The 110,407-nt window shown below is 49.4% G+C and overlaps 5 protein-coding genes and 1 long non-coding RNA gene across 10 annotated transcripts; 4 read left to right on the forward strand and 2 right to left on the reverse strand.

Annotated features, from left to right (window-relative positions):
* The first annotated feature begins 23,330 nt into the window (after positions 1-23,330).
* Positions 23,331-27,427, forward strand: LOC117976149 (NADH dehydrogenase [ubiquinone] 1 alpha subcomplex subunit 3-like). The gene has a single exon (XM_055100809.2). It carries the CDS (start codon positions 26,061-26,063, stop codon positions 26,313-26,315), a length of 255 nt encoding a protein of 84 aa, XP_054956784.1. The 5' UTR covers positions 23,331-26,060; the 3' UTR covers positions 26,316-27,427.
* Positions 27,428-30,921: 3,494 nt separating this feature from the next.
* Positions 30,922-42,926, forward strand: FUS (FUS RNA binding protein). Of its 2 annotated transcripts, none has more exons than XM_003807495.4 (15): positions 30,922-31,569; positions 33,737-33,761; positions 33,852-34,003; positions 35,182-35,326; positions 35,548-35,723; positions 36,265-36,502; positions 38,127-38,161; positions 39,651-39,683; positions 40,445-40,548; positions 40,984-41,113; positions 41,359-41,460; positions 41,594-41,717; positions 42,061-42,161; positions 42,282-42,429; positions 42,720-42,926. In XM_003807495.4, exons 1-15 carry the CDS (start codon positions 31,557-31,559, stop codon positions 42,757-42,759), a joined length of 1,566 nt encoding a protein of 521 aa, XP_003807543.1. In that variant the 5' UTR covers positions 30,922-31,556; the 3' UTR covers positions 42,760-42,926. The 2 variants fall into 2 exon arrangements, with proteins under 2 accessions (XP_003807543.1, XP_008957892.1); XM_008959644.4 differs by having other exon boundaries at positions 30,931-31,569; positions 35,185-35,326.
* Positions 42,927-52,581: 9,655 nt separating this feature from the next.
* Positions 52,582-54,310, reverse strand: PYCARD (PYD and CARD domain containing). 3 transcript variants are annotated; one of them, XM_003807496.5, is made up of 3 exons: positions 53,509-54,104; positions 53,239-53,295; positions 52,582-52,937 (listed from the first exon to the last, which is right to left on the reverse strand). In XM_003807496.5, exons 1-3 carry the CDS (start codon positions 53,780-53,782, stop codon positions 52,681-52,683), a joined length of 588 nt encoding a protein of 195 aa, XP_003807544.1. In that variant the 5' UTR covers positions 53,783-54,104; the 3' UTR covers positions 52,582-52,680. The 3 variants fall into 3 exon arrangements, with proteins under 3 accessions (XP_003807544.1, XP_034795904.1, XP_008957893.1); XM_034940013.3 differs by having other exon boundaries at positions 53,239-53,404; positions 53,509-53,918; XM_008959645.5 differs by lacking the exon at positions 53,239-53,295 and having other exon boundaries at positions 53,509-54,310.
* Positions 53,903-57,597, forward strand: LOC129394178 (uncharacterized). Its single transcript, XR_008621344.1, has 2 exons — positions 53,903-54,036; positions 54,636-57,597. It is a non-coding gene; the product is annotated as an uncharacterized LOC129394178 (long non-coding RNA).
* A 4,690-nt stretch (positions 57,598-62,287) lies between these two features.
* On the forward strand, positions 62,288-83,465 carry TRIM72 (tripartite motif containing 72). 2 transcript variants are annotated; one of them, XM_034940012.4, is made up of 7 exons: positions 62,288-66,177; positions 66,600-66,996; positions 70,980-71,075; positions 71,174-71,404; positions 72,798-72,820; positions 74,762-74,880; positions 76,105-83,465. In XM_034940012.4, the coding sequence occupies exons 2-7, from the start codon at positions 66,607-66,609 to the stop codon at positions 76,677-76,679; spliced, it is 1,434 nt and encodes a 477-aa protein (XP_034795903.1). In that variant the 5' UTR covers positions 62,288-66,177; positions 66,600-66,606; the 3' UTR covers positions 76,680-83,465. The 2 variants fall into 2 exon arrangements, with proteins under 2 accessions (XP_034795903.1, XP_034795902.1); XM_034940011.3 differs by having other exon boundaries at positions 62,288-66,996; positions 76,105-83,293.
* On the reverse strand, positions 67,854-69,677 carry PYDC1 (pyrin domain containing 1). Its single transcript, XM_003807497.5, has 2 exons — positions 68,630-69,677; positions 67,854-68,048 (listed from the first exon to the last, which is right to left on the reverse strand). The coding sequence occupies exon 1, from the start codon at positions 68,913-68,915 to the stop codon at positions 68,646-68,648; it is 270 nt and encodes an 89-aa protein (XP_003807545.1). The 5' UTR covers positions 68,916-69,677; the 3' UTR covers positions 67,854-68,048; positions 68,630-68,645.
* Positions 83,466-110,407: the final 26,942 nt, after the last annotated feature.

Genomic DNA, 110,407 nt, shown 5'->3' on the forward strand with positions numbered 1-110,407 from the left:
TTCCAGCAGGTTGGGCAGGGCATAGGGACCCTGGGAGGGGGCTGGGCAGGCTGGCGAGGCTGAAAAAGCCTCCACCCTGCTCTATGTTCCAGTGACAATGCTCTTAGCTGCCCTGTCACTTACTCTGTGTGACTTTGGGAAAGTAACCCAACCTCTTGGTGTGTATCAGTAAGAGCCAGTTTAAGGGACATATGACTTGGCCGAGCACGGTGGCTCACTCCTGTGATCCTAACACTCTGGGAGACTGAGGTGGGAGGATTGCTTGAGGCTAGGAGTTCAAGACCAGCCTGGCCAACATAGCAAGACCCCATCTCTACAAAAAATTAAAAAATACAAAAATTATGAACTGCAGGGCGTGGTGGTGCACGCCTGTATCCCAGCTACTCGGGAGATGAGGTGGGAGGATTGCTTGAGCCTGGGAGGTCGAGGTTGCAGTGAGCTATGATTGTGCCACTGCACTCCAGCCTGGGTGACAAAGCGAGACCCTGTCTCAACAACAACAACAAAAAGAAAAAAAAAAAAAAGAAGAAGAAGAAAGAAACATATGGCTCTTCAAAGAGGAGTTGAAGAGAGTTTAAGGAAGAAACTATTTATAGAAGTGTAGGCAGGGTCAAAGGAAACCAAAGAGGCTGGGTGGCTCACGGCTGTAATCCCAGCACTTTGGTAGGCCGAGGCGGGCAGATCACCTGAGGTCAGGAGTTCAAGACCAGCCTGGCTAACTTGGAGAAGCCCCATCTATACTAAAAATACAAAAATTAGCCGAGTGTGGTGGAACTCACCTGTAATCCCACCTATTAGGGAGGCTGAGGCAGATAAAAATGCTTGAACCCAGGAGGTGGAGGTTGCAGTGAGCCAAGATAGCGCCTTTGCACTCTAGCCTGGGTGACAAGAGCGAACTCCGTCTCACAAAAAAAAAAAAAAAAAAAAAAAGGAAACCAAAGAGGGATGGTAACGCATCCTGGGGCCAGCAATAATAGAGAGCCCTTGCTACCTGCTGGCCTGAAGAGGCAGAGAGGGGGCAGTTACTGGAACCCAGCAAGAGCTGCAGCTATGGAAGAGATAGCTGTTAGGAGCCGTGGCCTTCAATAGAGAAATGCAGCCTTTACCAGCAGAGAGGGAGCGGGGAAAGAAAAATCCCCATCTCACTCTCATCTCATCCTCTCTATTTTTAATTAAACCAATTAAAAAAATTTTAGAGACACGGTCTCACTCTGTCACCCAGGCTGGAGTGCAGTGCTGTGATTATAGCTCACTGTAACCTCGAATTCCTGGGCTTAAGCGATCCTCTGGCCTCAGCCTCCTGAGAAGCTGGGACTACAGGCACGCACCACCATACCCAGCTAATGTTTTTTATTTTTGTAGAGATGGGGTCTTATTATGTTGCCCAGGCTGGTCTCAAACTCCTGTCTCAAGCGATCTTGCTGCCTCAGCCTTCCAAAAGTGCTGGGATCCTCCCATCCTCTGATCACCCCCTGGCTCTTCTCATTGAAACCTCCCAGAGGCCAGAGTTCAAGGGAGCCCATTATATGGTCCATAAAGGTCACTCTTAGGGAACAAATCAGGGTGGACAGCAGAAATGCAGGGTCAACCCAGGAATATTTACACATGTGTATCTATCTTCTTACTGATAATATCAGTTAATAATAATATTGGTCTATGAGTCTAGTTGCCCTAGAAAACAGGCCTAGGCAAAGCCTGCATGCTTGTGCTTAATTGGGAGGTGCAATCCCAGGGTGGCAAGATTGAGGGAAAATGAGAAGTGAGCAGGAAGAGGGAAAATGCAAATTCAGCCACCCAGCAACGGACTGGACTCAATTGATAAACCTGCTAGCCTTAGCCTGTCCACAGGAAACGATGGAGGTAAATTGAGTCTTAACTTCAGATTTCTTAACAATGAGAGCCTCCTCAGGCATTTGTTTAACTTGCTGCTTGGGTAGCTATTTGCCCTTCAAAGGATAAATAACCAATCATTTAACCAAAACTCAGAAAAATGAGGTAATGGGCAAAGGTAGGAAAGAAGAGAGTGCAAGTGTCATTGACGCAAAACATGCACGCCCTGGAGACCCTCACCGATACATTGCTTGCTCCAATTTAGTGGTTAATAAACATTTTGGAGCTGGGCGCAGTGGCTCACGCTGGTAATCCCAGCACTTTGGGAGGCCGAGGCAGGTGGATCATGAGGTCAGGAGTTCAAGACCAGCAGCCTGGCCAACATGGTGAAACCCTATCTCTACTCAAAATTAAAAAATTAGCTGGGCATGGTGGCATGTGCCTGTAATCCCAGCTACTCAGGAGGCTGAGACAGGAGAATGGCTTGAACCCAGGAGGCAGAGGTTGTGCTCAGCTGAAATTGCACCACTGCACTCCAGGCTGGGTGATAGAGTGAGACTCTGTCTCGAAATAAATAAATAAATAAATAAATAAAATTTTGGGGCCAGGCGCAGTGGCTCAAGCCTGTACTAGCGCTTTGGGAGGCCAAGATGGGAGGATTTCTGGAGGCCAGGAGTTCTAGACCAACCTGGGCAGCATAACGCGATCCTGTGTGTGGTGGTGTGCACCTGTAGTCCCAGCTGCCCAGGGGTTTCTCCATGTTGGTCAGGCTGGTCTCAAACTCCTGACCTCAGGTGATCCACCTGCCTCGGCCTCCCAAAGTGCTGGGATTACAGGCATGAGCCACCATGCCCAGCCAAGACAATGATTCTTAACCCTTTCCCCAACCCAGCAGACATGAGGAGTAGGACTTGCTCTGCTAAATAGCACAGACGTTGGCCAGGCGCGGTGGCTCACGCCTGTAATCCTAGCAGTTTGGGAGGCTGAGGCAGGTGTATCACCTCAGGTGAGGAGTTCGAGACCAGCCTGGCCAACATGGTGAAATCCCGTCTCTACTAAAAATACAAAAAATCAGCCGGGTGTGGTGGTGGGTGCCTGTAATCCCAGCCACTTGGGAGGCTGAGGCAGGAGAATCGCTTGAACCCGGGAGGCAGAGGTTGCAGTGAGCTGAGATTGCACCATTACACTCCAGCCTGGGCAACAAGAGCAAAACTCCATCTCAAAAATAAATAGATAAATAAATAAATAAATAAATAAATATAAAAAAAATAGCACAGAGGCTCGCCAAAGCAATGGATCTTATGGGAGGAAGGAGAACATTTTCTTGTAGGGAGACAGATTGGAATTTCTGGAGGAGCAAGTGCAGTTTGCAAAAGCTGCCCAGGTGATTCTTATGGTTTCACCACTCTAAGATGCCCTTGATTGCAACTAGCAGCCAAGGTAAGGAGGGAAGCTCAAGCAGGAGTCTCTCTCTTCCAGGTTCAAGGACAGAAAATAAATTTCTCCTTGGAGGAGCCAGGTGTGCCGGTGCATGCCTGTAGTCCCTGCTACTCTGAAGGCTGAGGTGGGGGGATCCCTTGGGCCCAGGAGTTCGAGTCCATTCTGGTTGGGAGATCATGTCTCTTTACTTGGGTATAATAAAATCTTTCTTAACAACATCATGTGAAAAACAGCAAATAGTTTCATGAGGTTTTTTTTTTTTTTTTTTGAGATGATGTTTCGCTCTTTTTGCCTAGGTTGGAGTGCAATGGCATGATCACGGCTCACTGCAACCTCCACCTCCCAGGTTTAAGTGATTCTCCTGCCTCAGCCTCCCGGGGAGCTGGGATTACAGGAGCCCACCACCATGCCCTGCTAATTGTGTATTTTTAGTGGAGACGGGTTTCCACCATGTTGGCCAGGCTGGTCTCAAATTCCTGACCTAAGGTGATCTGCATGCCTTGGCCTCACAAAGTGCTGGGATTACAAGCATGAACCACCATGCCCAGCCTTTTTTTTTTTTAGAGATGGAGTCTCACTCTGTCACCCAGGCTGGAGTGCAGTGGCATGGTCATAGCTCACTGCAGCCTCGAGCTCCAGGGCTCAATCGATTCTCCCATGTCAGTCTCCTGAGTAGCTGAGACTCCAGGCATGTGTCACCATGCCTAAGGTTGATTTTTATAGTGCTGCTTAATTTCAGCCTATGACACCATAAACAAACCACAGTCAATAAAATAAGGATATGTGGTGGTGCCTCTGGGTAAGAAAGGTGATACATACGCAGTTCTCTACTGGTCTGACTAGTGGAGGGGGAAATGATAGGTGAACTAGTATATTAGTTTTCCATTGCTGATGTAACAAATTCCCATATACTCAGTGGATTAAAACAATACCAACTTATTATGTTACAATTTCAAAGATTAGAAGTCTGGCACGGGGCCGGGTGTGGTGGCTCACGTCTGTAATCCATCCCAGCACTTTGGGAGGCTGAGGTGGGCAGATCACTTGAGGTCAGGAGTTCGAGACCAGCCTCGCCAACACAGTGAAACCCTGTCTCTACTAAAATTACAAAACTTAGGCCCGTCTCTACTAAAAATACAAAAAATTAGCCGGGCATGGTGGCAGGCGCCTGTAATCTCAGCTACTCGGGAGGCTGAGGCAGGAGAATCGCTTGAACCTGGGAGGTGGAGGTTGCAATGAGCTGAGATCACACCACTGCACTGCAGCTTGGGCGACAGAGTGAGACTCCGTCTCAAAAAAAAAAAAAAAAAAAAAGACCAGGCGCAGTGGCTCACGCCTTGTAATCCCAGCACTTTGGGAGGCTGAGGCGAGAGCATCACTTGAGCTCAGGAGCTTGAGACCAGCCTGGAAAACATAGTGAAAACTTCATCTCTATTCCTAAAAATAAAAATTAAGAAAAGATAACTGGCAGAATAGACGAAAGCTAAACATATGCCTGTATTTTGACCCAACAATCAAGATCCTAGGTATAGACCTAAGAGAAATGAGGGTGCCATAAGGCATATGCAGAGCATGGCACTCATAGAAGGTCTAGATACAAGAGCCAAGATCCAGAACATAAATGTCCGGCCCCAGGAAGATTGATAAATTGTGGCATAGTCATACACTGAAATACTATGCAGCAATAAAAAAGAATGAATTACTGATATCTGCAACAACATGGATGAATCTTACAGATTTTTTTTCAACAAATATGTGTCATATTGCATGATTCCAATTATATGCAATTTAGGAACAAGCATAACTAATCCCCAGTGGTAGAAGTCAGAATAGTGGCCGGACACGGTGGCTCACACCTGTAATCCCAGCACTTTGGGAGGCTGAGGCAGGCGGATCACTTGAGGTCAGGAGTTCAAGACCAGCCTGGCCAACACAGTGAAACCCTGTCTCTACTAAAACACAAAAATTAGCCGGGTGTGGTGGCACATGCCTGTAATCCCAGCTACTCAGGAGGCTGAAGCAGGAGAATCGCTTGAACCTGGGAAGCGGAGGTTGCAGTGAGCCGAGATAGCACCACTGCACTCCAGCCTGGGTGACAGAGCAAGATTCCATCTCAAAAAAAAAAAAAAAAAAAAGGAATCAGAATAGTGGTTATTTCTGGTGGAAGTATTATATTATGTGGGAAGGAGCACAGAGAAACTTGCTAGAGTGCAAGAAAGTTCTAGATCTTGATGTAGGTGTGTATATACACAGGAATATACACATGCAGAGTTTCACTGAGCCGTACCCTTAAGATCAGGACTCTCTATGAACTTAGCTAGAGAGGCTGAGGTGGGAGGATCTCTTGAGCCCAGGAGTTTTGAGACTAGCTTGGGCAGCATAATGAGACCCCATCTCTAAAAAAAAAAAAAAAAAAAAAAAAAAAAAAAAGTTTACACCTGTATCCCAGCACTTTGTGGGGCCAAGGCGGGTATATCCCCTGAGGTTGGGAGTTCAAGACCAACCTGACCAACACAGTGAAACCCTGTCTCTACTAAAAAAAAAAAAAAAATACAAAATTAGCTGGGCATGGTGGTGCATGACTATAATCCCAGCTACCTGGGAGGCTGAAACAGGAGAATCGCTTGAATCCAGGAGGCAGAGGTTGCAGTGAGCTGAGATCGTGCCATTACACTCCGGCCTGGACAACAAGAGCAAAACTCCGTCCCCAAAATAAATAAAATAAAATAAAAATTAGCCAGGCATGGTGGCATGCACCTGTAGTCCCAGCTACTCGGGCTGAGGTAGAAGGTTCACTTAAGCCCAGGAGGTCGAGGCTGCAACGAGCTATGATTGCACCACTACACTCCAGCCTGGGTGACAGAGCGAGACTCTGTCTCAAAAAAGAAAAAAAAAAAAAAAAAAGAAAAGAAAGAAAGAAGGAAAGAAAAAAAAACTATATGGTTATTCCACATGAGTAAAAAGAAATTAAAAGAGGCAAAACACACTTTGCAAATAAATGGATTCCAGAGTCAATTAAGAAAAAGCCAAACGAACTAGCTCCAGAAATGCTTTCCTGGACCAAAAACATTGGGAAAAGGTGCAGCTTTACATCCGATAACACCAGGGCATGTGTGTAATGTCGTTTCTGAAAGCTTAGCTAAAATAATGAAACCCTTCAGCATTTGGAAAAACAAGAAAAGCATGCTTAACCAAAGATGTTGATGTTATGTTTCCTGATAAAAGAGATCATGTTTTTTAAAGGATTTTGGTAACAGGTTACTTTTTTTCTGAATTGGCTTTGTCACTAAAATGTCTGGTTATCACTGACCTACAAAAAAAGGCATTCTTCAGATAATCCTTGATAGTACTGTTGCTCTCACCAAACTTTCCAAAGGTGCTGACCAGAGGGAGCAGAAGACTGTTTCACAGCTCAAGCACAGAGCCGCATGCGCTCCACACCAGTGAAGCCCAGGAGTGCCGCATCTCATCGTGAAAAGAGGAAGCCAGAAGCTGGGAGTCACTCCACTTCTGGTCAGGGCTGTTCTGTGGAATATATTGTGGGCAGGGCCACATGTCTCCTCGAAAAATAATCTGGGCTGTCTGTCCTCATGCACACCAGAATGGGTGCCATGACAGAGAAAGCTGCATTTTATTTTCATTTTTTATTTGAGACGGAGTCTCACTCTGTTGCTCAGGCTGGGGTGCAGTGGTGCAATCTCCACTCACTGCAGCCTTTGCCTCCTGGGTTCAAGTGATTCTCCTGCCTCAGCCTCCCAAGTAGCTCGAATTACAAGTGCCCACCATCATGCCCAGCGAATTTTTGTATTTTTAGTAGAGACAGGGTTTCATCATGTTGGCCAGGCTAATCTTGAACTCCTGACCTCAAGTGATCCACCCGTCTCAGTCTCTTAAAGTGTTGGGATTACAGGCGTGAGCGCAGCCACTGCAAATATTTGGTTTGTAAAACTCTTTTTTTTTTTGAGACGGAGTTTTGCTTTTGTCCCCCAGGCTGGAGTGCAGTGTTGCGATCTCAGCTTACTGCAACCTCTGCCTCCTGGGCTCAAGTGATTCTCCTGCCTCAGCCTCCTGAGTAGCTAGGATTACAGGTGTCCACCACCATGCCCGGCTAATTTTTTTGTATTTTTAATAGCAATGGGGTTTCGCCATGTTGGGCAGGCTGGTCTCCAACTCCTGACCTCAGGTGATCTGTCCGCCTCAGCCTCCCAAAGTGCTGGGATTATAGGCGTGAGCCACCACACCCAGCTGGTGTATAAAACTCTTAAAGCACGTGTCACTCCTTTTGGAGTGCCTGCTAAAATACAGATTACTTAGCTCAGTCTGAATTTGAGATAAACGATTATTTTAATTTTTTTTTTACTATAACTAGGTCTCAGGAAATACTTGAGTTATATTGAAAATTATTTGTTGGGCCAAGTGAAGTGGCTCACACCTGTAATCCCAGCACTTTGGGAGGCTGAGGCAGGTGGACTGCTTGAGCTCAGGAGTTTAAGATCAGCCTGGGCAATATAGTGAGACCCCATCTCTACAAAAAGTTTTTTAAAAAATTAGCTGGATGTGGGCCAGGCGTGGTGGCTCAAGCCTGTGGTCCCAGCACTTTGGGAGGCTGAGGCGGGCGGATCACGAGGTCAGGAGATTGAGACCATCCTGGCTAACACAGTGAAACCCCGTCTCTGCTAAAAAGAAAATACAAAAAAATTAGCCGGGCATGGTGGCGGGCACCTGTAGTCCCAGTTACTCGGGAGGCTGAGGCAGGAGAATGTCGCGAACCCAGGAGGCGGAGCTTGCAGTGAGCTGAGATAGCGCCACTGCATTCCAGCCTGGGTGACAGAGCGAGACTCTGTCTCAAAAAAAAAAAAAAAAAAAGCTGGATGTGGTGGTGTGCACTTGGGAGCTACTTGGGAGGCTGAGGTGGGAGGATGGCTTGAGCCCAGGAGGCAGAGGTTGCAGTGAGCCATGCCACTGCACTCCTGCCTGGGCAACAGAACCAGACCCTATCTCAAAAAAAAAATTATTTGTGTTTCCAATAGGCATAGGGCTCACGTCTGTAATCCCAGTGGTCTGGGAGGCTGAGGCAGGAGGATCACTTGAGACCAGGAGTTCGAAACTGCAGTGAGCTATGATTGCACCATTGCATTCCAGCCTGGGTGACAGAGCAAGACCCTGTCTTAAAAAAAAATTATTTGTGTTTATCTGAAATTCAGATTTAATCGGGCACTTATTTTATTTGCTAAATCTGGTTGGGAGTGGTGGCTCATGCCTATAATCCCAGCACTTCAGGAGGCTGAGGTGTGAGGATTACTTGAGTCTAGGAGTTCGAGACCAGCCTGGGCAACATAACATAGACCCCGTTTGTACAAAAATTTTTTTTTTTATTGATCATTCTTGGGTGTTTCTCGCAGAGGGGGATTTGGCAGGGTCACAGGACAATAGTGGAGGGAAGGTCAGCAGATAAACAAGTGAACAAGGTCTCTGGTTTTCCTAGGCAGAGGACCCTGCGGCCTTCCGCAGTGTTTGTGTCCCTGGGTGCTTGAGATTAGGGAGTGGTGATGACTCTTAACGAGCATGCTGCCTTCAAGCATCTGTTTAACAAAGCACATCTTGCACCGCCCTTAATCCATTCAACCCTGAGTGGATACAGCACATGTTTCAGAGAGCACAGGGTTGGGGGTAAGGTCACAGATCAACAGGATCCCAAGGCAGAAGAATTTTTCTTAGTACAGAACAAAATGAAAAGTCTCCCATGTCTACCTCTTTCTACACAGACACGGCAACCATCCGATTTCTCAATCTTTTCCCCACCCTTCCCCCCTTTCTATTCCACAAAACCGCCATTGTCATCATGGCCCGTTCTCAATGAGCTGTTGGGTACACCTCCCAGACGGCGTGGTGGCCGGGCAGAGGGGCTCCTCACTTCCCAGTAGGGGCGGCCGGGCAGAGGCACCCCTCACCTCCCGGATAGGGCAGCTGGCCGGGCGGGGGGCTGACCCCCCCCACCTCCCTCCCGGGCGGGGCGGCTGGCCGGGCAGAGGGGCTCCTCACTTCCCAGTAGGGGCGGCTGGGCAGAGGCGCCCCTCACCTCCCGGACGGGGCGGCTGGCCAGGCGGGGGGCTGACCCCCCCACCTCCCTCCCGGACGGGGCGGCTGGCCCGGCGAGGGGCTGACCCCCCCACCTCCCTCCCGGACGAAGTGGTTGCCGGGCGGAGACGCTCCCCACTTCCCAGACGGGGTGGCTGCTGGGCGGAGGGGCTCCTCACTTCTCAGACGGGGCGGCTGCCAGGTGGAGGGGCTCCTCACTTCTCAGACGGGGCGGTTGCCAGGCAGAGGGTCTCCTCACTTCTCAGACGGAGCGGCCGGGCAGAGACGCTCCTCACATCCCGGACGGGGTGGCAGGGCAGAGGTGCTCCCCACATCTCAGACGATGGGCGGCCGGGCAGAGACGCTCCTCACTTCCTAGATGGGATGGCGGCTGGGAAGAGGCGCTCCTCACTTCCTAGGTGAGATGGCAGCCGGGCAGAGAAGCTCCTCACTTTCCAGACTGGGCAGCCAGGCAGAGGGGCTCCTCACATCCCAGACGATGGGCGGCCGGGCAGAGACGCTCCTCACTTCCCAGATGGGGTGGCGGCCGGGCAGAGGCTGCAATCTCGGGACTTTGGGAGGCCAAGGCAGGCTGCTGGGAGGTGGAGGTTGTAGCGAGCCGAGATCATGCCACTGCACTCCAGCCTGGGCACCATTGAGCACTAAGTGAACGAGACTCCGTCTGCAATCCTGGCACCTCGGGAGGCCGAGGCTGGCGGATCACTCGCGGTCAGGAGCTGGAGACCAGCCCGGCCAACACAGCGAAACCCCGTCTCCACCAAAAAAATACGAAAACCAGTCAGGCGTGGCAGTGCGCGCCTGAAATCGCAGGCACTCGGCAGGCTGAGGCAGGAGAATCAGGCAGGGAGGTTGCAGTGAGCCGAGATGGCAGCAGCACCGTCCAGCTTCGGCTCGGCATCAGAGGGAGACCATGGAAAGAGAGGGAGAGGGAGACCGTGGAAAGAGGGGAGAGGGAGAGGGAGAGGGAGAGGGAGGACAAAATTTTTTTTGTAAAAAAAAAAAAAAGGAGTAAAATAAAATTTTTTGCTAAACCTGGCAACCCTGTTCCCTATTCCATAATATTATCTTGCTAAGTCACTATATTGTTGCATATCTGCTTGGAAGAAATAACTTTTTTTTTTTTTGAGACGGAGTTTTGCTCTTGTTGCCCAGGCTAGAGTGCAATGGCACGATCTTGGCTCACTGCAACCTCCACCTCCTGGGTTCAAGCGATTTTCCTGCCTCAGCCTCCCCAGTAGCTGGGATTACAGGTGTATACCACCACTCCCAGCTAATTTTGTATTTTTTCAATTTTGTATTTTGGAGTATTTTAAATACGATAGAGTATTGTATTTTAAATACAAAATTGTATTTTACAATTTTGTATTTTAGAGACGGGGTTTCACCCTGTTGGCCAGGCTGGTCTTGAACTCCTGACCTCAGGAGATCTGCCCGCCTTGGCCTCCCAAAGTGTTGGGATTACAAACATGAGCCACTTCGCCTGGCCAGAAATAACTTGTTCTCAGAAAAAACTTGGAGTTAGAATGTTATTCTATGAGGGACCCTCTGAGTGGGAATATTTGAGAGACTTGATAAAATTGGGAACATGTTGTGTGTTGACTCCACGCTTGACTGATACGATCAAGACATCCCCTTGGTGCTCCCTCTCGTGGCAAGAAGAGTAACTGCTCCTTCAATTTCACTCCCAGACTCTGCCCCCACCTCCCCACCCACCTCTTGGTCTCCAGGGACCATGCTGGTACCCTGAGCCTATCGGAGCCAGAGATTGCCCCAGGACTCAGCGCTTTAGCCTCAAATGAGTTGCCCTACTTCAAGGGGACCTCACTTTGTGAGATGCACTGTATGGAATTTTTTTTTTTTTTTTTTGAGATGGAGTCTCGCTGTGTCACCCAGGCTGGAGTGCAATGGCATGATCTCAGCTCACCGCAACCTCTGCCTCCCGGGTTCAAGTGATTCTTGCCCCAGCCTCCCGAGTAGCTGGGATTACAGGCATGTGCCACCACGCCCAGCTAATTTTGTATTTTTTAGCAGAGACAGGGGTTCTCCATGTTGGCCAGGTTGGTCTCGAACTCCCAACCTCAGGTGATCCGCCCGCCTTGGCCTCCCAAAGCGCTGGGATTACAGGTGTGAGCCACCGTGCCTGGCCCTAATTTTTGTATTTTTAGTAGAGACGGGGTTTCACTATGTTGGCCAGGCTGGTCTTGAACTATTGAGCTCAGGTTATCCACCTGCCTCAGCCTCCCAAAGTGCTGGGATGACAGGCATGAGCCACCGTGCCTGGCCATTGTATGCAATTTGGAGGGTGGTTCCTGAGACACAGAGAGAACAATCCGAGTTGGAGTCTGAGGAGGTGGCAGCTCATTGCTGGGAGAGAGATGTCCCCCTGCTTCTGAGGGGAGCAGTTTTGGGGTGCTCCTACATAAACTGTATGGGGTCCGGGAGAGCTCTTGGGGGCAAGAGAGGAGGTCAGGATTGGATGGGGGTGAGGGCGAGGTTTTTGAGTCATGGCTGGAGGCAACAAGGCTTATGGCCCTGACTTGGAGGCCTGAGCACAGCGAGCTTTCTGAACCCCTCTGGAAAACAAAGGAGGTGGGGTGTTGCAGGACCTCAGGTACTCAAGCTGAGCAGCCATTTCTCCTGCAGGTTGTTTGTATTTTCTGAATTCTGAACATCTGAAACGAGAGTGCATATGAGAGGGGAAGCTGTTTAGATAATGAAAACCCATTGAGATTAGTTTAATCAAACACACAGGGACACGGACAGGCTTGGTGGCTCACGCCTGTAATCCCAACAGTTTGGGAGGCTGAGGTGGGTGATCATCTGAGGTCAGGAGTTTGAAACCAGACTGGCCAATATGGTGAAACCCTGTCTCTACTTAAAAAAAAGTACAAAAAATTAGCAGGGAGTGGTGGCTCACGCCTGTAATCCCAGCACTTTGGGAGGCCGAGGCGGGTGGATTGCCTGAGGTCTGGAGTTCAAGAGCAGCCTGGCCAACATAGTGAAACACCATCTCTTCTAAAAATACAAAAAATTAGCTGGGAGTGGTGGCGGGCACCTGTGATCCCAGCTACTAAGGAGGCTGAGACAGGAGAATCGCTTGAACCCAGGAGGCAGAAGTTGCAGTGAGCCAAGATCGCGCCATTGCACTCCAGCCTGGGCAACAAGAGTGAAACTCCGGGCTAGATGAGGTGGCTCACGCCTGTAATCCCAGCACTTTGGGAGGCCGAGGTGGGCAAATCATGAGGTCAGGAGGTCGAGACCAGCCTGGCCAACATGGTGAAACCCCCTTTCTACTAAAAATACAAAAAATTAGCTGGGTGTTTGGTAGTGGCAGGCGCCTGTAATCCCAGGCTGAGGCAGGAGAACTGCTTGAACCTGGGAGGTGGAGGTTGCAGTGAGCTGAGATTGTGCCACTGCACTCCAGCCCTGGCAACAGAGTAAGACTCTGTCTCAGAAAAAAAAAAAAAAAAGAAAAGAAAAAGAAAAAAAAATTAGCCGGGTGTGGTGGCAGGCACCTGTAATCCCAGCTACTCGGGAGGCTAGGCAGGATAATCGCTTGAACCTGGGAGGCGGAGGTTGCAGGGAGCCGAGATCGCGCCACTGCACTCCAGCCTGAGCAACAAGAGTGAAACTCAATTTCAAAAAAAGAAAAAAAAAGTGTTTGTCCCTGCTTAAAAGTCTCTGTGGCGGCTCTAGGCTCTTCTAATAACCTCAAGCTCTCCTTGGTCGCTGCTCACTGTCCCGGTCCCTGCCTGCTCCCTGTGTTCCTTGTTGCCATGCCTCAGAAAATTGAGGAAATCAAGGTCTTTCTGCTCACAGCCCGACAAAAGGATGCCAAATCTGTCAAGATCAAGAAAAATAAGGACAATGCGCCGGGCACGGTGGATCACGCCTGTAATCCCAGCACTTTGGGAGGTCTAGGCGGGTGGATCACGAGGTCAGCAGTTCAAGACCAGCCGGACCAACATGGTGAAACCCCGTCTCTACTAAAAATACAAAAAATTAGCTGGACGTGGTGGCGGGCACCTGTAATCCCAGCGACTTGGGAGGCTGAGGTAGAAGAATCGCTTGAAACTGGAAGGCGGAGGTTGCAGTGAGACGAGATTGCACCACTGCACTCTAGCCTGGGCAATAAGAGCAAAACTCTGTCTCAAAATAAAAAAAAGAAAAAAAAGAAAAAAAAAAAGAAAAATAAGGACAATGTGAAGTTTAAAGTTCGATGCAGCAGATACCTTTATACCCTGGCCATCATTGACAAAGAGAAGGCAGAGAAATTGAAGCAGTCCCTGGCCACCATGCCCGGCTAATTTTGTATTTTCAGTAATTCTGTATTTTAGTAATGTAGTATTTCGTATTTTAGTAATTTTGTATTTTAGCCTCCAGAGTAGCTGGGACTACTTGGATGCCACCACGCCCAGCTAGGTTTTTACATTTTTTGTAGAGATGGGGGTCTTGCTATGTTGCTGAGGCTGGTCTTGAACTCCTGGCCTCAAGGAATCCTCCCACCTTTGCCTCCTGAAGTGTTGGGATTACAGGTGTGAGCCACTGCTTCCAGCCATTGGTAAATTTCGCACAATTTTTGTACTGGCCCAGAGAGTTTTGCATATCGTCAGCCATAGAAAAAGTAGCAAGTAACAATTATGTTACACAAACAGCCACATAATTGTCCCTGGTAGACTAAAGTAAACCATATCTGTTTTTCCAATTTTACACTCTGTCATGGTTAGGTTTTTTGGCGATCCGATAATGTGTTTCTTCTTCTGCCACCACGGAGAAAAAACACATATTCACCTAAAAATACTAAAGTCAAATTTACTAATAAAAATGTCTTTCTATTTTGATACGCATCATCAGGTTAAAAAACCCTCTGAGGCTGGGCGCAGTGGCTCACGCCTGTAATCGCAGCACTTTGGGAGGCTGAGGGGGGCGGATCACCTGAGGTCAAGAGTTTGAGACCAGCCTGACCAACATGGAGAAACCCTATCTCTACTAAAAATACAAAAGTAGCTGCGTGTGGCGGTGCATGCCTGTAATCCCAGCTACTTGGGAGGCTGAGGCAGGAGAATCACTTGAACCCAGGAGGCAGAGTTTGCATTGAGCCGAGATCGTGCCATTGCACTCCAGCCTGAGCAACAAGAACGAAAACTCTGTCTTAAAAAAAAAGAAAAACAGCTGGGCGCGGTGGCTCACACCTGTAATCCCAGCACTTTGGAAGGCCGAGGTGGGTGGATCACGAGGTCAGGAGTTTGAGACCAGCCTGGCCAACATGGTGAAAACCCGTCTCTACTAAAAATACAAAAATTAGCCAAGCGTGGTGGCGCATGCCTGTAGTCCCAGCTACTCAGGAGGCTGAGGCAGGAGAACTGAGGCTTGAACCTGGGAGGTGGAGGTTGCTGTGAGCTGAGATCACCCCACTGCACTCCAGCCTGGGCAACAGAGGGAGACTCCGTGTCAAAAAACAAAACAAACAAACAAAAAACAACAAAACAACCTAAAAAACCCTCTGAGGCTGGGCGTGGTGTCTCATGCCTGTAATCCCAGCACTTCAGGAGGCTGACGCATGAGGATTGCTTGAGTCTAGGAGTTCCAGACCAGCCTGGGCAACACAGCAAGACCGTCTCTATAAAACAAACAAACAGACCCCTTCTCAAATGAGAAGGAAATCTTCCAGCTTTATTACATAATGTTTTCCCACAGCCTTTTTATTTTAATTATTATTTTTAAAATCGGGGGCAAGATGGTCTCACTATGTTGCCCAGGCTCGTCTCCAAGTCCTGGGCTCAAGCCATCCTCCCACCTCAGCTTTCCAATTTGCTGGGATTACAGGCATGCACCACCATGCTCAGCATCTTGTTAATTTTTTTTTTTTTTTTGAGATGGAGTTTCACTCATTGCCCAGGCTGGCGTGCAATGGAGCATTCTCAGCTCACTGAAACCTCTGCCTCCAGGGTTCAAGCGATTCTTCTGCCTCAGCCTCCTGAGGAGCTGGGATTACAAGCACCTGCCACCACACATGGCTAATTTTTTTGTATTTTTAGTAGAGACGGGGCTTCACCATGTTGGCCAGGTTGGTCTCGAACTCCCGACCTCAGGTGATCCGCCCGCCTCGGCCTCCCAAAGTACTGAGATTACAGGCGTTAGCCAAAGAGCCTGGCCTAATTTTTGTATTTTTAATGGAGACGGGGTTTCACCATGTTGGCCAGGCTGGTCTCGAACTTCTGACCTCAGGTGATCTGCCTACCTCGGCCTGCCAAAGTATTGGGATTACAGGTGTGAGCCACCGTGCCCGGCCTCCTTTTTAATTTTGTAGGCAAAACTTTCCAAAATAATTTCTTATGAAGTTTCCACTAAAGAAAGAAAACAGTTGCTAAATTCTGTGGTTTCTAAACAGCTAATAGACAGGCGCCTTAGGGCAAAATTCTTACTTTCCTTCTTTCTTTTTTCACCATGCAAGCTGGTGCTGAGGGCAAAATTCTTATTTATTTATACTTTAAGTTCTGGGGTACATGTGCAGAACGTGCAGGTTTGTCACATAGGTATACATGTGCCCTGGTGGTTTGCTGCACGCATCAACCCGTCATCTACATTAGTTATTTCTCCTAATGCCATCCCTCCCCCAAATTCTTTTTTTTTTCTTTGAGACAAGGTCTCTCTGTGTTGCCCAGGCTGGAGTGCAGTGGCGCGATCATGGCCCACTGCAGCCTTGACCTCCTGGGCTCAGATAATCCTCTCACCTCAGCTTCTCGAGTAGCTGGGACTAAAGGTGCACACCACTGCACCCGGCAAATTTTTGTATTTTTTGTAGAGACAGCATCTCACGATGTTGCCCATGCTGGTCTCAAACTCCTGGCCTCAAGTGCTGAGATTACAGGTGTGAGCCACCTCACCTGGCCACAATATTCTTTCACACACACATGCACGCACGCATGTACACACGCGCACACACACACACCAATAAACACAACAAGAAAACTGCTTAGTTGAAAACAAAAATCAATCTTGGAAATTCCAAGAGATGTCCTTCCAGGGGTGTGTGTGTGTATGTGTGTGTGTGTGTGTCTGTGCATTCTTGGTCTAGCCTGGCCAGGATCATCTTGGCGACCCACCAGACTTTGAAGACTTAGTATGAAAAACAAGGCTGGGCATGGTGGCTCACGCCTATAATCCCAGCACTCTGGGAGGCTGAGGCAGGTGGACTGCTTGAGTCCAGGAGCTCAAGACCAGCCTGGGCGGCATAGCAAAACCCTGTCTCTACTAAAAATACAGAAAATTAGCCAGGCATGGTGGTGTGCACCTGTAATCCCAGCTACTTGGGAGGCTGAGGTGGGAGGATTGTTTGAGCCCAGGAGTTCAAGGCTGCAGTGAGCCATGATCCCACCACTGTACTCCAGCCTGGGTGACGGAGTGAGAACCTGTCTCAAAAAAAAAAAAAAAAAAAAAAATGACGCCAGCAAGGTGACCTCTAAGGGGGCAGGGCTCTTGAAGGCCTTTGTGGGCCAGAAGAGTTCCTTCCTGGTGGACTGCAGCAAAGCCGGCTCCAACATGCTGCTGATCAGGGTACATGGGCCCACCACCGCCTGCGAGAAGGTCTCCATGAAGCATGTAGGCAACCAGCAATACAATGTCACATATGTCGTCAAGGAGAGGGGCCATTACATGCTGGCTGTGAAGTGGGGGGAGGAACACATCCCTGGCAGCCCTTTTCATGTCACAGTGCCTTAAAATAGTTTTCTCAAAAAAAAAAAAAAAAAAATAGCTCCTAGAAAATTTAAAATTATGGCCGGGCGCGGTGGCTTATGCTTATAATCCCAGCACTTTGGGAGGCCGAGGCGGGCGGATCACGAGGTCAGGAGTTCGAAACCAGCCTGGCCAACATCGTGAAACCCCATGTCTACTAAAAATACAAAATTAGCCAGGCATGGTGGCACAGGCCTGTAGTCCCAGCTACTCGGGAAGCTGAGGTAGAAGAATCACTTGAACCCGGGAAGTGGAGGTTGCAGTGAACTGAGATCATACTACTGCACTCCAGCCTGGGCGACAGAGCAAGACTGTGTCTCAAAAAAAAAAAAAAAAAAAAAAAATTAAAATTACATAAGTATATCATGCTGCTCAAAATAGTTCCCTTGAGGCATCCATTTAAAACAAATTTAGGCCGGGCGTGGTGGCTTATGCCTGTAATCCCAGCACTTTGGGAGGCCGAGGTGGGCGGATCACCTGAGGTCAGGAGTTCGAGACCAGCCTGATCAACTTGATGAAACTCCATCTCTACTAAAAATACAAAAATTAGCTGGGCGTGGTGGCATGTGCCTGTAATCCCAGCTACTCGGGAGGCTGAGACAAGAGAATGCTTGAACCCGGGAGGCAGAGGTTGCAGTGAGCCGAGATTGCACCATTGCACTCTAGCCTGAGGAACAAGAGTGAAACTCCATCTTAAAAAAACAAAAAATCCAAAATTTAAAAAATATGTGTAGGCCGGGTGCGGTGGCTCACGCCTGTAATCCCAGCACTTTGGGAGGGCGAGGAGGGCGGATTGCCTGAGCTCGGGAGTTCGAAACCAGCCTGGGCAACGTGGCGAAACCTTGTCTCTACTAAAATTACAAAAAATTAGCCAAGTGTGGTGACGGGCACCTGTAATCCCAGCTACTTGGGAGGCTGAGGCAGGAGAATCGCTTGAACCCAGGAGGTGGAGGTTACAGTGAGCAGAGATCATGTCATTGCACTCCAGCATGGTGACAGAGCGAGACTCTGTCTAAAAAAAATATATAAATAAAAAATAAATAAGTGTAATTTTTTTTTTTGAGATGGAGTCTCTGTCACCCAGGCTAGAGTGCAGTGGCGTGATCTCGGCTCACTGCAACCTCCACCTCCCATGTTCAAGTGGTTCTCCTGCCTCAGCCTCCTGAGTAGCTGGGATTACAGGCATCCACCACCATGCCTGGCTAATTTTTGTATTTTTAGTAGAGATGGGGTTTCACCATGTTGGCCAGGCTAGTCTCGAACTCCTGACCTTGTGATCCGCCTGCCTCAGCCTCCAAAAGTGCTGGGATTACAGGTGTGAGCCACTGCGCCTGGCCAAATGTGTGTAATTTTTTTTTAGCTGTCCCACAGAGAAAGAACTCTTCTCAGTAGTTTTACATGTATCTTCCTGGAAATATTTGCAAATTAATCTGAAAAAAAGTATACATACATATTTGGCATATTAGAGTTTAAATCACCTTGCAGGGTCAAACATAAACAAGTTTCTTCTTTTTTTTTTTCTTTGAAACAGAGTCTCTCTCTGTCGCCCAGGCGAAGTGGCGCAATCACGACTCACTGCAGCCTTGAACTCCTGGGCTTAAATGATCCTCCCTCCTCAGCCTCCCCAGTAGCTGGGACTACTGGCATGTACCACCATGCCTGGCTAATTTTTTTTTTTTTTTGAGACGGAGTTTCAGTCTTATTGCCCAGGCTGGAGTGCAATGGTGCAATCTTGGCTCACCGCAACCTCTGCCTCCTGGGTTCAAGTGATTCCCCTGCCTCAGTCACCCAAGTAGCTGGGATTACAGGCATGGGCCCCCATGACTGGTAAATTTTGTATTTTTTTTAATAGAGACGGGGTTTCTCCATGTTGGTTAGGCTGGTCTCCAACTCCTGACCTCAGGTGATCCTCCCGCCTCGGCCTTCCAAAGTGATGGGACAGCCACCACGCCTGGCCTAATTTTTTAAAGTTTTTGTAGAAACTGGGTCTGGCTATGTTGCCCAGGCTGATCTCGAACTCCTGGGCTCAAGTGATCTTCCAACCTTGGCCTCCCAGAGTGCTGGGATTACAGGTGTGAGCCACTGAGCTTGGCCTTAAGCATAAAGAAGTTTCTTCGTTCTTTTGCATATTTGTTCAGAAGCCCCTGTACTGATACCCTCTGTCACTCTTCTCCCTTCTCCTATTTAGAGCTAGAGAATCTGTAGCCCAGAGTCCTTGAAAAAGGCAAATGATATGGAATTGTTAACAGATCCTTTTACTTTACACTTTTTTTTTGAGACAGAATTTCACTCTTGTTGTCCAAGCTGGAGTGCAATGGCGCGATCTAGGCTCACTGCAACTTCCGCCTCCCAGGTTCAAGCGATTCTCCTGACTCAGCCTCCCGAGTAGCTGGGATTACAGGCGCCTGCCACCATGTCCAGCTAACATTTTGTATTTTTAGTAGAGACAGGATTTTGCTATGTTGGCCAGGCTGGTCTCAAACTCCTGACCTCAGGTGATCTGCTTGCCTCGGCATGCCAAAGTGCTGGGAATACAGTGTGAGCCACTGCGCCCGGCCTAAGTTGCACTTTTGTTTTGTTTGTTTGTTTGAGACAGTGTCTCTGTTGCCTAGGCTGGAGTGCAGTGGCGCCATCTCGGTTCACTGCAACCTCTGCCTCCCGGGTTCAAGCGATTCTCCCACCTCAGCCTCCTGAGTAGTTGGGACTACAGGCATACGCCACTACGCCCGCCTAATTTTTGTATTTTTAGTAGAGACAGGAGTTCACCATGTTAGTCAGGCTGGTCTCGAACTCCTGACCTCAGGTGATCCGCCTGCCTTGGCCTCCTAAAGTGCTGGGATTACAGGCATGAGCCACAGCGCCTGGCACACTTTTGTTTTTGTCTTTGAGAAACAGTTTTGTTCTGTGGCCCAGGTTGGAATACAGTGGTTCAATCATAGCTCACTACAGCCTTGACCTCCTGGGCTCAAGTGATATCCCCCACCATTTCAGCCTCCCAAAGCTCTGGGATGACAGGTGTCAGCCACTGTGCCTGGCCACACTGCATTTTTGCAAACCAGGTACCAGGACGCTCAATTTGTTTCTCTGGGACCTTTAACCTGTTTGGAAATAGACCTGGCACAATGATTGGTCAATTTCCCATCTATCACTGTGACTATTGCATATCTTGCCCCAGGCCCTTTTCCTGCCTCCAGGGGGACTTTCTGCAGTTTTCCCTCAGACCCAGCACTGTGTTGCACTTTTCTTTTTTTCTTTTTTTCTTTTTAGTGTTTAACCTCGTTTTTAAGTTCATACTAAGGTACAAATGGCTTCTTCCTTCTTTGTTTTTGCTTTTTTTTTTTTTTTTTTAATTGATCATTCTTGGGTGTTTCTCGCAGAGGGGGATTTGGCAGGCCGCCATCCCACCTAGGAAGTGAGGAGCGCCTCTTCCCGGCCGCCATCCCATCTAGGAAGTGAGGAGCGTCTCTGCCCGGCCGCCCATCGTCTGAGATGTGGGGAGCGCCTCTGCCCCGCCGCCCCGTCTGGGATGTGAGGAGCGCCTCGGCCTGGCCGCGACCCCGTCTGGGAGGTGAGGAGCGTCTCTGCCCAGCCGCCCCGTCTGAGAAGTGAGGAGACCCTCCGCCAGGCAACCGCCCCGTCTGAGAAGTGAGGAGCCCCTCCGCCCGGCAGCCGCCCCGTCTGAGAAGTGAGGAGCCCCTCCGCCCGGCTGCCACCCCGTCTGGGAAGTGAGGAGCGTCTCCGCCCGGCAGCCACCCCGTCCAGGAGGGAGGTGGGGGTCAGCCCCCGCCAGGCCAGCCGCCCCGTCCTGGAGGGAGGTGGGGGGGTCAGCCCCCCGCCCGGCCAGCCGCCCCATCCAGGAGGTGAGGGGTGCCTCTGCCCGGCCGCCCCTATTGGGAAGTGAGGAGCCCCTCTGCCCGGCCAGCCGCCCCATCCGGGAGGGAGGTGGGGGGGTCAGCCGCCTGCCCGGCCAGCCGCCCCATCCGGGAGGGAGGTGGGGGGATCAGCCCCCCCGCCCGGCCAGCCGCCCCGTCCGGGAGGGAGGTGGGGGGGGTCAGCCCCCCCGCCCGGCCAGCCGCCCCGTCTGGGAGGTGAGGGGCGCCTCTGCCCGGCCGCCCCTACTGGGAAGTGAGGAGCCCCTCTGCCCGGCCACCACCCCATCTGGGAGGTGTACCCAACAGCTCATTGAGAACGGGCCATGATGACAATGGCGGTTTTGCGGAATAGAAAAGGGGGAAAGGTGGGGAAAAGATTGAGAAATCGGATGGTTGCTGTGTCTGTGTAGAAAGAAGTAGACATGGGAGACTTTTCATTTTGTTCTGTACTAAGAAAGATTCTTCTGCCTTGGGATCCTGTTGATCTGTGACCTTACCCCCAACCCTGTGCTCTCTGAAACATGTGCTGTGTCCACTCAGGGTTAAATGGATTAAGGGCGGTGCAAGATGTGCTTTGTTAAACAGATGATTGAAGGCAGCATGCTCGTTAAGAGTCATCACCACTCCCTAATCTCAAGTACCCAGGGACACAAACACTCTGCCTAGGAAAACCAGAGACCTTTGTTCACTTGTTTATCTGCTGACCTTCCCTCCACTATTGTCCTGTGTTGCTCTTTTCTAGCTGGTCCAAGCAGGTCTTTTCTTAGCACAGGCCAATTATCTGCCCAGCATTTACTTTCCCAGTCTGTTTACCATGACAACCTCTCCTAGAGACACAAAATCTGAGTGGGCCCCATGCAGACAGGGGCACTTCCTGTCCTGGGCACTGCCCAAGGAGATAATAAAGCAATTATTTCTTGCTTGAAGCAGTACATCTTGAAGGACGAGTGAGAGAGAAAAGGTCATTTATTCATGCCTACTATGTTCTAGGCCCAGTTAAGGGTAATTTGCAGATGGAAATGTCATTTAATATTCCCAGTAGAAGTTGCTTTTTTTTTGAGACAGTTCTTGCTCTGTCTCCCAGGCTGGAGTGCAGTGGTGCAATCTCCACTCATTGCAACCTCTGCCTCCAGGGCTTAAGAGATCCTCCTACCTCAGCCTCCTGAGTAGCTGGGACCACAGGCGTGTACCACCAAGCCTGGCGAATTTTTATATTTTTTGTAGAGACTGGTTTCGCCATGTTCAAGACCAGCCTGGGGTCTTGAACTCTTGGACTCAAGAAATCCACATGCTTTTGCCTCCCAAATTGCTGTGATTAGAGGTGTGAGCAATCCCAAGCCTGTTGTTTTGAGTGATGTGAAATAGCAGGTTGTCTCATACCTCAGTGCCTCTGCTTAGGAATGTGACCGTTTCGTCCTGCATGAAATCCTCTGTTCAGAGCTGAAATGGGGCTGAGTAAAATTCAGCTCCTGCTCTCCTCCCCAAGTCTTCGGCCTCGGGGGGCAGAGTTGGGCGGGGGGGGGGGTGGGTTTCTGCCTGGAGGAAGGGATGCCTTTTCCTAATTTGCACAAAGATGTGCAGCAGGCTAGAGGTGGGGCCTGGGTCTGGCCCCAGCCATCTCTCACCATCCCTCCACGCTGCTCCCCAGGCCAGAGTGCTCCTGAGGGGAGGGCCTTGCCCGCTCTTCTTCCTCCCTTGCCCGCTCTTCCTCCCTTGCCCTTCTACACGCCTGCTCTTCCTCCCTTGCCCTTCTACAGGGACCCAGCTAGGGCAGTGGCACACGTCTGTGGTCCCAGCACTTTGGGAGGCTGAGGTGGGAGAACTGCTTGAGGCCAGGAGTTCGAGGTTAGAGTGAGCTATGATTGCACCATTGCACTCAAGAAGCCTGGGCAACAGAACGAGGTCCTGTCTCTAAAATATAAATACATACAAGAACCCAGCTAAAGTGCCTGGCCAGGACAGGCTCTGGGTCAAGCTTGCTCTCTTCTGTTCGTACAGTTTTTGTACTGAGAAATGCTTCATTCGTTCAGTTGAAATGTCAACTCCTCGCTGGGCACAGTTGCTCATGCCTGTAATACCAGCACTTTGGGAGGTTGAGGCAGGAGGATTGCTTGAGCCCAGGGTTTAAGACCAGCCTGGGCAATTGTAGGGACCAGCCCCACAGGGTCGGTGGGCTTCTCCCTGTGTGCGGCGACGAGAGTGTGTAGAAATAAAAGACACAAGACTAAGAGATAGAAGAAAAGACAGCTGGGCCCGGCGGACCACTACGACCAATGCGTGGAGACCGGTAGTGGCCCCGAATGTCTGGCTGTGCTGTTATTTATTGGATACAAAGCAAAAGGGGCAGGGTAAAGAGTGTGAGTCATCTCCAATGATAGGTAAGGTCTTGTGTCCACTGGAAAGGGGGCCCTTCCTTCCCTGCCTGGCAGCCGAGGCAGAGAGAGAGAGAAGACAAAGAGAAAGACAGCTTACACCATTATTTCTGCATATCAGAGACTTTTAGTACTTTCACTAATTTACTACTGCTATCTAGAAGGCAGAGCCAGGTGTACAGGATGGAACATGAAGGCAGACTAGGAGCATGACCACTGAAGCACAGCATCACAGGGAGACGGTTAGGCCTCCGGATAACTGCGGGCGAGCCTGACTGATGTCAGGCCCTCCACAAGAGGTGAAGGCGCAGAGTCTTCTCTAAACTCCCCCAGAGAAAAGGAGACTCTTTTTCACGGTCTGCTAAGCAGCGGGTGTTGTTCCTTGACACTTTTCGCTACCGCTAGACCACGGTCCGCCTGGCAATGGGCGTCTTCCCAGACGCTGGGGTCACCGCTAGACCAAGGAGCCCTTCTGGTGGCCCTGTCTGGGCATAACAGAAGGCTCGCACGCTTGTCTTCTGGTCACTTCTCACTGTGTCCCTTCAGCTCCTATCTCTGTATGGCCTGGTTTCTCCTAGGTTATGATTATACAGTGAGGATTATTATAATATTGGAATAATGAGTAATTGCTACAAACGAATGATTAATGATATTCATATATAATCATATCTAAGATCTATATCTGGTATAACTATTCTTGTTTTATATTTTATTATACTGGAACAGCTCGTGTCCTCGGTCTCTTGCCTTGGCGCCTGGGTGGCTTGCCGCCCACAGGCAATGTGATGAGACCCAGTCTCTACAAAAAACAAAAATTACTGGGGCGTGGTGGTGTGTGCTGCTGGGGAGGCTGAGGCGGGATGATCTTTTGAACCCAAGAGATTGAGGCTGCAGTGAGCAGAGATTGTACCACTGTACTCCAGCCTGGGCGACAGGGTGAGACCTTATCTCAAAAAAAAAAAAAAAAATAGCTGGGTGCGGTGGCTTACGCCTGAGTCCCAGCACTTTGGGAGGCCGAGGCGGGTGGATCACAAGGTCAGGAGATCGAGACCATCCTGGCTAACACAGTGAAACCCCATCTCTACTTAAAATACAAAAAAAAAATTAGCCGGGCATGGTGGTGGGCGCCTGTAGTCCCAGCTACTTGGGAGGCTGAGGCAGGAGAATGGCGTGAACCCGGGAGGCGGAGCTTGCAGTGAGCCGAGATTGCACTACTGCAGTCCAGCCTGGGCGACAGAGCGAGACTCCATCTCAAAAAAAAAAAAAAAAGTCAACTCCTCAGTGAAGGCTGACCCACCCTACTCACTGCAAAAGTAATCACTCTTCCCCTGTGGCTGGTCTTACCCTGTATAATACCCTCCTCAGCTACCATGCTGTGGTGCTTTGTAGGAGTCAGTTTGCTTTCAAATTGGTCATTATATGCACATAGTGAAAAATTAAAATACAAAAGGATCTAGGAAAAGTGTATTTCCTTCAATCCTTGACCCCAAGTTCCCCAGATTCCTTCCTCAGAAATAGGCTATGACTTGTTTTTCTTCTTCCAGAGATATTTTATGCATAAGTAAACATATATATATATCCCTAACTGTTCTCCTTCTCTTTTTCTTTTTTTTTTGTGACAGGGTCTCACTCTGTTGTTCAGGCTGGAGTACAGTGGCACAGTCATAGCTCACTGCAGCCTTGACCTCTTGGATAGTACCCCACCCCCCTGCCCCAGACTCAGCCTCCCAAGTAGCTGGGACCACAGTCACACACCACCAAACCCAGATAATTTTTAATTTTTTTGTAGAGACAGGATCTCACTATGTTATTAAATGATCCTCCTGCCTCGGCCTCCCAAAGTGCTGGCATTACAGGAATGAACCACTGAGCCTGGCCCTCTTTCTTTTTTAGAAACCCAAATAGAGGGCAGGCACAGTGGCTCACGCCTGTAATCCCAGCAATTTGGGAGGCTGAGGCAGGTGGATCACGAGGTCAGGACATTGGGACCATCCTGACTAACATGGTGAAACCCCATCTCTACTAAAAATAAAAATACAAAAAAATTAGCCAAGCGTGGTGGCGGGCGCCTGTAGTCCCAGCTACTCTGGAGGCTGAGGCAGGAGAATCGCTTGAACCCGGGAGGCGGAGCTTGCAGTGAGCCGAGATCGTGCCACTGCACTCCAGCCTGGGTGATAGAGCGAGACTACGTCTCAAAAAAAAAAAAAAAAAAAACCCAAATAGAGGCTGGGCATGGTGGTGCAGGCCTGTAGTCCCAGATGCTGGTAAGGCCAAGTTTGGAGGATTGCTTGAACCCAGGAATTTGAGGCTGCAGTGAGCTTTGATTGCACCACTGCACTCGAGCCTGGGTGACAGATTGAGATCCTAACTCAAAAGAAAAAAAAAAAGAGGCCAGGCATGGTGGCTCACGCCTGTAATCCCAGCACTTGGGAGGCCAAGGCAGGCAGATCATGAGTTCAGGAGTTCGAGATCAGCCTGGCCAACATGGTGAAACCCCATCTCTACTAAACATACAAAAATTAGCTGGGTGTAGGGGCACGTGCCTATAATCCCAGCTACTCAGGAGCCTGAGGCAGGAGAATTGCTTGAACCTGGGAGGCGGAGGTTGCAGTGAGCCGAGATCGCGCCACTGCACTCCAGCCTGGGTGACAGAGCAAGACTCAATCTCAAAAAAAAAAAAAAAGCCGCTGTCATCACCACTGAGACCAAGATGGCCACGAGACTCAGCACCTTCCTCAAGATTTCCTGGGCCAAGGAGCCAGTGCTGGTCTTGTCCTCTGTCATCTGGAGCCTCACTGTAATTCTACCCCCACTTAGCCCCTACACCAAGTACTCCATAATGATCAACGAGGCAATGCCCTACAACTACCCAGTGCCTGTCTGCAATGATGGGAACATGCCCGATGTGCCCAGCCACCCCCAGGACCCCCAAGGCCCCAGTTTGGAGTGGCTGAAGAAATTGTGAGCACCTCCACTGCCAGAGGAGGACCCTCCCATGGCTCCCACTAAAAATGTGAAAACCAACCTCTCCCTGCTCAAAAAAAAAAAAGAAAAGAAAAAGAAAAATTGCATTAAATATCTGATCTAGGCCAGGCGCAGTGGTTCATGCCTGTAACTGTAACTCTAGCACTTTGGGAGGCCGAGGCAGGAAGATTGCTTGAGGCCAGGGGTTCAAGACAAAACTGGCCAACAAAATGAGACCTCGTCTTTAAAAAATAAATTCTGGGGCCGGGCGCAGTGGCTCACGCCTGTAACAGCACTTTGGGAGGCCGAGGAGGGGTGGATCACAAGGTCAGGTGTTTGAGACCAGCCTGGCCAACATAGTGAAACCCCGTCTCTACTAAAAAAAAAACCAAAAAATTAGCCAGGCGTGGTGGCGGGTGCCTGTAATCCCAGCTACTTGGAGGCTGAGGCAGGAGAATCGCTTGAATCCGGGAGGCAGATATTGCAGTGAGCCGAGATCGCGCCATTGCACTCCAGCCCAGGCAACAGTGCGAGACTCCATCTCAAACAAATATATATAAATATAAATAAATAAATATATATATGTAACTTCCTGGCACGATGGCACAGGCCTGTAATCCCAGCACTTTGGGAGGCCGAGGCGCGTGGATCAGGAGGTCAGGAATTCAAGACCAGCCTGGCCAAGATGGTGAAACCCTGTTTCTACTAAAAATACAAAAAATTAGCCAGGCGTAATGGTGGGAGCTTGTAATCCCAGATACTCGGGAGGCTGAGGCAGAGAACTGCAAACTCCGGAGGCGGAGGTTGCAGTGAGCTGAGATTGTGCCACTGCACTCCAGCCTGGGTGACAGAGCGAGACTCTGTCTCAAAAAAAACAAACAAAAAACATTAAATAAATAAATTAAAACTAACTAACTAAATAAATATCTGGATATCTGAGCTGGGTGCGGTGGCTCATGCCTCTAATCCCAGCACTTGGGAAACCAAGGCAGGCAGATCATTTGAGGTCAGGAGTTCGAGACCAGCCTGGCCAACATAGGGAAACCTCATCTCTACTAAAAAAATTACTTGGGTGTGGTGGTGCACATCTGTAATCCCAGGTACTCAGGAGGCTGAGGCAGGAGAATTGCTGGAACCTGGGAAGTAGAGGTTGCAGTCAGCTGAGATTGCAGCACTGCTCTCCAGCCTGGGTGACAGAGTGAGACTCTGTCTCAAAAAAAAATCAATATCTGATATACACGTTTATTTTTTTATTGAGATGGAGTCTTGCTCTGTCGCCCAGGCTGGAGTGCAATGGCACAATCTCTGCTCACCGCAACCTCTGCCTCCCTGGCTCAAGCGATTCTCCTGCCTCAACCTCCCGAGTAGCTGGGACTACAGATGCGCGCCACCACGCCCGGCCAATTTCTGTATCTCTAGTAGAGATGGGGTTTCACCAGGTCGGTCAGGCTGGTCTCGAACTCCTGACCTCATGATCTGCCCACCTCAGCCTCCCAAAGTGCTGGGATTACAGGTGTGAGCCAACGCATCTGGCCCAATATCTGATATGCATGTTAATTGAAGCTGGGTGTGGTGGTCACACCTTTAATCACAGCACTTTGGGAGGATTCCCTTGAGCCTAGGAGTTCAAGACCAGCCTGGGCAACATAGCAAGACCCTGTCTCAAAAAAGAAAAATTTAACATTGACTTTCCTGTCAGAGATAGGAAGTAAATAAGACATTTATGGTGAACTTAAAGCACATATGGCAGCTAAAGGTGACAGTGTCTCACTCCAGCTGACCCTTGCCCTATGGAAGTGGGCCTGGAATGGCCCACTATTTTTAGTGTTGGCAACTAGTTAAAAAAATTAAAACATTCGAGGCAGGTGGATCACTTGAGATCAGGAGTTTGAGAACAGCCTGGGCAATATGGTGAAACCCCGTCTCTACTAAAAATAGGAAAATTAGCTGGACATGGTGATGCATGCCTGTAATCTCAGCTACTCGGGAGGCTGCAGCACAAGAATTGCTTGAACCCGGGAGGCAGAGGTTGCAGTGAGCTGAGATCACGTCACTGCACTCCAGCCTGGGTGACAGAGTGAGACTCCATCTCAAAAAAAAAAAAGAAAGAAAGAAATGGCCATTTGATGTAGTCTTTCAGAGTCACAATTTTTTTTTTTTTTGAGACCGAGTCTCATCTGCCACCATGCCCAGCCCAGAGTCACAGTTGGAGCCTGAACTCTGCCTCAGTGTCTTCCCCACTTGTGCCTTTGTCTTCGCGGTTCTGCCTATTATAGCCTTTCCTCCCTTGCTGCTTGGCAAACTTCTACTTATCCAGTAAGCCTTGGCTTCAGGGTTACCATCTCTCTTTAGTGTTCTGTGGTTGTCCACCTGATGGATGACTTACTCTGCTGGCAGGGTTTCCAGTCTTTGATTCCATGTGATGGCACTTACTACACTCAAGTACACTTTGTGGTCTGTACAAAGTGGGAACCCAGCTTTGCCACTTCCTGTGTAGCTTCAGCATAACTTTCCGTCTTTCTTTTTTTTTTAGAGACGGAGTCTTGCTCTACTCTATCATCCAGGCTGCAGTGCAGTGGCGTGATCTCGGCTCACTGCAACCTCTGCCTCCGGGGTTCAAGCGATTCTCCTGCCTCAGCCTCCTGAGTAGCTGGGACTACAGGTGCGCGCCACTATGCCTGGCTCATGTTTGTATTTTTAGTAGAGACGGGGTTTCACCATGTTGGTCAGGCTGGTCTCGAACTCCTGACGTTGTGATCTGCCCTCCTTGGCCTCCCAAAGTGCTGGGATTACAGGCGTGAGCCACCGTGCCCGGTCAACTGCCTGTCTTTCTATGCTTATTTCCTCATCTGTAAAATGTCATCCTTAGCAGGGCGTGGTGGCTCACACCTGTAATTCCAGCAATTTGGGAGGCCAAGGCAGGTGGATCATCTGAGGCCAGGAGTTCGAGACCAGCCTGGCCAACATGGTGAAACCCCGTCTCTACTAAGAATACAAACATTAGCTGGGTGTGGTGGCGCACACCTGTACTCCCAGCTACTTGGGAGGTTGAAGTTGTAGAATCGCTTGAACGCGGGAGGCAGATGTTGCAGTGAGCCGAGACGGCGCCCCTGCACTCCAGCCTGGGTGACAGAGTGAGACAGTGTCCCAAAAAAAAAAAAAAAAAAGATAAAATGTCATCCTCACATCAGCCTTTTGTTGTGAAAAATAAAATCAAGAGTTTACTCAGTCAGAACAGGGCCTGACAGTAAGTCTTGTTAAAGTGTTAGCTATTACATATTATAGATGAGCACAATGTATATCATTATTAAATGTCAGCTTTATTATTATTATTTGTTTTGAGACAGTCTTGCTCTGTCGCCCAGGCTGGAGTGCAGTGGCACGTCTTGGCTCACTGCAACTTCCGCCTCCTGGGTTCAAGCGATTCTCCCATCTCAGCTTCCTGAGTAGCTGGGATTACAGATGCGCGGACAACGCCTGGCTAATTTTTGTATTTTTAGTAGAGATGGGGTTTCACCATGTTGGCCAGGCTGGTCTCGAACTCCTGACCTCGTGATCCACCCGCCTCGGCCTCCCAAAGTGCTGGTATTACAGGCGTGAGCCACCGCACCCGGTCAGCTTTATTATTAAATGTTAACTTCATCTGCTTTGTACAGGAATGCATACCCAGTGCCCAGAACAGTGCCTGGAACATACTAGGTGCTAAATAAATATTTGTGACTTAATGCATGAATAAGGGTGGACTTCCTTTCTTTTGCTCTCACTGGAGAGTTGAACTCTCCTTCCAAAGGCGGTGGGGTGGATATTGGCATATTCAGGGCCTTTAGGGCTGAAGTCAAGGGCTTAGTGGGGCTTAATTTGTGGGCGGGCCCAGGGCATGGCCCTCATTGTTTCTCTAGAAAGACGTGTCCAACCCTCAAAGGACCTTCTGAAATCCTGCTGAAAGGTTAAGTTGGGAAGGAAAACCTGCGTGCCTATGTATCAGGAATTAACGTCTTTTGTCTTGTTTTATTCAGTAGTTTCAAATTGCCTTCTCCAGGCAAGGCTGATGAAAGTGCAAGTTGCAAGTTAATTTGAATGTTTCTTTTTGCTTTTGCTCTCACAGGAAGTGAAAAGGCGACCAAACACTCTAGCATTCATGCCACCAAAAAGAGGAGTGTTTTGCAGTTACAAGACCTGGATTCGAATCACGACTCCTCTTAGCTGCCCTGTAATCAGGCACAATTACTTGGGTCTCTGAGTCTCACTTTCCTTATCTAGAAAACGGAGGTATCTTTACTTCCTTCGTAAGACTGATGACAAGGAAATTATCGGTGCATTTTGAAACCACTTAAGCCTTGTACACGTTTTATTTCTGGGATCGCCCTGGTAGGGCTTCAGAAAAATAAAAAGGAGGTCCCTGAGAAAAGGCTGGGGACCCTACATCTGAGGTCAACCCTCTCTGGTCCCAAGGATGGCCTGGGCTGTTCCGCCCCGTGGCTCCCCAGGGGCAAAGCCATGAGGATCCAGGTGAGAGCCCAGTGCTGGACGAGCCCGGGGCCCAGGGGTCCCGGCCGAAATCCCTGCTGTCTTTCAGGTCAAACGTCATAATCCCCGAACCCCAGAAAGGCCGAAACGCAAGGCAACCCCGAAAGACGACGAAGTCAACCTCAGGGCGCAGGAGAGGGAGGGCCAGTGTGCTGCCGACGAGGGAGGCTGGAGCCGCGGGGACGAGGCGCCCCATACAGCGGCAAGAGGGCGGAGGGCAGGAGCTCGCCATCCTGGGTGAAAGCGGGGCCCAGCGAAGGGGCCCGGCCACAGGAATCTCGGTTCCACCCCGCTACTCCCGGCTGTGACTCCAGTTTCGTCCCCAGCCGCCGGGACCCCCCCTCGCCCCGCCCACAGCGGGCACTCAGGCCGTACCACTGTGCCTTCATGGGGGTGGAGATAGATCGTGGGCTAGTCCTGCCGAGGAGAGAGGGGTTCTTCCTCAAAAAATATGATTATGTATAGTATTCGCATGATTCTAGTTAACTTGTTTCCCTTCTGCCTGCTCGGACCCTCTACCTGCCCTACGAAGGGGGCGGAGTGCGTTCCTGCCTCCCCCTGCTCTTCCGCGTTTGGTGCGCGCCTGCGCGGTGCGTAGGCGGCGGAGCGTACTTAAGCTTCGACGCAGAAGGCGGGGCTGCTCAGTCCTTCAGGCGTCGGTGCTCAGCGGTGTTGGAACTTAGTGGCTTGCTTGCCTGTGCGCGCGTGCGCGGACATGGCCTCAAACGGTAGGTAAGGGCGCGAGGCGACGGCGGCGGCGCACCCGGCCGAGGCCTCCCAGCTGGGCTTTTCATTTTCAGTGGGACCGGGGCGGCGATCCCGTGTGGGATTTTTTGGCGCCCCTGTGGCGGGAAGCCGCGGAGAAGAGTAACTGGAGGAGGCTGGTGTCGCCATTTTGTTTCGCTCCTCTGGCCCTCGCGCGCGGGGCGGGAAGTCTTCGCAGTCCGTTTGCTTGGAGTGGGCGTTGGGAGGGACGCTTCTTAGGGGTTTGAAGCGTCAGGTGAGGGTGGAAAACGCCCATTCTCTGTGGCCTCGCCTCCCCCAACTCCCGGCCCCACGCTCGAGCCCGCTTTGTCGCAGTGCTGCATCCGGGCACTCGTGGCGCGCACGCGCTCTGCGGGCCCCTCCCCCTTCGCGGCGCGGGTACCCCTTCCCCGCCTCGTGTTGGTTCAGCTTTCTGTCGCGAGACCCTTCGCGGAAGACTCGGCGGCGCGCGTCCGGTGTGAGCCTTGTCCCTCAGTGGTCGTTCGCGAATGGGCGGGACCGCTCCGTTCCCGCCTGGGTTGCCACGCGGCTGGGGGCGGAGGCTCGGGATCGGGGCCGCCCTCTAGCTTAACGGTTTGGCGGCGGTGGTCAGGGTTCGACCAACGGACTTGGGGACAGGGCCCGAGAGTTTTTCCCGCCTAAATTTCTTTTTTTTTTTTTGGAGACACGGTCTTCCTCTGTCGCCCAGGCTGGAGTGCAGTGGTGCGATCTCAGATCACTGCAACGTCCACCTCCTGGGTTCAAGTGATTTTCCTGCCTCAGCCTCCTGAGTAGTTGGGATTATAGGCGCCCGCCACCACAGCCCGGCTAATTTTTGTGTTTCTTAGTAGGGGCGGGGTTTCACCATGTTGGTCAGGCTGGTCTCGAACTGCTGACCTCAGGTGATCCGCCCGCCTGGGCCTCCCGAAGTGTCGGGATTACAGGCGTGAGCCAACCACGCCTGGTCTAAATTTCTTTTTTCTCAGATAGGGACGGAGAAGAACGGCCGCCCGAGGCCACACCCTCTCCTGGTCCTTTCCCTTTTCCTGCGGGGGAAGCGCCGCGTTTCCTGTGCTGGGAGGATGAGTTGATCTTGTTCGTGTATCTTAAGTGGGGCTTTTCAAAAGCGCTTTTGTTGCTTTTTGTTCGCTGGGGGAAGGCAGGGTAGGTGTGAGAAAACGGAACCATCTGGAGTCCCAGGGCTGGGGACTCGAGTACCTGTTGACTTTCGCCTCCTAAGGCGAGCAGTTGCATGATCTCTGTCATTTGGGGTCCAAGGGCTCTTTTGATTCTCTGGCTTTGCACTAAAAAGCCCACTTCATCTCCGGGATTGGTCAAAGAGTGAAGAATGGCCTTTTTTGAGACTTTCTTATTCTGTGGGTCTGGGCTGAGAGCAGAGGCCACAATCTGAACACTGTTCGAATTCAAACCTGTGCCACTTTGGTAGCTCTGCGACGTTGGGAGAGTTAGTCTCTTGACTCCTGGCGATAATGGCTTTCTCATAGAGTGGATGAAACGAATGCGCGATGTTTTAGAGCAATCACTGATATGAATTGGGCTTGCAGAAAATTGTGGATGTCCACCAAGACCTTGGTTTTTCCAATGGTTAAGGCTTCTGGGACTCTGTAGAAACTTGCATTTTCTTCACTTTTTCTTTATTGTAAGAACACTTGGCTGATAACGCCAGTTTGTTCCTCTTCTCAACCAGTGTCTCATGGAGGAATTTTATGCCCTTTGTTGCAACATGGTCCTATTTTTATTTTTATTTTTTTTTGAGATGGAGTCTCGCTCTGTTGCCAGGCTGGAGTGCAATGGCTCACTGCAACCTCTGCCTCCCGGGTTCAAGCGATTCTCCTGCTTCACTTCCCGAGTAGCTGGGATTACAGGCGTGCGCTACCATGCCCGGCTAATTTTTTGTATTTTTATTAGAGATGGGGCTTCACCATGTTGGTCAGGCCAGTCTCGAATTCCTGACCTCAAGTGATCCACCCACCTCGGCCTCCCAAAGTGCTGGGATTACAGGCATGATCCACCGTGCCTGGCCTACGTGGTCCTTTTTATTCATCAGTGCTTGAGTTAAGGAATTTAGCTTTAATTCAACTCTTTCAGAGTGGCAGCTGAAGATAATGTGATTGTATTTTTCTTTTGCAGATTATACCCAACAAGCAACCCAAAGGTGAGTGCTATTTTTGGGCTTCCAGAGTTTGTAGAGGGCAAGGGTGGTCAAGCCATGTTTTCTGATCACGCTGGTTTTCCTTTTATTTAGCTATGGGGCCTACCCCACCCAGCCCGGGCAGGGCTATTCCCAGCAGAGCAGTCAGCCCTACGGACAGCAGAGTTACAGTGGTTATAGCCAGTCCACGGACACTCCAGGCTATGGCCAGAGCAGCTATTCTTCTTATGGCCAGAGCCAGAACAGTGAGTCTCTCTCAGCGGGTCACCTCTTCCTACTCTTTCTGAATATTGCTTTTCTTTTTCTTTTTTTTTGGAGACGGAGTCTGGTCCTGTTGCCCAGGCTGGAGTGCAGTGGTGCTGTCTCAGCTCACTGCAACATCAGCCTACCGGGTTCAAACGATTCTCCTGCCTCAGCCTCCTGAGTAGCTGGGATTACAGGCACCTGCTACCACGCCTGGCTAATTTTTGTGTTTTTAGTAGAGATGGGGTTTCACCGTGTTGGACAGGCTGGTCTGGAACTCCTGACCTCCTGCCTGCCTTGGCCTCCCAAAGTGCTGGGATTACAGGCGTCAGCCACAATGCCCTGAATGTTGCTTTTCTTAAACCTGAGCAGCACTGAGATGTTGAAACTGTTCCATATTTCTTTTCCCTGAAACAGTGTATAAGTCTCAAAACTCTTTGGGGTCTGAGTCCTTTACAGGGCATTGTGGCACACCTGTAGTCCCAGCTACTGAGGAGGCTGAGGCGGGAGGATCCCTTGAATTCAGGAGTTTGGGGCTGCAGTGAGCTATGATGGTGCCTGTGTACAGCCACTGCATTCCAGCCTGGGCAGTGTGTTGAGGCCCCATCTCAAAAACAAACAAAAAAAATGTTTATTGGTTTGTGATTCTGTTTCCATTTATTTTCTTTGGCTTTTAATTTTTTTGACTCTTCTTATTTTCCATCAGCATGAAAGAGCATATTTTCTAAAGGAAGAACCAGTTTTAGGCCAATTCTGAAATGGAGAAAATGGTTTTGTTTGAAAATGTATGAAATCATGTGATACATAAGGAGGTGGGATTTGCCTCAAGGTCCTGAAGTGTAACTAAGAAAGGTGGTTGTCCTGTAGATACTGCACGCACAGCTGCATATTACAGTGCTGTTAATAGGGATCCTTGGGCCTGGGTTTAGAGGGTGGTGCTGGAGATGGTGTTGGGATTGGCGGGGTGAAATTGGAACTGTACTAAAGAGTTGGTAGAAGTTGAAGCATTAAATTTAGGCTTTGAAAGGAGGGTAACTATCTTTGCCTATGAGTTGCAACATCACTAACAGCTTCTGAGAGGCTGACTTTATGAGTATAGGTATTATGTTTTCTTTAACCCATTCCTTACATTTTCTCTTTCCTGGTGGCTTTTGTGACTTCCTTTTTCTTACCCTGGTAGCAGGCTATGGAACTCAGTCAACTCCCCAGGGATATGGCTCGACTGGCGGCTATGGCAGTAGCCAGAGCTCCCAATCGTCTTACGGGCAGCAGTCCTCCTACCCTGGTTATGGCCAGCAGCCAGCTCCCAGCAGCACCTCGGGAAGGTACGGTGGTGTTGATGTCGGTGGTGTTGATGTCGGGGAAGGCTTGAAAAGAGGGGTGAATTGATGAGGAATGATAAAGGGACCAGCAGTAGGAGCAGTTCAGAGGTGTAATTGGGGTAGGGGAGCCTGTGTTGGGTACAGAGAATGGACTCCATTAAAAGTGAAAGGAAATTGGGGGCTATGCTGTGATTGTGATTGTGTTTTTTGTTTGTTTTCCCTAGTTACGGTAGCAGTTCTCAGAGCAGCAGCTATGGGCAGCCCCAGAGTGGGAGCTACAGCCAGCAGCCTAGCTATGGTGGACAGCAGCAAAGCTATGGACAGCAGCAAAGCTATAATCCCCCTCAGGGCTATGGACAGCAGAACCAGTACAACAGCAGCAGTGGTGGCGGAGGTGGAGGTGAGATGCCTTCAGCTTTGTCTGCAGCCCATTTTCTTTTCTTTTTTTTTTTTTTTTTTTGAGACGGAGTCTCGCTCTGTCTCTGTTGCTGAGGCTAGAGTGCAGTGGCACAATCTTGGTTCACAGCAAGCTCCGCCTCCCGGGTTCGCGCCATTCTCCTGCCTCAGCCTACCGAGTAGCTGGGACTACAGGCACCCGCCACCACGCCCGGCTAATTTTTTGTATTTTTAGTAGAGACGGGGTTTCACCATGTTAGCCAGGATGGTTTCGATCTCCTGACCTTGTGATCCGCCCGCCTTGACCTCCCAAAGTGCTGGGATTACAGGCGTGAGCCACCGCGCCTGGTGTCTGCAGCCCATTTTCTATAAGGATTTGTATTCTCCTGTTTTAGCTTAAAAGAGGGTTCCTGTCTTGTTTCCTAGCTGTCTTTTTACTTTCTTTTGTCCTTTATTGCCTGGCACTTGTCAAACCTTTTCAAACCTTTTAGTGCTACTTTACAATCTTTGTTTTTTTTTTTTAACCATTCTTTCTTTTCTCACAGGTAACTATGGCCAAGATCAATCCTCCATGAGTAGTGGTGGTGGCAGTGGTGGCGGTTATGGCAGTCAAGACCAGAGTGGTGGAGGTGGCAGCGGTGGCTACGGACAGCAGGACCGTGGAGGCCGCGGCAGAGGTGGCAGTGGTGGTGGCGGCGGCGGCGGCGGTGGTTACAACCGCAGCAGTGGTGGCTATGAACCCAGAGGTCGTGGAGGTGGCCGTGGAGGCAGAGGTGGCATGGGGTAGGTGTCTCACGAGCCAGGGAGTATCTTTGGTGGGGAGTGTGGAGGATTGCATGAATCTCCCTGAAGCCAGTCCCTAGTGCATGGTTTAGTATTCTTGTTGTCTAGGGATCTGTGAGGGCTTTGATTTGGGGGCAGTGACTTTCTTTTTACATCCCCATTTTATTTTTGTGAGAACTTGGGATCCTGAACTCCCATCCATACCACTGAATAGAGATTTTGAGTAATGATACTTGTTTCCAAAAAAAAAAAAGAAACCATACATAGATACGTATGGATTGGAGTCATTAATATCCTAGGCAAGAAACATGGAAGTGAAGACTTCTTTCTCTGCAAGGGAAACCGATGATCCCACTCCTGGGAAATAGTAGGGAAACTTGGTATGTGTATTCCCATGTGTCCTCTAGGGAGTTGGTAATGGTTAACCTGACTTCAGCTTCCAGGAATTGGCTACTCTTGCCGTTTTCTATAGTCATTTGAATCCACGAGCTTGATTTGCACTAATTTGACCGACATTGATTTTGTGTGTGACTTGGTTTATGGGGCCAGCTGACTGAAGTAAGCAGACCTTTTGGGCAAAAATATGCTTTGACAGTGGTCTCCCACCTATTTGTTCCACTGTCTGCCTTCCCCTGGTTACTTAAAATTCATCAGCTTGTCCAACTGGACCTTCTTTCCTTCCTGCTGAAGTTGATTTGAAGTAAAACCTTAGATTTGATGTTAAAACAGTTGTCAAATCTGTTGGTAAATAAGATTTGAAGGACCCTACTCTGTCTCCCTTGAAAAAGGGGAGGAATGTCAGTGTTACTGTTTTTGGAAAAAGTAGATTTTTAAACCGAGTTTGGAAATGGTAAGTATGCAGAGGTGGGTGGGGGCAATCTCAAAAACGTGCAAAAATGAGGAAAACAAAAATGAGGAAATGTGTGCGTGTGTTTAATGCAAAACTTTAAAAAGAAAAACAACTGTTATGTGACTGTTAACTTGCTCTGCATTTTATGTGCCACAGGTATGAAAGGTGACATTGCAAAATACTCCGCTCTTCTCGCAGTGTAGAAGGGGTGACCCCGGGGGTTGGGGGAGATCAAAAACAGCTCAGTAGTTAGGACAGAGCTTAGCTAAGTTTGTCTTGCTTTAAGGGGAAGTTGCCTTTGGTTTTGACTTTTTATGGAATGGGGTTGGGTCTGCTTGCTGCTTTCAAAGCAAAAACCACAAAAATGTGTTCAAGGCTACCCCAGCCTGGTGTGAAATGTCTTCTGGGTAAATTGGGGTAGGGTTTTTAAACCAACTACTTGGTTGTCAACCACTTGCGACAAGAGGAAAAAAAAACATCTGCTCCATCGGAAGAACGACCAAGGAAAATGGGTTATTTTTTTTCCAGAGGAAATAGATACGTAACCTTTTAAAGCAAAATCTTTATAAACTGTGTCTGAGAAATTGCACACGTGTGTGTGACATGCTCAAAGGTCAGACAAGGGGTGGTCAGGAAGGGATGTATTTTAGTAGCCACTTGTATCTTTTTCCAAAAACACCTACCCGTGTTTGGGGAATGTTAAACAAAATCAAAAAACAACCTTTTGTAGCCGTTGGAAGCTTCATGTCCTTTCTTCTAACTTGTCTTCTCCAGCGGAAGTGACCGTGGTGGCTTCAATAAATTTGGTGGTAAGTGAACAGAGTTTCCAAAATTCCCAACTCCCAGCAATGCTTTGTCTGATTGTTCATTTGCAGATGTCTTAGCGTGTTAATTTAAATGTCAAAGGTTTTGAGGTGTCCAGAACCACCTCCAGAAAGGGGTAGGGTAGAATGCCACCTGTTGCCTGGTGTGTGCTAACCTGGAGCAGGTAGGGGTAAGACTCAATAGTCATCTTTTACCAAATGGGTTTGCCCCAGGTTAATAAGAGGGGTCTAGTAGGCCTTGGACTGGGCTGTTGCCACACCTGGCACTTAGTGACCATCATCATGAGAAACTGGAGAGTGCGTGCTGGAACACGTGGTGCCATCTTGGCTTTAGGATCCTTTTGATCGTTGTGTCCAAGGCTTGTGTGTGTGTGAGTGTGTGGGAGACAACTCCGAATGTTTAATTCTGGAAGAGGGATGTAACATTGCCCTGAGGATGGTGAAGTTGGTATACATTTATAAAGTACGGAATGGTGTCAATGAATGCAACTCTATGCATATGGACTTAACTGAGATGGGCAAATAGAAACTAGCTCTGGGAAGGAACATGTGCACTACTTCAAGAAAGATTGGAAGCATGTGTGGCTCATGGGAAATAACCAGGTCTTAAACAGCACAAACTGAATTCATGGACCAGGAAGGTCTTAAACAGCACAAACTGAATTCATGGAAAAATGACAAATTTGAGAAGTCTCCCAGTAAGCTGGAACTTTTCTGGTTTGGTTAACTAACAAAAGGTTTCTTGATTTGTTTCAAGATTTAAAGCCAAAGGCGTGGGTTCATGACTTAGGTGTCATTGCGTGTGGGTACAATATTTATATATGGCGAATTCAGATAAACATTGGTCAAAGATGGTCTCTGGAAAAACAAAATAGAGGCTGCATTACGGAAATAAGATTTCTGGTCTGTTCCCTGGGACATGCTTAAAAAATACAATAGCTATTATGTATGGTTTTTATTTTCATGTGGTTTCGGGGAAACAACACGGTTTTAAGGATGGTTTCTAAAGATGAAATTAAAAATTGTTCCACAAGGGTTAAGTGTCTGGTGGTAAAGTTGGGAGAAACTGGATGGATGCACATCGCATGGCTGGTGGCGAGCCCATCTCTCTTCTCTCGGGTGAGAGAACCGGGCCAAGCTGAGTTGGTTTGTTCACTTTAATGGGTCTCCGTTTCCCCTGCCACCTGTGCTGAGGACATTTCCCAGCCTGAGCTGGGGGAGGCAGCATTTTCTGAAGTGTGGAGTTGTCTCTGTGGAGACTCAAGTTACAGATCTTAAGGGGCCTGCCTAGAATTTTCTCCTCTGGGCAGGCGACCCAGGAAAGGGTTTGGAGTGAGGCTGTGAGCACTTACTTGATATTTTACAAGTTTGGATTTGGTGTTTTTTTCCTTGTCCGTTTTTTCCTGTTGACTAACGGCTCCTCTTTTCCTTGTTTTTGTTTTTCTTTTTGTTCTTTTTTTCCATGTCACTAAAGGCCCTCGGGACCAAGGATCACGTCATGACTCCGGTGAGTTCACACGTGGTGGCATGAAAAGAGTGGCTAAAGTGGTATCAAGACTGCCTGGATGTTCTTTGAAACTATTATAAAAAGGAAACTGAAAAAAATGGGGATAGAGAAGGAAGGGAGTTAGGTGTGTCCTTAGCAGTGAGAAGTATTTGTTATGAAGTATTTCTCAGAAATACCTGGCTTGTGGGTTCCACCCCCAGTGATTTAGGTCTGAGATGACCCTGAAAATCTACCTTTCTAACAAGTCCCCAGTGATGCTGATGCGTCTGGACCACACTCAGATGGTTTACAGCAGTGGTTCTTTCAAAATGTGGATCATGTCCAAGTTGGTGAACAAAACTAGTGAAAGACCTGACCACATGAAGTAAAGCATTGAACTCTTGTTTAGGTTTTATTGATGTTTGTGTACTAGATTTGAATGTAAAATGGGTTTCTTATTTAATTCGGGGACCTTCAACTGAAAGTTGATAAATACTGATGGACTTTTCTGTGTGGTCTTGTTGGGCATTTCACTCCTGAGCCCTGGTTTCCATACTGTGTACTGGGTGTTAACATGTTTCAAAGGATAATTGTCAAACTGAATCTGAAATTTATCAGCATGGCTGGCATATAGGGACTCAAAAGGGATGTGGATTTCTTTTTAGTTGTCTTCCATAAACCAAATGATACCAGTTGCTTGATGGATACTAGGTGCTTTAGGTTTTTTCCTGTGTTTTTTATTTTACCTTTTCACATTTGCATTTTCTCTGTTCAACAAGCAGAACAGGATAATTCAGACAACAACACCATCTTTGTGCAAGGCCTGGGTGAGAATGTTACAATTGAGTCTGTGGCTGATTACTTCAAGCAGATTGGTATTATTAAGGTACTTGTGGAGAGGAGTGGGTGCTTTCTGTCAGTGTTGTAGGCTTGTGGATTTCACACATTAGTAAAAGCAAGTCTTTAATGGTTGCCAGCAGTAAAAACAAGTCTTAGTGGTTGTTGCCAGCTTAATTTGTTGAGGAAAGAGCCTTAGTTACTGTTTTCTAAAAGAAGTTCTATCTTAACACAAAAAGTATAACTTATCAGAGTGCCCTGAACTCTGAGATTTGTACTCTATAGTAACTTTTAGTTTTATCTTTCAATATTGGAGTGAGAGACAGTTTTCTTTAATGGAGGTTTACATGTGAGGTAGGAAGAAGTAACTGGGAAGAGGGGAGCTGAAGTTTGGGAATTATAAACCTCATGTTCTAGAGGAAGAAGATGGAAAGGGAGTACTGTAGCCTTTAAAGTTGATGTTACCTCATTTTGCTTTCTTCAGACAAACAAGAAAACGGGACAGCCCATGATTAATTTGTACACAGACAGGGAAACTGGCAAGCTGAAGGGAGAGGCAACGGTCTCTTTTGATGACCCACCTTCCGCTAAAGCAGCTATTGACTGGTTTGATGGTATGTATGAGAAGGCTGGCAGAGGTGGGGCTGGGGATATAGGGCAGCAAGCCTTAGGAAACAAGCCATAGTTTGAGGGTTCTTTTGAGTCTTCCAACACTTACTTTAGCTGCGGTTTCAGGTAATCTCATTTTTGCTTATGTGTCAGCAGATTATAAACCGTTTGAGAAAGGCACGCTTCTCTTGTATTTTCGGATTAATGTGTCTTGCATTTAAAGTCTGTTGATGATTTTTTGTTTCTCTAGGTAAAGAATTCTCCGGAAATCCTATCAAGGTCTCATTTGCTACTCGCCGGGCAGACTTTAATCGGGGTGGTGGCAATGGTCGTGGAGGCCGAGGGCGAGGAGGTGAGGAGCTACCTGCTAATGGTGCAGAGGGGTGATGGGGAGAGTGCAGAAGATGGTAAAGGCTTGCATGGAATGGGTTAGATTTACCAAACTTGGAGAGGGAGCAGACCCATACTTGGTCTATCTGCATTAGGACCCATGGGCCGTGGAGGCTATGGAGGTGGTGGCAGTGGTGGTGGTGGCCGAGGAGGATTTCCCAGTGGAGGTGGTGGCGGTGGAGGACAGCAGCGAGCTGGTGACTGGAAGTGTCCTAATCCGTGAGTGAAACTTAATTTTTTTCTTAATTCTCTTGCATGCGTGCTCTTTGATATATTGGTAATGAGGTATGTGCGTGTTTTCCAAAGAAGTAAATGTCAAGGCCACACTGTTGGGGTCAGATTTAGCCAAAAGCTTACCTAGGTAAGGTTGATGTAATGGGAAAGGTAATGGATTCGGTTCAGTAATACTGATTTTTGTTCCTGACTCTGAGAAGCAAGCCATTTTGTCTTTCTGAAGCCTCAGTTTCCTCACTGTATCTCTGAAATCACCGTAGTTTCTTCCTAGTTCTTGGTCTTGCCTATTCCCCATCGCTCCAGACTGATTGTCTTCCTTTCTCCTTAGCACCTGTGAGAATATGAACTTCTCTTGGAGGAATGAATGCAACCAGTGTAAGGCCCCTAAACCAGATGGCCCAGGAGGGGGACCAGGTGGCTCTCACATGGGTAAGAAAGGCAGACCTGGTGCTAGGGAGCTGGGACCAAAGAATCCTTAATTTTTCAGCGGGGAGGCTCAGGGAAGATAGGGGAATGGGAATATGATAGATCTTGTTTCTTTTGTCCTAGGGGGTAACTACGGGGATGATCGTCGTGGTGGCAGAGGAGGCTATGATCGAGGCGGCTACCGGGGCCGCGGCGGGGACCGTGGAGGCTTCCGAGGGGGCCGGGGTGGTGGGGACAGAGGTGGCTTTGGCCCTGGCAAGATGGATTCCAGGTAAGACTTTAAATCAGAATAAAAAAGTAGAGCAGTTGAACCGAGGCCATAGGATAACAGGGTTTTGTTGAGAAAGTGGTTTCATTTTGAGGGCTAGGTGGAAAGACCTGAGGTTGTAACCAGTAGTGGAGAGGGAAGGAAAATTAACTCAGGGGGAGTGAATCTGTAGACCCACTTGAGATAAGATACTCGCTGGATTAGGTAGGAGGGGCAGATAGGATATCTAGGCTTGGAGAGGCTGGTAACTCAAATATAATGGATACTTAATTTTTTTTTTTTTTTTTTTGCAGGGGTGAGCACAGACAGGATCGCAGGGAGAGGCCGTATTAATTAGCCTGGCTCCCCAGGTTCTGGAACAGCTTTTTGTCCTGTACCCAGTGTTACCCTCGTTATTTTGTAACCTTCCAATTCCTGATCACCCAAGGGTTTTTTTGTGTCGGACTATGTAATTGTAACTATACCTCTGGTTCCCATTAAAAGTGACCATTTTAGTTAAATTTTGTTCCTCTTCCCCCTTTTCACTTTCCTGGAAGATCGATGTCCCGATCAGGAAGGTGGAGAGTTTTCCTGTTCAGATTACCCTGCCCAGCAGGAACTGGAATACAGTGTTCGGGGAGAAGGCCAAATGATATCCTTGAGAGCAGAGATTAAACTTTTCTGTCACGGGGAAAGTTGGTGTATAAATGAGAAATGAAGAACATGGGATGTCATGAGTGTTGGCCTAAATTTGCCCAGCTATGGGGAATTTTTCCTTTACCACATTTATTTGCATACTGGTCTTAGTTTATTTGCAGCAGTTTATCCCTTTTTAAGAACTCTTGGATCTTTTGGCCCTTTTAATGGTGAGGCTCAAACAAACTACATTTAAATGGGGCAGTATTCAGATCTGACCATGGTGGAGAGCGCTTAGCCACTCTGGGTCTTTCACAGGAAGGAGAGTAACTGAGTGCTGCAGGAGTTTGTGGAGTGGAGTCAGGATCTAGGAGGCGAGTGACTCCCTTCCTAGCTGCCCTGGTGAACAGCGCTTGGGTAGATAGCAGCTATAAGGAGACTGGTCTGGCTGGGTTACTTTCACATCCTGCCTGTACTCAGAGGGCTTGAGGTCATTGACATTTTGAGATTTTAGGCTTGATCCCTTTTTGATTGGAGGGTGGAAGGCCCTCCTAAGGGAATGATAAGTGATAAGAGGGGGAAGGGGTTGCAGCCAATGAGTTAAAACCTTAGAGCAGTGCTCCTCGGCCTCTTACCATGTGGTTGTAAACTTGCACGTACCTGCCAACCAGTTATTTAGCATGCTTTTTATTTTAGTTACACAGAGCGTAACATTAACCCAAGAGCAAAAAGGTTTTATTTACAGGGTTTTCGAATTTGGTTTGTAAGACAGCTGCCATCACAAGCATAGCTTACAAATGTGCTGGGGACCCCTAATTGGGAAGTGCTTTCCTCTCAAGTTTTTATTTTTTATTTTTAGAGACAGAGTCTTGCTCTGTCATCCAGGCTGGAGTGCAGTGGCGTGATCTCGGCTCACTGTAGCCTCTGCCTCCTGAGTTTAAGCGATTCTCCTGCCTCAGGAGAATCCCAGCTTCCGAGTAGCTGGGACTACAGGCGTGGGCCACCATGCCCACCTAGTTTTTGCATTTTTAGTGGAGGTGTGGTTTCACCGTGTTGGCCAGGCTGGTCTCTTAACTCCTGACCTCAGGTGATCCACCTGCCTTGGCCTCCCAAAATGCTGGAATTACAGGCATGAGCTGCTGCATCTGGCCATCCTCTCAAATTTTCAAGTGTTCCACAAGTATGTTCTCTACCGAAGAGTTGCTGCATCCTTGAATCTTGGGTGATATGAGGCACAGAAACTATGACTTTATTTTTTGAGATGGAGTTTTGCTCTTGTTGCCCAGGCTGGAGTGCAATGGCACGTTTTTCGGCTTACCGCAACTGCCGCCTCCTGGGTTCAAGCGATAGCTGGGATTACAGGCATGCGCCACCATGCCCAGCTAATTTATTTGTATTTTTAGTAGAGACGGGGTTTCTCCATGTTGGTCAGGCTGGTCTCGAACTCCCGACCTCAGGTGATGTGCACACCTCAGCCTCCCAATAAACCATGACTTTTAAAAGGAATAGCAGATTTACCTTCCCTGCCAGCATTGGGGTGCTCTCTAAGCAACAGTAGGCGGAGAGTGGTCTGGCGTATTAAAAACAAAGGATCGTCAAGTGGGCCTTCCCAGGCATTGCTTTGACTTAGTACATGTAGAGGATGTGGCAGTTCTCTCCGTCCCTGCCACTGCTGGTTTCTTTGTTAAATGTTCAGTTGAAATGGCCTGATACGATATTTGAGTAGTTCACTGTTGGTGCTTTGCCTAGCAGGATTCTAATCTTGCTTTGGTTGTGGTCCCCTGATGCCCTCCTGTTAGGAGTGGAGGAGGTCGAAGCTCCTTGTAAGATCTGATTACTGGGACCATTAGTGTCAAGTTCCTGTGTCCTTCAAATGGCATATGTGATTGGCCTTGACCTTAAAAGGAAATAGGGTCCCAGGTGACTGTTTAGTGCGTAGGTCCAGTTTGGGGGGATCTTCCAGGAGAATGGATAGAGACACCTAGCAGCAGAGAGAACATTGGTGCCTCTCAAGCCAACCTCCCACCTCAGCTTCCCAAGTAGCTGGGGACTACAGGTGCTTCCTTGCTGCCACACCTGGGTAATTTTTTTTTTAAATTTTTTTTCTAAGAGACAGGGTTTCACTGGGTTGCCCAGGCTGGTCTTGAACTGGCCTCAAGTGACCTGCCTGCCTCAGCCTCCCAAAGTGCTGGGATCACAGGTGTGACCCACTGCGCTTGGCCAGAATACTCTATTCTTACTGAATGATTGAAATCTGTCTTGAAGCATTAGGTGTCCTGTTTTTGTGAGTTGGAATTGGGACAGGCTAAGTAGGAAGTGAGGAGGGTGGGGAGAGCTGTGCTGTAGGTCTGTTTGTCCCTTCCTTGATGTAGCCTTCAGTTAGCCCTTTCAGCTTTTTTCCCCATCTTGTGCCGGGCCTTCCTGGGTTTCAGTACTTGGATGTAGGGCTGCAGTTAATGTCAGTGGTGGGTAGATTGACCAGGATTTAAGGTCTAAGGTCCAGCCCATGTGAGACTTGACTCACTGATCTACCTTTAGGCATGTCTTCCTTCCAGTCTCATCCTTTAAAAAAAATTTTTTTTTTTTTGAGACAGGGTCTCACTGTCACCCAGGCTGGATTGCAGTGGTGTGATCTCGACCAACTGCAACCTCTGCCTCCCACCCGCAAGCGATCTGCCCATCTCAGCCTCTGGAGTAGCTGGGACGGGGCTACAGGCACCTGCCACCATGACTGGCTAATTTTTTTTTGTATTTTTTGTGGAGATGGGGTCTTGCCATGTTGCTCAGGCTGGTCTGGTCTCAAAACTGCTCTGGGTTCAAGTGATTGTCCCACTTTGGCCTCCCAGAGTGCTGGGATTACAGGTGTGAGATACTGTGTCCGGCTATGAAAATTTTATTTTTAATTAACTTGTATATATTTATGGGGTACAATGTCCTATTTCTGTACATGTACACATTGTGGAATCAAATCAGGCTAATATATCCATCACTTCATATCATTAGCATGAATGAGAACATACAAAGCCACTCTTAGAAAATTTTGAAATTTGTTATTTCAGCCCTTTTATGCTGGAGGTTGCAAATGTTTTGTGAATAATCAGACCAAAAAAAAAAAATGATTGACTTCAGTCATTCAGTAAGAATAGTGTATTCTGGCCGAGTGTGGTGGGTCACACCTGTAATGGAGCACTAGGCATAAATGGGTTGAAACGGGTCTCCCTATGTTGCTCAGGCTGGACTTGAACTCCTGGGCTTAAGTGATCTTCTTGCCCTTAGCCTCTCAGCTGGGACTATGGATGCATGCCACTGTGTCTCACGTTTTTATGAACTATAGTCACCATGCTGTGCAGTGGCTTACCAGAACTCATTTCTTGGATCTGAAGTGTTGTACCCTTTGTCTCCCTGCTTACCCATACCTCCAAGCCTCTGGTAACCCCCATTCTACTTTCAGTTTCCGAGTTTGACTTTCTAGATTCCGTGTATAAGTTCATGCAGTCTTTCTGTGGCTTATTTAATTTAGCATAATGTCTTCTAGATTTATCGATTCACCCATGTTACAAATAACGGTTTCCTTTTAAAAAGCTGAATAGCATTCTGTTGTGTCTACATACCACATTTAAAAATCCATCCGTTAATTGGGCACTTGGGTTGCTTGCATATCTTGGCTAGTGTGAATAACGCTGCATTGGGTGGGAGTGCAGACATCTCTGACGTACAGATTTCTTTTTCCTTTTTTGGAGACAGAGTCTTGCTCTGCCACCCAGGCTGGAGTGCAGTGGTAGGATCTTGGCTCACCGCAACCTCTGCCTTCCAGATTCAAGCGATTCTCCTGCCTTAGCCTCCCAGGTAGCTGGGATTACAGGTGTGCACCACTATGCCCAGCTAACTCTTGTATTTTTAGTAGAGATGAGGTTTCTCCATGTTGGCCAGGCTGGTCTCAAACTCCTGACCTCAGGTGATCCGCCTGCCTCCACCTTCCAAATTGTTGGGATTACAGGCGTGAGCCACCGTGCCCAGCTGACGTTGATTTCAATTCCCTTCAATGTACACCCAGAAGTGGTATTGCTAGGTCATAGGGTACTTCTGTTAGCTATTTGAGGAAGCTTCCTGCTATTTTCCATAATGGCTGTATTAGTCCACATTTCCACCAGCAGTGTATAGGGGTTCCTTTCCTCCACATCTTTGCTGGTTATCTTCATCTTTTTGATACAGCCATTCTAACAGGTGTGAGGTGACATTTCTTATCCTTCTTAACCATCCACCATGGAGTCTGTAACCAGGTGTCACTTCCTATCCTAGCCTGCAAGAGAGGCTAAACTTAGTAGGGAATGTGGGGTCCTGGAATGTGGCATCCTATCTGCAGTCATTCCTCCCCAGTAGTCTCAGACTCCATTTTTACCTTTGGATCCTCAGTTCTGACAAACCCTCTTTTTCTTCATTTTTAACTTTATTTTGAAATTTTAAAGACATGGGGTCTCACTTTTGGCCTGGCTGGTCTCAGTGGGCCCCAGCGATCCTTCCGCCTCGGGCTCCTGAATGACTGGGACTACAGGTGTGCTACTGCACCTGGCTGTTTTGAAATAATTTGACTTAGAAGAATATTTCTACAATTGTGTTCACCTTCTTATGCAAATACAATCTTCAGTGGCGCTGGCATATACAAGCTGAGAAAGTATTGTCAAGTGGGTTGTGCCAGCACATCTGACCAGGATTTTTTGTTGTAGAAATACTGGATCCTCACCTGAGGCCAGGAGTTTGAGACCAGCCTGGCTAACATAGTGAACCCTGTCTCTACTAAAAATACAAAAAATTAGCCAGGCCTGGTGGCAGGCACCTGTAATTCCAGCTACTCGAGAGGCTGAGGCAGGAGAATCGCTTGAAACCGGGAGGTGGAGGTTGCAGTGACCCAAGATCGTGCCATTGCCCCCTGGCCTGGGCGACAGTGCGAGACTCTCAAAAAAATAAGTAAATTAATAAAAGGAGACCTAGGCTTGTTGTGCTTGTTTTTTGGTTTTGATTTTCCAGAGTTTGAGGGAAAGTTGACCCATCCTGTTTATTGTGCCCTTGAGGAGGAAACAAGGCAAATCCCTACTCTTGTGGGCAGGGGTGCGCAAACCTGTCAGTCTGAGATGGCTAGAACCACATCCTCTATAACTTGAGGGGGATTATCTATCTATCTATCTATCTATCTATACCTATATATATATACACACACACACACACACACACACACACATAGATTTAAAAAAATAAATATATATACAGAGGAATCCTCCCTTACCTATGGTTTCACCTTACACAGTTTCAGTACAGTATAATAATCTCCTGTGCTTAATTTATAAATTGAACTTTGTAATTTGTCAACATGGATTCTAGCTCAGTAGGTCCAGGTGGGGCTCAAGGTACGCATTTCAGGCCAAGTGCGGTGGCTCATTCCTGTAATCCCAGCACTTTGGGAGGCCGAGGTGGGAGGATCACTTGAGCCCAGGAGTTGAGACTAACCTGGGTAAAAGCAACATTTTGTCTACCAGAATTTTAAAAAATTGGGCGTGGTGGCTCACACCTGTAATCCCAGCACTTTGGGAGGCCAAGGTGGGCAGCTTGGCCAACATGGTGAAAGCCCACCTCTACTAAAAGTACAAAATTTAGGCAGGCGTGGTGGCATGCACCTGTAATCCCAGCTACTTGGGAGGCTGAGGCAGGAGAATTGCTTGAACCTGGGAGGTGGAGGTTGCAGTGAGCTGAGATCATGCCACTGCACTCAAGCCAGGGTGACAGAATGAGACTCCATCTCAAAAAAAAAAAGTGTGGTGGCATGTACCTGTGGTCCCAGCTGGAGAGGTTGAGGCTGCAGTGAGCTGTGTTCCCACCACTGCACTCCAGCCCGCAGGCCTGGGAAACAGAACAAGACTGTCCCCCTGCCCTCCCCGCAAAGAAAGCATTTCTGACAGGCTTTCTGGTGATAATGATGCTGTTGGTTCAACACCTCTCTTAGAGTAACGTTCTAGAGTTTGGCAGAGTCAAATTATTTCTGAAGGGGAACTTTGTACAAAACTTTCATCTTTCTCCCTCTCTCACCCCCGTTTTATTTTTTTGAGACAGGGTCTTGCTCTGTGGCCCAAGCTGGAGTGCAGTAGTATGATCACAGCTCACTGCAACCTCCAATTCCTGGGCTCAAGTAATTCTCCCACCTCAGCCACGGTGGCTCGGACTACAGGCATGAACCACCATGTCCAGCTAATTTTAAAAATTATTTTGTGGAGATGAGGTCTCACTGTGTTGTTCAGGCTGGCCTTAAACTCTTGAGCTCAAGCAATCCTCTCTGCTTGGCGTCCCTAAGTGCTAGGATTATATTTCTATATAAAATGCTGGCTAGGAGCTAAGGAAAAGGAAGACAGGGCCCTGCGTGTGGGTTTTTGTAATTAGCAGAGGCCCAGTCAACACTGGCTTCTGTTCTGTTTTTTTTTTTTTTTTTTTTTAAGTCTTGTGAAGCTTAAATGGGAGGTTTGAGCAAAAAAGAGGATGCTGTCCTCTTTGTGGGATTTTTGCTGGTGTGGGGAGATCTGGACCATCATGGAGGGAGTTCCCAGCACAGGGATGGGATTTGGTTCCTGCAGGGCCTCAGAGAAGCATGGGAAGGCCCTTCAGGTGTTAGGGGAAGGTGATTTTGAGTTGTTCCTTCACTTTGTTGAATGTCTCTGAAATCCAGTTCTGGGGCTTGGCAGGAATGTTACCGCTTGCAGTAGCTGCCCTTCAGCTTATCTGGGATGTGTCCCAAGATGCTGGAGTTGTCTGGGGCCATCCGGACTGGGGCTGGGATTTCCACACCCATGGAGCCACTACTAGGACTGGGAGTGACAGAACGAGTTTGGGGGTGCTGCCAGAGGGGCACTCTAGATTGTTCTTGGGATAGCACAGGTTCCCAGATACAGTTCTAAGCCATTGAGGGGCTAGGAGCAGAATCGTCCTAGTGGAGGTGATTGCTAACTCTGAGGTGTACTTGCCATGAGCCAGTTGCTGTTAGGGGATGAGCTGATTCCTGTCACTCCCACTTTAGAGGGGATGCTGACACAGCTAGTGAGAGGTGGGGCAGGGACTTGAACCTCTATTCTTTAGCTATAGAACTTCTGTCCTTAACCACTATGCTATGCCTAAAATCTGAGGAGACTTCTGGTAGGACTCTTTCTCCCACAGCCCAAAGGAAAAAGGAAGCCCCAAGAAATGTTTTATCTTAGGGAAACTTTCTTGGAACCACTTCCTTCCCTCAGGCCTGCACTGGTTTTTGTAGCGACTCTAAGGATGTCTGTCATGCAAGGATGTGTTACCTATGGCCCCATGTCAGGAGAATGATTAGGTTCCTGTGAAGTTTAAAAAAAATCCTGTTAGATACTAGAGATACACAGTAACTGCCATATATTACTTTCTACATGCAAGGCACTTCTACAGAGGTTGAAAAGATGTCTCCATTTAAGCATCCATTTAAGCAGGGGAGTGGTGGAGTCTTCTGTGAAGGTAGACCAGCACATGGTTTGCATTGCCACAGAGACACTGGGAAGAGCCTCTGAAACCCAGAGGAACGCATGCGTATGGGCAGTCTGGGGCAGGTAGAAGATGTCAAGGTGTCCAGAGATAAAGGGGTCAGCATGTGCAAGGGCACCTGGTATGAGCAGATAGTGGTGGGATCGTGGGTATGTGAGGAGAGGAGAGGTTGCATGGGGTTAAGTGCCAGGTTAGGAGGAGAGTTTAGGTGTCCTGTTAAAAATGACAGTCAGCTGGGCATGGTGGTATGCACCTGTAGTCCCGGCTATTCAGGAGGCTGAGGCTGGAGGATTGCTTGAGCCCAGGGGTTTGAGGCTGTAGTGAACCATGATCACACCACTGCACACCAGCCAGAGCAACAGATGAGATCCCGTCTCAAAAAAAGTGAGAGTCTGTTCCCATGATCAGTTTGGATTTCTCAGGCTCTTGGAGCTAGAGGCAGGGAGGACAAGGTAGGAGGCGTGTTGCAGATAAGATGTAATTAGAGATAAGCCTGGTGGGGCAGTGAGGTTGGAAAGTGGTTGTTTGGTGATTCCTAAGGATAGGATTCAGGGCCTCCTTGGTATCTGCCCATTGCTTTGCAAATCCTCTTCAAGGCCAGAAAGGATTGCTTGTAAAGTGTACTCAGGAAGTAGCCCTAGATTCCTGCTTTCCCAAACAGCCTCTGGAAAGACCTCAAGTTTCCTGGAGAGAGATACTCATATTTCCCTTTGTAGGCAAAAATTGCATCAAGAAGGCGGGCCCGGTGGCTCACACCTCTAATCCCAGCACTTTGGGCGGCTGAGGTGGATGGATCACTGGAGGTCAGGTGTTTGAGACCAGCCCGGGCAACGTGGCAAAATCCCGTTTCTACTAAAAATGCGAAAATTAACCAGGTGGGGTGGCAAGCACCTGTAATTCCAGTTACTTGACTGGCTGAGCCACAAGAATTGCTTGAACCTGGGAGGCAGAGGTTGCGGTGAGCTGAGATCATGCTACTGCACTCCAGCCTGGGTGACAGAGTGAGCCTCCGTCTCAAAAAAAAAAAAAAAAAAAAAGTGGCCGGGTGCATTGGCTCACGCCTGTAATTCCAGCACCCCAGCACTTTGGGAGGTGGAGGCGGGTGGACCACTTGAGGTCCGAAGTTCCAGACCAGCCTGGCTGACATGGTGAAACTTTTTCTCTACTAAAAACACAAAAACTAGCCAGGTGTGGTGGCAGGGGCCTGTAATCCCAGCTATTCGGGAGGCTGAGGCACAAGAATAGCTTGAACCTGGGAGGTGGAGGTTGCAGTGAGCTGAGGTCACGCCACTGCACTCCAGTCTGGGTGACACAGCGAGATTCCATCTCAAAAAAAAAGTTTTAAATGTTCCTTTCAAATGAATGAATAAGTAATAACCCTCCAAAAAAATTGCATCAAGAAAAGAGGCAGCTACCACACACAACTCATTTCCTGAAAATCTGCTTTGGTGGTTGGCATGTTTTTTGAGCAAAGTGCAACCTATGACCCTCTCCCTCACGGGATAGGGTGGGGCAGAGGGAGCCTTTAAGCCTGTTAAGAGCCAGCGCCAGAAGGAGCCCTCGAGCAATTTGGTGACTTGTGCTCTTCTGTCCTATGTTTAGATAATGCTCTAATGTGTCTCCCCCTGCAAATTTCTCTAATTCTGCATTTTTCTCCAGTGGAAAATGTGGAAGGTAGGGGAGCTATGAAGACTAGTGTGTTTCTAAATGGCTTGGACAGAGCTGCCCACCAGTTTGCGCCCTTTGGTACATGCCTCTTTTAACCTTCGGACCTGGGCCACAGGCTGTTATCTATAACGGCAAGGTTAGACCCTTTAGGGAGCACTGGAGGAGCACCACCTGGTGAATGAGGAGGGATATTCCATGGCGATACCAGGAAGGATGGGGGAAGCATTTGGGGTGCCAGAGGCCCTAGGGACATGGAGCTGGAGGCTGGGTGGCCTCTGAAGCATAGCTGAGCTCTGCACATGCCAGCAGGCTAGAAGCAGGAAAACACACAAGTTCAAGCTGGCTTTTCGTATATTGTGTATAAAAAGATCAGATTCAGGATGATTTGGTGGGATTGCCAGGGGCTGACCGGAGTGTTGCTGGGAAGGAGCCTCAGCTCTGCTCCAGGTCCTCCACCAGGTAGGACTGGGACTCCCTTAGGGCCTGGAGGAGCAAGTCCTTGCAGGTCCAGTTCCAGGCTGGTGTGAAACTGAAGAGCTTCCGCATCTTGCTTGGGTTGGTGGGCTCGGCCCGCACTGCCTGGTACTGCTCATCCGTCAGGACCTTCCCGTACAGGGCATCCAGCAGCCACTCAACGTTTGTGACCCTCGCGATAAGCGCAGCCCGGTGCTGGTCTATAAAGTGCAGGCCTGGGGGTGGGAGGAGAACATGAGCCAGCAGCCAGGGTGTGGGGCCTGTCCCTGCTGAACTTGAGTTCTTCAGGAATTCCTCTGCAAGCCTAGGGGCAGGGCTCCAGGGGGCGGCCCACCAGGACCGCACATGCAGTGGGATGAGGGTAATATTGTCTGCCTTCCCCCGCAGGGTGTGGGTTGGTGGGTGGGGTGCGCAGGGTTGCCAAGCCGTGCCTGCCCTGCCCTGCCCTGGTTGCGGGAGCACAGATGCAGGCTGTGCAGGAGTGCGGTGGGGCCGGGCTGGGTGTGGAGGCCTCACCTGGCTTGGCTGCCGACTGAGGAGGGGCCTGGATCCCAGCTGGCTCGGCTCCAGAGCCTGGAAGGATATGGGCCAAGTGATCCCCTTCCCTTCCCTTCCCGCCGTGAGGCCGGGGTCCCGTTGGTCGGTAGGCCAAGCGCGGGGAGCCTCCTTTCCGGTAGAGCAGCTTTGTTTAGGGGTAGGAGGAACAGAAAGCGGAAGAGCCCGAGGGGTAAGCGCTGGTGTGGGTGGAGGGGAAAGACGGGGTGGAGGGGAACGGGGGCGGCTCACCCTGGTGCGTGGCCGCCTGCAGCTGCCCGGCCATCTCCTGCAGGCCCATGTCGCGCAGCACGTTAGCGGTGAGCTCGGCGCCGTAGGTCTCCAGGTAGAAGCTAACCAGCTTGTCGGTGAGGTCCAAGGCGTCCATGGACAGCAGCGCGCCCCGCGGGATGCGCCCGTAGCCCTCGCGCAGCGGCACCGACAGCAGCTTCAGCTTGAACTTCTTGAGCTCCTCGGCGGTCAGGTTCTCCAGCGCATCCAGGATGGCGTCGCGCGCGCGCCCCATGGCTCCAGGATCCCCGGCCGCTGCCGCCGCTCACCCCGCTGCAGCCGCCGACCAGGAGGAAGTCGGCTCCGGGGCGGAACCTGGATTCCCCGCCTTCTCTCACTCTGGTCTCCCGACTCCCCGCCCCGGTCCGTTGCCCTCCAGCAAAAGGCGCTTCCTTACTACACCCTTGGTCCCCTCCCACCCAGGCCTCTGGATTGGGGCCCCAGGCCGTCGGGGGACGCCAGGATCGCGCCCTCCAGCTGGCCTGCGAGGTGGGACCCGGGAGGGGGCCGCAGAGGGGCTCATGGGTGGCGCCTGCTTGTCTCTGGGCTTGCACCAGCGAGTACAGACCGGAAACCTGGGCTGGCTCTCACTGGGTTTATTGGAGCACCTAGGCTTAGAACCTCGGATTTCTAGAACCCCGAAACCTCCGCGGTTCCCCGAACCTTAGGATCCTCTCCCACATGTCGTAGAATCTTGGAATCATGACAGCTAGAAGCGTGAAGCTCCCTCAATTCCACATACTGGGGAAAAATGAGTTGTACAAAAGGGCAGAGAGTGCAAATCTCTCTGAGCTTCAGTTTCATTTTCTACGACATGGGGATAAGCCTCCGGTGCTTATAAATATTCCAGCATAACATGGCCAACCCGATGGCTCCCGAAACCTTGCCAGATGCTTCCTAGGGGAGCCAGAATTTGATCCCAAGAGCTGAATTTCTTGGGAAGTGATGACAAGAGCTATTGGTTGAGAACATTCTCAACTGGAGGGAGCATCCTGGGTAGAGAGCCAGCCACTCTGGGCCCAGGGGCTTGGGATAGCATTGGAACCTGTGCTGTACCTAAAATTCTTCCTTTTTTTTTTTTCTTTTAGAGACGGGGTCTCACTGTGTTGCCCAGGCTGGAATGCAGTGGCGCGACCATCGCTCCCTGCAGCTTTGAACTCCTGGGCTCAAGCGATCCTCCTGCTTCACCTCCCAAAATGCTGAGATTATGGGCACCAGGCACCGTGTCCTGCCCTCAATTTGTTCCTAACATGGCTGGGGAGGTCTGCTGGTCTGACCTTTGTGGGCCTCCCTGGCCTTGTCTTACGCCATGCCCTGCTTTCCCTCAATCTCCGAGCTGTAGCCACGCTGGTCTCTCAGTTTCTCAAGTGTGCCAGCTTCCTTTGACCTCTCCAAGCCTTTGCACATGCTGTTCCCTCAGCCTTGAAATCTCTTCCCTCTTTGCCTGGGAAACTTTAGGCCTCAAGTTAAATGTCACTTTCTCTGGGAGACCAGACTTAGAGCTTTTCCTAGGCTAATTCATAACATGAGCTACGTATCTGTAGCTCTCATGGCAAGCGTAATGAATCCTGTGCACTTGTTTAAAACCACTTTTCCCTGCCTGTCTGTAAATCATGCCTGTCCAGATCATCGTTATCTACTCAGCATCCAGAACAGGGCTTGACAAATAGTAGGTGCTCAGTAAACGGTTCCAGAATGAATAACGAATGAATGGACCTTGTGGCTAAAGGGAGGATACCAGTAACTGCAAGCTATGCCTTATACACAAGCTCTTCAGAGAGAGACAGCCTTTGGGAGCCGCTGTGGCTCAGGCCGGTTGCCCTGGCACTCGGGGAGGCGAGGCTACACATTCGAGGCCAACCTGGTCAACACTGATTAAAAAAAAAGAAAAAAGAAAGACAGCCTCCAGGAGATTAAAGACCATGAACTTGAAGCCATACAGTTCTTTGTTTGAATCCTGACTCTACTTCCCAAGGGGGATATTTGGAATCCTTTATTTTTCCCTCTCATCTGGGTTGTAACAATCACTGTTCCTTGTAGTCATACGACCCTGACATATTATACGTTTATATGCTTATTGGACATTCATCCCTCTCTAAAATGTGAGCCCTATGAGCATCGGAGACCTTAACTGTCTTATTCTTTGCTGAATTCCTAGCGTCAAGAATGTACCTGGAAATAGCTGGGTGTGGTGGAGGGCGCCTGTAATCCTAGCTACTAGGGCGGCTGAGGCATGAGAATCGCTTGAACCTGGGAGGCAGAGGCTACAGTGAGCCAAGATTGCACCACTACGCTCCAGCCTGGGTGACAGAGCTAGATTCCATCTGAAAAAAAAAAAAAATGTATCTGGAACACATTAGGTGCTGAGTAAAGATTTGCTGAGTGAAGGAATGAATGAGGCTGTGATGCCTGCAGCATGTTGTATTCAAAAGCTTCCAGCATGGCTGGGTGCAGTGGCTCATCACGCATGTAATCTCAGTGCTTTGGGAGGCTGAGGCCGGAGGGTCACTTGAGCCCAGGAGGTTGAGGGTGCAGTGAGCTATGATTGTGCCACTGCACTCTGTGCCACTCGGCAACAGACACCTTGTCTCAAAAACAAACAAGACAACCAGGATGGGCCGGGCACGGTGACTCATGCCTGTAATCCCAGCATTTTGGGAGGGCGAGGTGGGTGATCAGGAGTTTGAGACCAGCCTGGCCAACAGAGTGAAACCCCATCTCTACTAAAAATACAAAAATTAGCCGGGCGTGGTGGCAGGTGCCTGTAATCCCAGCTACTGGGGAGGCTGAGGCAGGAGAATCGCCTGAACCCGTGAGGTGGAGGTTGCAGTGAGCTGAGATCACACCATTGCACTTCAGCCTGGGCAACAAGAGCGAAACTCCATCTCAAAACAGGAACAAAAACAAACAAACAAAAACCACGATGGGGAGCAGTGCTCTGCTACCCTGCTGAAAGCCTTTTTGTTGTTGTTGTTGTTTGTTTTTTCTTTTGAAGACAGGACCTCACTCTGTTGCCCAGGCTGGAGTACACCGGAGGGATTGTGGCTCACTGCAGCCTTGAACTCCTGGGCTCAAGCAATTCTCTCACCTCGGCCTCCCGAGTACCTGCGACTACAGTTGTGCCACCATGCCTGGCTAGTTTTTAAATTTTTTATAGAGAATGGGTTTCCCTATGTTGTTCAGGCTGGTCTCAAACTCCTGGGCTCAGCAGTCCTCCTGCCTTGGCCTCCCAACATGCTAGGATTACAGGTGTGAGCCACTGTGCCTGGCCTTGCTCCCCATCCTTGTAGCATGTGGGCTGGGGTAAGCTGTGTGCCAACATCCTCACCGTGGGTGGCACTTGTGGTCCAACAGCCAGTGTTCCTTGGCTCATGGATGTTTATCATGCCTTCTCACTGGCCTTTATCCTTCCAGAATCTCCATTTCCTTTTGTGCACTGTGGCCAGAAGGATACATCTTCCTAACCCACACATATGATCCTGCACCTGCCTGGCTCAGAGACCCCCTCATGACTCCCCAGTGCCCTCAAACTCAAGTCCCAAGCCCTTGGCTTGGCCTTCAAGGTCCTTGCCAACCTCTTCAGCTGCCCCTTCCAGCTTGCTGATCTGTGAACCTCCGCCCCTGTGGGGGCTGCTCTCTGCTCGGCCTCTTTTTCCTCCTGGTCTACTTGGTGAGTTCCCGCCTGTCTTCTGACGTTCATCAGGCATCACTTTTTCTTTTCTGCTTTTATTTTAGAGATGAGGTCTCACTCTGTTGCCCAAGCCGGAGTGCAGTGCGCAATCATAGCTCATTGTAGCCTCAAACTCCTGGGTTCCAGCGATCCTCCCACCTCAGCTTCCTGTGTAGCTGGAACTACGGGTGCATGCCACCATGCTCAGCTAATTTTTTAATTTTTTTGTAGAGATGGGGTCTTGCTATGTTGCCCAGGCTGATCTCCAACACCTGGGCTCAGCGATCCTCCTGCCTTGGCCTCCCAAAGCACTGGGATTACAGGTGTGAGCCAACACACCCAACCTAGGAGTCACCTCTTCTAATAAATAATAGAAATAAGCCTTTAGTCTGCAGTCCTTTGCATGCCTCCTTCCTTCCTTCCCTCCTTTCCTTCTTTTGTTTTTCCCTTTCTCTCTCTCTCTGTTTTTTTTTTTGAGATGGAGTGTCGCTCTGTTGCCAGGCTGGAGTGCAGTGGCGTGATCTCGGCTCACTGCAACCTCCACCTCCCAGGTTCAAGCGATTCTCCTGCCTCAGCTTCCCAAGTAGCTGGGACTACAGGTGCGCACCACCACACCCAGCTAATTTTTGTATTTTTAGTAGAGATGAGGTTTCACCATGCTGGCCAGGATGGTCTTGATCTCTTGACCTTGTGATCCGCTCGCCTCTGCCTCCCAAAGTAGTGGGATTACAGGCATGAGCCACCACACTTGGCCTCTTTCTCTTTTCTCTCTCTTTTTCTTTCTTTCTTTCTTTCTTTCTTTCTTTCTTTCTTTCTTTCTTTTCTTTCCCTTTCTTCCTTCCTTCCTTCCCTCCCTTCCTCCCTCCCTCCCCTCCTCTTTCTTTCTTTTCTCTCTCTCTTTCTTTCTATCTCCTCTTTATTTCCTTCCTTCCTTCTTTCTTTCCTTCCTTCCTTTCTCTTTCTTTCCTTCCTTCTCTCCCTTCCTCCCCCCTCCTTTCCTTCTTTCCTTCCTTCCTCCCTTCCCTTTCCTTCCTTCCTCTCTTTCTTCTTTCCTCTCTTTCTTTCCTTTCCCTCCCTCCCTTCTTCCCTTCCTTCCTTTCTTTTCTTTTTCTTTCTCTCTCTCTCTTTTTTTTTTATTTTTTTGAGATATGGTCTCAGTCTGTTGCCCAGGCTGGAGAGCAATGGCATGATTATAGCTCACTACAGCCTTGACCTCCTGGGCTTAAACGATCCTCCCATGTCAGCCTCCCAAATAGCTGATACTACAGGTGCGCACCACGATGCCCAGCCAATTTTTGTAATATATATGTTTTTAGACAGAATCTTGCTCTGTCACCCAGGCTGGAGTGCAGTGGTGCAATGTCCCCTTACTGCAACCTCTGCCTCATGGGTTCAAATGATTCTTGTGCTTCAGCTTCCTGAGTAACTGGGATGACAGGCGTGAGCCATCATGCCCAGCTAACTTTTGTATTTTTAGTAGAGATGGGGTTTTGGCATGTTGCCCAGACTGGTCTCGAACCCCTTGGCTCAAGCAATCTTGCCTGCCTTGGCCCCCCCAGGTACTGGGATTACTGGCGTGAGCCACCATGCCCAGCCCACGTGCATTATTTCTAAGCCTTATAGCAATCCCTTTGAGATAGGGAATCATGGCCCCACTTTGTAAATGAGAAGATAGGTTCAGAGAGGTGGAAGGGCTTGTCTAAGGTCACATTCCAGCACAGAGCTTGGCACAGATCCAGCCTTGATAAGCTGTTGTAGAATGACACAAGAATCCTAGAATCTAGAATCATCGAAACCTGCTCTTTTCACTTTGGTAGAATTGGAAGAGCTTTGGGTGTTTGATCCATTTAAAAATGATTGCCTGATTCAATCCCTACAACGCAGAGCAGGGGTCCCTTTTGCCATGTGGCCTCCTGCCTGCATCTCCAGAGCCCTTGTTTGGATGTGGTGGCCTTTGCTTTAGGTAAAACAAATGTGATGCTTTCAACGGAACCTTTGGGGCTGCAGGAAAATGCACCTACAGGAGTGTGTGTATGTGTGTGTATATGCGTGTGTGTGAGTGAGTGATGCCTCTCTCCTCCTCACACTCAGCTTCTTGGTAGAGAGGAGGTGAGCATGTGAGTCCCCGTGGGGGTGAAGCTCCCCTTACTTCTGAGCATCACCACCCAGGGTCCTTCCTTTGGGGCCCAGCTTGCCCCTGGCATCTGACCCTAGTTACGTCCTACTGATACACACATTCAGATGGAGACGGGGAAGCTCCTGGCTGTGATTGTCACCTGCCGTCACCTCAGAGCAAGTGTTAGCACTTTGGTGAGATGTCACAGGGAGGCAAGGGACAAGGGACTGGGGAAATGCAGCCGTTTCTCTCGGAGAACTGGAAGCCTCCCTCCTGCAGCAGTTTCAGGTCGGAGCTCAGTGAGAACAAGTGACATCTTTTGGCAGGTGCATGTGCTCTGTGAGCAGACTGCAAATTCTTTTGTTGCTTTTGTTTTGGAGACAGGGTCAGGCTCTGTCGCCCAGCCTGGAGTGTAATGGCACCCTCCCGGCTCACTGTAGCCTCAACTTCCCAAGCCCAAGTGATCCTCCCATTTCTGCCTCCCAAGCACCTGGGACCATAGGCATGTGCCACCATGCCTGGCTAATTTTTGTATTTTTTCGTAGAGACGGGGTTTCACCATGTTGCCCAGGCTGATCTCGAACTCTTGGGCTCAAGCAATCTGCCCGCATTGGCCTCCCAAAGTGCCAGGATTATAGGCGTGAACCACCGTGCCCGGTCTGACCCTCCCCTCTTTCTGGATGCGAGCTCCAAGAGCTGAGTTTTGACCCCTGGCAGGAAAGAGCCTCCAGTTCTCAGCCCAGGCTCACCCTTGCCCCCCTGGACAGGAGCCAGAGTGGTTGGTGGAATTAGGATGCCTGCTTCCTGGGTGTGACCCCCACCCCCACAACAAAGTAACACCTTGATTACTGGAGCCAGATTGCTTCTCCTGGGGCAAGAAGGACCACAGACTGCCAGGACGTTGGGCAAGTCACTTAGCCCTTGTGCCCCATGGCCTCCCTGTAGGAAAGTGAAAGCGTTGTTATGAGGCTGCAATGAGTTCAGAATTGTGAAGAGCTGGTGCAGTGGCTCACACCTGCAATCCCAGCACTTTGGGAGGCTGAGGCGGGCAGATCACCTGAGGTCAGGAGTTCGAGACCTGTCTGGCCAATATGGTGAAACCCTGTCTCTACTAAAAACACAAAAATTAGCTGGGCATGGTGACGGGTGCCTGTAATCCCAGCTACTCGGGAGGCTTATGCAGGAGAATTGCTTGCCTCCGGGAGGTGGTTCAAGCGCTGTACTCCAGCCTGTGAGACAAGAGTGAGACTCTGTTTCAAAACAAAATAAAAGAGCTCGGCATGGTGGCTCACACCTGTAATCCTAGCACTTTGGGAGGCCGAGGTGGGTGGATTGCCTGAGCTTGGGATTTTGAGATCAACCTGTGCAATATGGCGAAACCTCATCTCTACTAAAACACAAAAATTAGCTGGGCGTGTTGGTGTGTGCCTGTAATCCTAGCACTTTGGGAGGCTGAGGTGGAATAATCGCTTGAACTTGGGAGGCAGAGATTTCAGTGAGCTGAGATGGCCCCACTGCACTCCAGCCTGGGTGACAGAGTGACTCTATCTCAAAAAAACAAAAAAACAAAAAAACAAAAAACAAAAAACAAAACAACTTACTTGTTGCATCTTTACAGAAATACATAGTCTTGATACCAATCCTTACATGATTCTCATTTTATAGGTGAGAAAATCAGGTTAAGCGACTTGCCCAAGGTCACACAACAAGGAAATTCTAGTCAGGACTGGAACCTGGAAGTGACAGTCACTGCTTCCTAAGCCCTTGGGTGCCAGCACACTGTCCCTGTTTATGTGGCATATTTTTTTTTCTTTCTTTTCTTTTTTTTTTTGAGACTGAGTTTTGTTCTTATTGCCCAGGCTGGAGTTCAATGGCTCGATCTCAGCTCACTGCAACCTCTGCCTCCTGAGTTCAAGCAATTCTCCTGCCTCAGCCCCCTAAGTAGCTGGCGTGACAGGCACCAGCCACCATGCCCAGCTAATTTTATAATTTTAGTAGAGATGGGGTTTCACCATGTTGGTCAGGCTGGTCTTGAACTCCTGACCTCAAGTGATCCCCCCACCTCGGCCTCTCAAAGAGCTGGGATTACAGGTGTGAGCCACCGCACCCGGCCTATGTGGCATATTTTTCAGTTTAATCCTCATGACAACTCTATGGGATGGTTTTTTTTTTCTTTTCTTTCTGAGACAGGGTTCAAGCAATTCTCCTGGCTCAGCCTTTGGAGTAGCTGGGACTATGGGACTACAGGCATGAGCCACCATACTGTTTTGTTTGTTTGTTTGTTTTTGGTAGAGACGGGGGTCTCGCTGTGTTGTCCAGGTTGGTCTTGAACTTCTGGACTCAAGTGATCCTCCCACCTTGGCCTCCCAAAGTGCTGGGATTACAGGTGTGAGCCACCACACCCAGCCAGGATGATGTTATTTATCCTCATATTGTATTTGAACGTGCTGAGGCCCAGAGAGGCAGGTGATTTTCCCAGGGGTGCCCAGCATGAGCTCATGAAGTCAGCATTCAGGACTTGCTTCTGTAGCAGCCCTGACTAGGGCTTTCTGGCCTCTCTCTGCATGTATCCAATAATTAGGAGCTCTCACCTTCCAAGGCACTCATTGCTTGAGCTGTTGGGAAGCTTTCCCTTAGGACAAGCTGAAATCTATCCCTAGCTCTTTAGGTCTGAGGGACCTCATAGGGCCAGCTATACTGGTTTACCACTCCCTCCTTCCCTGCACATGGCTTCTTGCCTCTTCTTGTTCTCAGTCTGCTTAAGACAATCAATGTTCCTTCCGTGGATCAGAGGCCAGTCCTGGCCCATCTGCAGGAAAGGATTGAGTTGACTATCACCCACCTGTCTTAGACACCCACTCCTATAGATGACAGCAGGACCTTCAGTCCCAACTTGGCAATATTGGAAACTCTGGATGAGATTTAAGTTCTGGAAGTTGAGTTTTTGAGCATGAGCAACTTGTGGTTTCAGAGACCAGCTCCAGATATACCCTCTTTCAAACCTCTTCCTATTGCTAACACAAGGCTGCGTCTGAGCCATCAAGAATGGAAGAGAAGAAATCAGGGGCTTTTAGCCAGGCATGGTGGTGAACACCTGCGGTCCCCGTTACTCAGGAGGCTGAGGTGGGAGGATCACTTTAGCCTGGGAGGTCGAGGCTGTAGTGAGCTATGATTGTAACATTGCACTCCAGCCTGGGCGACACAGTGAGACCTCAGAGACTTAAGGACAAAGAAGGTGGGGACACAAAACTCCCCTGGATTTCTCAGTGTGCCGGTAAAGAGCGCCAGCTTTGGCCGGGCGCAGTGGCTCATGCCTGTAATCCCAGCACTTTGGGAGGGCGAGGCAGGCAGATCACGAGGTCAGGAGATCGAGACCATCCTGGCCAACATGGTGAAACCCTGTCTCTACTAAAAATACAAAAAATTAGCTGGGCGTGGTGGCAGGCGCCTGTAGTCCCAGCTACTCGGGAGGCTGAGGCAGGAGAATGGCGTGAACCCAGGAGGCGGAGCTTGCAGTGAGCCGAGATCTCACCACTGCATTCCAGCCTGGGCGACAAAGCGACACTCTGTCTCAAAAAAACAAAAGAACAAAAAAAAAAAAAAAAAAGGAAAAGAAAAAAAAAGAGCACCAGCTTCCTGAGACTTTTCACATCTTAATTTCAGAATTTTATCTGCAGTCATTTATACAGGTAATTGCTCTTATCCAAAAGAATAATAGAACTTTTTTCCTCCTAAAAGAGCCAAATGTTTACAGCCTGAATGAGGGCCTAGGTTAAACAAGGTGTCAGGCAGCCTGAAGTAGCTACCTTCCTAAGCAGGCCAGCAGAAGTTCATGCTGTCACCACATAACATGCAAGAAGGAATGAGCGGTCGGGCGTGGTGGCTCATGCCTGGAATCCCAGCACTTTGGGAGGCCGAGGCGGGTGGATCACCTGAGGTCAGGAGTTCGAGACCAGCCTGGACAACATGGTGAAACCCCGTCTCTACTAAGAATACAAAAATTAGCTGGGCGTGGTGGCACGTGCCTATAATCCCAGCTAGTCGGGAGGCTGAGGCAGGAGAATCGCTTGAACCTGGGAAGTGGAGGTTGCAGTAAGCCGAGATTGTACCACTGCACTCCAGCCTGGGCGACAGAGCAAGACTCCATTTCAAAAAAAAAAAAAAAAGAAAAAAGAAAAAATTAAGAACCTAAGAGACAGGCAAAGGGAGAGTCCAAAGGGGAGATTAAGAGAGTGAAACAGAAACAAAAATTCATTCTGAGAGAGACAGCAGTTGAGAGAGGAAAGAGTAAAACCAGGAAAAGGTTTGAGGGAAGCCAAGAGAAAGATGGAGAGGCCAAATGAGAGGGACTGAGTTTGCGTGTTTATTCATTCACCTAGTATCTGTAGAGCGCCTAATGTGTGTCACACACTTTAGTCTAAGCTGGAGACAAGCAGTAAACACAATTTCTATTCCGTAGGAAGAGACAGACAAGAAACCAGCAAACAAGTAGAATACATTGCATGTCAGATGCTGATAAATGTTATGGAGAAAAAGAAAGCCAGGCAGTGAGATGTTGGGGAGTTAGGAGATTTAAAATCAGGGAATTGGGAGAGGCCTTGCTGGAAAGGTAATATTGAGCAAAGTCTGAGGGAGGAAAAAGAGGATGCCATGCAGTACCTGGGTTGGAGAGTGTTCCAGGCAGAGGGGACCATATGTGCAAAGTCCCTGATACCGAGTGATCAATGGGGAAAGGGGTGATAAAAGAGTCAGAGTGATTAATGGGGTCATAGCAGATAGGGCTTTGTAAGCCACAGTTAGCACTTTGGTTTTTATTCTAGATGAAATTTCTTTCTTTTCTTTTTTTTAATATTTATTGATTTTTTTTTGAGATGGAGTTTTGCTCTTGTTGCCCATGCTGGAGTGCAATGGCATGATCTTGGCTCACTGCAACCTCTGCTTCCCAGGTTCAAGCAATCCTCCCATCTCAGCCTCCCGAGCAGCTGGGACTACAGGTGTTCTTCACCATGCCCAGCTATTTTTTTTGAGTTGGAGTTTCGCTCTTGTCACCCAGGCTGGAGTCCAGTGGTGCGATCTCGGTTCACTGCAACCTCTGCCTCCCAGGTTCAAGCGATTCTCCTGCCTCAGCCTCCCAAGTAGCTGGGATTACAGGCACCTGCCACCACACCCGGCTAAGTTTTGTATGTTTCATAGAGACGAAGTTTCACCATGTTGGCCAGGCTGGTCTCAAACTCCTGACCTCAAGTGATCCACCCGCCTGGGCCCCCCAAAGTGCTGGGATTACAGGTGTGAGCCATTGTGCCTGGCCCTTGCCAACTTTTTAATGGGGTTGTTTTCTGCTTGTTGAAATCTTTAGTTTCTTTATATATTCTGGATAGTAGATCTTTGTTGGATGCATAGTTTGTGAATATTTTCTTCCATTCTTTTTTTTTGAGACGGAGTCTCACTCTGTACCCCAGGCTGGAGTGCAGTGGCGCGATCTCGGCTCACTGCAAGCTCCGTCTCCCGGGTTCACACCATTCTCCTGCCTCAGCCTCCTGAGTAGCTGGGATTACAGGTGCCCGCCACTGCGCCCGGCTAATTTTTTGTATTTTTAGTAGAGACGGGGTTTCACTGTGGTCTCGATCTCCTGACCTCGTGATCCACCCGCCTTGGCCTCCCAAGAGTGCTGGGATTACAGGCGTGAGCCACCGCGCCTGGCCTTTCTTCCATTCTTCAGTTGTCTGTTTGTTGATAGTTGCTTTTGCTTTTGCTGTGCAGAAGCTCTTTAGTTTAATGAGGTCCCACTTAACAATTTTTGTTTTTGTTGCTTTTGAGGACTTAGTCAAGAATTCTTTACCAAGGCTGATATCCAGAATAGTATTTCTCCTGGGGTTTCTTCTACGATTTTTATGGTTTGAAGTCTTACATTTAAATCTTTAACCCATCTTGAGTTAATTTTTTTTATATGGTGAAAGGTAGGGGTCCAGTTTCATTCTCTTGCATAAGGCTAGCCAGTTATCCCAGCGCCACTTAAATGAAATTTCAGCTGAGATTTGAAAGATACACATACAGGAACCAGGGCAGAATTGAGTTCTGGGCTGCAGGCTCTGGATTCAGTTCATTCATTTGTTCAATGTCTCTCTATCATTCATTCTCCAAGCATTTAGAGAGGCCTACTTTGTCCCAGGCTTGTCCTGGGTGTACTAGAGAGACCAAAGTGGAAAAGACCCTCCACTCAGCTCTGGAGGAAGAAAACATTTCAGGGTGGGGTGAGGTCCTGCCCTCCTGCAGGTGGGGTAATCCTGCCAGGGTGACCTTGGTCAGCCATAAACTTGGGGAATGAGTGGGTGACAGGCTGGGGAGGGGCTGCCAGCAAGGAGGAAGGAGCTGGAGAGTGTGGAGGTGGGAGTTGGGGGAGAAAGGGCAGACCCCCTTCAATTTTCTGTCTTTTCTGTGGTGTGAAAGGCCCTGGCTCCCTGCTGGCTCTGAGCTCTGACTCCAGGCAGGCCGGGGAGAGAACAGTGGATGGGCCAAGACAGGTGGCCCTGTCATGTGATGTGTGCCCAGGGACTACTCAGCCCTCACTTTTAGAACGGTTTCCGGAAGTGATGGGAGGGATTGGGCAGGGCAGCTAAATATAGTCCTGGGGCCATGGCTCAGTCTGGGAGGGTCTTCCGCTGAGCACTGTGTGCCCATCACGCGTGGTGTCCACTGCCAGCTGCCCCTGTGAGTCCCTGTCCTTGCTTGGAGCCTGCTGCTTGTCTCAGATCCTTGGACCCAGCCCTGACCCCAGTCCAGCTAAGCTCAACCCTGACCGGTCCTCCTTCGAGTCTCTTTCAGCCTAAGATCTCCAACCAGACCTGTGAGTCCCGTGGGCTGGAGAGAGGGGGAGGGGAGGTCTGGGTATCTTGGTAAAGTGAGGGAGGGGAGTCTCGGAGTGGGGGCTCTGGAGAATTTGGGTCCGGGACTAAGGTCAGAGGCTGAGGCCTGGGGCTAAGGCGAGGGCAAGGACAGTGGGCTAGAATCTGGGCTTGTGTTCAGGAACTGGGGTTGACTGTTAGGGCATATTTTTGGGGTTGGAGCTGAGAATTGCAGTGGAGGCTGCTTTTGGGCCTGAGACCGAGTTCCTCTTTCCCCTTGGCCGTCAGAGTCCCATCCAGTGTAGGATGTGAGGTCTTTACAGGCTGGGCTTCTCCCTGCGGGGCGGCGGGCCCGGCCTGGGCTAGGGCTGGGCCGGGAGCGCGGCGCCGCGGGGTCCCCCTAACCTACTCCTCCTCCACCCAGGCCCGCCATGTCGGCTGCGCCCGGCCTCCTGCACCAGGAGTTGTCCTGCCCGCTGTGCCTGCAGCTGTTCGACGCGCCCGTGACAGCCGAGTGCGGCCACAGTTTCTGCCGCGCCTGCCTAGGCCGCGTGGCCGGGGAGCCGGCGGCGGATGGCACCGTTCTCTGCCCCTGCTGCCAGGCCCCCACGCGGCCGCAGGCACTCAGCACCAACCTGCAGCTGGCGCGCCTGGTGGAGGGGCTGGCCCAGGTGCCGCAGGGCCACTGCGAGGAGCACCTGGACCCGCTGAGCATCTACTGCGAGCAGGACCGCGCGCTGGTGTGCGGAGTGTGCGCCTCACTCGGCTCGCACCGCGGTCATCGCCTCCTGCCTGCCGCCGAGGCCCACGCACGCCTCAAGGTGCGGGATCCGCGCGCATCGTGGTCGGAGGGGCTGTTCGGTGGCACGGGGCCGATGGGGAGGTCGCTGCAGTGATTTGGCTTCTGAGTCTCTAGAGCGGCTCACGAGCTCCTGGAGTTGCGGGGGGCGGGGGCGGGGGCGGGGGCGGGGGCGGGGGCGGGGCGAAGCAGCCAGGAAAGAGGGTCTGAGGAGCTTAAGGCGGGGCTGGCAGAGGAAAGCCGCGCAGGGATGGAGCCTGGCGATAAGGGCGCTGAGCAAACCTAGGTTTCCCGGCCTTAGTCCCTAGAGGAAACTGGAGATGGGCGGGCGGAGCCCCAGGGCGGGTCTGATGGGCCGGGCGGAGCCAGGCGGAGCAGGGACTGACCAGCCCCTGCGGCCCACGCTCGCATTCCTGCACCCGGTGGGCCGTTCGGGCTGGCTCCCTGCTCGGCGCTGGCCCACTTTGGACTGGAGGCGCGGCGTTCGGGACCGAGCCAGGCGGCCGGGGCAGGGTTGTCCCCTTGTGCTCAGCGGAGGCCCACGCACCACTGAAGCTGAGGAACTTGGGCTGGCCTGACGGTCCCCAGGCGGGGCCTCACCAGAAGGGAGACTGGAAGGACTAGGCAGCCGGGATCTGCACTTATGTGTGCGGGCCCAGGGTGGCACCGAGAGCCCCGTCCAGGATGTTTTTCTGGGTGGAGCTGGAAGTCCCGAAAGCCTTGGGAGCCCACACGCAGTTGTGCGCGTCCCGAAGTACCCAGCAGAGACACCCAGACAGAGGCAAATAGAGACGAACGCACACTGGCTGGTGCGTGTCATCCGTGTGGCAAAAGCACACACGTATAGCTACCGGCGGGCACGTGTGCGCGCAGCCCCAGTAAAGTCTGCCATGAATATTTATTGGGCAGTGGAAGAATAAATGACAGGTGCAGGGGCTGGAGGAGGCGGGGTCTGGAGGCAAGGAGGCGTCCTTGGTCCCCGAGGTGGAGACACTGCTGTTGTCTTACGCGACTGGTGCGCGCGTGGGGCAGGTTCACAGGCGTTGCATTACTCCTTTTGCCTTGACCCGCCTCCTAGAAGGGGTAGACCACCGTCCTTTCGTTGGTATTCGAGGCCCCCAGACTTCCCAGGGACCCAGCCTCTCAGTCCTGCCTGGCCCAGTTCAGCCCAGTCCTAGCTGGTGGTCTCCTAGCTCAGGGCAGGAGCCTCCTCCCGGGACCCCTCCCATCCCAGCACACCTGTGCTTAAGACCCCAACCTCAGGGCAACCCGCTCGGATCCCCTTCCATGCTGTGGAAGCTTTGTTCTTTTGCTCTTTGCAATAAATCTTGCTGCCGCTAAAAAAAAAAAAAAAAAAAAAAAAAAAGACCCCAACCTCGCCCAACCTTGCCCGTCTTTATCTGCGAAGAAAGCACAGAACCCATGAAACGGAACAGGGCCCAGGCAGCCCAGGAGCCTGGAAGGGGGCAGTGGGGCGAGATGCAGCCCACCGGGGTTCGCGGCAGCCCAGCCCTTCGCCGCCGGGAGGGGCTGGCCGGAGGTCTGAGGGAGGACCCCAGGAGGGACCCTGAAGGAGGGGAACAGGAAGGCTCTGGGCGGGACCTGACGCCTGGGTCCTTGGCGAGGAAGCGGGGTTGGGTCCCGAGATCACGTACCAGCTCAGAGTGGCCCTCACGCGGCCCGCTGCAGCCGTGCGGCCTCCTCCAGCATGCGCATGTCGCGCAGCACGGCCACGACGAGCTCAGCTGCGTAGTCCTCGTAGTAGGAGGCGACCAGCTTGTCGGTGAGGTCCACGATATCTAGCTGCCCGAGCGCGCCCCGCGGGATGCGCTCAAAGCCCTCGCGCAGCGGCACCGTCCCCAGCTTCATCTTGAACTTCTTGAGCTCCTCCGGTGTCAGGTTCTCCAGCACCTTCAGGATGGCCTCGCGCTTCGTTCCCATGGCTCAGCCCTGCGCCTCTGAGCCTCCGAGGGCCTGGAGCCATCAGGTCCTACCTTTCCTGCAGCAGGTGGAGCTGCCGCCCCCGGGGATGTCCCGGGAAGGAGACTGATCTGGCAGCTCCTATTCAACCCTGTGGCTCCTGCTGGGAGGCGACTCTGCAAACACCGCCTAGAGGGTCCCCCAGTTTCCCCTGGGAGAGTGGGGGCGCCAAATTGTTGAGGTGGGGATTGCTGTTCCCAATCTGCAGAGGAGGAAACAGGTTGCAAGTCATTGAGGCAGGAATGGAACTGATTCCATGGTCAGGCACCTCCCAGCAAAGAAGTGGCTTTGTAGCCTGGCATGGTTGCTCATGCTTGTAGTGCCAGCTACTCGGGAGGCTGAAGCAAAAGGATTGCTTGAGCCTAGGAGTTCGAGTTGTGATTCTGCCACTGCACTCCAGCCTAGGCAATCCTGTCTCCAAAAAAAAAAAAAAAAAAAAAAAAAAAAATGGCTTTGGCAGGAGTATTGGGAGCTCTCCTATATTCGCATATTTGCATTTGAGGTCTTGGGTAAGATCTAGACCACAGAATGGTTGGTCTGTGCAGGGGACATTTTTTTTTTTTTTGAAATGCAGTCTTGCTCTGTCGCCCAGGCTAGAGTGCAGGCACATTCTTGGCTCACTGCAACCTCCGCCTCCCTGGTTCAAGTGATTCTCCTGCCTCAGCCTCCCGAGTAGCTGGGATTACAGGCACTTGCCACAGCGCCCGGGTAATTTTTGTATTTTTAGTAGAAATGGGGTTTCACTATCTTGGTCTGGCTGGCCTTGAACTCCTGACCTCGTGATCCACCCGCCCTGGCCTCCCAAAGTGCTGGGATTACAGGTGTGAGCCACCACGCCCGGCCAGCAGGGGACATTTTAATTAAATTTCCTGCCCCCTACTCCAAGCCCATGTGTGTACAGGCAGGCTGACTTGGTGGTCAGGCTGACAGGCTGACTGAGGCTGATGTTCTGCTTTTAAGTAAGAGAGGAAGCCCAGGAGTAGGGGTAGGTTGCCTTTCTTCTTTCATATATCCTTCATGTACCCCCTGAGGTCTGTTGTGTGCCAAGCTCTGTGCCTGCCTGTCTGGTGGGAGAGACCAAACCACACTGATGTTTGTCATCCTCGCAAAGACCTGTGCTATGGGGCTGACTGCTGAGCAGAGGGGATCAGGGAAGGCAAGGCCAGGGAGGGGTCAACAAAACAGACAAGGGGCTGGGGGTGTGGCGGTTCATGCCTGTAATCCCAGCATGCTGGGAGGCTGAGGTGGGAGGATTGCTTGAGGCCAGGAGTTGGAGACCAGTCTGGGCAATATAGTGAGATTGTCTCTACAAAAATATTTTTAAAAATCATGGCCAGGCGTGGTGGCTCATGTCTAATCCCAGCACTTTGGGAGGCCGACGTGGGTGGATCACCTGAGGTCAGAAGTTTGAGACCAGCCTGGCCAACATGGTGAAACCCTGTCTCTACTAAAAATACCAAAATTAGCCAGGCGTGGTGGTGCACCAAAATTAGTCCCAGCTACTTGGGAGGCTGAGGCAGGAGAATCGCTTGAACCCAGGAGGTGGAGGTTGCAGTGAGCTGAGATTGTGCCACTGCACTGCAGCCTGGGTGACAGAGCGAGACTCCAACTCAAAAAAAAAAAAATTAGAAAATTTGCTGGGCATGGTGGTGTGTGACTATAGTTCCAGCTACTTGGGAGACTGAAGTGAGAGGGTCAATTAAGCCTGGGAAGTTGAGGCTGTAGTTAACTGTGATCATGCCACTGCTCCAGCCAGGGCAACAGTGTGAGACCCTGTCTCAAAACAAAACACCAAAATAAATAAATAAAAAACCGCACCAAAATAGACAAGGGGCAGGGGAAGCATTCGGACCTCAGGAGTAGCACTGGCTGGGGCTGGGAGGCATGTAAGTGGGTTTGGGGATGGGAAGATGTCTGGAGGAGGAGCTGGCATTGAGGTTGAGCCACAGAGGGCAGGTTTAGGATGGGAGGTGTGGGTTTCGGGTGGGTGGCATCCCCATCACTTCTCCATGCCTCGACCCCCAGACACAGCTGCCACAGCAGAAACTGCAGCTGCAGGAGGCATGCATGCGCAAGGAGAAGAGTGTGGCTGTGCTGGAGCATCAGCTGGTGGAGGTGGAGGTGAGGACTTCACAGGGCCATGTCTGAGGGCTGGGGGCCAGGCTAGGGGTCTCCAGCCAAGAGCCTTTATCCCTTCAATCACTGCCCCATCCCTGCAGGAGACAGTGCGTCAGTTCCGGGGGGCCGTGGGGGAGCAGCTGGGCAAGATGCGGGTGTTCCTGGCTGCACTGGAGGGCTCCTTGGACCGCGAGGCAGAGCGTGTACGGGGTGAGGCAGGGGTCGCCTTGCGCCGGGAGCTGGGGAGCCTGAACTCTTACCTGGAGCAGCTGCGGCAGATGGAGAAGGTGCTGGAGGAGGTGGCGGACAAGCCGCAGACTGAGTTCCTCATGGTGAGCACTGGGTGACCTCCCCTCCCTGCCTCAGCCCCCTGCTCAGGGCCCAGAGACCTCATCCCATTGTCAGATAGGCCCAGAGAGGGGCAGGGATAAGCCAACAGCACACAGCCGGGAGGGGCAGGCCTCAGGACTGCTATATGGTTGTTTAGGTTGAGCACTGCATAAGGACATTGTATTAAGTGAGCACTATTCATATCATAGACATTGTAGGTTTATATATTTATTAGGACACTCTTATTTTTATTTTTATTTTTGAGATGGAGTCTCGCTCTGTCGCCCAGGCTGGAGTGCAGTGGCAGGATCTTGGCTCACTGCAAGCTCCGCCTCCTGGGTTCATGCTATTCTCCTGCCTCAGCCTCCCGAGTAGCTGGGACTACAGGCACCCGCCACCACGCCTGGCTAATTTTTTCTATTTTTCAGTAGAGACAGGGTTTCACCGTGTTAGCCAGGATGGTCTTGATCTCCTGACCTTGTGATCCACCTGCCTTAGCCTCCCAAAGTGCTGGGATTACAGGCGTGAGCCACCGCGCCTGGTCTTTTTTTTAAAGTCAGGGTCTCACTCTGTCACCCAGGCTGGAGTGCAGTGGCATGATCATAGCTCACTGCAGCCTTGTAGGCTCAAGCAATCCTCCAATCTCAGCCTCCCATAGCTGGGACTACAGGCGCTTACCTGGCTAGTTTTTGTATTTTTAGTAGAGATGGGGGTCTCATTATGTTGCCCAGACTGGTCTCAAATGCCTGGGCTCAAACAATCTGCCTGCCTTGGCCTCCAACAATCTGCCTGCCTTGGCCTCCCAAAGTGCTGGGATTACAGGCATGAGTCACCGCACCCGGCCTATTAGGACAGTTTTCTAACAGGTGGAATCAGAGTTTCTTGGAGGCGAAGATACCTCTTTGTAATCCACATAAAAGTGAAGGGGTAGGGGTGGCCTTGAGTTCTAGGTCTCTTTTGCGTTTTTTTTTTTTTTTTTTTTTTTTGAGACAGGGCTTTGCTCTGTTGCCCAGGCTGGAGTGCAGTGGCATGACCTCGGCTCACTGAAACCTCCTTCTCCCGGGTTCAAATGATTTTCGTGGCTCAGCCTCCCGAGTAGCTGGGATTACAGGTGCCTGCCACCATGCCCAGCTAATTTTTTTGTATTTTTAGTAGAGATGGGGTTTCACCATGTTGGCCAGGCTGGTCTCGAACTCCTGGCCTCAAGCAATCCACACACCTTGGCCTCCCAAAGTGTTGAGATTACAGGCATGAGCCACCTCGTCTGGCCTCTTTTAGCTTTTCTGATTCTTTCTGACGTTGCACTCAGCATTCCTAGTTGTCTACCCCATCCTCAAAAGTTTCCAGTGTCCCCACCATCAGCTTCACCACCATTCTCTTTTTCTCTCTCTCCAGAAATACTGCCTGGTGACCAGCAGGTGAGAGCAACCTGGCCCTGTCCCTTTGCCCGACTTGTCCCAGTCTTCTAGGGACACCAGCCGGCTCACTCTCCACTCACTATTGTGCCTGCACACCCGCAATTCAGTCTGCTGCCCCACCCCTGCCTGAACACAAGGTTGTAGACAGAAATGATCTGGAAGGATCCTTTCACTCAGGGACCTCCTAGATTGGTGCCGTGAGACACATGTGGGTGGGGACACAGGCGTCACTGTGTGCTCAGTGTGGCCGTTGAGGGAAAGAGGTGGCCAGGGATGGAGTGAATGTTTGAGTTGGGCCCTGGAGGGATGAACAGGAGCTGGCTAGGCAAAGCGTTGGGAGAAGAAGGGCATTGTGAGGAGAAAGGCATTGCGGGGAGAAGGGCATTGCTGAGAGAAGAAGGGCGTTGCTGGGAGAAGGACATTGCTGGGAAAAGAAGGGCATTGCTGGGAGAAGGGCATTATGGGGAGAAGGGCATTGCGGGGAGAAGGGCACTGCTGGGAGAAGGGCATTGCTGGGAGAAGGGCATTTCTGGGAGAAGAAGGACATTGCTGGGAGAAGAAGGGCATTGCTGGGAGAAGGGCATTATGGGGAGAAGGGCATTGCAGGGAGAAGGGCATTGCGGGGAGAAGGGCATTGCGGGGAGAAGGGCACTGCGGGGAGAAGGGCATTGCTGGGGAGAAGGGCATTGGGAGAATGGCATTGCTGGGAGAAGGGCATTGCTGGGAGAAGGGCATTGCTGGGAGAAGGGCATTGCTGGGAGAAGAAGGGCATTGCTAGGAGAAGGGCATTGCTGGGAGAAGAAGGGCATTGTGGGGAGAAGGGCATTGCGGGGAGAAAGGCATTGCTGGGAGAAGAAGCGCACTGTGGGGAGAAGGGCATTGCTGGGAGAAGGGCATTGCGGGGAGAAGGGTATTGCTGGGAGAAGAAGGGCATTGCAGAGAGAAGGGCATTGTGGGGAGAAGGGCATTGCAGGGAAAAGGGCGTTGCTGGGAGAAGGGTGTTGCTGGGAGAAGGGTGTTGCTGGGAGAAGGGCATTGCTGGGAGAAGGGTGTTGCTGGGAGAAGGGCATTGCTGGGAGAGGGGACAGCCAGCGAGAGGGCTGGTGAGTGGGAGGGAAGAGGAAGCTGGGGTAGTAGGTGTGTGCACACTGGCGAAGCTGAGAGGCTTGGACCTTATCCCAACAGAAGGATTAAAAGAAAATGTAGTTGGGCCGGGTGCAGTGGCTCACGCCTGTCATCCAAGCACTTTGGGAGGCTGAGGCGGGCAGATCACCTGAGGTCAGCAGTTTGAGACCAGCCTGGCCAACATGGCAAAACCTCACCTCTACTAAAAACACAAAAATTAGCCAGGCATGGTGGCAGGCGCCTATAATCCCAGCTACTTGGGTGGCTGAGGCAGGAGAATTGCTTGAACTGGGGAGGCAGAGGCTGCAGTGAGCCAAGATCATGCCACTACACCCCAGCCTGGGTGATAGAGCCAGACTCAATCTCAAAAAAAAAAAAAAAAAAAAAAAAGACCAAAACCAAATAAACAGTGGTAAAATAATACATGTAACATAAAATTGACAATTTTGAGCTTCTTTTTTTTTTTTTTTTTTTTTTTTTTTTTTTTTAGACAGGATTTTGCTATGTTGCCCAGACTGGACTCAAATTTCTGAGCTCCAGTGAACCTCCTGAGTCAGCCTCCCTGAGCAGCTGGGACTACACTCTACCTCGTTCATTTTAAGCATTTTTAAGTGTGCATTTAAATTCAGTGGTGCTAAGTACATTCACATTGTACAACCATCACCAGTGTTTATCTCCAGAATTTTCTCATCTTCCCAAACCAAAACTCCAAAGGAAGAGTTTTAAGCAGGGGTGCGATGTGGGGAGATCCTGGAATCCCCCCAGCCCTTGTCCTCCCCCCTCACACATGCCTCCCCTTCCCCTCCCCACCCCCAGGCTGCAGAAGATCCTGGCAGAGTCTCCCCCACCTGCCCGTCTGGACATCCAGCTGCCAATTATCTCAGATGACTTCAAATTCCAGGTGTGGAGGAAGATGTTCCGGGCTCTGATGCCAGGTACCGGGAGGGACTGGCTCAGGTTTGTGTGTGACCAGGCAGTTGATGGGAGGCCCTAGCCACCCTGGAGAGGCCTCCCAGTCCCAACTGGGGAGGCCACTGAAGGAGGTACCCATTGCCCCTTTGCCTCTGGACTGCCGCTGCAGTCCTCTAACCTGTGTTGGGAGGCGGGCCTTTGAGAGCATGGGGTTTGCAGTGGGTGACTGACATGAAAATGCTGCTGCTGTTGGCGGCACGGGATGCTGGGGCCTAGGTCTGAGCCACTGACTTGCTGTGTGATCCTTGGTCAGTCTCTGCCCCTCTCTGGACGGTGGAGATGATAAATCCTGCCAATTGGGGACTGAGGCTCTGCAGAGCTCCTGGAACCCTGGGGACTGGCCTGGGTCAGAGAGTGACTCTGGCGGCCTGTGGCTGGGGAGGCCCAAGGGCTCAGTTCCTCCCCCCAAGAGCTGGATGATGCAGGTTACAGAGCTCTGGGACATACACATTGCTGGGGCAGCCCTTCCTGCCTCAGCGCAGGTGGGAATGCAGACAGCCTCATTTTATTCAAGATAAAACTAAGGCTCAGAGACTGGGTCTAGGCTGATGTGAAGATCAGGCTCCTTGACCTTGGGCCTTGGGCCTTGTCTGGGCCTCAGATGGTGAGTCCCATGCCTTGTATCAATTTAGTCCTGTTGGCCAGGCTCGGTGGCTCACGCTTGTAATCCCAGAACTTTGGGAGGCCAAGGTGGGAGGATCACTTGAGCCCAGGAGTTGGAGACCAGCCTGGGCAACATAGTGAGAACACCTGTCTCTACAAAAACTTAAAAAAATTAGCCAGGTGTGGTGGCACGTGGCTGTAGTCCCAGCTACTTGGGAGATGGGAGATGGGAGGATTGCTTGAGCCTGGGAGTTGGAAGTTGCAGTGAGCCAAGGTTGCACCTGTGCTCCAGCCTGGGCGACAGAGTGAGACCCTGCCTCAAAAAAACAAAAAACAAAAACAAAAAACAACAACAATAACAACAACAAAAACAAAAAGAAAATGCAGGCCTGCCTGCAACCCTGGAGGGAAGCAATCATGGCCTCATCTCACAGCTGGGCAAACTGAAGTTGAGCCAGGTGTGATCTTGTGGCCCAAGCCCAGTGAGCAGAGATGCCAAGAGGATTAGGGGAGACAAAGCTGGTTGGGAGAAGACCCCAGCGAGGCAGAAACCTAGGGTTTTCTGACCGTGTTCTCTCTGGCAGCGCTGGAGGAGCTGACCTTTGACCCGAGCTCTGCGCACCCGAGCCTGGTGGTGTCTTCCTCTGGCCGCCGCGTGGAGTGCTCGGAGCAGAAGGCGCCGCCGGCCGGGGAGGACCCGCGCCAGTTCGACAAGGCGGTGGCGGTGGTGGCGCACCAGCAGCTCTCCGAGGGCGAGCACTACTGGGAGGTGGATGTTGGCGACAAGCCGCGCTGGGCGCTGGGCGTGATCGCGGCCGAGGCCCCCCGGCGCGGGCGCCTGCACGCGGTGCCCTCGCAGGGCCTGTGGCTGCTGGGGCTGCGCGAGGGCAAGATCCTGGAGGCGCACGTGGAGGCCAAGGAGCCGCGCGCTCTGCGCAGCCCCGAGAGGCGGCCCACGCGCATTGGCCTTTACCTGAGCTTCGGCGACGGCGTCCTCTCCTTCTACGATGCCAGCGACGCCGACGCGCTTGTGCCGCTTTTTGCCTTCCACGAGCGCCTGCCCAGGCCCGTGTACCCCTTCTTCGACGTGTGCTGGCACGACAAGGGCAAGAATGCCCAGCCGCTGCTGCTCGTGGGTCCCGAAGGCGCCGAGGCCTGAGCCGCCGGACGGGTAGTGGAGGGGCGCGGGGGCCTGGGTTGAAGCTTAGGTCTCCTTGGTCGGGTCTGACGGGAGAAGGGTGGGGAGCGGGTTGCCAGGGCCCAGGGGGCTGGGAACTGGGGGATCTCCCAGAATACTGACAAGCGTGGGGTAGGACTGGCTTGGTGGCTCATGCCTGTAATCCCAGCACTTTGGGAGACGGAGGCGGGTGGATCACCTGAGGTCAGGAGTTCAAGACCAGCCTGGCCAACATGGTGAAATGAAACTCCTCTCTACTAAAAATACAAAAATTAGCTGGGCGCGGTGGCATACGCCTGTAATCCCAGCTACTTGGGAGGCTGAGGCAGGATAATTGCTTGAACCCAGGAGGTGGAGGTTGCAGTGAGCAGACATTGCGGCACTGCACTCTAGCCTGGGTGACAAGAGTGAGACTCTGTCTCAAAAAAAAAAAAAAAAAAGTGTGGGGGTTGGCATGGCCTGGGGACTGCTGGTGAGGGGTTGGAGTGATGCTGGGGACAAGACCCAGTGGGGTAGGGAGATCTGGAGTCAGGTCAGTGGGGAAATCAGAATTTGGGAACCAGGAGGCCTGAGAATTCCAGGAAGAAACTAAGGTTGAGCGAGGGAGGGACAGGGCCAGGTTGGGGGATTGATGGGAGGAGCTTGAGAACCTGTAGAGTAAGGGGCTCCTTCTGCCTCACACTCCCCTCCTCCTTAGGCCTTGGGTCCCCCGCTCCAGATTCACCTTACCCAAAGGCCTTCCCCTTAGTTCTCCACCTTAGGCATGCATTAAAATCACCTTTTTAAAGCCCTTAGCCATGACTTGTTAAAGCATAGGGTGCTAAGTTTCTGATTTAGTAGGTTGGACAGGTCAAAAATGCTCATTTCTTTTTTTTTCTTTTTTTCTTTTTTTTTTTTTTTTTTGAGACAGAGTCTTGCTCTGTCACCCAAGGCTAGAGTGCAGTGGCGCCATCTTGGCTCACTGCAACCTCTGCCTCCAGGGTTCAAGCAATTCTCATGCCTCAGCCTCCCAAGTAGCTGGGACTACAGACGCCTGCCACCACACCTGGCTACTTATTTTTATTTTTAGTAGGGGTTTCACTATGTTGGCCAAGCTGGTCTCGAACTCCTGACCTCAAGTGATTCACCCGCCTTGGCCTCCCATAGTGCTGGGATTACAGACATGAGCCACTGCACCTGGCTGAAAATGCTCATTTTTTTTTTTTTTAATTTTTAATTTAGTTTTTGTAGAAATGGTGTCTCGTTACGTTGCCCAGGCTGATCTTGAACTCTTGACCTCAGGTGATCCTCCTGCCTTGGCCTTCCAAGTGCTGGGATTACAGGTGTGAGCTACCACGCCCTGCCAAAAATGTGCATTTCTAGCAGGTTCCCAGGTGATGCTGCTGGCCACAGGGGCTGACGCTGCGGGAAGCCCTGACCTAGTGCACAACCCATTGGGCTCTTCACTGTCAGTGTAGAGGCATAGGTCCAAAATATGTTTCCCCAGTCAAAAACATGTAAGGTTTGCACCAGGAGTGGAAGGAAACAAACAAACATAAACCAAAGCAAAGACACTTAAGGGCTGGGTACTCATGCCTGTAAACCCAACACTTTGGGAGTTTGAGGCAGGAGGCTCATTTGAGGCAAGGAGTTTGAGACCAGCCTGGGGAACATAGTGAGACCCTGTTGCAACAAAAACCAGAAAAACAACAAAAAGAAGACATTGGAAAATGGCCAGAGCTGATTCTAGGTGAATAAACAACCCTCGACTTAACTTGCTTTGCCTCTGGGATATGTTTATCGAGCGTCTTGAACGTTGAGGAAGCCAGCCAAGAGAAAGAGCCTGATGCCAAGGTCACACTGCTGCTCATGGGGAAGAGAAGGCCCCCAACTAGATGTCCCAGAACTGGCCGCTCCCCACTTACTTGCTGGTTCACACCTTCTTTGGTTTTAGCGCACAGGGCATTTCTTGGGCTCTGGAGTAACCACTGAGGCCAGAGTGAGAGTCCCTCTTCCCTGGAGGGAGAGGCCTTTGGGGATCCAGACAGGCTTCTCTCCTGAGGGAAGACGCTGGCCTGGGGTCACTCATTTTCACGGGGAGGGTGTGTTGGCGGGATGGGTGGAAGGGCCTGGGGCCCCGGCAGCCCATTGCGGAGGTTTTCTCGGGAGATGGTGGGTATGGGACTAAGGGTGAAAGGGAAGTTGTGAGTTGGGTAAGAAAGGCCTGAGGATCTGGCAGGGGAAGGCGGCACACCTGGGTGTGTCTCCCAGAGGAAGGCCTGTGGAGCCCTGGCTTCAGGAGACAGAAGAGAGGATTAACAGTAGAAGCTCTTTCATGTTAGAAAATAAAACAATATAGTTAAGGGATATTTGGTTGTAAATCCAACACCATTAATAAAACTGTTATATTCTGACTCCTTCCTCATTAAATCCGCATGAAAAGACACGTGACCTACTGCAAGGCCTCCTAATTGCCCTCCAGCCTTTAATCCTGACTTGGTAATGTTTCCAAACATGCAAATGTGGTCACGGGACTCAGTTGCTCAAAACTTTCAACAACTCCCTCTTGCCTACAGGATAAAGCCCCCAGTCTTTGGCTTAGCATTTGAGCTGTTCTGCCATGTTTTTTGTTGGTTTGTTTGTTTGTTTTGTTTGAGACAGTCTCGCTCTGTCGCCCAGGCTGGAGTGCAGTGGTGTGATCACCGTAACCTCCGCCTCCTAGGTTCAAGGGATTCTCCTGCCTCAGCCTCCCGAGTAGCTGGGATTACAGGTGCCCGCCAGGCTGGTCTCGAACTCCTGACCTCAGGTGATCCACCCATCTTGGCCTCCCAAAGTGCTGGGATTACAGGCTGGCCTTCCAGCTTCATCTGTTTTTAATTAAAAAACAATTTTTTTTTTTTGAGACAAGGTCTTGCTCTGTCGCACAGGCTGGAGTGCAATGGTGTGATTGTGGCTCACTGCAGCCTTGACCTCCTGGGCTCACATGATCCTCCCACTCCAGCCTCCTGAGTAGATAGGATGGCAGGCACCCAACACCATGCCTGACTATTTTTTATTTTTTGTATTTTGGTAGAGATGAGGTCTCACTATGTTGCTCATGCTGGTCTCGAGCTCCTGGCCTCAAGCGATCCTCCCATCTTGGCTTCCCAAAGTGTTGGGATTACAGGTGTGAGCCACTGAGCCCAGCCCAGCTTCATCTTTTATTTTATTATTATTTTTTGAGACGGTCTCACTGTGTCACCCAGGTTAGAGTGCAGTGGTGTGATCTTGGCTCACTGCAACCTCTGCCTCCCAGGTTCAAGTGATCCTCCTGCCTCAGCCTCCCGAGTAGCTGGGACTATAGGCAGGTGACACTACGCCTAGCTGATTTTTGTATTTCTAGTGGGGACAGGGGCTTCACTATGTCGGCCAGCCTGGTCTCGAACTCCTGACCTCAGGGGATCCCCCAACTCGGCCTCCCAAAGTACTAGGATTACAGGCTTGAACCGCCGCGCCCAGCCCCAGCTTCATCTTAAAAAGAAAAGTTCTCTGTTTTAATATCTAACAGGGCAAATATTGAAAGATAAACCCACATAACAAAAGCTCTTTGGGATCCTAGTGTTGGGGAAAGGCTGCTGTCCATTGACTGTCACTGAACTCTCTGTCATTGCTCAGGCTAAGGACTGGCCACAGTGAGGGAGGGACCTGTGGTCTCCTGTGTTGCTCCTCACCCTGTAGACTGTGGGCTGTGGGCTGTGTCCAGCCTCACCTTGAATCACCGCCCTGTGCATGTCTACACTCTGGCCATGCTGAACTGAACTGCTGGGGTCTCTGCACCTCCTTTTTTTTTTTTTTTTTTGAGATGCAGTCTTGCTCTGTCGCCCAGGCTGGAGTGCAATGGTGCTATCTCAGCTCACTGCAACCTCTGCCTCCCAGGTTCAAGTGATTCTCCTGCCTCAGCCTCCGCAGTAGCTAGGATTACAGGCACCCACCACCACGCCAGGTTAGTTTTTTCATTTTTATTTGTATTTTTAGTAGAGGCGGGGTTTTGCCATGTTGGCCAGGCTGATCTCGAACTCCTGACCTCAAATGATCTGCCCGCCTCAGCCTCCCAAAGTGCTGGGATTACAGGCATGAACTGTCGGGCCTGGCCCCTGCACTTCTTTTTTTAGGAATGTCAGTTCCCTCCCACTTATCCTTCATGGCTCTCCCAAAACACCACCATTTCCTGTCCTCTCTTGACCTTCTAGGCCTCCAGGAAGAATCAGTTACTCTCCTCTCTGGATCGCCCAGCAGCTCCTCCACCATGTGTAGCCCACGGCATTGAATTGTCTACACACAGGCCATGGGTGTCTGGAGGGATGGTGGTATCAGACCCAAAGCCTCCTTCTGAGGAAATGGGTACTCTGAGAAGCAGATGCCAAGATAGGATTAAATGGGCAGAGATTTTAGGAGGGAAGATGCCCATGTGAGGGAAGATGGGGAGGGCCATCAGACCGTGTCGCAAGTCTGCTGTTCGTGTGGGAGGGAGGGAGGGAAGGCTCTTGTGGCGTCTCCTGCAGCCAGAGCCACCGTCCAAACACTCCTGTGCCTTCCGGGACCCGGGCTGGCTTTAGTCTCCCTGCAGAGCTGAGTAATGTATGCTGCCTTTTGTTGGAATTATATCAGGAAACTTTCTTTCGAAGCTGCCACAGGTTCTTTCTGCGTATAGTTGCCCCAGCTTGAGCTGCATGCATTGAAGGAAATGGCCCATGGCTGACTGAGTGAGGTGGCTTTGTGGGAAAAGCTGTGTAATCCAGGTGGTCCTTGTCGGGTGTGGCTGCCTGACCCAGGCAGGGTCTCCCTGGGGATGTAGGAAGGTGAAATGTGAACAGAGAAGGGAGTTCCTCCAGCACATGTGTTCTAAAGCACCAGCGTCCCCTCCGTGAGTCCCTCCTCTCCACGGGAACGCTGGAAACCCCCAGAAACTGGCTGCCAAGACATTTCCTGTGTTTCCTGACATCTTTAGGTAGCATAATAGCAAACTTGAACCTGCCAAGGCCATGATAAAACTGCAAGCAAGAACATTTATCGTGGCCAGGTGCAGTGGCTCACGCCTGTAATCCCAGCACTTTTGGAGGTTGAGGCGGGTGAATCACCTGAGGTCAGGAGTTCGAGACCAGTCTGGTCAACATGGTGAAACCCCATCTTTACTAAAAATACAAAAATTAGCCAGGCATGGTGGCGCATGCCTGCAATCCCAGCTACTCAGGAGGCTGAGGCAGGAGAATCACTTGAACCCGGGAGGCAGAGGTTCCGATGAGCTGAGATCGGGCCACTGCATTCCAGTCTGGGTGAGAGAGTTAAAACAGGAATTAAAAGAAATTAAAGAATGTGTAAGCGAAAACTCAGTTGTATGTAAGAAAACCCAATTCACCCTGAGGAAGAGAAAGAGCTAAAGCCCTTTAAAAATTAACTGCCTGTTTTTCTGTGGATAGTGAGCCTTATCTCTCTCCCTTTCCCAGGCATTGTGAAGACCCTGTTTCTCTAGCTGTGCAGCTGCAAGGTCACTAGGCAGATAAACTCAAGTCATAAAACATGTTTTTCCTTGAAAAGTAAAAAATGATGTAATGCATGTCTCAACTGAATAACTGTCTTTGTTTCTTGCTTCTGTAATATGCTTCCCCCTGCACAGATCTCCCCCTGCCCCACAAAATGCTTAAAAGGTAACCGGAGCCGGGCGCGGTGGCTCACGCCTGTAATCCCAGCACTTTGGGAGGCTGAGGCAGGCGGATCATGAGGTCAGGAGATCGAGACCGTCCTGGTTAACATGTTGAAACTCCGTCTCTACTAAAAATACAAAAAATTAGCCGGGCGTGGTGGCAGGCGCCTGTAGTCCCAGCTACTTGGGAGGCTGAGGCAGGAGAATGGCCTGAACCCGGGAGGCGGAGCTTGCAGTGAGCTGAGATGGCGCCACTACACTCCAGCCTGGGTGACAGAGCGAGACTCCGCCTCAAAAAAAAAAAAAAAAAAAAAAAGGTAACCGGACTCTTTGTTCAGGGCTCAGTCTTTTTGGATGTTAATCTGACTGGGCCAGTGCACCTAACTCAATAATAAATAATAAGTATCCTCCTCAACCTCTTGGTCTCTCTGATTCCTAAATTATCCCACTGCAGAATGAGACACTGTCTCAAAGGAAAAAAAAGAAAATTTATTGAGACCTTATTATGTGTCAATAGCTCTCTATTCAGAATCTCACTGATCTTTGCAACCCTGGATCTCACAACAACGAGAGCCCCACTAGGTTGCCTCTTTTGTTTTGTTTTGTTTTGTTTTTGAGATGGAGCCTCACTGTCTCCCAGGCTGGAGTGCAGTGGCGTGATCTCGGCTCACTGCAACCTCCGCCCTCCGGGTTCACGCCATTCTCCTGCCTCAGCCTCCCAAGTAGCTGGGACTACAGGCGCCCGCCACCATGCCTGGCTAATTTTTTTGTATTTTTAGTACAGACGGGGTTTCACCATGTTTGCCAGGATGGTCTCCATCTCCTGACCTCGTGATCCGCCCGCCTCGGCCTCCCAAAGTGCTGGGATTACAGGCGTGAGCCACCGCGTCTGGCTTAGGTTGCCTCTTATACCGGGTTCACGCATCCCCTGGGTGCATGACAGTCTGACCACAAAGGACCCCGGTCCACAGGAGCATGATGCATCTTGGAGTATCGACTTTATGCCAATATTCTTCTTCTTGATACTGGTGGTGGTGAGAAAGTTGGGTAATTTAACCAAAAGTAAAAATCAAGATGTCACGTTCCCATTAAAACAAACATAGAGTACAGAATCTGCGTGAATTTTCAAGCTAAAACAAGAGATGTCCACAAAATTTTGCATTGGTGCTGGCCATTTGTATAGGCCTTCAGACTCTCAAAAATGTGAGTTCTTAAAATTATTATTATTTATTTTTGAGACAGGGTTTCACTCCATCACCCAGGCTAGAGTACAGTGGTGTGATTTCTGCAGCCTCGACCTCCCAGTTTCAGGTGATCCTCCCACCTCATCCTCCCAAGTAGCTGGAATTACAGGCACACGCCACCATGATTGGCTAATTTTTTGTAAGTTTAGTAGAGATGGGATTTCACCGTGTTGCCCAGTCTGGTCTCAAATGCCTGGGCGCAAGTCATTCACCTGCCTCAGCCTCCCAAAGTGTTGGGATTACAGGTGTGAGCCACTCCGCCTGGCCTAAAAATACTTTATTGCTAAAAATGCTAAGGATCATCTGAGCCTTCAGTGAGTCATAGTCTTTTTGCTGGTGGAGGGTCTTGCCTCAATGTCGATGGCTACTGACTGATAAGGATGGTGACTGCTGAAGGTGGGGGTGGCGGTGGCAATTTCTTAAAAGAATTTCTTAGGCCAGGTGCTGTGGTTCACGCCTGTAATCCCAGCACTCTGGGAGGCCGAGGTATGTGGATCACCTGAGGTCAGGAGTTCAAGACCAGCCTGGCCAACATGGCAAAACCCCATGTCTACTAAAAATACAAAAGCTAGCTGGGCGTTGTGGTGGGCATCTGTAATCCCAGCTACTCGGGAGGCTGAGGCAGGAGAATCACTTGAACCCAGGAGGCGGAGGTTGCAGTGAGCTGAGATCATGCCATTACACTCCAGCCTGGGTAACAAAGTGAGACTCTATCTCAAAAAAAAAAAAAAAAAAAAGAATTTCTTAAAAGAAGACAATAATGAGGCTGGGCACGGTTGAGTCATGCCTGTAATCCCAGCACATTGGGAGGCCGAGGCAGGTGGATCACCTGAGCTCAGGAGTTCAAGACCAGCCTGGCCAACATGGTGAAACCCCGTCTCTACTAAAGATACAAAAATTAGCTGGGCGTGGTGGCTGGTGCCTCTAATCCCAGCTACTCAGGAGGCTGAGGGAAAAGAATTGCTTGAACCCAGGAGGCGGTTCGGTGAGCCGAGATTCTACCATTGCATGCCAGCCTGGGCTACAAGAACAAAAGTCCATCTCAAAAAAAAAAAAAAAAAAGACTTGAAAGGCAAAATGACTCTTTGATCCATGCACTGCAGAAGAGATGTTGTGTTAGCAGCTGTATTAGTCCATTCTCACACTGCTGTGAAGACATACTTGAGACTGGGTAATTTACAAAGGAAAGAGATTTAATCAGCTCATAGTTCTGTGGGCTGTACAGGCTTCTGCTTCTGGGAAGGCCTCAGGAAACTTATAATCATGGTGGAAGGTGAAGGGCAAGAAGGCACATCTTCACATGGCTGGCGGGAGGTGAGAGAGGTGCTACATGCTTTAAAACAAGCAGCACTAGGGGGACGATGCTAAACCATTAGAAACTGCCCCCATGATCCAATCACCTCCCACCAGGCCCCTCCTCCAACACTGAAGATCACAACCTGACGTGAGATTTGGGTGGGAACACAGAGCCAAACCATATCAGCAGGCATGAAAACAACATTTATCTCTTGGTACATCTCCATCAGAGCTCTTGGGTAACCAGGTGCATTGTCAATTAGCAGTAATATTTTGAAAGGAGTCTTTTTGACCAGATGTGGTGGCTTGTGTCTGTAATCTCAGCACTTCAGGAGGCTGAGGAGGGAGGATCACTTGAGCCCAGGAGTTTGAGACCAGCCTGGGTAATATAGCAAGACCCTGTCTCTACAAAAAATAAAAAAAATTAGTCAGGCATGGTGGCACAAACCTGTAGTTCCAGTTACTTGGGAGGCTGAAGCAGGAGGATTGCTTGAGCCTAGGAGGTTGAGGCTTCAATGAGCTATGATCATGCCACTGCACTCTGCCTAGGCAATGGAGAAAGAAAGAAAGAAAAAAAGAAAGAAATTTCCTTTTGAGCAGTAGTTCTCAACAGTGGGCTTAAAATATTCAGTCAACTGTGCTATAAACAGATATGTTGTCATCCAGGCTTTGTTGTTTCATTTATAGAGACAGGCATAGTACATTTAGCATAATTATTAAGGGGTCTAGGATTTTTGGAATGGTAAATGAGCATTAGCTACAACTTAAAGTCACCAGCAGCATTAGTCCCTAACAAGAGAGTCAGCCTGTCCTTTAAAGCTTTGAAGCCAGGCATTGACTTCTCCTCTCTAGCTATGAAAGTCCTTGATGGCATCTTCTTCCAATAGAAGGCTGTTTTGTCTACATTGGAAATCTGTTGTAAGGTGTAGCCACCTTCATCAACGATCTTAGCTAGATTTTCTGAATAACTTGCAAGTTATCCAGAAAAGGTTTTTAATTGACTTTGCCTAGATCCATCAGAGGAATCACTATCTATGGCAGCTATAGCCTTATGAAATGCATTTCTTTCTTTCTTTCTTTTTTTTTTTTTGAGACAGAGTCTTGCTCTGTCACCCAGACTGGAGTGCAGTGGCGTGATCCCAGCTCACTGCAACCTCGGCCTCCCAGGTTCAAGCAATTCTGCTTCAGCCTCCCAAGTAGCTGGGATTACAGGTGCCCACCACCACTCTTGGCTAATTTTTTGTATTTTTAATAGAGATGGGGTTTCACCATGTTGCCCAGGCTGGTCTCGAACGCCTTATCTCAGGTGATCCACCTGCCTTGGCCTCCCAAAGTGCTGGGATTACAGGCTTGAGCCACCACGCCCGGCCATGAAATGTATTTCTGAAGGAATAAGACTTGAAAGTCGAAATTACTGCTTGGTCCATGGACTGCAGAATGTGTGTTGTGTTTGCAGGCATGGAAACAACACTAATCTCCTTGGACATCTCCATCAGAGCTCTTGGGTGACCAGATGGATTGTTAATGAGCAGCAAACTTTGGAAATAAATCTATTTTTCTGAGCAGCAGGTCTCCAGAGTGGGCTTAAAACGCTCAGTCTTTGGCCGGGCACGGTGGCTCACGCCTGTAATCCCAGCATTTTTGGAGGCCAAGGCGGGTGGATCACCTGAGGGCAGGAGATTGAAACCAGACTGGCCACCATGGTGAAACCCCGTCTCTACCAAAAATAAAAAACTAGCCAGGCATGGTGGCGCATGCCTCTAATCCCAGCTACTAGGGGGCTGAGGCAGGAGGATCACTTGTATCTGGGAGGCGGAGGTTGCAGTGAGCCAAGATCGCGCCACTGTACTCCAGCGTGGAATAGAGCGAGACTCCGTCTCAAAAAAACAAAAAAACAAAATAAAACAAGAAAAACCACTTAGTCAACCATGCTGTAAACAGATGTGCTGTCACCCCAGCTTTGTTCCATTTCTAGAGTACAAGAAGGGTGGATTTAGCATCATTCTTCAGGGCCCTGGGATTTTCCAAATGGTAAATGACCACTGGCTACAACTTGAAGTCCTACCAGCTGCATTAGCCTCTAACAAGAGAGTCAGCCTGTCCTTTGAAGCTTTGAAGCCAGGCATTGACTTCTCTGAAAGTCCTAGATGCCATCTTCTTCCATCAAAGACCATCTCATCTACATTGAAAACCTGTTGTTGAGTGTAGCCACCTTCATCAGAGATCTTCTGGAGAACTTGCTGCGCCTTCTCCATCTGTACTTGCTGCTTCACCTTGTACTTTTATGTTGTGGAGATTGCTTCTTTCCTTAAACCTCATGAACCCTGCTGACTTCCACCTCTGCTGACTTCCAAATTTTCTTCCGCAGCTTCCTCACCTCTCTCAGCCTTCGTAGGACTGAAGAGCATTCGGACCTTGCTCTGGATTTGGCTTTGGCTTAAGGGGATGTTGTGCTGGTTTGATCTTCTATCCAGATCACTCAAACTTCCTTCATATCAGCAATTAGGCTGTTTCACTTTCTTATGATTCATGTTCACTGGAGTAGCACTTTTTTTTTTGAGACAAGATTTCTTTCCGTTGTCCAGGCTGGAGTGTAGTGGTGCAATCGCGGCTCATTGCAGCCTGGACCTCCTGGGCTCAAATGATCCTCCCACCTCAGCCTCCTGAGTACTGGGACTGCAGGTGTGAACTACCATGCTGGCTAATTTTTAAATTTTTAAAATATTTTTTAGAGACAGGGTCTCGCTATGTTGTTTAGGCTGGTCTCAAACTCCTGGGCTCAAGTGATACTCCCACCTTGGCCTCCCAAAGTATTGAAATTATTAGCTGAGCCACTGTGCCAGGCCTTGGAGTAGCACTTTAAACTTCCTTCAATAACTTTTCCTTTGCATTCAGTATTTGGCTAACTGGTGCAAAAGGCCTAGCCTTCAGCCTATCTCTCAGCCTTTTTTTTTTGAGACAGAGTCTTGCTCTGTCACCCAGGCTGGAGTGCAGTGGTATGATCTTGGCTCACTGCAACCTCCACCTCCCGGGTTCAAGTGATACTCCTGCCTCAGCCTCCTGAGTAGCTGGGATTACAGGCGCCCGCCACCACACCCTGCTAATTTTTGTATTTTTAGTAAAGAGAGGGTTTCACCATGTTGGCCAGGCTGGTCTTAAACTTCTGATCTCAGGTGATCCACCCGATTCGGCCTCCCAAAGTGCTACGATTACAGTCGTGAGCCACTGCGCCCAGCCTCTGTCTCAGCTTTTGAAACGCCTTCCTCGCTAAGCTTAATAATTTGATTTAACATGACGCTTCCTTTCACTTGAACACTTAGAGGACACTGTAGGGTTACTCATTGTACTAATTTCAATATTGTTGTGTCTAAGAGAATAAAGAGGCACAAGGACTGGGAGAGAGAGGGGAACCACTGACTGGTGGAGCAGTCAGAATGCACACATTTATCCATTATGTTCACCATCTTTTATGCTTGAGGTTTGTGGTACCCCAAAACAATTACAATAGTAACTTCAAAGATCACTGATCACAGATCACCATCACAGATAGAAGAATGATGAAAAGCTTGAAATATTGTGAGAATTACCAAAATCTGACAAAGAGAGGTGCAGTGAGCACGTGCTGTTGAAAAATGGCACCAATAGATTTGCTTGACGCCGGGTTGCCACAGACCTTCAGTTTGTAGAAAATGCGGTATCCATGAAAAGCAATAAAGTGAACTACAATAAAACAACGCATGTCTGTACTTAATTATATCTTACAGATAAGGGGAAGGTTTCCTTTGACCACACCCCCAATGCTGATTATTTCTTTTTCCTCCTCATCAGAAGTAATATTGTCAAGTTTAGTGAGTAGTTTTGTTTTATGTTTTGAGACAGAGTCTTGCTCTGTCACCCAGGCTGGAGTGCAGTGGTGTGATCTCAGCTCACTGCAACCTCTGCCTTCCAGGTTCAAGTGATTCTCCTGCCTCAGCCTCCCGCGTAGCTGGGACTACAGGCGCCCACCACCTCGCCCGGCTAATTTGTTGTATTTTTAGTAGAGATGGGGTTTCAGGATGGTCTCGATCTCCTGACCTCGTGATCAACCTGCCTCGGACTCCCAAAGTGCTGGGATTACAGGCGTGAGCCACCACGCCCAGCCTATTTTTAAAATTTAATTAAAAAAATTTTTTTTGGCCAGGCATGATGAGTCATGCCTGTAATCCCAGCACTTTGGGAGGCCGAGGCAGGCGGATCACCCGAGGTGAGGATTTCAAGACCAGCCTGGTCAACATGGTGAAACCCCGTCTCTACTAAAAATACAATTAGCTGGGTGCAGTGGTGGGCACCTGTAATCCCAGCTACTCGGGAGGCTGAGGCAGGAGAATCACTTGAACCAGGAGGCAGAGGCTGCAGTGAGCAGAGATTGTGTCACTGCACTCCAGCCTGGGTGACAGAGCAAGACTCTATCTCAAAAAAGAATTAGCCAGGCATGGTGGTTCATGCCTGTAGTCTCAGCTACTTGGGAGGCTGAGGTGGGAGGATAGCTTTGCACTTTGGGAGTCTCATTTTCAGATATGAAAAAAAAGCCCAGCATGGTTCCAAAGTTAATATCACATCCAATTTAAAGAGACCTGGTGAGGCGCAGTGGCTCACGCCTATAATACCAGCATTTTGGGAGGTCGAGGTGGGAGAAGCACTTGAGTCCAGGGGTTTGTGACTAGTCATAGTGAGACCCCATCTCTCCAGAGGAAAAAAAAAAAAAAAAGGCTGGATATGGTGATGCTCGCCTGGGGTCCCAGCTACTCAGGAGGCTGAGGCAGGAGGATTGCTTGAGTCCAGTAGTTGGAGGCTGCAGTGAGCTATGATTGGGCCACTACGTGTCAGCCTGGGCAATAGAAGGAGACCCAGTATTTTTTTTTTTTAATGTAAATATAAATAAGGTGACCTAAAGTGGTGAAGGAACCCTCCCCACTCCTCTCTGCTGGCTCCTTCAAGGTCAAGGTTAATCAGAGGAAAAGGGGCTGGGTGACACATGATTGGTGTGTCTATGATCTGTGACACCTGTCATGTGCTCTCCTGGGAGGTGTTGGCTTCTTCTGAGGTGGTATAGGCAGACGCTTTCTGGCTGGCCTCTTATGACAACCCCTCAGTCCTTCCTCCCTGCCCCTGCCCCAGGGGATTCCACTCCCGGCAGCCTCTCACTGCCCGTCCCTTTGCCAGGGTAGGCAGCTGTTTAGGGCAGGGGCCGCCACAACACTAGAGCCTGCTCATTTTGTTGGCATTCACTAGGCCTAGGGGTCTCATTTATTCTCACCTATCCAAAAGGACGTGCCCTCCTCTCTCTCCCTGTCTGGCCCCTTCGGGCTGCTCCGGACCTTCTCGTTCCTCCTCCAGAATCCTCTGGGTTGGATGACAGCACTGGTGGACGCCACACTCAGGGGCCTGCATCAGGTTCTCCTAAGAACCTCTTGTCAGCCTTCATCTGAGCCTTCTGGTTCCTGCAGCCCAGGAGAGCTGCCTCCAATCTCCACAAGGGCTTCTTCTTCTTCTTTTTTAATTGTTGTTGTATTGTTTGTTTGTTTGTTTTTGAGACAAGGTCTCTGTCACTCAGGCTGGAGTTCAGAGGTGCAATCACAGCTCACTGCAGCCTCCAACTCCTGGGCTCAAGCGATCCTCCCGCCTCAGCCTTCCAAGTAGCTGGGACTATAGGTGTGCGCCACCCTGCCTGGCTAATTTTCACTTTTTAATTTTAGTAGAAATGGGGTCTCAGTATGTTGCCCAGGCTGGTCAGGGCTTCTTTTGGAGCAACCTCCTCACTTGCTTTGAGGTGTGGGACGTCCCTGTGGGGGCAGGTGAGGAACCACCACAGCTGTCTCATTGAGGTGGGTGATGAGGGTGGAAATTAGCAAGATGGACCTGCTCTCTCACTAGGAATCCTAAAGGGTGTGTCTGCGGCTCGGTTTAGAATGTGGGGCTTTGTATTAATCAGTTTTGTCCTCAGCTTTGGGGCTGTAAACAAAAATTCTATCAATTTGCATTCCAAACAGCACCGTACGAGAATATAGTTTCTCCAAATCTTCTCCAGCACTCTTTTTTTTTTTTTTTTTTTTTGAGCCAGAATCTCATTCTGTCGCCGAGGCTGCCAGGCTGGAGTGCAGTGGTGCAATCTTGGCCCACTGCAACCTCCGACTCCTGGGTTCAAGCGATTTTCCTGTCTCAGCCTCCCGAGTAGCTGGGATTTCAGGCTAATTTTTGCCTGGCTAAAATTATCATGCCTGGCTAATTTTTGTAGTTTTAGTAGAGACAGGGTTTCACCATGTTGGCCATGCTGGAGCACTCAATATTATCAAGCTCAAATTCTTATTTCTTTTTGCCAACATGATGGGAAATAAATAAATAGTATCACATGGCTTTTTAAAAGTTTAATTTACATTTTTCTCATTGTATGCATTTATTGACCAGTTATAATTCCTCTTCTAAAAATGGTCTGTTCCTATGCCTTGGCTTTTTTTTTTTTTTGAAACGGAGTCTCGCTCTGTCACCCAGACTGGAGTGCAGTGGCACGATCTTGGGTCACGGCAACCTCTGCCTCCCAGGATCAAACAATTCTCCTACCTCAGCCTCTTGAGTAGCTGGGATTACAGGCGCACACCACCACGCCCGGCTTTTTGTATTTTTAGTAGAGAAGGGGTTTCACCATGTTGGCCAAGCTGGTCACGAATTCCTGACCTCAAGTGACCCACCTTCCTCAGCCTCCTTAAGTGCTGGGATTACAGTCACGAGCCACCGTGCACCCGGCTGCTTATTTTCCTTCATGAGTTATTGTGGTTCTTTATATATCTGCATACTTTTTTTTTTTCTGCTACATACATGTGTGGCAAGTGTTTTCTCCTAATCTGACAGCTTGTCCTTCAACTCTGTTTATGGAGTTCTTCTCCTTGTGGTACGGAGGAAATGTTTGGACAGCTTTGGCTTAAGTGTCATCTGCACAGGGCATTTTTTTTGTGCCTTCACAGTGCCTGAGTGATGGCAACACACTGTCTTGGCACTGCAAGCTCCTTCCATCAGGGTGGGACCTGGGTCCTGAGCATGGATTCTTTGGGTCAACATCCCTGCTGCTCTACCTGGTGGGAAAATCCCTTGTCCCTAAAATATTTATTTTATTTATTTGTTTTTTTTTTGAAATGGAGTCTCGCTCTGTCTCCCAGGCTGGAGTGCAGTGGTGCAATCTTGCTCACTACAACCTCCGCCTCTTGGGTTCAAGTGATTCTCCTGTCTCAGCCTCCCGAGTAGCTGGGATTACAGGCTCATGCCACCACTCCGGGCTATTTTTTGTATTTTTAGTAGAGATGGGGTTTCACTCATGTTGGCCAGGCTGGTCTTGAACTCCTGACCTCAGGTGATCTGCCTGCCTTGGCCTCCCAAACTGCTGGGAATACAGGCGTGAGCCATCATGCCCAGCCTCAGTCCCTAAAAGATTTCTAACTGGTGCTTGAAACCTGAACCCTAACTCATAACATCCCAATTCAGATGCAATCACATGGGTAGCACTTTCAGATTTTACAAAGTGCTTTCATATCCATGATCTTAATTGACCCTCTTAGGGAATGAAGGGAGGGTTGGAATCAGGTCTCCAGTTCATTGGAGAAAACAGTCTCTCAGCAGTTCCCAACAGCAATAGTGATGGTGTTGGCCCAGGAGCCTGATCTATCTCTCAATCTTGGCTTCTCTTCCCCATGCGGTTATTAGTTAATCCCCATCCTGAAAGAATTCTGAAACGTTTGCCTGGGGGTGGGGATGGGGGTAGAATGTGACTCTAATATCCTCAGAAGGGAGGCTTGTATTAGTAAAGTTGAAAGTAGTCATGGCCAATCTAAACTGCTGCTACTGTTTTTCTGGCTTTTGACTCGGAGTTGAGACAGAGCAGAGAATTTAGCAAGGTTCGGGTGTAGCTGGGTGTTTCAGGAAAGGACTCAAGAACCAGGAAATGCCCACTGTTCAGTTGCCCAAGGCCTGGATGAATGGATAGAAATGGCTTTCGCTGTGTGAATGAACGCTTTTCCTTCACCCTTAAACCATCTTTTGCAACTTTGCGAAACCATGATTCGCAACTTTGCGAATCAAATAGCGTGAGATCTAATATCAAAGAGTTTTTTAATGAAATAAGCAATACTCATAAGAGACAACAATCACATCAAACAATAAATCCACTATGGTTGCAATTATGAGAAACAAATTCTCTCAAAGAAAAAAAGACAAGCGAGGCCAGGTGTGAAGGCTCATGCCTGTAATCCCAGAACTTTGGGAAGCTGAAGAGGGAGGAATGCTTGAGGCCAAGAGTTTGAGACCAGCCTAGGCAACACAGTGAGGCCCCGTTTCTACGAGAAATAAAAAAAATTAACCAGGTGTAGTGGTGTGTGCCTGTAATCCCAGCTACTTGGGAGTCTGAGGCACGAGAATCATTTGAGCCCAGGAGATGGAGGTTGCAGTGAGCCAAGATCGTGCCACAGCACTCCAGCTTGGGTGACAGAGCGAGACTCTGCCTTGGAAAAAAAAAAGAAAGAAAGAAAGAAAGAAAGAAAAATTTGTGTTTGGGCCAGTCACTGTGGCTCACGCCTGTAATCCCAGCACTCTCAGAGGCTAAGGCACTTAAGGCCAGGAGTTCAAGACTAGCCTGAGCAACATAGTGAGACCCACCTCTACCAAAAAGAAAAGAAAGAAAGAAAGAAAGAAAGAAAGAAAGAAAGAAAGAAAGAAAGAAAAGCTCTGTGAGGGAAGGGACCTTGTGTGTTTTGCTTATTTGTAGGTCCCTGATGCCTGGTACATAGTTGTTTCTCTCTCACTCTCTCTCTCTCTCTATATATATATACACACATACACATTATATATACGTACACATTATATATATGTACACATTATATATAGAGAGATATATATACACACACGTTATCTCTATATATCTAGATATATATGTATAGGTATACATATACATATATATATAGAGAGAGAGAAAGAGAGAAAGAGAGATAGAGCAAGCTGGGCATGGTGGCTCATGCCTGTAATCCCAGCATTTTGGGAGGCTGAGGTGGGCAGATCACTTGAGGTCAGGAGTTCAAGACCAGCTTGGCCAACATGGTGAAATCCTGTCTCTACTAAAAAAACAAAAATTAGCCGGGCATGGTGACAGGTGCCTGTAATCCCAGCTACTTGGGAGGCTGAGGCAGGAGAATTGCTTGAACCTGGGAGGCAGCGGTTGCAGTGAGCTGAGACCTCGCCATTGCACCCCAGCCTGGGCAACAAGAGCGAAATTCCATCTCAAAAAAAAAAGAGAGAGAGATACTTTTTTTTTTTTTTTTTAAAGAGATAGAGTCTTACCCTGTTACCCAGGTTGGAGTGCAGTAGCACGATCATAGCTCACTGCAGCCTTGAACTCCTGGGCTCAAGAGATCCTCTTGCCTCAGTCTCTCGAGTTTATCTTGAGTTTATATATTTTAATGAGTAAATGAATAAGTGAGGAATTCATTGCTTCATTTCTAAGAGTCCAGCAGGAAGCCCAATAAATTGTAGTTGTAGATACCGGGGAAGTGAAACACATTAGGTAAGGGAGGCTCACTCCTCAATGGGAAAAGGGGAAGTGAGGAGAAACTTCAGAACAGCAAAGAGGAACCTGACAACAATTCAGTTCAGCCTTGTGGAATCCAGTGATGTGAGATAAAATCACTCGGTGTTTAACAGACACTGCTGAGCTTCCGATTACCCTGCCCTGGAGCTCCTGTCTGGCCTCTTTCTGTGATAGGATTCATGGGCTATTGTTTAAGTTGTGATCTCTGTTATTTGTAGCTCAAAGCATCCCAACAGACATAATCTCTGTTGTAAATACTTGGCATATAATCACATAACTTTTTTTTTTTTTTGGGACAGGGTCTCACTCTGTTGCCCAGGCTGGAGTGCAGTCACATGACTGTGGCTCGTTGCAGCTTTGACCTCCTGGGCTCAAGTGATCCTTCTGCCTCAGCCTCCTGAGTAGCTGAAACTACAGGTGTGTACCACCCTAGACAACTAAAAATGCTTAATGGTTTTTGTGAAATGTGTTTTAGTGTTTAAAAAGCTATATTCTCTTCCTCCTTTTTTTTTTTGAGACGGAGTTTCGCTCTTGTTGCCCAGACTGGAGTGCAATGGTGCGATCTTGGCTCACCACAAACTCTGCCTCCCAGGTTCAAGGGATTCCCCTGCCTCAGCCTCCCGAATAGCTGGGATTACAGGCATGCGCCACCACGCCAGCTAATTTTGTATTTTTAGTAGAGACGTGGTTTCTCCATGTTGGTCAGGCTGGTCTCAAACTCCCGACCTCAGGTGATCCGCCTGCCTTGGCCTCCCAAAGTGCTGGGGTTACAGGCGTGAGCCACCACGCCTGGCCTTGTTTTTTGAGATGGAGTTTCACTCTTGTTGCCCAGGCTGGAGTGCCATGGTGTGATCTCAGCTCACCGCAACCTCCGCCTCCCAGGTTCAAGTGATTCTCCTGCCTCAGCCTCAGCCTCCCAAGTAGCTGGGATTACAGGCATGTGCTACCATGCCCGGCTAAAAAGTATTTTTAGTAGAGATGGGGTTTCTCCATGTTGGTCAGGCTGGTCTTGAACTCCCGACGTCAGGTGATCTGCTCGCCTTGGCCTCCCAAAGTGCTAGGATTACAGGCGTGAGCCACTGTGCCTGGCTTTTTTTTTTTTTTTTTTTTTAGGACAGAGTCTTGTTCTGTTGCCCAGGCTGGAATGCAGTGGTGTGAATTTTAAATTTTTCTGTAGAGATGAGTATCGGGGGAAATTCAGCCAGATATCGGGTGAAATTCACCCCTGATATTTCACATAGAATATTCTTTTCTATTTTCCCTAAGTGTCAGCCGGTCTGAGAAATAAAGAGACAGAGTACAAAAGAGAGAAATTTTAAAGCTGGGTGTCCAGGGGAGACATCACATGTCAGCAGGTTCTGTGATGCCCCCTGAGCCGTAAAACCAGCAAGTTTTTATTAGTGATTTTCAAAAGGGGAGGGAGTGTACGAATAGGATGTGGGTCACAGAGATCACATGCTTCACAAGGTAATAGGATATCACAAGGCAAATGGAGGCAGGGCAAGATCACAGGACCACAGGACTGGGGTGAAATTAAAATTGCTAATGAAGTTTCAGGAACGCATTGTCATTGATAACATCTTACCAGGAGCCAGGGTTTGAGAGCAGACAACCGGTCTGATCAAAATTTATTAGGCAGGAATTTCCTCATCCTAATAAACCTGGAAGCGCTACGGGAGACTGGGGCTTATTTCATCCCTACAGCTTTGACCATAAATGATGGCTGCCCCCCGAAGCGGCCATTTCAGAGGCCTCCCCTCAGGGATGCATTCTCTTTCTCAGGGATGTTCCTTGCTGAGAAAAAGAATTCAGTGATATTTCTCCCATTTGCTTTTGAAAGAAGAGAAATATGGCTCTGTTCCGCCTGGCTCACCGGCAGTCAGAATTTAAGGTTGTCTGTCTTATTCCCTGAACATTGCTGTTATCCTGTTCTTTTTTCAAGGTGCCCAGATTTCATATTGTTCAAACACACATGGTCTACAAACAATTTGTGCAGTTAACACAATCATCACCGGGTCCTGAGGCGACATACATCCTCCTCGGCTTACGAGATGATGGGATTAAGAGATTAAAGTAAAGACAGGCATAGGAAATCACAAGGGTATTGATTGGGGAAGTGATATGTGTCCATGAAATCTTCACAATTTATGTTCAGAGATTGCAGTAAAGACAGGCATAAGAAATTATAAAAGTATTAATTTGGGAAACTAATAAATGTCCATGAAATCTTTCACAATTTATGTTCTTCTGCCATGGCTTCAGCTGGTCCCTCCATTAGGGGTTCCGGGCTTCCCACAACAGAAGAGGTCTTGCTATATTATCTGTCTTGAACTCCTAGCTTCAAGTGATCCTCCCACCTCAGCCCCACAAAGTCCTGGGATTATAGGCGTGAGCCACTGCACCCAGCCTGGTTACATAACTTCCATGTGCCTCAGTTTCTTCATCTGCAAAATGGGGCTAGAATACCTTCTTCATAGGATTTCTATGAAGGATCAGTGAGTGAACACATGCTAATCACTTAGAACCATGTCTGGCACAGAGTAAATTCTCAATCAGTGTCAGTTTTTATTATGTATTATTATTATTATTGTAAAATACAGTATGTCATTATAGTATGTATTGACTATTTGTTCTACATTTTCAATTTTCAAGAATTAGGCACTTTTAGTTATATTTTCAGTATTTTCTGTTTTTACCTTAATCTATCATTTCTGATTTTACCTTAATCAGGGATGTGGTATGTATCATTTCTGCCTTTCTGTGGCATGAAATTGGAATGGTATTTGTGAAATGAGTTTTAGTGCTTAAAAAGCTTTATTTATTTATTTTTTTGAGACAGAGTGTTGCTCTGTCACCCAGGCTGGAGTGCAGTGGTGCGATCTCGGCTCACAGAAACCTCTGCCTCCCAGGCTCAAGCGATTCTAATGTCTCAGCCTCCCAAGTAGCTGGGATTACTTAAAGGCATGTGCTACCACGCCTGGCTAATTTTTGTATTTTTAGTGGAGATGGGGTTTCGCCATGTTGGCCAGGCTGGTCTCAAACTCCTGGCCTCAAGTGATCCATCCTCCCTGGCCTCCCAAAGTGCTGGGATTACAGGCGTGAGCCACCACACACCCACACACAGCCTATTCATCTTTTTTTTTAAAGACAGGATCTTGCTCTGTTGACCAGGCTGGAGTGCAGGAGTGCAGTACATCATAGCTCACTGCAGCCTTGAACTCCTAAGCTCAAGCCATCCTCCTGCCCTTGACCCTCCAAGTAGCTGGCACCACAGGCATGACATACATCTATTAATGCTACCTTATTAGCTGTGTCGTTCACATCAACCAGTTAATTTGCATGTCTATAACTACATCTGAATTTGTGCGTGCTCTCTCTTTTTTTTTTTTTTTTACGGAGTCTTGCTTTGTCCCCCAGACTGGAGTGCAGTGACATGATCTCAGCTCACTGCAACCTCCGCCTCCTGGGTTCAAGTGATTCTTCTGCCTCAGCCTCCCAAGTAGCTGGGACTATAGATGCCCACCACACCCGGCTAATTTTTGTATTTTTAGTAGAGACGGGGTTTCACCATGTTGACCAGGCTGTTGTGGAACTCCTGACCTCAAGTGATCTGCCCACCTCGGCCTCCCAAAGTGCTGAGATTATAGGCATGAGCCACCGTGACCAGCCTGTCTTCTCTTTTCTACTTTCTAAATCTTTGCGATATCCACTTCTCCTTTCTGTGTTTGAACTGGGTATTTATTATTCCAACCGCTTCTCAAATTCCTGTTTGTTTTTAGGCTTAGTACCTTACCTGTGAGACCTTCCCACTCTCTACCCTCCAAATCATTTTCATCATCAAGATTCTGGAAAAAGATATTCAACCCATGGCTCTGCTAGCTCCCTGGTGAGCCCTGTATTAAGCCACATTTCCCCTTGCTCTGTCTGTGAGCAGGAAGTGCCTGAAACCAGATGTTTTTTCTAGACATGGTCAAGATTCAGCCTCCTGATGTTTCCCTGTCATGACCTTGACACTTGGCTTTGGACCACATTATTGCTTTTCATTTCTTTTCTTTTCTTTTTTTTTTAAAGACAGGCTCTTGCTCTGTCACCCTGGCTGGAGTGCAGTGGTGCGATCATAGCTCACTGCAGCCTTGATCCTTCAGAGCATGGGTGATCCTCCCACCTCAGCCTCCCCAGTAGCTAGGACTACAAGTGTGCGCTACCATATCCGGCTAATTTTTGTATTTTTAGTAGAGATGAGGTTTTACCATGTTGGCCAGGCTGGTCTCAAACTCCTAACCTTAAGTGATCTGTGTGCCTCGGCCTCCCAAAGTGCCAGGATTACAGGCATGAGTCATGACACCCGGCCATTGGCTCCAGTTCTATTTTGAAATGGTTCTCATCTTTTCCTATCCTTAGACTAATTTTTTGAGGGCAAAAGATATTATGGAACCACCCACTATAGCTTATGTAGGCTTAGTTGGCATTTTTATGACCAGGGAAAGGGGTTTTCAATGTGAGCTAAAGAGCTAGGAGCTAGATCAATAATATCTTCAACCCTTCTCTCCATTCTTTCTTTTTTTCTTTATTACCTCTGCTTTACTCCAAAACCAGTGGAAGGCATTCTTTGTCTTTTTTTTTTTTGGACAGAGTCTCGCTCTATCGCCAGGCTAGAGTGCAATGGCACAATCTCAGCTCACTGCAACCTCTGCCTCCTGGGTTCAAGTGATTCTCCTGCCTCAGCCTCCTGAGTAGCTGGGACTACAGGTGCTCGCCACCATGCCCGGCTAATTTTTGTATTTTTTAGTAGAGATGGGGTTTCACCATGTTGGCCAGGATGGTCTCGATCTCTTGATCTTGTGATCTGCCCGCCTTGGCGTCCCAAAGTGCTAGGATTACAGGCGTGAGCCACCGCACCCCGCCAGCATTCTTTGTCTTGTCCACAGCTGAAGTTTCCATTATTTATTTATTCAACCAAACTTCATCAAACTCCTTTTTAATGTAGCACATACCATGCTCAGTCTTAGGCGTATGCATTTGGATAATTCAAAATTGTTGCCTTCAAAAAGCTATAGTGAGAGAAATAACCTCATAAACAATAAGATCGCAGTGTGAGGACTGCTAATAGAGCTGTGTGTAACAGAGCTTGGGGTTAAGCAGGAAAATTAGGGCAGGCTTCTCAGAAGAGGTGACAACTTGAGTTGGCCCTTGGAGAGCAAGTAGGAGTTTCTAAGGAAAACAAAAAGAAGCAGAAGGATGGTATTCCAGACACACCCAATAGTCAATTGTACTATTAGTTTGATGCAAACGTAATTGCGGTTTTGGCCATGACTTTAATTACTTTAATTACATTTGCACCCACCTAATAATTATCCGAAACTGCATGACAAATGACCCTAAGCTTAGAGGTTTAAAACAACAGTAATCATTTCTTATCTCCCTTGATTTCTTTTCTTAAATTTAAAAAAATTTTTGGCCGGGTGCAGTGGCTCACATCTGTAATCCCAGCACCACAGTAGCAAGAATAGCTGCAGTGGTTCCAGGTTTTACATCACACTAGGAGGAGAAAAAACATCTTTGTCCTGAGATCCACTTTGATTAGACGCATGCCCACACTTGAACCAACGACTTATGTCAGAGCGATAGAATAGTTGGATTGTCTTAGTGTAGTTCACATGCTCCACCCTCAGACCTGGGGCAAAGTCAGTTCTTCCCAAACCACGTAGTCCTCCAAGTGGAAATTGAAAGTTGCTGGGAAGGGGGAAACTGGATGCTGGGGAGATAACCACAAGTGTCCAACACAAAATCAATTGTGATGTGGTTCATCTAAGCAACACTCAGTGAGCCCCAGCCAGATAAGGTGCTGGGTCCTGGGATAAAGCCATGAGCAGGACATAGTCACTGCTCTCAAGGCAGCCATTGTTTATCACCCCCCAAGAACGTAAGCTCCTTAAAGGTAGGGAGGTTTCCTCTCTTGTTCACATCCATTTCCCTGAGCCTGGAGCAGCACCTGGCACATAGTTAATACCTGTTGAATGAAGAGTCTAGTGGAAAGATGGGCATAATCTCCAAGTCATCACACCATATACAGTTTAATGCTAGCTCTAGGGACTTTGAGGGGCCAGGGGGTGTGATCCACCCTTTTACTTCTCCTCCTTTTTCTCTTCCTTCTGTTTGTGGCCTCTCCCCAGGGTGAGAGATTGAGAGGAAAGAATTGGAGGGATGGCAGGGGTTCCACATGACTGGTACCCATATGTGGTTGGAAATGCCCTGACTCTCTCTAGACTCCAAGCTGGGTCCATCTCTTGCTTGTGGTCCCCAGTAGCTGAAGTACAGCTGAGGTGTTCCTGGGGTTGCTATTTAGCTTAACCATGGCTCTCTCCTCTGCTGAGGAGCCCCTTGGAGTGAGAGATGCCTGCCTCCCCTCAGGGCTTTGCCTCCACCCTTTCTCCAAGCTCTGTATTCCTTCATGTGGAACCAGGAAGCCCCCCTCTCCCTCAATTTCCCACTTTATTTAAGGCACATAAAACTTTTCTGGAGGAAAGCTCTTGTTGAATCTGCAGCCTCTCCCCAAACCCCAAGGCCTGTAAAGCTCTGAATAGAGAGGCCCTGAGCTGAATGTGACAGTAATGATACTTATATCAGGTCAAGGATGCCTAAGGACCATAGTTACTTTGTCAAATTGTACAAGATGTTTCATCCAGAGCCTGCTTAGGGTAATGATAATGATATGTGGCAGAGAGAGCTAGTTGCCCCCATGTGCTTTCCTCTTCTTCCTTTAGTAATGCAACCCCATTAATTAGCACACAGATACTTAGGATAACATTACATTTCCCAGTCACCACTGCAGTTGTGTGTGGCCATGTGACTAAGTCCTGGCCAATGAGATGTGAAGGAAATGATGTGTGCAACATTTGGTCTCACCTTTAAAGGAAAGGGGCCTTCCCACCATTTTTTTTTCTTTGTTATGAGACAGAGTCTCACTCTGTCACCCAGGCTGGAGTGCAGTGGCATGCTCTTGGCTCACTGCAACCTCCGCCTTCCAGGTTCAAGCGATTCTCCTGCCTCAGCCTCCCAAGGAGCTGGGACTATAAGCGCCCGCCACAATGGCTGGCTAATTTTTGTATTTTTAGTAAAGGCAGGGTTTCACCATGTTTGCCAGGCTGGTCTCGAACTCCTGACCTCATGTGAACCCACTTCGGCCTCCCAAAATGCTGGGATTACAGGCGTGAGCCACTGTGCCTGGCTTTTTTTTTTTTTTTGATACAGATTCTTGCTCTGTTACCCAGGCTGGAGTAAAGTGGTGCAATCTTGACTCACTGCAGCCTTGACCTCCCAGGCTCAGGTGATCCTCCCACCTAAGCCTCCCAAGTAGCAGGGACCACAGGCACATGCTACCATGCCCAGCTAATTTTTTTTGTAATTTTTATAGAGACAAGGTTGTGTCATGTTGCTGGGCTGGTCTTGAACTCATGGGCTCAAGTGATCTGCCTGCCTCGGCCTTCTAAAGTGCTGGGATAACAGACATAAGCCAACGTGCCTGGCCTCAATTTTTTTTTTTTTTTTTTTGAGACAGAGTCTAACTCTATTGCCCAGGATGGAGTACAGTGGCTTGAGCTCGGCTCACTGCAACCTCTGCCTCCTGGGTTCAAGCGATTCTCCTGCCTCAGTCTCCCAAGTAGCTGGGATTGCAGGCATGTGCCACCACACCCAGCTAATTTTTGTATTTTTAGTAGAGATGGGGTTTCACCATGTTGGTCAGGCTGGTCTTGAACTCCTGACCTCAGGTGATCCGCCTGCCTCGGCCTCCCAAAGTGCTGGGATTACAGGCGTGAGCCACCACTCCCTGCCAGGCACCACTTCTTTTTATCCTTCCTGTCAGCCCGAGGGTGGGCTTGGCGCTGGGCCGTCTTTGACCAGGCGGATGAAGACAAAACCCTCAGGATGGCAGAGCAACCTGCTGGAGGGAGCCTGGATCTCCAACACCATGGAGCCTCCGTAACCCCCAAATGCTGATGCTGGGGCCATCACAGGACTGTCTGGGCTAAGCCTCTGTGATTTTGGGTCTTATTACAGCAGTTGAACCTTAGTCTCCACCAATACAAATAATCATCTTTGCCGGTGGGGGGGCGCATCTTACATGCCAGGCACTGTGCTAAGCTTTTCTCATGCATTATTTAATTTAACCCTTACAAAAACTCTGTTAAGTCACATATCAGTTAGGGCCTTTTGGGGAAAAACAACAGAACAGGTAGAACATGAGATTTACTGAGTACCAAGTAGCCTATTCCAGGAATTAGTAGTTTTGTTTCCTGCCCTGCTCAGGTTAGGCCCTGAGCAACTCCTCCTTTCAAGGTTGGGAGGCAAGAGCTTAGAGATGGTGAAATGGCTGTCGCTGCCCTGCAAGTCACCTGTGGCCAACCATACTCTTTGTGTGACCTTGGTCGAAACACCTGGGACTCACAAAGCCTGTGGTAGAACAATTTCCTTGGCCTGCCAGACATTTGGCCTGCTGCATGGACAACTGAGGCGGCAAGGGAAGCATCCAGAATGCTTCCCACTGAGTGACAGGCAGCTTTCAGCCACCAACCTCTGTGTGTCATCGAGGGTGCGCTGGCCAGGTCATCCATCAACCCAACACAGTTGGTAGAATGATTACAGCGAATGTTGACTACATGCACTTTGACATCTATTATTATCTCATTTAACTATCACAATCACCCCAAGATGTTAGTACAATTATTGCCCCCATTTTCCAGATGAGGACAGTGAGGTCCAGAGAGTAAGTTGTTCAAGGGCATACTTATAGACCTAGGATATTTTTATTCTTTTTTTTTTTTTTTCTGAAATGAGATCTAGCTCTGTTGCCCAGGCTGGAGGGCAGTGGTGTGATCTTGGCTCATTGCAATCTCCGCCTCCTGGGTTCAAGTGATTTTCTTGCCTCAGCCTCCTGAGTAGCTGGGATTACAGGCATGTGCCACCATTCCCGGCTAATTTTTGTATTTTTGGTAGAGACAGGGTTTCGCTATATTGTCCAGGCTGGTTTCAAACTTCTGACTTCAGGTGATCCACCTGCCTCAGCCTCCCAAAGTGCTGGGATTACAGGTGTGAGCCACCACACCTGGCGTAGACCTAGGATTTTAGTGCCCTTAGTCTGATTCCAGACCCAAAGGCTTAACCAGATGGCCGAGGATGACACTCAGGTGGAATTTTTTTTTCTTTCTTTCTTTTTTTTTTTTTAAGACAGGGTCTCGCTGTGTTGCCCAAGCTGGAGTGCGGTGGTGCAATCATAGCTCACTGCAGCCTCAATCTCCTGGGCTCAAGTGATTCTCCCACCTCAGCCTCCTGGGTAGCTGGGGTTGTCTCACGTGTCCATGTGAAGAGACCACCAAACGGGCTTCGTGTGAGCAACAAGGCTGTTTATTTCACCTGGGTGCAGGTGGGCTGAGTCCGAAAAGAGAGTCAGCAAAAGGTGGTGGATTATCATTAGTTCTTACAGGTTTTGGGATAGGCAGTGGAGTTAGGAGCAATGTTTTGCGGGCAGGGTGTGGATCTCACAAAGTACATTCTCAAGGGTGGGAAGAATTACAAAGAACCGTCTTAAGGGTCGGGGAGATTACAAAGTACATTGATCAGTTAGGGTGGGGCAGAAACAAATCACAATGGTGGAATGTCATCAGTTAAGGCTATTTTCACTTCTTTTGTGGATCTTCAGTTGCTTCAAGCCATCTGGATGTATACGTGCAGGTCACAGGGGATATGATGGCTTAGCTTGGGCTCAGAGGCCTGACAGGATCACAGGAACTTTCTTGACAATCCAGTGCAATGGAAAAACAGTATTTTGTTCTTGTTCTTCCCACAACTTTCTCAGGAGGGCGGATCCTGTAGCAAGTTTCTTCGAGTGTGGTGAGCGAAGCAAATTGGAGGAGCTCAGACAGAGATAATTTGTCTGTGTAGACAAGGAAAGAAATTTGGAGAGGTGGGACTGGGAGATTTTGTTGGGAAGAGAGAAGCCGTGACCCTGGGTGCTGTGCAGGAAAAGGGAAGATGAAGACCTGATACCTTCATTCCCCTGAGAGCAAAACTGGAAAATGTTGAGGAATGTGGCAAAGAAGGTTTGCGAAGTTGAGTATAGACAGTCATGTGATGCAAAACCCACTTGTTTGAAGGAGGTGGGCCAGTGAGCCTGCCGATCCCTGGGGGAAGAGTGGTCCCATCAGAGGGAACAGCCAGTGCCATGGCCTTCAGGTGGTGGTGTGCCTGGCAGGTTTGAGGAATGGCAAGGAGGCCAGGGTGGCTGCTGTCCCAGAAAATGAGGTAAGCTCAGAGAGGTAAGGGCTGGGGCTGGGATGACAGGTCACGCCGGTCCTTGTAGGTTGTAGAAAGGACCGGCTTTTACTATCAGTAACGTGGGAGCCTTTGCAAGGTTTTGAGCAGAGGAGTGGCATGATATGTCTTGTGTTTTGAAACAATCCCTCTGACTGCTGTACTGAAAATTGACTTCGGCTGGGCACGGTGGCTCACGCATGTAATGCCAGCACTTTGGGAGGCTGAGGTGGGAGGATCATTTGAACCCAGGAGTTGGAAAAAAAAAAAAGGCAGTCAAAGGACTGAGCTCTGAGATCCTTCTGAAGAGGTTGGGAGAAGAGGAGAATCAGCAAGAGAAACTGAGAAGGAGGGTCAAGGGCGGTAGGCAGGAAGCAGGAGAGTGTGGGGTCAGAGGACAGATGTAGAAATCAGTTCCAGGAAGCGAGGGCCGAGTGTCAGAAGCTGCTGCTGAGTCACTCAAGATGAAGACAGAACTCATCACTGGAGTCACTCAGGCAGCCTTGGTGACTTTGATAAAAATAGTTTAGGTGGTGTAGGTGCCGGGTTGGAGCACAGGCTTGGTTGGAATGGGGTTAAGGGAGGATGTGAGCAGTAGAACAGGGTGCAGCCAACACAGACAACTACTTTGGAGAAGTTTTGCAAAAGGGAAGTAAAAAATGGGCAGTGGTTGATGAGGGGAGTGGAATCAAAGAAAGTCTTGTTTGCTTTTTCAGTAGGAGAAATGTATTGTTTCTGATGGGAACACCAGATTTCTACATATGTATTTTGTATTCTTTCCGAGGGTCTTATATACTTATTCCAGAGCCAACACTGTACTTTCATCTACTGTGGCTTTAGAATATTGCTATGATAGGGTACTTGTTATGGAATAACATGACATTGTAAGGTATGTCCCATTGCTTTATAGGCTATTGCTGTGTGTTTTCTAGTCCAGTCAATTTTTGAATCAGCACGTCAAATTCTAGAAAAATTCTGCTGGGTGAGATTATAATGAATTTGAGTAATTAAATGGAGAACCGACATCTGTACTGACATCTGTAGTCTTGTAGTCTTGTCATCCATGAAGATGACATATCTCTCTATTCTTTTTTTTTTTTTTTTTTTTTTTTGAGATGGAGTGTTGCTCTGTTGCCCAGGCTGGAGTGTGGTGGCACAATCTCAGTTCACTGAAACCTCTGCTTCCTGGGTACAAGCAATTCTCATGCCTCAGCCTCCCGAGCAGCTGGGATTACAGGCATGCACCATGATGCCCAGCTAATTTTTGTATTTTTTGTAGAGATGGGATTTCACCATGTTGGCCAGGCTGGTCTCAAACTCCTGGCCTCAAGTGATCCACCCACTTCAGCCTCCCAAAGTGCTAGGATTACAGGCTTGAGCCACTGCACCAGGTCAATAATCTTTTTTTTTTTCTTGAGGATGAAGTCTTGCTCTGTTGCCCAGGCTGGAGTGCAGTGGCATGATCTCGGCTCACTGCAACCTCCACCTCCCGGGTTCCTAGCATTCCCCTGTCTCAGCCACCTGAGTAGCTGGGACTACAGGCGCATGCCACCATGTCTGGCTAATTTTTGTATTTTTAGCAGAGACGGGTTTTGCCATGTTGGCCAGGCTGGTCTCGAACTCCTGATCTCAGGTGATCCACCCACATCAGCCTCCCAAAGTGCTGGGATTACAAACGTGAGCCATCATGCCCGGCCAGTAATTTGTTTAATTACATATCTTTTATAAGCTCTTTCTTTCTTCCTTCTTTTTTTTTTTTGAGACAAGGTCTCACTCTGTTGCCCAGGCTGGAGTGCAGTAGTGTGATCATGGCTCACTGCAGCCTCCAACACTTGGGCTCAAAATGTCCAAGGGACATTTTGCGAAGTGCGTTTTCAGGGAGATAGTTTGATTTCCCACACCTGTTTGATACATATTACTGTTTAATTAATTAATTATTTATTTAATTAAAAAATTAAGAGACGGGGTCTTATTATGTTGCCCAGGCTAGAGTACAGTGTATGGTGGCATGATCATAGCTCACTGCAACCTCGACCCCTTGGGTGCAAGTGATCCTCCTACCTCAGCTTCCTGAGTAGCTGGGACTACATGTGCATACCACCACACTAGATAATTAAAAAAAATTTTTTTTAAGAGACAGAATCTTCCTGTGTTGCCCAGGTTGGTCTTGAACTCCTGGGCTCAAGAGGTCCTCCCACTCTGGACTCCCAAAGTGCTGGGATTACAGGCAATGAGCCATTGTGCCTGGCATTAGCTCCTTCTTTTCCTCACTTTCCCACCAGTGTTTCCGGAATCACCTTCCAGATAAATTACTTACACTTGAAGCCTTGTCTCAGAGTCCACTTATAGGGGAAATCAAGCTAAGATTTTATCAAGAGTGGGGACAGGGGACAGGTAGGAGGGAACAGCCAACAGCTTATAGATATGTCCCCACCCACGGTCACCAGGTCAGGTGCACACGTGGTGGTGGCTCATTGAGAAAGCCTCTGCAGGTTGGACAGCCAGTCTGAGATCTTGCCTATATTTTTACAGAGAGTGGACCCTTGGCCACTGTTCAGGGCAAGGAGGGGCCTCCACGTCTGAGTTCGAGCAGCCCCCATAGTGGCCAGAGTGTGAAAACTTTTCCCAAAGCAAACCCAGCTGATCTACTAAACTCCTCCCCGGGCACCCTGGTTGGTATCTTCTCATCTTGGGCTCATGACTTCGTTCGTCCTTTCCTCAGCCTCTTTACCTGCTAACAAATACAGGTAACCTGTTGTTTTAAATTTTCTATTGGTATTTTTTATGATTATGAGTCTTTTTTTTTGTTTAAAGGTCTTTTTTTTTTTTTTTCTCTTTGAGACATAGTCTTGCTCTGTTGCCCAGGCTGGAGTGCAGTGTTGAGGTCATAGCTCACTGTAGCCTCAAACTCCTGGGCTCAAGTGATCCTCTTGCCTTGGCCTCCCAAAGCATTGGGATCACAGGCATGAGCCACTGCACCCAGCCTATATAAATGTTTTAAGTACAAATGATATAGAAAAGAATATTAAAGTCATCTTGTAGCAGATTGAATACAACCACAAATTCCTCCCATTGGGAGGTGGGATCTGTGTCCCCTTTGCTGGAATGTGGATGAGCTCTGTGACTGCCTGATCAATGGAATGTGGTGCAGATGACTTGGCGCCAGTTTCCAGATCAAGACCTTAGTAGCCTGGAAATTTCTGCTTCCTGTCTGTTGGAACACTTGCTCTTGAAGTCCAGCCACCATGCTGCGAGAAGCCCAAGCCACATGGAGAGGGCACGTGGGGGTGCCCAGGTGACAGCCCCAACTGAGCTCCTAGCCCACGGCCAACTGCCAGCTGTGGGAGTGACCCATTTTGGGAGCCCAGCCCAATTGAGCTTTGGATTACTCTAGCCCTGGTCGTGATCCGACTGCAATCATGTGAGAGACCCTGCTGAGAACTGCTGAGGCCAGGCGATTCACAGATACGCGAGAGATTATAATATGCTGCTGTTTTTAACTACGAAGTTTTGGAGTAGCTCGCTCTGCAGCAATAGATACTGGAACATACCTGTAATCCTTCTATCTTGGAGATAACGACTATTAACATTGGGTTTTCCTGCATATATATATATATATATATAATATCATATATATATGATTTATTTTTGTATGTATGTACTTATTTATTTAATTTTAATTTTTTATTTTTTGAAACTGAGTCAAGCTCTATTGCCCAGGCTGGAGTGCAATGGTGCAATCTCAGCTCACTGCAACCTCCACCTCCCAGGTTCAAGTGATTCTCCTGCCTCAGCCTCCCAAGTAACTAGGATTACAGGTGCCTGCCACCACGCCTGGCTAATTGTTGTATTTTTAGTAGAGACGGGGTTTCACCATGTTGGCCAGGCTGGTCTCGAACTCCTAACCTCAGGTGATCCTCCCACCTCGGCCTCCCGAAGTGCTGGGATTACAGGCGTGAGCCACCATGCCCTGCCTATATATATTTTAGAGACAGGGTCTGGCTCTGTTTTCCAGGCTGGAGTGCAGTGGTGCAATCATATCTCACTGCAGCCTCAACCTCCTTGGCTCAAGCGATCTTCCCACCTCAGCCTGTTGAGTAGCTGGGACCACAGGTGTGCATCACTATGCCCAGCTAATTGTTAAAAATTTTTTTGTAGAGTCAGGGTCTTGCTGTGTTGCCCAGGCTGGTCTTGAGTTCCTGAGCTCAAATGATCCCTCTGCCTTGGCCTCCCAAAGTGCTGAGATTACAAGCAGGAGTCACCATACCTGGCTATATATAAAAATTATAAACAGATAATTTTTAACCAAATGTACATAATTTTAATTGCTTTTTTTTTTTTTTTTTTCAGCCAGCAAGCATTTTTTTCCATCTAGTTATCGGGAAAGTAGAACTAGAGGCAAAAGAAAATGTGTTGAATGGTGAAACCTTGTCTCTACTGAAAATACAAAAAATTAGCCAGGCGTGGTGGCAAGCACCTGTAATGCCAGCTACTCGGGAGGCTGAGGCAGGAGAATCACTTGAGCTTGGGAGGCAGAGGTTGCAGTGAGCTGAGATCACACCATTGCACTCCAGCCTGGGCGACAGAGGGAGACTCCGTTTCACAAAAAAAAAAAAAAAAAAAAAAAAAAAAGAAAACGTGTTGAGAAAGAGTGAAAAAAATCATTGGCTTGAGAATCACATTGGTGGTCACATAAAGGTGAGGTTTGTGTTCCATGTATGTGTGGAAGGATACCTATTTTCCTGTGCCTTTGAAAACAGAATTAAAAGTGACAGACACAGGGGAGGGTAAGGATATATCACAGAGTGAAGTATCATTGAACCATTCCTCTGTTGAATATTCAGGTTTTTTTAGCTTTTCATATTAACAATAATGCTGCAATGAACAAGCTTGCAAATATATATATATATATATATTTTTTTTTTTTTTTTTTAGAGATAAGAGTCTTGCTCTGTCACCTAGGCTGGAGTGCAGTGGCACAATCTCTGCTCACTGCAACCTCCGCCTCCAGGGTTCAAGCGACTCTGCTGCCTCGGCCTCCCAGGTAGGATTACAGGTGCCTGCCACCATGCCTGGCTAATTTTTTTGTCTTTTTAGTAAAGATGAGGTTTCACCATGTTGGGCAGGCTGGTTTCAATTGCTGACCTCAAGTGAGCCACCTGCCTCAGCCTCCCAAAATGCTAGGATTACAGGCATGAGCCACCGCACCCAGCCAAGTTTGTACATATATTTTTGACTACACTTCTTAACTATTCTTAGGATAAATTACTAGAAGTGAAAATTCTTGGGTGAAGAGCTTGAGGCCTTTACACACACACACACACACACACACACACACACACACACAAATAGGCTGGATGCAGTGGCTCACACCTGTAATCTCAGCAGTTTGGGAGGCTGAGGAAGGAGGATCACTTGAGTCCAGGAGGTTGAGAATAGCCTGAACAACATAGCAAGATCTTGTCTCTACAAAAAATTTTAAAAAAATTAGCTGGCCATGGCAGCATGTGCCTGTAATACCAGCTACTCAGAAGGCTGAGGTAGGAGGATCGCTTGAGCCCAGGAGGTTGATTGAAGCTGCAGTGAGCTGTGATTACAC

Source organism: Pan paniscus, chromosome 18 (assembly GCF_029289425.2).
Source record: "Pan paniscus chromosome 18, NHGRI_mPanPan1-v2.0_pri, whole genome shotgun sequence".
NCBI classification, from domain to species: Eukaryota; Metazoa; Chordata; class Mammalia; order Primates; family Hominidae; genus Pan; species Pan paniscus.

Bases quoted from the DNA above. Each gene is read 5' to 3' on its own strand.
- LOC117976149 (XM_055100809.2), top strand. From the start codon at position 26,061: ATGGCCACGAGACTCAGCACCTTCCTCAAGATTTCCTGGGCCAAGGAG.
- FUS (XM_003807495.4), top strand. The intron at 35,327-35,547 runs GTACGGTGGTGT...TGTTTTCCCTAG, and splicing joins CCCAGCAGCACCTCGGGAAG to TTACGGTAGCAGTTCTCAGA. The intron at 42,162-42,281 runs GTAAGAAAGGCA...CTTTTGTCCTAG, and splicing joins ACCAGGTGGCTCTCACATGG to GGGGTAACTACGGGGATGAT.
- PYCARD (XM_003807496.5), bottom strand. From the start codon at position 53,782: ATGGGGCGCGCGCGCGACGCCATCCTGGATGCGCTGGAGAACCTGACC. The intron at 53,296-53,508 runs GTGAGCCGCCCC...ATATCCTTCCAG, and splicing joins GCAGGCGGCCACGCACCAGG to GCTCTGGAGCCGAGCCAGCT. The intron at 52,938-53,238 runs GTGAGGCCTCCA...TCCCACCCCCAG, and splicing joins TCAGTCGGCAGCCAAGCCAG to GCCTGCACTTTATAGACCAG.
- TRIM72 (XM_034940012.4), top strand. From the start codon at position 66,607: ATGTCGGCTGCGCCCGGCCTCCTGCACCAGGAGTTGTCCTGCCCGCTG. The intron at 72,821-74,761 runs GTGAGAGCAACC...CCCCACCCCCAG, and splicing joins TACTGCCTGGTGACCAGCAG to GCTGCAGAAGATCCTGGCAG. The intron at 74,881-76,104 runs GTACCGGGAGGG...TCTCTCTGGCAG, and splicing joins GTTCCGGGCTCTGATGCCAG to CGCTGGAGGAGCTGACCTTT.
- PYDC1 (XM_003807497.5), bottom strand. From the start codon at position 68,915: ATGGGAACGAAGCGCGAGGCCATCCTGAAGGTGCTGGAGAACCTGACA.